This window comes from Saccostrea echinata, unplaced genomic scaffold, assembly GCF_033153115.1.
Source record: "Saccostrea echinata isolate AGI-Se365-2 ecotype Australia unplaced genomic scaffold, CSIRO_AGI_Sech_v1 ptg000029l, whole genome shotgun sequence".
Lineage (NCBI taxonomy): Eukaryota > Metazoa > Mollusca > Bivalvia > Ostreida > Ostreidae > Saccostrea > Saccostrea echinata.
In genome coordinates this window covers 25,206,067-25,350,245 of record NW_026889778.1, presented here as the reverse complement: position 1 = coordinate 25,350,245, position 144,179 = coordinate 25,206,067, and the positions used below count along the sequence as shown (strand labels likewise).

At 32.3% G+C, this 144,179-nt stretch overlaps 4 protein-coding genes and 1 long non-coding RNA gene across 5 annotated transcripts; 1 reads left to right on the top strand and 4 right to left on the bottom strand.

Annotated features, from left to right (window-relative positions):
* Positions 1–12,589: 12,589 nt before the first annotated feature.
* On the bottom strand, positions 12,590–15,119 carry LOC133194661 (uncharacterized). The gene is made up of 3 exons (XR_009722155.1): positions 15,000–15,119; positions 14,183–14,268; positions 12,590–12,675 (listed from the first exon to the last, which is right to left on the bottom strand). It is a non-coding gene; the product is annotated as an uncharacterized LOC133194661 (long non-coding RNA).
* A 22,063-nt stretch (positions 15,120–37,182) lies between these two features.
* Positions 37,183–38,935, bottom strand: LOC133195149 (uncharacterized). The gene has a single exon (XM_061331012.1). The coding sequence runs from the start codon at positions 38,902–38,904 to the stop codon at positions 37,183–37,185; it is 1,722 nt and encodes a 573-aa protein (XP_061186996.1). The 5' UTR covers positions 38,905–38,935.
* Positions 38,936–84,961: 46,026 nt separating this feature from the next.
* On the top strand, positions 84,962–86,039 carry LOC133195147 (uncharacterized). The gene is made up of 3 exons (XM_061331011.1): positions 84,962–85,203; positions 85,292–85,683; positions 86,008–86,039. The coding sequence occupies exons 1-3, from the start codon at positions 84,962–84,964 to the stop codon at positions 86,037–86,039; spliced, it is 666 nt and encodes a 221-aa protein (XP_061186995.1).
* An 11,873-nt stretch (positions 86,040–97,912) lies between these two features.
* Positions 97,913–98,745, bottom strand: LOC133194660 (uncharacterized). The gene is made up of 2 exons (XM_061330567.1): positions 98,677–98,745; positions 97,913–98,521 (listed from the first exon to the last, which is right to left on the bottom strand). The coding sequence occupies exons 1-2, from the start codon at positions 98,697–98,699 to the stop codon at positions 98,116–98,118; spliced, it is 429 nt and encodes a 142-aa protein (XP_061186551.1). The 5' UTR covers positions 98,700–98,745; the 3' UTR covers positions 97,913–98,115.
* Positions 98,746–104,295: 5,550 nt separating this feature from the next.
* Positions 104,296–125,527, bottom strand: LOC133195146 (uncharacterized). The gene is made up of 4 exons (XM_061331010.1): positions 125,501–125,527; positions 125,195–125,342; positions 124,011–124,136; positions 104,296–104,441 (listed from the first exon to the last, which is right to left on the bottom strand). Exons 1-4 carry the CDS (start codon positions 125,525–125,527, stop codon positions 104,296–104,298), a joined length of 447 nt encoding a protein of 148 aa, XP_061186994.1.
* Positions 125,528–144,179: the final 18,652 nt, after the last annotated feature.

The window sequence follows — 144,179 nt, the reverse complement described above, 5'->3', positions numbered from 1 at the left end:
GGCGTAACAATCTTTTCTAGGAACATTTTCAACAGTAAAAAGTTAAGTTTGTAAAAAATTGAGGGGCCACCCCCCCCCCCTACTGCATGCCGAGATGTATCAAATATAAACAAGGTGTCAATATGAATTCTTAATGAAGGATACAACATGTAATCTTCATTATAATGCAAATGTTACATCAAATTATTCAAAAGTTGTTCAGTGATAAGTTTATAGACTCTTTAAGCAAAGCATGGGATCTGAAAATTACATTGGTAACTTTTCTTTCATTTAGAAAAATACTTTTAAAATTTCATAAATAAAATCGTCGTCTACCAGTAGAAGCCAGACGATAGCATGGTATACCACATAGGGAAAAAAAACCCTGTACAGCCTGTAATATTGCCCAAGTTGCTGATGAGTATCACTATATTCTTGAATGTAAAGCTTTTAATATAAGAAAAAATACACGAATAATATTCATTATTAAATTTATTTTAAAAAGTAGTGTCGACTATAGATGTACATCCAGCCGGAATTCGCGTTGGAGTAAGGAGCAAAAGTGGCGAGGTTACATATCGAGGTCACAGGCACTTGTTTCTGTAATAAATTTTTAACCCATATTATAATAATCATTATGCAAAGGGTTAAAAATTCATTGCAGAAACAAGTGCATGTGCTACATTGCCTCTTTCATTAGTCAGCGGCTTATGTACGTACAGGTTGATTAAAAGTACAAAATAATGCATATACATGCATTAGCTGCAGAACTGAAGCTCTCCGAAAAAAAATATTGACAGACCGGAGAGCTACAGTGCCACCCATTGAAAAAAGTGGATATTTATTGCGCACAAAAAAGTGCGCTGTTTCTCGATTTATTTTTCCGTGTTTTTCAAACCGCCGTTTCAAAATATAACTAACTGTGTGTTCCTAACATATTCCTGTACTATTTCCACAGCAATACATTCCTTATAACCCTTGTAAATACAGGCGCCTGAAGTGTGGATCGATACCCCCCCCCCCCTCCCTTCTTAATTAAAAAAAAATGTAAGAGCGTATATCTCAAAAATACATAATTTTTCAGTCAATCACAACTATATGTCGTTCTATGCAAGCAGATTGCACTTTTTCTCACGTTTAGAGAAAGGACGTATACGGTATAATAGTGTATTTTTCTAAAAATGAGTGCAACTTTTTGTGCGCAATAAATATACAGTTTTTTTTCTTAGGGTGGCGCTGTAGCTCTCTGGTCATCCCAATTTTTTCAGACCAGCGAGCTACAGATCTGCAGCTTATACATGCATAAGACTAGCTGCAGATCTGTAGCTCGCTGGTCAGAAAAAAATTGGGATGGATGACCAGAGAGCTACAGTGTCAGGCGAAAAACAAGAAATATTTAAGGCATTTCAGACCTGTTTGCGTTTGAATTTAGTAACACATGGGCAATTAGTCTTGGTGATTTCTTTTAAAATAAATCACAATGTATTTTGATCATGAACAACCGTCTTCTTTCGATGTATCAGGTTGAGGACCTTAAGGACCTTATACACACGGTTAAAGTTTGGGGACTTACACAAGATAAGGGTATTTATAGAAACTGATGACCTTATATACATAGTAAAAGTTTGGGGACTTACACAAGATAAAGTGTATTTAAAGAAACTGAGGACCTTATACACATGGTAAAAGTTTGGGGATTTACACAAGATAAGGGTATTTATAGAAACTGAGGACCTTAAACACATGGTAAAAGTTTGGGGACTTACACAAGATAAGGGTATTAATAGAAACTGAGGACCTTATACACATGATAAAAAATTGGGGACTTACACAAGATAAAGGGTATTTAAAGAAACTGAAGACCTTAAACACATGGTAAAAGTTTGGGGACTTACACAAGATAAGGGCATTAAAAGAAACTGAGGACCTTATACACACAGTAATAGTTTGACTTACACAAGATAAAGGGTATTTAAAGAAACTGAGGACCTTATACACACAGTAAAAGTTTGGGGACTTACACAAAATAAAGGGTATTTAAAGAAACTGAGGACCTTATACACACAGTAAAAGTTTGGGGACTTACACAAGATAAGGGTATACGTATATAGAAACTGAGGACCTTATACACATGGTAAAAGTTTTGGGACTTACACAAGATAAGGGTATATATAGAAACTGAGGACCTTATACATAAGGTAAAAGTTTTGGGACTTACACAAGATAAGGGTATTTATAGAAACTGAGGACCTTATAAGCATGGTAAAAGTTTGGGGACTTACACAAGATATGGGTATTTATAGATACTGAGGACTTACACAATATAATGGTATTTATAGAAATTGAGGGCCTTATACACATGATAAAAGTTAAGGGACTTACATAACATAAGGGTATTTATAGAAACTGGGTATTACACAAGATACAGGTATTTATAAAACTGAGTACTTTATACACATAGTTAAAGTTATGCATAATAAATGTATAGAAACTGATCACTTTATACACATAATAAAAGTTTGGGGACTTACACATAATGAAAGTATAGAAACTAAGGACCTTACACACATTGTAAAAGTTCAGGGACTTACGCAAGACAAGGGTATTTATAGAAACTGAGGACTTTATACACATGCAAAGTTTTGGGATTTACACAAGATAAGGGTATTTATAGACACTAAGGACCTTATACACATGATAAAAGTTTAGGGACTTACACAAAATAAGGGTATTTATAGAAACTGAGGACCTTATACACATGGTAAAAGTTTGGGGACTTACACATAATGAAAGTATAGAAAATTAGGACCTTATACACATAGTAAAAAATTGGGAACTTACACAAGATAAGGGTATTTAAAGAAACTGATGACCTGATACACATGGTAAAAGTTTGGGGACTTACACAAGATTAGGGTATGTATAGAAACTGAGGACCTTATACACATGATAAAAGTTTGGGGGCTTACACAAGATAAGGGTATTTATAGAAACTGAGGACCTTATACACAATGGTAAAACTTTGGGGACTTACACAAGATAAGAGTATTAATAGAAACGGAGGAACTGATACACATGGTAAAAGTTTGGGGACTTACACAAGAAAAGGGTATGTATAGAAACTGAGGACCTTATACACATGGTAAAAGTTTGGGGGCTTACACAAGATAAGGGTATTTATAGAAACCGAGGACCTTATACACGATGGTAAAACTCTGGGGACTTACACAAGATAATGGTATTTTTAGAAACTAAGGACCTGATACATATGGTAAAAGTTTGTAGACATAAACATTATAAAAAAAGCAAGGTTAACTTAGGGCTTTTATGGTCCTTTGAATTGTGAGAAATCAAAACTACTCAGTTTTGGTATCATGTGCATTAAATTATCTTTTGGACCTTTGGTGACTGTATCTATTAAAAATGATGTAAAGAGCTGGGTTCACTTTATCCATAAAATGGCCCTTCATACATACCAATTAACTGACAAAGTCCCAGGGTCCTATTTCAAACATCAATATAAAGGAAAGATTTTCCCCATATCCTGAAAACTGCTTCAACAACGGACAAAAGTTTTAGCATTTTTCAAAAATATTTCATATAGAGTGCGATCTCTAATCCATGCAGAGGATATTTAATAATTAAGGATCTGTTTCTGAAAAACATGTTTTATATTTTGGGTTGAGGAGTAAGCTTGTATTTAGTTTTCTTTCAAATAAGCCTGTTTTCTGCAAAAGTTCAAGAACTTTGCAATTTTACAAAGCTTGTTTAATTTCCAATCTCTGGACTCTTTAAGAAACTTTGTTAAAGGAATGAAAGGCACTCTCTGCTTTATTTGGATGTTAGAAATGGGACAGAGGGTGATGGACAATTAACTGATATAAGGACAGGGCTATCTTATGCATAAAGTGAACCCAACTCTTTATATTCAATTCAACTCACTTAAAAGTACATTTCACTGTAGATTTCATAAACAATACCATAGTGGATAAATAAAAAAAAGAATTTCTGCATATAACTTTATTTGGAGACTTGATCAAACTTAATTGGGACATGCACATTTTTTTTCACTTTCAGAAAGGTCATGCAATACTTGAAAACATGTTCATGAAAAAAAGGAAAAAATTTCCTTCTGCACAGAATATTTAATACATGTACTTCAAAATCATTTGCTACACACATCATGCAGTTTCTTCTGCACTCTTCAGTCATGCAAGTATCATGGTCCATGCAGGTTTCATAATGATAAAACTGCTGCAAACAATTTAACCCCCAATACTGCTAATTGTGGCTCCAAAACACAGTGTTTATCATTTTCTCAAAAATATATCAATTGAAATTAGTGTGTAAATCAAGATTTTCTCTGGGTTTTTTTTTTTAAACTAGATTATATGCTTGGTCTTTAACACTTATCTAAGTTCTTATTACATTTTTCTAATCTTTTCTGAAATGTTTTTTGATTAAAATCATTTCACATGATGTCCATGGGATTTTTTGTATCTTCTGTCACTTGCATGCAGAATCTTCCGTTTCTGTTGTGGATCTGTGATCAGAAAGTGGCTTCCTTTTCCTTAAAATCAAATTTTCAGAATATAGTTTTTCTTCTGTTTATACTTTTTTCTGTATAAAAATAAAGCAAATAGCTCTGAAAGTGGCTTATCATGACTGGCTAAGTAATTTGTGAAAAGTGAAGAACTTTTCAGCATCTGAAATACAATTTGGTAGGAGAATGATTGTTCACTAATATACATGTATTAAATAGGTACATTCATTATTTGAATGATCTGTGAACTTGCGTGCTTGGCTACTTAAATTTACATTCAGTTTTAGATCAATATTTTGTTCTATTTGGAATTTAATCTCACTCTTCCATCTCCATTCAGAAGACATCTGTGTGAAATGCGATGACTCTCATATTGGTAAAGTTCCACCAACGCAAATAACTTATTTCAGAATATACCTTGCTCTACCCTTGAATATATAACCACTCTTTTTGTCACTTATACTGAAGCTCTTCTGTTCATACTCAATATCCAGTATTGAGAACTACACATTTTTCATGCATGTAGACCACGCAGCACTGTTAAGGCATACTATGAAGAAATCAATGGAAAATAGGCATGTACAAATAGATAACTTTTTAATGCTGATTTATTTTTGTAAAGCTATTATATTCCCAGATGACTTAAAAATTAATAAAAATAATATTGTAGGCCTCTACCCCACTCTATATTGAACTAGTTTGGTAACCTTATTAAGAAGTCACATGATAATTGCATATAATGTGTACTACATATAGGTCATACACAAATTTCAATATCGCAAGGGCATATCCTAGTTCCATTAAAAAATCTAAGTTATAAATTATTTCTATATACCTTGTACTTTCTGAAAAGTTCTGCTGCTTTAGAATTTGCATTTTATATGGAAAAATTCATGTTATGTAGCTCCAGTTGAAATATGTGTGACCTTTACAAAGTGTTTTATGCATTTATTAAATAATGCTCTTGATTTCGGGAAAGCAGCAGCACTTTTCAAGTTATGGAAAATATCCTTTATTTACATTCAAAAAACGGTTCAGATCTATTAAGTGTATGCCCTTGCAAAAAAATGATTTAATTAGGCACCTCGATGTTAAACATGGGTCCGGAACCTTGTACATAAAAACAAGGAAGAATTTATTAAATACATTTTCTGTATAATTATTGAATAATCGCACTAAACAAAGGTTTTACATTTGTATCACTTGCCTGTCTGAAATCTGTAAATAATATTCTGTTTAATAATAAAATACATTTTTCACTGTAAAAAAAATCTTCGCTCTGTCTCTCACAGCACATGAAATATATCATTTTTACCAAAATTGATGTCATGTCGACAAGTTCAGTGCAATCAGTAATTTGTTAATAACCTGCTCTGTGGGATTTAACTAGCAACAAAAACTAATGCATTGGTGGTTTTCATGTTGTTTATTATGTTAAGATACTTTAAAATTGCAAATTATTTCATTTTCTGGTATTATGAGGAATAACTATTTTTGTGTGATGTCATAGTAAACTTTTCCGTAAAAATTAGGCCCCACCCCCTTTATGCAGCCTTAACAATGCTGCGCATTCAGGGTTTCTGCTTATAATATCAAGAGAAGGAAGTTATTGCTTAAAGATGGGTAATGCAGTAATGTAGTGTGTATACAGTACCTGGAGTTAAAGTGTGGAAATCATGATTGTCTTGACTGTCATCCATTTCCTCCTCACTCTGATTCTCATCACCAACACAAGAAACATCACCATCGATTTCCTTTACTGCCTCTGAAAAAAATGCAACTTAATTGTAACAAACATTCTGAGAGTATTGCATTAGCAATACTAGTCCCCTACCGGCAAGTGTAATCTGGTTCCCGTTAAAAATTGAAAATGCCATAATTTCGTCAAAAATCAATGAAGCGGAACGAAATGCATACTTGATCTATAACTCATCAAGGTAAAGTCACATACCAAAAATCAGCTCAATATCTGCAAGCGTTTAGAAGAAAATTGCGGAAAACACTTAGAAATTGAAGAGGTCGTAATTCAAAAATCAATGAAGCGGAACGAAATGCAAACTTGATCTGTAACTCATCAAGATACACTCAATACCAAAAATCAGCTCAATATCTGCAAGCGTTTAGGAAAAAGTGCGGAAAACCAAGTGGGACAGACAGACAGAGGGACAGACAGACAGACAGACTCAGAGGAAACCTATAGTCCCCTCTGGTTTCACTGGTAGGGGACTAAAAACACAAACATTTCAACCAGAACAAGCATTCTGAGAGTTTTGCCATTGCAATGCTAGTCCCCTACCAGCAAGTATAATCTGGTTCCCATTTAAAATTGAAAATGCCATAATTCCGTCAAAAAATCATAATGCAAACTTAATCTATAATTCATCAAGTTAGACTCACATACCAAAAAACATCTCAATATCTGCAAGCGTTTAGAAAAAAAGTGTGGTAAACCAAGTGGGACAGACGGATAGACATACATATGGACAGACAGAGAGATGTACAGAGAGACGCACAGACATGGTGAAACCTATTGTCACCTCTGGTTTCACAGGTGGGGGACTAATAATAATTTTAATAGTTTTTGCAAAGATTAAAAAATGCTGTGGACATAATTCTACATTAAATCACAGTTACCAAAAGCATAAAAGGTATACAATTCATATTAAAATTTAAACTGGTGGAATAAATACTTGTACAGTTAGTCAGAAAAACAAGCCTATATCAAAGTGCTAGGGACAGACAATTTTGCTTTGTTAAAAACTTAAGGTAAATCATTATTCATGTATACATTGAGTTGTAATATGTTTAAAAAAAAAACAGAGAATAAAAATCACTTTGCTATTAGCTTAAATTCATTATAAGCTAAAGCCTGTTTTACTGTATATGTATAAGAAAATAATGATACCATATCACTTCTTCTGCCAGTCTAAACACTGTGTACTACCTTCTTTTGTTCATCATGACCTCATGTAAACAGAATATTTTAACAGAACCCCCCAGCATAACTTGTAAATAAAATGTCATCTTAAAAAATTATCAACAGTGTGTCTTCCCATATCGAAAATGAATACAAAAATAATACAAGAAAAAAAATACTAAAATAATACAAAAAAAGTATATTTTTAATGACCAAATTTGGAACCCTCTAAATCTTGGTTCCAATTTAGGTCAAAAATAACAGACTTTTTAAAAGCCAATCACAGAAAAATATATTTTTAATATACTTTATTTTTTCGAAATAATACAGAAATGATACACATGACCTGTAAAAATGTATTGTTTTTGTACTTTTGTATTATTTCTCTATTTTCCTCTCCAAAGTATAAAAATAATACAGTCCATAGAAAAGTATAGAAAAAATACAGAATGTATTAATTTTGTATTAGCATATATTATTTTTGTATTTTTTCACCTTTTAGAATTAAAATACAAAAAAAATATAGAATATATTAATTTTGTATCACATATATTATTTTTGTATTTTTTCATCTGGAACAATTAAAAATACAAAAAAGATATAAAATATGAAAATAATACAGTACACGTAAAAGTATGAAAAAAATATCGAATGTATTAATTTTGTATTAATATGTATTGTTTTTGTATTTTTATCAGCATGAAGGATTGTATTTCAAAAATATCAAAAAAGTACAAGAATGATAGACAAAAAATACATTTAAATGCTTAAAATAATACAAAACAGAGTTTTAAAAACTACTAAAATGATCATGGGCAAAAATTGTTATTTGAAGAAAAGGGGTTGGAGATTAAGGTTCTTAATACATGTAGCATCTATTGATTGTTATTCAAAAATCTTTTATTTATTTGAAATATTTGTTAAATAACAATTTTAGTAACTCAGATTACCTTAAATGTACAAATAGCTAATTAAAAAGTAATTAATGTGGCTAGGCTACTGATTCAGCTACCAACTGTAGTCTTGATCTTTCTTTTTACATGTAATCTGCTCTTCAATAGTCTTGATATTTTTCACAAATTTAACTAATCCTGTTTTCTTTGTACTTTTACCAAATGTTTCAATCTCTCTGCTTTGCTGTTTCTTTTGTATGGAAAAGGTAGAGGAGTGTTTACTTTGTTGCAGAAGTCCATCTTCAAATCACACAACCTGTCATCTCATCTGACTTCATCACTGTGAAATATAGAACAGAATGATATAATAATAAAATTTAATGAACCATTATCTCAACAAAACACACATTTTAACATTCAAAATAATTCTATATAGATTTTGTTTAGCTCACACACCTGCAATACTTTCTTGAGAGGGATTTTCTTCCTCCATGACTTGTCAGCTTTTCTTCAATGTTCGGCTGACTGAAATTAACAATAATTATAAATTGAAATTCCAAAAGATCCAGCGGAGTTCACCAAATTCCATACAATTGTACCATTGAAATTACTTTTCTTTAATCTGGGGTTTCTTAGGGGACAACCATTTGATTTGACAATCTGGAGAAGAAAAGGGGGGGCTGATTTATAAAATATTTTTAAAAAAATATTTGTAATAAACAATCTGTCCTTGAAAATGTTGAAAGAGTAAACAAAATGTGTGCCCCAATGTTATTTAAATAAACTGCCCCCCTCCCGAACCCAACCTACCCCCCCCCCCCCGAAAAAATTTGAGTTTATACAAATTACAGAATTGTTTTTGAAGGGAAAATAAATAATTCGTCTCTGGTAAACTTGAAAAAATTGGAATGAATTAGAACTAGGAAGCCAAAGGCTTGAAAATTACCCCCATCTTCCACCCCTCCCTCCCCAATCAGAATTTATCACAAAAACCCTTGTTCCCCACATGGCCAATAACCGTACTATTTTATCTTTCTACAATACTACAAAATGGGTAAAAAAGGCAGTCTTTGTTCCTCTATCTTTGTACTAAGTTATTATTTAAAAAACTGAAACTTTAATGTGCTAAAATATATATAATCTTACCGCAACTGTCGTTGTTTACACCAGAAAAGTCCGGATATGATGCCTAAAAAACGTCAGTCTCCTTATGTATTTGCTCTTCTTGGTTCATATATATGATCCTGTGTACCATGATTATGCTGAACTTCTGTTTTTCGATCCATTTTACTCGCGAGCAAATGAGAGTTTATTCAAAATCACCTCCAGCTTTCTCTACACGTCCCGGGAAGAATTTTCAAAATGGCGTGGGTGAAATATTGTTGACCAATCAGAGAACAGCACGGAAGAGTTTTAAAATCTGACCAATCATATTGTGTCATATATACGAAAATTACCGATGTTGAGATCGGAACAGTTAGAGAAAACATATTTACATGGTTTTAAATATCTTGAATCAATTGAATAAACCTAAAATTATGTTAGAAAAAACGATGTTCAATTTAATCATCAGAATCATTTTTTTTATTCCTTACGGAATTTACCGATTACGAAACATCGTTATTTCCGGTCATCATTTCCGCTGAGAGCAGCCATTTTTATATTCAAGTTGACCTGTGAAGTAGACCATAAAGTTCAAATATAATGATCAAAACGAGCGGGAGATACATAATATATAGCCTTTTTGACGGACAACTTAACTCATACATACGGTACCAGAGATTGAAATAATGTTTAACAACTATCCTTTACACCAATTTCACAACATTTTCTATATTATTTTATGAAATTCTTTCGTAATAATTTCTTCTTTTTTTTTAAAAGTGGATAATTAAATAGTTCTATTCCATGTAATTGTAATACGTAATGAATTAAATATAATGTATACTAAATTGAGTTGTATAGTCAAGAAAACATCGTAGGTACTGTAATTAGTGGAACTCTCCATGTTGTTTGTTTTTGTTTTGGTTGGGATGTGTTTTCACGGGTAAATCATGTTATTTCTTTGAGTAGTATAACATGTACTCGTCTATTGTTAGCCTGCAGGTGGCCACCTGTGCTGTTGGCGATAGTTGTAAACACTCGGTTGTAAACACGCTGTAAAATTTTCAACACAAAAAGAAAGTCTGAAGCTCTGAAACTTCAAAATTTACCGCGTGTTTACAAGTATCATGTACAGCACAGGTGTCCCCTCAGACGTATCTATCTCTTTCCAAATGACAATTTCACACCTAGTAAAGACATGTTTTAAAAATGAAATTGTTTAGTTAACAAATTTAAACTACTGAAGTTTTCTGTTCTAAATAGCAATTAAATGTAAATAGTATAAAAGCAACCTTTATAGCAGTGGTCTTAATTAATAAAATCTGAGAAAAAATATTAATTCCAACAGACTTATTGCAAGGACATTCTGTAAATTTTCCTAAGTTCAAAGAAATACAAATTTCAGTAAAAGAAAACACTAAGTCCAAAATAAATATAAAAAAAATACATACTGACTGTATAGTATTTTTTGAAAAATTATTAAGTCCAAATTTAATACAAAAATAATACAAACTAACTGTATGTAATTTTCTGTAAAATTACTAAGTTCAATTTTAATACAAAAATAATACAGATTAACTGTATGTAATTTTCTGTAAAATTACTAAGTTCAATTTTAATACAGAAAAAATACACTTGAAAAAAACTAAGTCCACAAAAATACAAAAATGATGTACTGAAAATAATCTAAGTCCCAAAAAATACAAAAATAATACCCTGTAAAAAATCAAAGTCAGATTTTAATACAAAAATAATCTACCTATTTGTTGGTGATACAAAAATAATATATTTTTTCTGTATTAATTTTAAACAATACAAAAATGATTGTATTAAAAATATATTAAAAATATACTTTTATGTATTATTTTTTGATATGGGTTTGTCTTTGTTAAAGCTACAATTTATGTGAAACAAGATGTGTTTGTGAAACACTGATGCCCCCTGTAGGGCGAGAGTTAAAGTTTCTCAAATACATGTCAAACTCTAAGGTCAAGGTGAAAAGGTCAAACTGTTGGTATCCAAAGGAAGGTGTTGTCACAAGGAATACACCTGTGAAATATGAAAGCCCTTGTGCTAACTGTTGAAAATTATAGCCGAGGTTGAAGTTTTCAAAAAGTGGGTCAAACTCTAAGGTCAAGGTCAAAAGGTCAAAAATATTTATGCCCATTAAAAGGTCTTACCACAATGAATATACAAGTGAAGGATGAAAGCCCTAGCACAACTGTTCAAATGTTATTGCAAAGGTTAAAATTTGGTAATTTTTTGTGTAAGTGGGTCAAATTCCAAGGTCAAGAGGTCAAATTAAGTGATACCCAAAGAAAGGTATTGTCACAAGTGACCTGTGAAATATGAATGCCATAGTTCCATCTACTAAAAAAGTTATGGGCAAGGTTAAGGACCCTCTATACACCGATGAAAAATGTTTTTTGGACTTTAAAAAAATTATATAACGTAAAGAAGGATATTTTGAAATTAACTAATTCATTTTTAATATAGGGAGCCTGCCTTTTTTATCCGGGAAAAATCTTCAAAGACAATGAAGTAGTGATTAAGAAAAATCGCTTTTCCTTACTCAGATGGAGAAAATACATGCAACTAATGTCGTCAACTAATCTATCTTGGTCTAATATAATGTTTAGAACACTTGAATTTATTTTAAATTATGTCATACAGTGCAGATTACAACTTATTCTATTTTATGTCAAGTGGCGGGTCAGTCTAACTACACAAAAGTACCCTGAAATTAGGGTGCAGTGTAGAGAGGGTCCTTAAATTTTTGCAGACAAACAAGATCGATAAGCAGGGCAAAAATTATATACCCCAATACTGACTAAGGGGTTAATTAATTCTTAAAAAGAAGATTCTATGACAGAAGCAATACCTGATGCCACTTTATTCCTAACCAACATTTTTCACTCCTGGAACCTTGAGCAGAGCAGATGCTTGACTGGGACCTACATGTAGGACATCAGTGTTATAGGCACCTGGGAAACCAGCATGGTAACACTTTCAATAATGAGACTTTCAGGCTTCTCAAGAGATGTGATCGTGAAGCAACCAAATTCATTTTCTAGTGAATTTTTAACACTAGCTGTTATTTATTTCTTAAATTCCTAAAAAATTTTTTACATGTAACACACAAATGATGAGGCTTTCTGACATTCTCCTAGCCATGGAACCTGGTACATTTCCATCATTAGGTCTTGCATTAACTAATTCTCTAGCATTATTTGCTGAATCTGTTGATAAACAAACAATATTTACTGTTAACTTTTAACTTAAAAAATATGACACATAATAAGTGAATCTTGATGATTTCTACACAACCATTCTTAATGTAAATATTGAACAAACAAGAGGCCCATGGGCCATAATGCTCACCTGATTAACTAGGGCCCTTCTGTTCTCCGTCAGCAGATGCTTTCTTTTCCTATTTATTCTTGTGTAAAACTGATCACATATTATAGCCCCACCCTACCATAGGGGGTCATGATTTGAATACATGTAACCTTCAATCTACTCTACCTGAGAATGCTTCCATATAAATATGACTTCATATAAATTTTCCTCTTCTTAAGAAGAAGATTTTTAAAGACATTTTCCATATGTTTTCCATTATAAAACTTTTACTGCCTATTGTGGTCCCACCTTAACCACCCCCCTCTCCCCAGGCATGATTTTAGCAAATTTGTGTCTACAATACCTTTAAAGTTTCTTTAAAAAATATGAAATTATGGCTTTGTTGTTCTTGAGAAGAAGATTTTTAAAAAATATTTTCTATATATTCCAATGCATTACCCTGATCCCCTGTTGTGGCCCGATGCTAGTCCCGGAGGTTATGATTTAAACAAATTTGAATCTTCACTACCTGAGGATGCCTCTGTATAAAAAATGACTAATAATGGCTTTGGAGGAAGATTTTTGAGGATAATTCCTACATATTCCTATGTAATTCTCTGATCCCTTCTTATGATCCCATCCTACCCCTGGGAGTCATGATTTGAACAAACTTTAATAGAAGCTTTCACATAAATTTCATCGTTTCTGGTCAAGTGGTTATTGAGCAGAAAATTTTTAAAATTCAAATTTTCATGAGTTCCTTGTTATCTCCCCTTGAAAGGGGGCATGGCACTTCCTCTAAACAATCTTAAATTCCTTTCACCCAAGAATGCTTTGAGGTAAGTTTGGTTGAAATTGGCCCAGTGGTTCTGAAGAAGAAGTTGAAAATGTAAAAATTAAGTTTACAGACAACATGACAGAAAGCTGCTGATCTGTAACTTGCTGGTTTGAAAAAATTGGGATAGACGACCAGAGAGCTACAGTGCCACCCATAGAAAAAAAGTGTATATTTATTGCACACAAAAAGTTGCGCTCGGTTCTGAATTAATTTCTCTAAATTTTTACCTCAACTGCACAAAACCTGGATTTCAAAATTTTCCTTAGACCTCTATCAACTACTCTTGTAGTTGACATCTGCAAGAAGCGCGTTGGACCGAATTACCTTGCCACCAAGGATGGCAGAATAAATATATTTTTTTCGGAGAGCTACAGTTCTGCAGCAACACGACAGAGAGATGGACAGAAGGTTGACGGACAGCTAGATAGGCAGACATCGGACACTTTTTGATCAGAAAAGCTCACTTGAGTCTTCTGCTTGAGTGAGATAAAATCTCTTTTGGAAGATTGAATTATTTTATTATTACCTGGAAGGCTGTAAACAAATTTCCTAGCATCTTTTTTACTCACCATGGTTTGACAGCTTTGTAACTGTATTAAAAGAGAATTCTCTAATTAAAAGCTGTTCTTTATTTCTTCAAGGGATCTCTGTATACCTAAATTGGAAAGAAAAACTTCATAAAAGTCATAATTAAGCTTTGGCAATCAAGTATGAAAATAAGAGGATGAAAATGATATTTTTACCCCTGAAGGTTTTACTACAACTTCTGCAGGTACTTTGGCAACACTATGCACTTGAATTCTTATGTTGCATCGTTAACCACTGAATTGTATAACATAGAGTATATCAATTGACATGTCTAATCTCTACAGTTCAGAGGGGGAAATACAGAAATCTTTTTAAAGTGTAGGCTATTAAAATTAGCATAAAATACATTTCATGTTTTAATTTCTTTTCGTTTCTTTGAAAACAATATGCTTTAGAAGCTTATAACTACTACACCAAAAGACCGTTCACGGTAGCTCAGTTGATAGAGCGCTCACTCTGTGATCAGGAGGTTGTGAGTTCGAATCTCAGCCGCGACTGACCTAAGTCGATAAAAAATGGGTAGCAACTGTTTCTTCGCCATGTGCTTGGCACTTTGAAGTGAAAGTTGCGGGTTCTTCGGATGAGACCTTAAAAACCGAGACCCCGTGTCACAGCAGGCGTTGGCACGATAAAGATCCCTCACTGTTCAATGGCCCCGAGTGCCGAGTAAAGGTCAAAATTTGAAGCCCTTCACCGGTATATGGTGAACAACATACATACATACTACACTAACAAAAAGCAATACAGGACATTAAATGTTGAATGATACAACAAATTCGGTTTGAAATATTTCATTACCTTAAAAATAAGCAAATATTTATGGTTGAGTTTAAATGTAGCACCTAATAATCCAGCTTTGATAATGCATGTAACTGCACTGTCTCCATGTTCAGGGGGGATTCCATGCATCTTCCGTTTGCCTCAAACATTCTAAAAAAAATTTCATAAATTTAATTCTGAATTTATTTATTCATAGATTTGCTAACATTTTTGACCAATCAAAGTGCATGTTTTTAAAACATGTGTCGTTTTAAATGTTAACATGCTAGATGCAGAGACACTAAGCTAATTTCTTAGTAAATAGTTGAGTATCTGTTGTTTAATATTTTTTTTCCACTTTTAAACATTTGTTAAGCTATTGATCAATTACAATTATAATGTGTTAAGTTACACTATGCATTATATCATGAGTGTTTATATTTGTTGGAGACAAGAACTAAAGTGTCAAAAATGTAGTAAATTCCAGATCTTTTGATAAAACGGCTCTTGACTTTTGAATATAGCTTTCGGTCTCAGTCAACTAATACCTGACCAGGTCTGTATAGTAATGAGTAGACCTCATCGAAAGTCAATAATTGTACATGAATTCAATAATATTCATCTGGAAGATAACATGCAGGTGAATATTGTAAATGTATTCTATATAGCGTGTACATGTACGATATTTGAGGGAAATTAACTTTTGAGCAAGTTGGCATAGATTTGATTTAGCACATTTCTTTATGTTCTTAATCATGAATAATTATGTGCTGCAAGACATTTAGCATTGTACTTGAATTAACAGAAGATTCTTTCAGCCAAAGGCACTAAAAAAATACACATCCAAATGTAATACGTCTACAGTATAACATTTTTTGATTTCTAAAATGTTGGCTATCAGACAATCAAAAACCTGAGAATTATTCAATCATAAAATGTTAATCGTGCGACTGTTAGGGCAAGCGCAGATACCTTTTCAGTGTACTGTTTATCATTGTATTTAGGCCTGTCTCTATAAACCGCACGTGACATTTGGTGCGTCTAGACTCTGACGGCACATGATGTAGTATGTAAGTTTCGTTACCATTAAACTGAAGAAAGAACAGTGCTTATTTTAATGAAGAATGTTTCATTGACTATTTATCTGCAATATATCCATTAAATAAAGGCGAGTTTATTATTTGTTGAACTTTTGTTGTTATTCTTGTGAGAAGGTAATTTAACAAGCAATGCATTGTGGGTCCAGAAGTTACTGTGGAAAAAAAATTTGTTTGGATCAATGTGCAATGTCCAAATTTTCTCTTCACCCACGCATTGTATTAAGAGCTCCCAGTGATGAGTGGGGCTTTGCGCCACTCCCTGTACTCGCAATGATTATTGTTATCATAACTGTTTACTTACAATTTACATCGAAAAGGGTCTCAGTTTGTAGGATTTATAGGGAACAAACAAAAATTTTCTTTGACAAATCCTCAATGATTATTGCACACAACTTGATGAAAAAGTCAATACTTGATTTTGCTTATACTTAACTTAGCAGAACTCTTTTGCGGTGAAGGTGGGAAACGCCTGTTGGATTGGGGCAAATGTGCTATTGAATACAATGCAAGATCGATCATTGTGGAATTTATAAGAAAGAAATCCTGGTGAAATATCTTGCTAAACATATGCTGAACCAGCCTAATAAATCTGAGAGAGGAGCTAATCCTCAAATGTTACATTTTTAGCGAAACTCTTCACTAAGCGGACTCTTCTCATGAAATTCTCATTGAAAATCGTTACTTTTTATAGTTCATAAAATACTTTAAACTTTCCTTATTTGACAAAATAGCTACTATTTCGAGTTCAATCTTTGGCAATACATTGTACTTTCTGCATACTCATCACTGCTTATTGTTCGAATCATTTGATTGTCACTGCTGTAAACAATGTTATGCCCCAGAAATCTTGCGAGATTTAGAGCTTCCCTGACTCCCCCACAAAAGAGCAGTAGTAAGTAAGATAACTGCGAGGTACTCGTGATTCTATGTATTGTTCTGTTAGTTCAATATTCGATATTGGTATACCGACCTTACAAATTTATTACTAGTCTTACAGAAAACAGAAAACTGTTATAATTAATGTACAATGTGGAAACCTAATTTCCCCAACCAAAATATTGCCTAACTTAACCCAAATATTAATCTATTGTGATGGTTTGAAGTGTACTTATTATGTGTGTATATATTTATTTATCTGTATGTGACATATTTCATTCATATTTCCCCTATTTGTCTTAACTTGTTATATGGAGTTATTCCCCTTGTTTATAACCCGTCCGGATTAGGCACGCCCAGGTCTATAGTACCCGGCCGGGATTTATTGTTGTCATATTATACATGCATTTGTGTATAATCAGCAGCAGTCGATATTATTATTGATTATCGATTAGACATATTTCGAGGATCGAGGCTAAATTTCTATCTACAATAATGGTAATTATCACACTCTTGGATCGTAGGTGATATTGTTTAATATGTTTTACGTTTGATTTACATGATTGTTATTTTAACAGAATATAGAATCTAATTCTTCAGTCTTTAAACACTGAAATTCTTGTTTTCTTTCATCCTTCCGAACTCGGATTATGTACGGGACTGACCCCTAGACAGTCATGTTACACTACAAAAGCAATATAAACAGACAAAAAAGAAAATGATTCCAGTATATGAAGAGTGTAGCTAGCAAAGTCAGCTGTCTCCCTCCCCGATGATCTGATAGCTAGCTGCATAGCTTTATATGGAAATGAGAACAAAAGGAACTGTCAAAGAACTTACTGGACAAAAGTGGGCGTTTCCACATATAAGATAAATAATTTACATCGGGATCGAAATGAAATGATTTAAGAAAACGTAAATAAACTACATCTGCCACAATACATGTCAAATGTCTGATTGAAAAGATTAGGATACAAAAATTAAATACATTACACCCGGCCTGCTTTAAAAAGAATCATATCATATGATATGCAATTATAATGAACTTTGCAGAACTGAATTTAAAAATTGTTCGTATATAAACAAACACACCAAACATGCTAAACAGCTGAAATAAGAAACCTAGGCAATTCGGAAAGTCTTATCTGTCGTAATAACAGATATAAAACATTCGACAAGAAATTGCGCAGATGTAGTGTGTCTTTAGAAAGACTTCAAGTCTGCAGAACATAATTACACATTCATTTCAAGGAATCAAACAAGGATGCGATTTTTTCTTGCCCAAAATTATGCCTTACCTGAGTAAGCTGTTTACATCGGATGTGTATAATGCCCTTATAGTACAATGTCCTGACTGATTGTACTGAATAGTTTTTAGGTGCACAAACAATATCATTTTTATTGGAAATAATAATAAAATTATTATTCTCTATAAGAATCATGGCGAAATGCAAAATAAAATATATAAAATTTTTATTGGACATAATAAAAATGACAGGAGTACATGTATAATGTCCTGATTTGGGGTATAATGACCTGATTTGATATGTCCTTCATAACAATTTAAATTGGTATTTATATTTATATTCTGTTTTGTTTTGTTTTTTTTTCATAAGATTTTTTAAGACTGAAATTAATGTGTTCACATAAAAATTGGGATAAATATATATTTATTCTTGGGAATTTCATTTTTCATCTTTTTGTACTGGATGTCAGTAGAGATATATAAAGGCTCACAATTTGGAAAAAAATGACAAATAAGGCTGGTTTGACAGTGAAAATGTGATAAATGTTTACTTTATCATTAATAAATTTTGTACAAGATGTTTTCATCCATATTATCTTTTTGAATGAAATTTTTTATTCCTAACACATAACCTTAGAGAGACCATGCAATGTCATTTTTTAAGGAATGCTGTAAAATGATAATAATTAAGAAAAAATGTGGAAAACATGATTGTCACTTAATGAATTGAACTGTCATATCAGTAATGTGGTAGCTTTTTTAATCAATGGATGCTTCACCCTGAGTTTCTTTTATATACAATGTATATAAACAATGATGAAAACAATAACTTAATATTCAATTATTTTGCTCTTTAACACTAGATAATAAGTGCATTTTGAGTAACATTGAGGTAGGTCATTATTAAGTAAATCCCTTTTGCTATATGTCTAATGCCCTGTTCACACAGAGAGTTTAATTCGCAGTAAATTAATGCGAAGTGAAATAATGTGAATTAAAATAATGCGAATAAGAATGCATTCGGACAACAGCAAAAGCGAAGTAAGCTGATGCGAATTAAAATTTTGTTTCTAGGCTACGATAGCTTTTCAGTAAGGCTATTATGACATCATTTGTAAATCATGTCATGTATGCAGAGCAGATCATTTGACATAATATATATAATCATAGTGACTGTATACATTTTAGTGATTTACATTACTTTCCTTTTTTTCAACCAAAAATATCACAGATACATAAATCTAACCACTGACATGTGGCCTGTGCCTTAATTCTGGCCTACGCATGCATCAAAATTTAATTCGAGTTAGCTTCGCTTAGCGTTCACATGGAGCTAATGCAATGTAATTTAATGTGCAGTAAATTAATTCGAATTAAACTAATTCACACTAAATTCTCCATGTGAATGCACTTCAAATTTAGTTCGCAGTAACTTGACGTGTTTAATTCAAATTAAACTCTCCTTGTGAACAGGGCATCATTATATGCACTGTTCACATGGAGAGTTTAATTCAAATTAAACGTAAGTTAATTTACTGCACATTAAATTACTTCGCATTAGCTCTGCGTGAACGCTTCAAGCTAATCTAATTCGAATTAAATTTTGATGCATGTGTTTGTTTTTTTGTATGTTGTTAACGTTCCTCTTGAAAATTTTTCACTCATATGGAGACACTGCGTGATGCAGTGGTTAAAGCGTCTGCTCTAGAGTCGCGAAGTAAGGAGTTGATCCTTACGTTGTGGGTTTGAATCCCACTGTGGGACGTGGAGACCGGTCCTTCGGATAAGACTGTATAGACCGAGGTCCCGTGTCACAGTAGGTGCTAGCACGAAAAAGATCCCTCACTGCTCAATGGCCGTAAGTGCCGAGTATAGGACAAAATTTGCAGCTCCCCACCGGCAAGTGGCGGCGTCTCCATATGAGTGAAAAATTCTTGAGAGGGATGTTAAACAACACACAAACAAACAAACGTATGGAGACACCACCACTTGCTAGTGGAGAGCTGCAAATTTTGTCATATACTCGGTACTTATGGTACTTACTACTGTGTCACGGGACCTCGGTTTATAAAGTCTCATCCGAAGGACCGGTCTCCATGTCCCACAGTTGGATTCGAACCCGCAACATAAGGATCAACTCCTTACTCCATGACTCTAGAGCAAAAGCCACGTGGGTGACTTGATGCATGACAGTGTAATGGCAAATGTAAGGTAAATGCACATGTGGGTGGTCAGCTATTATAGATACTTGTGCTATTTTTTTAGTGAAAAACAAAGGAAAATTATGTGAATGAAATGTGTACAGGTATTAGCCTATTACATTCTGTCAAATGGATCTTCTTTGCATAAGGTGACATGATTTGAAAATAATGTCATAATAGTCTGACTAAATAGCCTTACTTGTAGAAATTGAATTTTAATTCGCATTAGTTTAGTTCGCATTAGCTGTCATTTGAATGCAATTTAATTTGCATTAGTTTAATTGTATTAGTTTAATTCGCATTATTTTGCTGCAAATAAAACTTTCCATGTGAACAGGGCATTAGAGCAGATCAGAATATATTCAAGCTGGCTCCACGAATATCCTCCATAAGGCTTTAAGCTAAATTTAATGAGTTATGAAACCATTAATATTCAATTGAAAACAAATGAAATGATGTCTATATATTATAGGCATCAGTTAAATTTAAGTTAAATTGATAATCATATTATATTCTAAGCATAACACGAAATAAGAGGAAGTAATAGATTGCAGCTCTCAAGAAGAAGGGGGGGGGGTGTTTACAATCAGATCTCACTTTTGGCTAAAAAATTAAAAACAAAAACCAAAAAAAAGAAAAAAAGAAATAGGTTGCTGAGCTAAAGAAGAAGGGGGATGGGGGGGAGGGGGTGATGGTTACAATCCGATCTCACGTTTGGCTAAAAAACCAAGTAAGAGGTTACAGATTTCAAGAAGAAAGGGGGGGGGGGTGTTACAATCTGATCTCACTATTGGCTAAAAAAGCATATATGTGAACTACGTTTCCAAAATCTCCAATTAACACGGACCAAATTTAGTTATGTTGAATCTTACAAAAATAAGTGAAGTTCATTTCATGTTGAAATGACACACACAACACATTCGATTATACCTTTCATTTGATGAATTTTAAATCATTGTGAAATGAATAGCATACATTGTGTACTATTCCAAGAAAGAAAATTATCACATAAAATACGAACTGTCTTTTCATTTCAACAGAGTACCCGATATGCAGCAATCGTCACTGACCCCCCCCCCCCCCCCCTTACACTTTGATGTAAGTTTCTATACACCATATTTCATCGAACAAGTAATAAAACATACCGTTTTCCAGCGTTTCTTTAACATAGAATCCATCCTCATCAAAAGAATCTGGGATTCTCTGCCCAGGCTTTCCTCTGCGTCTTTTTTTCGACATGTATATTATATCCCGCTTCAAAACAATTGGACTTCCGCTCTCTTTACACACGCGCATGCGCATTGTAGATGTGTGTAACGTCAGAGGTGTGTAAGTGAAGATGGCAACTTCAATCCGCACGATATCTGTGTAATCATGTGTTCGATGAAACCCCGAAACTGGGACACGTTATTTTTTTTACTTTTTTAGGATTAAGACATGTCAATTTTTCGTTTTAAACGATAAAAAAGTTTGGGGACTTGATTCAAGTCCCCAATGTTTTTTATGTCCCCAATTTACGACTTGCGTATCTGTCGAAGGTCCCCAATATGGCCTTCCCACACACGCACACACACACACACACACACCAGTCACTAGGACATTACTATTAGTCAGTTCTGTGAAGTATGTATTGAATAAAAATTCATAATTTGGGAAAAATATCATATCTCTTTAAACTCTCTAAAAATATATTTTGGAAGTATTGATATTTGTTATTTAACTTTTATACATGTATCAATATGACTTTCCCAATTCAATTTTTTTGGAATTATTGCAATATCAATCCCTCTTCCGAATTGAAAGTTCTTAACAAGCTTGCTAACTTATGAGTAACCAAGAAAGACTTCCAAAATTCACTATTTTGAAAATACATCCAATACTCTGTTTTTCTAACAATGTAAATAATCAGAAATTTCTCGAACTCCAGAAAGTTCAAACGTGTGTAAGAAATCGCTGACTAATAAATATTTGTAAAATATGTTACCCAGAGGTCTCAACCAGAAAGACTGGCGTCTGTGGTAAAAAGTCCAAAAAGAACTCTCCAAACTAGTAATCGTTCCTAACGTCTCGTTCTTTGAGCGACATTTTTCTTTTGCTTGGAACCATGTAAGACCATATACACCAATAACACCTATAAAGGTTTATATAAGAAAATGTACAACAAAGTAATATTTTTACCCAAAACTAGATTGTAATGCATGAGTCGCCTGCTATAGCATAATTAAAGATATGAATTAATCTAAGAGTGATTAGCTATTTATCTATTTGCATTTTGCTTATGCATTTGTTTGCCCCCCCTCCCCCCCCCCAAAAAAAAAAAAAAAAGATCCACCGATAATAAGACTGCAGAATAGCTTTTATCATAAAGTGTGACAATCAAATAGAAATATGACTCGGAATTTTCTCAACTATCAAAGCTATAATGAATAATGAAATTGAAATTATTAGAAATAATTATTCATGTATTCTATAGTTTAATTCAATAATCCCTAAGATTCGAAATTAGAAAGAGATCTCAACATGCCTTTATTACAATGTCAGTCTACAATTTTTTCTGAAGTACAATCCATCTCGATAAACAGATCCCGATGTATTTTCAGTAATACGCAAAGTTCACTTTGTGTGATAACTGTATATCAAACAGTTTAAAAGTACAGTGTCATGAGCTAATAAACATCTAATATATATGCAAGTTATCGAAATCCTTCGTTTCAAAAATCAGAAGACAACAGATAAACTGAGCGTTCAGGGTATTTTTGAAAATATGTCAAAAGTCAAGGTTAAGTGGACACACAGACAGTCTGAGACAGACAGGCGACTGAATGTCAGACAGACAGACCCCCGGTAAAGTGATACCTTTGTGTCACTCTGCTCTTAATGGTGACACAAGTTATCATATGATTACAATATATTGAAGCATGTTTAGAAGCATAATCGACCGAAAAACTGTTTTTAAATTTGATGCAAATATATTTTATGTATATCTTGCTTAAATGCAGAGAATATCATTTATGAATTCTTTTTGAATTTGTCTACCTTGATACAATAATTTATAATATATCATCAATGATTAGAATGCAAAATATCACTTTGTTAGCTATATGTATTTTTCTTTCACAGCAATATTTTCTTCATAACTCAATGCCTCATTTCTTGACGCTTTATATTCAAGAATTTACTACGAATAGAAGTAAAAGCTCATTAAATTAATTAAAAAATCTCTTTATGAAAATAAATCATCAGAGTTTACTGTAAATCTCTTACAATTTTCCCCCCAATTACTCCTTTTTTTAATCTCCTTAATTTTTTGTGAAAAAACTCTTCGTAAAGAGAATTAATCTATGTAATAACGCATCATGTAATAACAAATTTTTTAGATTATTACATTTTGCGTTATTACATTTTGCGTTGAGTTTAACGCAAAATGTAATAACATACTTTTTTGTTGTTACATTTTGCGTTATTTAATTTTTGCGTGTAATTAAACAAAACATAATTATTTTTTTGGATTGGATTGGGTTTGGGTTCAACACAAAACATCACAAAATTGATTTAAACATATACGCATGGAGATACTCTTTTTACAAAATAGACAGATAAAACTATGGCAATGAGGCAAACGTTACTGCTTTTACGGACATTACGAAATCTGTATGTATATTTTTTCTAACTCTGTTTCCTACATTTTTATTGAATACTCATAAAACATTAACTTAACTTTGATTGACATGTCTATTTATAAATAAGTCTGCATTGACATTCTTAATTACCAAATTTAAGATTGACCATGGGTCCATTAAAAGCTCTTAATATGCATGCAAAACGTGCATGTGTACATTGGTTAGTAAATTAGAAGTGTATCTGTATGTGTCTGTATGGGTGTTTACTTCGTATGTTGATCATTGAATTTCTATGCACATGCAGAAAGCATTCATTTTATTAATGGAGAGAGAGAGAGAGAGAGAGAGAGAGAGAGAGAGAGAGAGAGAGAATTTAATTTTTTGCTGGTCTGCAATATACGTGATTTGTAAAACAATATGAAATCATAATTGTCAATAAACCCCCTCCCCGCTATATTTACACCTGCCAGTACAAATTAATAGATTTTTTTTCTAAATTCAATGCATGTGTCTTTCAAAAGCAAAAGCACACTGATCAACGAAATTATCCCTCACCCCACCCTCCAACCCCGCACGCACGTTTCCAATTTGTAACATCTATGATTTTGATATTAAACTAATTTTAAAAAGCTAATGAAATCAAGTATATTATAAGATACTATCTAATGTAAGAAAAAGCATATGTTTATTTTTTCTTTTGTTCTATTTTCTTTCCGTTTCTTTTATTCATCCATAATTCAATTGAAAATTATTCTCAATCTGACTGACCAAAAGGTATGTTTTATATTTTGCCTTCTTGCCTTTTGCTAAATCTCGACGCAAAATGTAACAACGCAAAATGAAATAATCCAAAAAATGTGTTATTACATTTTGCGTTGATCTCGACGCAAAATGTAATAACGCAAAATGCAATGATCCCGGTTTATTAAATTTTGCATTATTTTACATTTCGTGTTGTAACACCGGTATGATAATGTTGATAAGAACATTAAGTTGTATTCCATATGTTTAAATCGATTAAAGCTATGTTAACACAAAGATTAAAGTGGATTTGATATTTTTGTCTATTAGCAGCTTATCAAATTAGTTTAGGTAGATGAAAAAAAAGTACCAGGGATCCCTTTTGTCTACTAAAATTTCACTGGATAATGATCTTACTAACTTAGAATCTGACGCTTTTTTAAAAAAAATTAAATTAAAACTAAACATTTAGGTAAACAAAGTAAATAAAAATTTAGCAGTGTACATATAAAACAAAGCTTTCTACAGTGCACGTTATTTGTCAAGAACCAATGAATACTACTAGTACTTCTCATATTTAAAATTTATGGATTCTTACCTGTAAAAATTATTATTGTTGATAGTTTGGTTTTCCAGACATATATACATAGATACATATTGCAAATAGTCGCTGTACAACTGAAAAAGAGTTAGGGAATCATTAGAATATTTCGTTAATAACCATTAAAAGTCATACATTGTTATGCAGATGAAATATGGAGATAACGAACATTATTCAAGCTCATAGTCCATTTAAACAATACAAATCTGGAACAGAGCAAACACGGACCTCCAACAACATCAGAAGCGGGACGAGGTACCATGGAGGAGTGAGCATCCCCTGCCGACCGGTCAAACCCGCCGTGTGTTCCTTGTCATGGTCGGAAAAAAAAAACGGAAAAATCCATAGACAATTCAGGATATAAATAATGGCCTAACAGTTAGTATGATAAACGTCAGTCAGCATTTGACCTAATGATATATGCAGGTTGTATTTGCTAACATGGTCATTGTATCAACCATAAAACCTGCGAAATAATGACTTCACACGAAACTGTTGATATTTTTGTTTCATCAACTTTTTGTCAAAAGCTTGCCTCGTTTCAGAAATTGTTGATACGTAAAGCATGCTCTTGCGTATCGAATCAACTGGGAGACAAAAACCCCATATGCAGGTGATAAGGGTATATTGCTACATATTAAATAAGGGAAGTTGACGAGTGAAAAATGGAAGACATCACGTTTATCATAAATCTTTGTTGTTAGTTTACCATTTAAGTTTTTTTTTTCTAGTAAAATATCCAAATATGAAACAGAAGTGTCGGGATCTGTGGTATCTTTTATTCAAAGCTCACCAGGATATATCAAGTCGACATATAAATAGAGGTAATTATTGTTAATTGATAATACGTCGTCGATATATCGAAATGTCGAGTTGAGGGCAACAGCAAATTTTTTTTTCGTCTCATGTAGAAGTTTTTAATAAATTCTGCTTCATATGAATACAAAAAAGAGGTCTGCTAATAAGGAGAGCAAATGGTACGTATGGGATTTCCAGCAGATTGCTGAAAAACCTGATCTTCAAAAACTATATAGATATTGTCGATCAGAAACTGAAGCATCTTTTTAATATCAACTACAGAGTACTTCTTTGTACAATCAGAATGTTTTTAACAAAATAATTTTACAAATGACCAATGACAAGGCAAATATATTTACGAGTTCCATTTTTATAGACAAACAGCTGTCTATGCTGTCAAAAAGCCTGGGGCCCGTTTCATCAAAGGTCGTTCGTCCAGTCGTAGCGCTACGCTGGCGTAAAGTCGGGACTAGCACAAAGATTTGCGTTTCATTAAATAGCGTATCTTAACACTGGACTAATGTTAGGTAAAAATTTCACGTCTACTCATGGCTAGGGGTACGTTCGGACGTAAACATAAAATAAAGCGACTTAACTGATTTGAAAACGATTTAGCCATTTTTTCAGGAGAATTGCGGTTCTAAGAAGTATTTTAATACAAACGACGCATAATTTACTATCACAAACTATGAAGATTTGGGGGAGCGGAAATTAGGGAGGGGGGTACACCCACTCGGAGAGGTAGTTGACATGTAGTATTTACATACCCCGGTAATTTACTTTAATAAATTTCTTCATAAAAGATAGGGAATCATTTTAACACTATGTCTTAAGTTTTGACAATCCTGCATTTATACGCATTTGATTGTTGTATTTTGAGTATGAGGATGTATTGTAAATCAACTACACGGTATACATTTTGTGTCATTCACTAAAAAGAATCCTATTAAAAATGTTTATTTTGAAAAAAAAGCTATTTTTCCCAACATATTTTTTTGGAAAAAAAGTAATTTTTCCACAAAAGCACAGCTATCTTCTTTAGCTTTGCATGGTTAATATCTATATAAAAAAAAAAAATATCAACTCATCGTAAAACCAGTAGGCTTTTTTAAAAAAAAATAATCGTGCTTGAAAACAGCATATCTTATTTACTCCACGTTTACACGCGTGGATCTAGAGGAGGGTCCAGTCCTCTTCGCGGCAATTTGCAGAGTGATATATGTACGTACAAATCAAAGGTAAAGTAAGTGTGAAATGAAATGACTTTGGGCCCCATTTACCATATTTATGAAGTTTAGAAATTGAAGGGAAGGAACCCCCCCCCCCCCTAAGATTTTCAGTTTTTGGAAAGAAAATTACAATTTTTAGCTTGTTAACAAGTTTTTCAGATGGAATTTTTACTGATGACTCTGTCCCCTCCCCCTCTCCTTTGAAAAAATAACGGACCCGCATCTGCGTCTGGAAAAAGTTGTTTACGTCCAAAAGACGAAAAAGATTCCAAGAACATTTATTTCTTTTCTTAGACCTTTAATTTTGGAGTTAAATCATATAATATATTGTAAGTAGTTAATATTTTATAACTAGTAGATTTAAGATGCATGTTTTCTACAAGGTCCCTAATAATTCATGAAATTTTTCATTTAAGCTAATGTATATGTGACCGTATTGTGTACAATGTATGTAGAACAATACTGTATGTTGCATTAATTGTACACAATACGTATGTTTATGCTTTTTTTTGCGCATGTGCAATGCAGTGTTGTCAAGGACTTAGTCCTGAGACTAAGCGTATTGTTTACGACTAGTATTACGTTACTTCGTGAAACGCAAATTACTAAATTTTGGCGTAAGCCCCGGAAGTAACCCAAGTTAGGTCTTAAATTTACGACTTTTGATTAAACGGGCTCCAGGACTTTAATTTATCTTGGGGAATGGTTGTATACAGAGTTGAAAAGTTATACGTTTTGATGTTATTGATTTTGGTAAAATTTTCTGATTTCAAATTTTCTCAAATATACTGTTGTACAGTACTCCTGAAGTTTCTCCTTCACTGCTGTAAATAGCTTGTTTCTACGTGTAATCTTAAGCTTTTGAAAATTGTACACGTACCTCAATATCTAGTTATCCAGCTCTCTCTCTTTAACTAAAGGCAATCAGCATTTCAATAAAATTTTGTTTTGTTATATTGAAATAACTCTCATTATATGCATAAACCGAGGTCCCGTGTCGCATGCAGTGGGTACTGGCATGAAAAGGATTCCTCGCTGCTCAGTGGCCCTGAGTGCCGAGTATAGGTCTAAATTTGCAGCCCTCCACCGGTAACTGATGGCGTCTCAATATGAGTAAAAATTTCTCGAAAGAGACATTAAACAAATAAACAAACAAAACTCTGATTATAACCTCTACAAAATGTACTTATTTTCAAGTTTGTGTAGTAATTAAAAACAGAATGTATAAAAACAAAAATTGACATGATCGTGGCACTCGTAATAGCTATGTCTACAGGAGTATTTATTTCCCCTCATTTGTGCCTCCTCCAGAGAGAAAACAAAAAGCCTGAATGTTTATAAGTTTTCAAGCTGTTCAAGAATAAATCGAATATTGTTAGGAACAGAAGAAAATAATACTAATATTGAACCTTCATGAAGAATCAACATTTCCTGGTATTGTTAAAAAATCATTATTCTTTAAAAGTATTTAAGATAACACGTACACGTGCATTTTTAATACAATTTTGAATTATTCACTTAAATTGATATAAAGATTCCAAGAGTAAAACATGTTTATTCTGAATGTTACATATTTGAATTTGGATGGATTTATCAGTCCCTGAAAAAAAGTTTTCATACTTTTTTTTAACACAACCTATTATGTAAATGTTATGACAGGACTGAATGTGCTATGCAGAGTGAAAAAGAAAATGGGTGTTTAATTAATACATTCTTCACTTTTCATACCACATTGTATTTTTAGAAAATAGGAAAATAAGAATCCGTAATCCCTTGTGAAATTGCATTGAAGTTTCGTTACTTTCCGTGTGCAAAGGGTTTGGCATTCAAATGCAGTTTTTTAAATACCTCCCGGAATTTCATTTATACACTATCTTGCAAATCAAAAGAAGAACATATCCTTAAATATTGAAGCTTATCTGAGATTAAGATAAATTATCTGATATGTGAAATATAAAGATAACGAACAGTATTCAATCTCGAAAGTCCAATGAATAAATACAAATTTGAAGCAGAACAAACACGGACCTCAAAATTTAGAGTAGGATCAGGTGCCATGGAGGAGTGAGCATCCCCTGCCGACTGGTCACACCGGTATACGTAAAATCGAAAAAGAGTGGTGGTAGAAAATTAGTAAAATTGAGTTACAGTTTTAAAGGAAGTAACTATTTAATTTCCTATGGAACACAATCCAATTATTATCTCAAAATATACCAAACTTCAAATTGCATCATGAAATAAGTTTTTGTCTAAAGGTACATCAAAGTCATAGGGGTAATTGTATATATTTAAAGGTCTTAGTATTTCACAAGAGAAAAAATATGAGTTTTCTTGTAGTTTATAAAATATTCTATGCCAAATCATGGAAGAATTACGTATTTATTTATTCTTTAAAATTGAAAGGATGTTTAAAAAAAAAAAAGAAAAAGAAAAGAAAGAAAGAAAGAAACAGACAAAAACATACCTTCTTTGTAAACCGTTTTTTTTTTTCAATGCTCTCTTTATGACTAATTTCCTAGTTAAGAGGAACTTTGAAATAGCGGAAATGTTAAGTTCAGGGAATGGGAAATATTTTAGGTATTTTTTTGGTAATAATTATAAACAAGCACATATCGAATATGGTACCTCATCATCAAATTAATTATTTCTAAATATGTCACAAAAAAGAGAACAGGAAAATATTGATTCTCTATAACTATTGCCAAAAGAGAGTGTTTTCAATTGAACTTGTCTGAATATGTTTAAAAATGTCCTCCAAATTCATAAGTGTGTCAAAAAAGGTATCAATGATTGATTAATTGTGTGTTGTTTTACGTCCCGTTCGAGAATTTTTCACTCAGATAGAGACATCACCACATATCGGTGAAGGGCTTCATCAATAAAGACCTTTACTCGGCACTCAATGCTATTGAGCAGTGGGGGTTCTTTATCGTGCCAACGCCTACCGTGACATGGGGCCTCAGCTTTTAAGGTCTCATCCGAAAGACCCGCAACTTTCAATCCAAGGTGCGAGCGCTTGGCGAAGGAAGATTTGCTTCCAGTTTTTTATTGACTTAGGTCATCGCGGTCGTGATTCGGACACACGACCTTCCAATCACGGAGCGAGCGCTCTACCGACTGAGCTATCGTGACGGTTAAAAGGTATCAATAAAGAATAAATCCTAAAATTGAAGTAAATTTGTTAATGCTATTTTACTCCCTCTGCCACTGCTTTTATAGACGCGTGTATGTGGCACTAAAAGTAGACTTTGTTGTCAACAGGACAAAGTATGCGAATTCTTATTCACAACAACTCCCATGGCTGCATACAGTAAATGAAATAATGTAGGTGATCTGATCATTAGATCCAAATAAAAATCAAATGAAGTTCTAAGAGATTGATTGGTTTATGCATAAAGTGGCCCCTGATGAGGCAGGCCTTATTACACAATATTAAGTAACATGTGCTATTAATACCGCCAAAAACACTCTTAATTAGCTGTGATATGTAAGCAATTGACCAAATGCTTCATTAAGAGTGTCGAGTTCTAATAAGTTAAAGAATGTCTGGTTGTTATACCATTTTAATTAAGGAGGCTGGGGGGTCAACAAATTAACCATTAGATATAACTTAATTTTTTAGATATGAAATCTTAAGCTGTCAACTATGGGCTTAAAGAACAAAGCATATTTTGCATATAATTTCTAAAACAAAATGTGTTTCAACCACAAATTGACTTTTGGATATAGAGAAATTTGTATTTTAATCTCTAGATATGCATTTAATACTAAGTTTAGATTTATTCTCTGTTGGAGTCATTCCCATTTGATGAGATTATTTTATTCAATGCACAATAATAAAAGAGCCCTCATGATCAGTGATAAATGGCCTTGATGCCGAGTAAAGGTCTACTTTGGAAGCACTTCACCTGTATATAATGACATTTCATATGAGTGAAATACCGGTAATTTGGCAAAGGACGTAAAACTACAACAACCAATCAGTCACTGAATTAGAAAACGGGTTAGCATACTGACCAGCTTTTGATATGTATACTTTAGTTATAGAAAAGAAATAATACTTCGACGTTCATCTGACTTTTAAGTATTGAAGGTATTAATTAAAGAGACATGATATATTAGATTCAGTTCAATAAATGATAAAAATAAAGCTCTACAGTTAGTGTATAAGAACCATAGCAAAATCACTATAGTAAAATAAAGTTTACTATAGCAAATCAAACTTTATAGTAAATCAAAGTTTTTACTAAGTGAATCAAAGTGTATTACTATGAATTTAAAATTGTTATTTTTCATTTTGCCAAACATTAAATTGGATTGTTATGCTTAAAAAAATAAATATGACATATTTTTATACATAAATGTTACATTTTGAAAAATTACACCATTGGAATGGAAAATATTTCCGTTCTCTGAAACAACATTTAATCAATATTTCCGTAATTTACAACTTCTCTAAAGCTAGGACATAAGTGACTAGATATGTGTGTAAAAAAGTATGATATTTGTGTTCTTAGCTAGACAATCTCTCAATTTTAAAAGATGTTGTCAAAGTTTGAAGTCTTCTTTTCGCAAGTTTTTCGGTCGATACAATGACCCTGTCAGCCCATACAACCTATCATTGAGTCAAATGCTGACGTTATTCATACTTATTATTAGGCCATTATTAATACTCTGAACTGTTTCGGTTTTTGTTTCCCGATCATGACAAGGAGCACACGGACGGTGTTACCGGTCGGCATCGGATGCTTTACTCCCCCCCCCCCCCAATTTTTGAGGTCCGTGTTTGCTCTGCTCCAAATTTGTGTCGTTTCATTGGACTTTTGAGATTGAATACTGTTCGTTATCTTCATATTTCAATCTAAGATTCCCATAACCTCTCGTGTTCCATGCATTCAGCCTTTTTTTGAAAAAAAAAAAAAAAAAAAAAAAAAAAAAAAAAAAAAAAAAAAAAAAACTGTATAAAACCTATAAGTTTCTTCCGAAAAAAAAAATCATCTCATTTGAAATGAACTGGAATTGTATAAATACTCCAAAGTTAAACATGAAATCATAGTTTACAATAAATATTCTAAATTGCTTTTTTCCTGATCATATTCAGGGGTTTAAGTGCTTTGAATAAATGTCATTTTTATAATTCATTGATTGTTTTGGCTTACTATAAAAAGTGAAATGCTTGATGTCGTGTAGCGCACGGAAAAGTCCATCAAAATCACATCCTATATATTTCGTATCATAGCAAGAAATATATGTGACAAGTCAAGTAAATTTAAATAGGTTAAATTGATTAATAAAAAGTGTATTAGTATTATAATGGTCAAGTTCTCTTATTGTTCATGAGCCCAGAAGTCCAAGCTATCAGTAAAAATATCTTAGAGAGGCATACATGTGTTTCTGACATAAATATAATATGCCGTACGTTGTATCAATATGTTCCATTTTTACATATTTGCTTAGGTTGTGACAGGAATTTTTGATTTATGTTTCCTGTAGGTTTTAGAACATGTCAGATGTAAGCCATTTTATCTTATATCTGGTGCACCTCCAATTGAATTACCGAAACAGGTGTAACGTAGAATTTTGACCCGGGGTTCATTTTCAACGTTGAATATTGAACCAGGGGTGACTTTTCAACGTTGAAAATTGAGACCAAATGTCGTGGAATCTATACCCGGGGTCATTTTGCAACATCTTGGTAATTAATTATTTCTACACTTATGACAAACGCGTTGAAAATTGACCCTGTTGAATATTTATCCCCAACTACATCCTTTTGCCCTGTGTTCAATCTGGAATTTGTTTGTATGAGTTATATGTACATGTAACTACTAATTAATATATTTACATCAGTTTCAGAATTTGAATATAGTTGTTGTTCAGTACACCTTATATCTTATTTCATGGTAACCTTTGACAAAATTATTCAAGATGAACTACATATTGTACTAGAATGACTATCTGAAGGACCTCTCTACCCCCATCCCTCCTCTTTTAGGTGTCTTTTATGATATAAACAGTTCATTGTTAACTGCCTCCTAAGATAAAAATGCATGAGTTTATTTTTTCCCCAAAATTGGGACAAAACGTGGTGGAATGTTTTTCCTGTATTATATGTAATTATACAGACATATATATGCACATGTACATACGACAATTAAGAGAACAGCAAAGTTGTACGACAAAACCAGTTTTACAGTATTTACCTGTATGTATTTGAAACCTAATTTTTAATCAATTGATTGCTATATACATCTGTAAAACAGTAGAATTCATATTCATGCATAACTTTGATTTACCTACACATCTCAATGACATTTAGTTAGCTATCTGCTAGAAGAACTTGGATTTAATTCTTTTTTTTCGGAAATCCAGCTGATACTCCAAGGTTCACCATCTAAGGATAAAATTCCTCAGAAACACGCTTCAGTCTTTAAAAGGTCTTAACATTCCAGTCAGCAAAAGTGATTTTGATTTATCAGATCTATGCTGGACTCTTTAACTTAAGGAACGTTCTTACAAACAAGATACATTACATGCAAGTTCCAGCAAATGCTCTATCAATCCCTTATTTTAATCTCTCACAAAAATATTAACTGTTGTGAAGGAAAAAGTTACGACGCACTTTGCTTAAACATATTCATGAAATTGTGTAAATTATATAAATTATGGATTTTAAAATCTCTGACGATCTTTTGCATTTTTAAAACATTTAAAATCACAATTTCCCCCCAAAATCACTATACAATTAGTTTGATAGAAAACAATCTGATTCTACAAACAAGTACTCCGAGGTTGATGTTAAAAATATGCCTTAGTTTCTCTTTTAAAAGATCTGTCAATGGGTTATATTATTGCTTACATTTTTTCATAACCATTGTTAGGCCATTGTGTTATACTAATTACTTCGTATACATGATCAATATATATAGAGCTCAAGGCAGGTGTGACCGGGTGTGACCAATCGACAGGGGATGCTTACTCCTCTTAGGCATCTGATTCAATCGCTGGAATTAGCAGGGGTCCTTTTTCTATGTCTTGTTCACAATTTTTACGCATAATTATTTTTGAGAATTTTGAGATCATAAATTGGTTGTTATTTTCACCTGTTTCATTTCGGTTGAAAATTATATATTTTGTAAACAAAATTTAGTCGGTTTAGCTTATAAGCATAAAGTCGAAAGGGCTACTTCTTCCTTTTCAGTTATTTCATATCTAGAAAGATTACCAAATTTCAGATCTGTAGTGTTTTAATTAGACATGCCATTGTCATTTTAGATTTTATTTCATATGTTTTGGCAGTCGTAGGACGTTTAATATTATTTCTATAAAGAATTAATGAAATACAAATCAGAAAGGATTGAAATTATTGAAGAACAATACAAAAAAAAAAAAAAAAAAAAAAAAAAAAAAAATATGTGTCACGTTTTTTAACGGGGAGGGGGGGGGGGGGGGGACTAAGTATGGAGAGTCTTAAAAATATACTCGTACAAGGGCTAAAACTGTTGTAAAAAAATTAAAGTAAATCTCAATTTTCAAGCTGGATATAGCATTCACTAAGTACCAATCTGATGATAGATATGATCTGATTTGTAGATTGTCCTTCCATCGGTATATAAAATGCTAGAAATGCCTATGGAGATAATATGCAAAACGTTCTATATATGTAAATGAAAAAAAAGTACGATATCAATTGCATATCAAATCCGTCTTTGCACAGTTAAGGCAAGGTATAAAATAACGTGTATTTTTGCGAAAAGTCTTTAGAAAACCTTATACCTTCCTTTCTAAAGTGCTTCATGTTTAGCATAAATTTACCATTTCGAATTGAACATGTATCAGTGTTTATGTTAATCTAAAGAATAAAAATATATTCATTGAACAGCTCAACAGGAAGAAAATTCAGTTTTAGCTTTTTTTTTTTTTTTTTGTTTTTTTTTGTTTTTTTTAATCAGGGGGGGAGGGGTCAATTGAACAAAGAGTTCATTGAAACCAAAAACCAGGAACATGTTGCAAATTAACAGTACAATATGGGCATATGCATATGCCCATATTGTACTATAAATTTGGATATTGGTCCTTGATGACCTAAAATTCCACAATTTGTATAGGGAATGAAACATAATATAAATAAAACTAACACATATCCTGCCCTTACGATATCCAACACGAAATTAAACACAATTGGGTTTTCGCGAGTGAAAATAATATTATTTTTTATATACAGTTTAATGCTGGCTCTGAGATCAGGACACTATTGATTTATGTTTATAAGTCGAAGGGTCCAGTCAATCCCTTAACACGCTGGGACCAAGAAGACGCCCAATCCGAAAGAGATATAATCATTTGTCATGTACTTGCCTCAAAATACAAGAAGTGCAAGAATCAAAATAGATAAATCAAAAAGATCTAGAAAGCCTGCCACTCTAAGCAATAGCGTATGTCACGCAGAACTGAACCAAAAGCTATAAGATTCTTCAGTACTTAAAGACTCCCCCCCCCCCCCCCCAATTCACACAAAGACGAAACACGCTTGCTTGCTTTGTTAAATGTAAATACGTTAATACAGTAAAAATAAGATAAACTTAATACATAAATCAGAAGAATGCAAGACAGCAAAGTACATGTATTAATTTATACGGGTTATTAATTTTAAAAATAGACATCTTTAGAGTTCGAGGCACTAGCCATTACGGAACTTGTTTTTTTTTTCGCCGATAAATTTATCATTTTCTAAAGGAGCCGAACTTTCAAGAAAATTATTTGGATGAACTTTGAATTTTTTTTCTCGATTTGACGTCCAGTTTATGATTTAGGGAAATACTCCATGTCGCCGTTGTGCTGGAGGATGGTGGTGGTGGTGGTGGGGGGGGGGGATGTTGAATAAACATGTTGATAAAAATGTTTACGATTGTCTATGTTTTGTTTGTTTGTTTTCTTTAATTTGATTAAACAGTACTTTTCACAATGTAAAGAAGATCTTTTGTAGAGTGCTTTGTAATTTTATGTCGATTTGAGGTCCAATTTCAGGTTTAGAGAAATATTCTACGACGCTGTTATGTGGCGGTGGGGGTGGGGTGGGGAGATTGAAAGTAAACTTGTCGATAAACATTCTCAAGTTTACATATTTTTTAAAAACAGAATTTTCTATGAAAACTGCACGTGTAAATAAGGCAAAATTTATACACAATAAAACAACGTGGCTCTAAATGTTATTTTTTTTTTCAGCTTAAAAAGAGAACGGAAAATATAATACAGTTGTACAAAACATACATGAATATATATATATATATATATAATATATATATATATATATATATATATATATATATATATATATATATATATATATATATATATATATATATATATCCTCGGAGGTCCATGAGTCGTTACCATAATTTGATCGGGACTGTTTGTAAATAAATTTGAAATGCTGTTTCATTTCGTAAATCATACCTTAATTAAACATGTTCTTTTCTTTGCAGTAAAGTGGTCAAATAAAAAAAAATCACGCCTTATTGATTGTTTTCATCTCGTTTAAGTTACCGATGTTTACCCGGCGACATTTTGAAAAGCAGGTCCTAGGGTCGTGACGTCAGCGGAAATTGAAGTAAAAAGGCCAAGAGAATGAATATATGCGTTTTTCATTTTTCAACTGAAAGTTAATTGTGTGTCAACATTTTTTAAAGACAAATTATTACAATCTTTACAATGAATTAATTTTTTTCAGTTTAACAATTAAAAACTTATATAACTAAGTTGAATTTAACACTGTCAAATTCAATAAACAGCAGCAACAGTAGTAATATGTTACTCTGCATTACAATGTGGGCAAAAGAATTGATCATTCCTTCGCACAACACGTATTGGAGAACAATAAATCAAGTGAACCCAATGACTGCACTTGTCACATTGCGCCCACTTCACAAATACAAGGGAAATGCATCTCTTCAGCTCATCTGGCTGGAACTTCTTGCAAATGCAGCAAAGTTTAGAAGGATCCATCTCAACATCACTGTCAGAGTCTGAACTGTTTTGGAGATCCTCTGAGACAGTCAGATTCATTGTTGATGGGCCAGGTATGTCATCAAGATGTGCATTTTTCTTTAAACTTGTCCTCTGATGCTTCTTACTCCCTATGTCTTTCTCTTGTTTCCTTTGACTATTTGCATGATCTTTCATTCGCTGATACACGCTTTCTGAGATTTCTCTCCCTGAAACAATCTTGCTCATTGTTTTCCTCACTTTCATTTCTCCAGCACTCTTTTTTTCCTTCAGATGGTTTTCTTTCTGTTGTAACTTTACCACATAATTTTCTACATTTTCTTCCTTTTTTTGCTCAAATCCTCTTTCATTCTCTTGGCTTTCATTTCTAATTTCAGTGGCCAGGCCCTTGAAAACTTCTGCTGGTACCAAATACCTCGAAGGAACCGCATCTTTGCAAAGGGGGTAAATGCCAGTGCGACGAAATCCTGACTGGATGTTTTCAGGAGACAGTGCTTTTGTATATGCCTTGCATGCGACTTCACAAATGTTATACCTGGTAATTGTTGCTGCTGTTTCCCTTATTAACTTGTGACACTGATTATTATAAATGTTTTGAAATGGTCCGTAGCAGGCAACATCCATTGGCTGCAAGACATGGCTTGTATGGGCTGGAAGAATAAAGATGATTATCCCCTTCTGACTTGCCCACTCTACCAGTTCCACTGACACATGGGACTTGTGTCCATCCAAAAGGAGTAAGATCTGTCCTTCATCTCGTGGAACAAACTTCAGGAAGTGGTGTTCCAGATAGTGTCGGAAGATTAGACCGTTTGACCACCCAGTTTCGCTTACTGTGCCACTAGCCCCAGGGGATGCTCCACTCAACAGCTCTGGCATCATCCGTTTGCCAGGAAAGACGAAAAAAGGTGGTATAGAGACACCACTTGCACTGCCTCCACCGAGAATAGTGATGGTCTTTCCACGACCTGATGTTACTGACTGGGGACAGTAAGCAGAATCTCCGACCACGGCTGGTGGTTTGTGGTCAACAGAAATACCCTTTTCGTCAACATTGAAAATGAGATGAGGCTTTCCATACAGATCATGTTTAGAGAGAGTGTTGCAAAGATTTTCAAAGTATTTGGACACAGTTTCACTTGAAGCCATCTTTGCTCTTACGTGCTCTAACCCTCGTGGCTTCAAAACTTTAAGTTCAGGCCATCGCTTTAAAAAACATCTCATCCACTTCATAGAAAATGGCTTGTCAGGGGTCCTCTTACCCACAAAAATTGCGTAATCTGTTGCAATATTTATGCATTCCTGTCTGGTATACCCATAACCAAAGGATGCCATTGTTTTAAAATGATTGACTAGATTGGCCTCTTCAAGGTTGTCTAGAACTGGAGTTTTACCAAAAACAGCAGTTTCTGGGTCAACTTTTAGCAGAACCCTGTCCCTTAGTGTTGTATCTGGCACCCGAAAAATTTTTGAAGCTTTTCTAACTGACATTTTCTTTTCTTTAACCATTTGATATGCATTTGTCATTTGTGTTGGCGAATAAAGTCTATAATTTCTTTTGTGAGGCTTGGGACTTTTCTACAATAGCAAACAAACAAATCCATCGTCGAAAAAAAATGTCTAAGGAACAATACAACTTGAATGGAAAAATTAACTTTGTTTGGCCTATCAAATTCCAATGTAGTCATGTGACTTCAATTGATATAATGTAAACAAAGCGTACAGTAGCACTGACACAGTCAATATAGGTCGTAATTTTAAAAAAAATGGACTTTATTGTCATACTTATTTGGTAATAATGGATTTGACAGTAAATCAGCTAAAATTTTGTTTCATACTAATTTTTTTTACCTGTTTTGACCTCATTGTCGTCTGCAGTTGTAAATATGACGTAATCGATCGTAGTAAAATTTTTCTCACGGTGTGCGCAACCGCAGACAAAATCTCGCGAGATACGCGAGGAAAATAGAAGGGACACGACTCTAGGACCATAACGAATTTAGGGCCTCCGACGATATATATATATATATATATATATATATATATATATATATATATATATATATATATATATATATATATATATATATATATATATATATATATATATATATATATATATATATAATCTTTATTTACAATAATTTGTTGTAATGGCATCAATAATTCCGTCCATTCTACCTTCCCGTAGCTTCTACATGTACCTCCCGAGGAGATTTATTCTGCACTCAGAACACAAAGCTTTCTCTTCGTGAGTTCACACAAATTTGACAGTTCCGATGAAAAATCACATAAAAATTTTAACCAACAAAAATATGTTGGGCTGTGAGTGGAAAAATGGTTTTTAAAAAGAAACATCTTATATCATACAATGGTCATATGAAAGCATCATTTCTTAAATTATTTGTTCTTTAAATGTCTAAAGCTACAAACTTTGAAATATACCTGCACAACTAGGAGTAGTGACTTTTACTTCTGTGAAGTTTCATAAAAAATCTTGCAAGCCATCTACAAGATCACTCCCGGACAAAACTAAGTTGAAACAAATACAGTAAGTCGCCCTGACTACCTTCCGGTGACCTTCGATTCCATTTTTTTTTTTTTTTTTTTTTGCAGAAACCACTCTGGTACAGTGAAAGGATTAAAGTTTTCAAAAGATTGGTTGGGTAGTTAATGAGAAAAATTAAAGAATTTTTACTTTTCTTCTGTTTCCATGGCAAGGTAAGCATTTAGAAAATTTCGAATGTGGATTGCACAACAAGATTTTCTGATCATAATTTCTGTAAGTAACTAAGCTAGCCCGGAGAACATATTCGCGCATATTTACTTTTTTCTGTTTCTTTTCTATGGCAACTGTTTGCTACCGATTCCAACTTTAAAAAAAAGGAACTACTTTTACACGATGCAAGAAAAGATCCTTTAAAGTTTCAAAATGATTATCTGAGCAGTTATTGAGAAAACCGAAGTTAAAGAATCTTCACTTATCCTTTTCTTCCACAGCAATAATGGACAATTTGCAAATTTTTAATGCTTTCTGCACAACTACAATTAGTGATTATCATTTTTCATTTCATGAAAATTGTCTTAAGGATCGGCGAGAACAATCCCAGATAACATTCTTCACTTCTCGTACGTTTCCATAGCAACGGTAGGCATTTTGAAACTGAAAATGTTCACCGCAAAAATACAGCTGGTGATCGACTTTTGTAGAAATTTTTCAGCATGATTGTCCAAGCCTTGTGCGAAAACAGGAATTCTCTAATACAATATCATTTATAGATTATTAATAGTCAAAATTTATGGTAATAAAGAAGAAGAATTTAACGCTTATGTCTTATGTAAGTAAATTTGATTGTTCAAAGACTTTATATATTTTCTTACATGAAATATGATAGGAATATAAGCACTTTTCGTTGTTATTTATCTATTGATATATTTCTTTATTTTTTAGGGGGGGGGGCGTGTTCTATTTGAATATTGTCTGCTGCATATAACTTTTTTTTTTTATCTTTGCAAATAAAAAGAAAACAGATTGTACTTCTAAACTTCCTCTGGAGATTATGGGTATTTCAAACATTAACTGATATAAGTCTGATTTATCTGTCACAACTTTGACTTACCACATTACAAAGACTTTATAATGAATGATTCCGCTCTCTTTCTTGACAAGTGATCTCTATCATTATCACAGTGCCCGATTCCCTATGAGCACTTTCTTTAAAAATGTATAGGTTGCATTTAAAATAAATTACAGTAGCGTTTTCTTACATTTTCTCTAATCTATAGTGATATTCATCTACTGCATTTGCTTCTTTCCAGAGAATATGTGTTAAGTCTCCCCTCCTATTGTCTCTTACATCTTCTTGTAAGTGAAATAAAAACCTTTCTGAAATCTTTAACTTAGGCCAAACCATCGATTCTCAGGATCGGGTGTTGATATTGTTGTATTGTTAATTAAACCTTGGAAAGGCTGGGAAGGCTACATCACAACAACTTTCATACTTATTAAAAATATAAAGAACAATAATTTCTATTACTATAATTATCTTTATTCATGACTATTTCTGAACTTATCAACATGTAAATTAAAAAACAAAATAGGCCTAAGGACCTTAAGGGTTAGATGAATATATAATACAGCACTGTAAAATATAAAATAGAAAAAAAATAATGGGACACTTCTAGTATACCGGTCCCTATAAATATAGATTTTTGTGAGAAATGCAGGGATTTAACAAGTGATAACTAATTACTAGTAATTTGTTGATTGAATTGTGCCTCACCATTGATTTGAAAGAAAAAATATTCTGAATATGGACATTAGGAGGTTAGGATATCGAGATTAAGTAAACGGTAAGTCGCTTTTACCAATTACTTGCCAAAACTTAGCGCACAATATCGGGCATGTTTCAACATTAGACCAAGGCTAATACATCCAAGTTTCGCAAAACTTTCCTGTTCTTCCGGTTCTTTGTAAGCAAAAATTGCATGAATAAGCCAAAAGTGATATAGATGCGAGCATGGGTGAATATAAAACAGTTACAATATCCGAGCTATTTATACTCTAACCCTAATCCGTAGATCGCATACAATGCCATATTTAATTAACGGTTTGTTTAAGTTTTGCATGTTTCATGCTTTACTCCTATAAGATGGTATATCGGCACGGTTCGACATTAGGCTGATTCATGCAAGTTTTTGGTCACAAAAGGCACTTGGCAGTGCACTTGGGTGTACTCTGTTTTACACCCGTGATTAGAGGTAGAATTTAATATGTGTATCGCCAAACACCTTAACTCCGTCACTTCCCTAACTGCGTCACTTTCGGGAAACTCCGTGCTGTTTGTAAACGATTGTGATCGTGACGTCATTTTTTACATGCTGAAAATCTACCATCAAATGCCGATAAATTTTTACAATCGAGTTCAAGAATGTGTCAAAAAAAAAAAAAAAAAAAAAAAAAAAAAAAAAAAAAAAAGGTCAGACATGATCTATTTTATCTTTCATATTTTATGTGAAATCAGTAAGTACTTTTTCTTTTATGCGCTATTCCATCGATACCTCCGACAGGTGCGTTCAATTTGCTCATTTTTACGTCAGTCATACTTATGAAGGTCTTTGCCAAGGATTAATATGACATACCATACTGAATACGGCCTAAAATATTTTATTTTTCGTTTCAATTTACCCGTATACTCTACACTTTGGAGATAACGTAGCATGACGTTATGACATATAAAATATGTTATATTAACGTTATTATCTCTGTTGTGGATACTTATTCCTTAAATGCAATCTACAGACCATGAAACGTGCTACTACCCCCCAAAAAGTGTGCGACTTTCGTGCGCTTTTCGTTTGGTGCAAACCGTGTAGCGTTTCGTGTAAACCGTGCAGCGTTTCGTGCAAACCGTGTAGCGTTTCGTGTAAATCGTGCAGCGTTTCGTGTAAGCTCCAAAGAGTTTCGTGCAAACCGTGTAGCGAGCGTGCGAGAAGCGTGTATATAAAAGAGTCTGGCGACTTTCGTGTAAGAACCGTGTGAGAAACCTGTGACTTTCGTGCAAGAATCGTGTGAGAAACGTGTAGGATTCATTCGGAAGTCATTTTATTTCAAATATGGCTATTGATGGATCAACATGTCATTCTGTGCTGATTGTAATTAATATTATTCGGATATATCATATCGGTGGTATTTTAAGAGAGAAAAAAAATACGGAAACATCAAAATAAAATTACTTGGTAATGTATTACATATTCGTCTGATTTTCTTTCTTTTTTATTTAAATAAAGATGGACAGAAAATGTGTTCAAAGTAATTAATTATATGCACATCAATTTTAAGGTATTTGATTCAATACATTTATTAAAGGGAGCAATACTGAACATTTTTTAAAAGAATTCATCAGGAATACGTTCTTGTCCTTTTCATTCATTTATTTGAATCTCTTCACCATTTTACAATTATGGTATATAGAGATTACAAGAACACATGGGTGATAAATACAAAATAATAGATAGATAAGACAGTGAAAAATAAAATACAAAAATTAGTAGGTTTCTATAAATGTGAAGTATGGGAATTCTAGGCCGGGGAACAAAAAAAATTTCTTGCTTTATAAACGAACATAAAAACGAAAGATTTGTGATACAAATAATTTTGAAACGATGAGTCATTCGTAGTTTTTTAATGCATAAATTGGTAGATTAATAATTGTCATATAAATAAATTACAATTCACATGTATCGGCAAATAGAGGGTAAAATATTTCCGGGGGGGGGGGGGGTTTAAAATGAAAACACAAACTTTGAGTTTTTGTTGTTAATAAGTTTTTATAGATAATTTTCTTTTTAAAGAAAATTATTGCTTTTTTTCTGGGTGCGCCCGATGCACCCCTTAAAAATATATATGAATCTTCTTTACACTTCCAACACTCTTCTCACGACTGTGATCAAGGTCATTTATAACAGCGATCACGGGCTCCGCGTGCCGGGAACTGAAAACTTATTCTGCTACATGTACATGTATTATCTCTTGTCAATCATGGCTAAGATGACACCCACAGTAACGATTGGTTTTTGATTCGTGAAATTGAATGTAGTTAATGGGTACAAATACACGTGGATTTTATTTCTTAAATTTATCCGATTGTCTGTAAACAGTGAATTAATTTGGCAATGTATTCGTGAATAAAAAAAAAATATAAAGAAATAAATCCTGAATAATTATATTTTGGTTGTTTTATTAATCACGCAGTTCTAGAGCATTAATTTCAGTTTTTAGGTTATTGGACATGTACATGTATATTGAATGTATTGTTAAGAGCCGCGACTATTGATTACATTTTTTTTTTTGTCTAGACGGGGTTTGAAATCAAAGATTTTACAAGGTGGTGGGTATATTGAATTTGTTTTTATTTGATAAACACAATGCCTCGAAAGAGAACTAAAGAATTACAATACATATCCCCCGGCTTATCTACAATATTAAATTTTAATGATAAATCAAAGTATAATTCTGTAATGAAACGATATATTTAACATGCTGAATAAAGTGCATTTAATAAAATACACGTACATGCATCTGGTCCCGCTGGAGATATGGATATCTTTTTTTTTCTTAGAACGGGCAATTGTTTCTATAATATTTTTTTTTCCAATGGTATATTTACTGAAACAAGTGTCCGTTATATTTAGCCATGTACATGTACAGAAGTAAGATCTCGGTAATCTAACCCCCCCCCCCCCCCCCCACACACACACACACAATGTTGTTTGATGCAATGTACATACCTTTGCAAATTATAAATAGAACCTAATTTAATCAAATGAAATTATTTATATACTAAATCGGAAAATGAATAAATCAATCAATAATTAAAAAAAGAAAAGAAAACCAATCCATTTACAGAAATCATACGCAATTTAATCATTTTTTTTTCAAATCAATAACTGAGTTTATTTGTCAGTATTGAAACGACTTTTTAATATCAACTTATTATGATAAAAACGTTGAATGCTGTAAAAGATTATGAATTACAAATATCATTTTTTTTTCAGTGCGTAATTTAGAGACTAGTGAAAAAGGTTTGTACATAGACGATAATAGGCATTTCACTGGGCGGGTCATATACTCAGTGACAACTACATGTATTAATTAATTACAACTGAGTATTGAACATTTTATCTGTTAATTTAGTACTTGTGTAGCGAGTTTTCATCTTAATATGAATGATCGAAGTTCTTAACTAATCTTTGATTAATCCTTAAAGTTACATAATTAGTCAAAACCATGTGTTTCTTTTAAGAAAATTGTATCACAAAACAAAAGATTTCTGTGAAATATGAATAAAGCGAAGTTTTGACAACTCAACTGCACTGTAAAGCAAGAAAAAAAAAACTGCAAAATATAAGTGCCGGAAAAACAAATCTTGTATCTATCGCTTTGTTTTTATCGTCAATGTCAACAATGTCAAGGTCACGCGTCCTTTATTTTTAGCGTGAAACTTGTAAACAACATTGAATTGGGGCAAGCAGAAATAAGGAATAAGTTATGATCATCTTTATTGAAGATTGTATCAAAATTCTCAGTCATCCGACATTTATATCTATGGAATTGAAACCATGGTAAATTCTTCAACTTTTCAGCGCATGCGTACAATGAAGAGGAAGAAGTGAAGCAATATTTTTGTGATGGGTTATAGAAAGATTTTTTTTTTACTTTCATTTTTCTCCATTAAATTAGAATTTTTAGGTTCTGAAACCTGTAATTTTCTGAAACCTAATATCTTCAAGAACTGAACAAAATTTGCATGTCTCATGCAAAAATTCTACTGTTGTCAATTTTCCCGTTTGTCCGTCACAGTGTCACTTTAATGATTTAAATAAATTCCGAGATATTCCGAATAGAAAATCCAGATCGAGGCCAGAGCGTGCGAGAATCGTGTACAAAGCGTGTGAGAAACGTGTACAAAGCGTTTCGTGCAGGCTTTCGTGTAAACCGTACAGCCTTTCGTGCAAAGCGTTTCTTGTAAACCGTGTAGCGTTTCGTGCACCGTTCGTGCAGCGTGCGTGTGGGGTAGAAGCACGTTTCAGGGTCTGTAATACCATTTTAAATCGTCAAAGCTAATTTTCTATGTTTACAAGTTTAAGATGAAGGGAGAAAAAACTTAAATGGAAAAATGTTTCTAATTAATACGTTGACATACTGTAGAGGGCCCTGGTGTCGGAGTTAGGGTTCATTGGACGTAATGTACACGGATGTGATACGCGTTCAATTTATATTAGTTTTGTATAAGTCCAATAACTGAATTTTTTAGATAGTTCTGAAAACAATGTTTAAGTTCATTACTAAGTGTAGAAAACATGAAACACATCAAAAAAATAATTCAGAGAGTAGTCTGACGTGTTTTCCGCTTATGGTGACGGAGTTTGGGTAGTAGGGGATACATAAAAGAGTCTGGCGCAGGTGATTAATGAGGATCAATTTGAAATCTTTTGTGGAAATCTGTAAGAAGAGGTTGTGTCCTAACTGAATCTTGCTTGGGGAAAATGTGTGGAAAATACTCTCCAATTCGTCGGTAAGTTAAACTTCTCATAAAATAATTTGTACCCAATTAATACTCTGACTTTTCCCAAGCACATTTCGAGTACACAAGGATATGCTGAGTTTATTTATGTAACAAAATGTTAATAATAATTGTGTTAATCGGCTGCACCGAAGCGATTTATATGAAACACATAAAAAAAAATTATAAGTGGCCGTCACATGATCAACAAAGTCATGTGATATCATCAATTATTAACATTTTTTTATATAAATAAACTCATCGTATCCTTGTGTACTCGAAATGTGCTTGGGATAAGTCATAGTATTACTTGAATTCAAAATATTTAGTGAGAAATTCAAGTTACCTACAAATTTGAGGGTAATTTCCACACAATATCGTAATCTGTATTAAAACAAAGCCAGCATACATTTTTCCCAAGCAAGATTCAGTTAGAGAACACTACTGGCCTAAATAATTACTGATAGTGCCACTTTTTACTGATAATTTCTGATATTTACTGATATTATACTGTTGGTACTGAGAATTTCTAATATTTGCTGATATTTTCACTGTTGTTACTGATAATTGCTGTTGGTTCTGATAATTACTGATATTTGCTGAGAGCTCTTGTTGGTACTGAGAATTGTTGATAATTACTGTGATTATTTTTCTGAACCCAAAAGATGTAAAAACAAGCCTAACAATGAATAGAAAAGGAGGGGAATTGGTTGAAAGGAAGAATTAGGAAAGAAAATCCTTTATAAATCTTTAATAATCGTTCTTATTTTAAAACATGATTTCAGAGAAAAGAAAAATAACTGGTGGATGAAATTTTAAAGACCTCTTCAACCCTAGCTGTTTCAATAATAGTTATACATGTAATTAAAAAATAATCCTTTAAAGCTTGTACTCATTTTTTATCTATACAGAAGTTGTTACACATAAAAAAAAAGTTCTGTTGAAAGCACGTATCCCCTACTACCCAAACTCCGTCACCAGGGTCCTCTACAATATGTCAACGTATTGATTAGAAATTTTTTTCAGGTTTAGTTTTTTTTCTCCCTTCGTCTTCAACTTGTAAATATAGAAATTAGTTTTGAACATTTACAATAGTATTAAATTGTATTTAAGGGGTTTATCAACAACAGAAAAAATAATTAACGTTAATATAACATATTTTATATGTAATAACGTCACGCTATGTTATCTCCAACGTGTAGTATATTAGGGCAAATTGCGACGAAAAACAAAATATTTTTAGCCGTATTCAGTATGGCATGTCATATTAATCCTTTGTCAAGGACTTTCATAAATATGACTGACATGTAAAATTAGCATATTGACGAACCTGTCGGAGGTATCGATGAAATAGCGCATAAAGGAAAAAGTACTTACTTATTTCACATAAAATATAATAGATGCAATCGCATTCGTTTACAAACAGCACGGAGTTTCCCGAAAATGACGCAGTTAGGGAAGTGACGGAGTTAGGGGGTTTGGCGACACACACACACACACACACACACACACACACACACACACACACATATATATATATATATATATATATATATATATATATATATATATATATATATATATATATATATATATATATATATATATATATATATACAGTGGCGCCGCAGTAATCCGGACGCTTCACCTTCCGGACGATATTTTTTGGGAACCGATTTTTTCCACGTATATATATATATATATATATATATATATATATATATATATATATATATATATATATATATATATATATATATATATATATATATATATATATATTCATTATAATCAATAGAACCATCTAAATTCCAGAACCTCTAACCAAGGGACTATGGATTTCGAAATTTTGGTAGAAGGTTCAATGCTCATTACAATTTTGCCAACATATATGTTGTATTTCAATGTAGCATAAGTCTTTCTCCAGATGTTTTATTAGGGTCGTCATCCGATGATTTGTCTTCCTGGTTTCCGCATGGTGATCTCATATTCATTGCATATATCCACAGAACAAGTTTATGAATGGTGCTGCAAATTAAAAAAAATGCAGTTTTTGTCACTTTCAATTGGTAATTCAACCGAACTGAAACCTTTAATTTAACATTCGATTTTTATGATATCGTTGAGAATGCATTAAAAAAATTATTTGCATCAAATTAATTTTAGATGAAACTTTCTACGTCTTCATTCTGTCCTATAAAAGCTAAATACTACCAAGCACAGTCTACAAATTTAAAAAAGCATTCATTTTTAACATTAAAAAAGCATTCAGGTAGTTGAAGACGTTAGGGGAAGAAGAACACTGTCACATGACTCAATTTAACTACGTCTCCGATAATTTAGGTGAAAACATTATTATAATCATCAATACTTGTTTAAGTTTGTAACAATTTGTTTTATTTTAAAATTTTATATAAAGATATGAAAAAAAATTAACTGGTCAAAATTAACAAATTATGAAATAGAATGATTTTCTTCTCTGTTCCCTAGACTGCACGTCCACAAGTCGGTGACGTCATACATGTACACGATCTGTTATTGTGGCAAGATCTCAATGGGCATCATTATTATACGTTCGTTATTTTATTATTTTTTTTTTTTGTTTAACGCCCATCTCGAGAATTTTTCACTCATATGGAGACGCCGATGGAGAGCTGCAATTTTTTGCCCTATACTCGGCACTTAGGGCCATTGAGCAGTGAGGGATATTTTTCGTGCTAGCACCTACTGCGACACGGGACCTCTGTTTATACGGTCTCATCCGCAGGACCGGTCTCCACGTCCCACAGTGGGAGTCGAACCTACGACGTAAGGATCAACTCCTTACTCCGCGACTCTAGAGCGAATGTTCTAACCTCTGCGCCAGGCATGCGACTATTATAATACCTGAAACATGTCATAATCAATGCATGATAAGTTATATTGTGAAAGATAGAACACTATTTTTGCATTATCGCTAGCCGTAAATTTATGTAGTTATTTCTTCCTGCGCTTATTTAGCTTACGTGTGACGTCAAATTTGGTTTTCTCCTACTCAAGAAATGTAAACTCTATTAAGTATTAAGGGGAGACAGGATACAAGTCACATGACTCAATTGATTTTTGTCATAGTCTCTGTTAATGCAGATGTGCTAAACGTTGTTAAAATCATCAGTATTTGCATAATTTATATACAACCATTTGTGTATTTTACATAGTTGTCAAGTTTTAACACATAAGAATATTTACACCTTTTAAACGATAATGTCAATATTTACAAATTTTGAGATCGATTGGTCCACCCCTCCGTTATTTTATTTGTCTTAAAAGGATACCACTATGGACGTAATAATGGATCTATAAACATGAAGAATCAAATATCCGTAAAGACTCCGAACAGTGTGATATATGTTTATCTTTCAAAGAAGCCAAAAAATCTGATGGGAGAACTGATTTAAGTTATATAGGACAAACATGTACTACTTTAGTAATATACAAAATATGGGGAAAAATGATTGATTAGATTTTTTTCAGCTCAACGTCCTGTTCCTCCTTAATATTTTGAAATATTTGAAATGATACTTGTCTACTTATATATTTTTTCTGTGCTTAAAAATTTGGACAGAATAATAGGACCGTAAAAATGAAGAATCTAAACTTCAAAATCACACTTTGGGGCACAGTATTTGTCAATGAATATCTTTAAAATGGGACAAGAAACCTGATGAAAAAACTGCTTTAAGATTTGAAAACATGAAACAAATATGAATGAGGTGTTCTTTATTAACTCAAGTCTTTCTTTCCCTGAAACAATCATACGACTCACTTTGCACAGATAGATGTAATTAAACCAATCACTATTCCTGGCGACCATAAAAACTGAAAAAGTGACGAATAAGCGCAGTGTTCTTCTGGAAAAAAAAATACACAAATATTTTATTTTCAAATTTTTGTTCATTTTTTTTTCAAATCAGTAAATTAAAAAAAATTTCCTCCTACCTAAGTGAATACCTGAAACACCCAGTTTAGGCAGAAGCAGCAGTAAAGCCAGTCCAGTACAGTAGGCCAGTAGGGAGACAAAAACAGTGACAGAAATCACAACTTAAAAAGAGAGAGAAAATTTTTTTTAAATATCGCTAATTGAACTTGTGATATACGAAACATATATTGCACTGAAAAAAAAAAAAAAAAAAAAAAAAAAAAAAAAAAAAAAAAAAAAAACTGATGTAGCAGGACTAGTTTAATTTTCTACTGTACTATGCTCCAGATTAGTAAAATAAAATTAGAAATGAGTGTACTAATATAACTGCCCTAAGTTATATTAGTTTAAGAGTTGTTGTAAAATGTGCTTTATAAATAAAACTAATTTCATTACAACGTGTATTGGTAACGATCCTCTGATAAAACTAATGTCCAGATAACTGTATATCACTTCCATTCTCAATGACCGTGTAGTGTAGGACAGCGCCGCGAGAATTCCATCGACATCGAAAGCAAGTTTTTTGACTTGCCTAGATAGCCGAGCGGTCTAGCGCGCTGTTCCTGTACTGCTAGGAGACAGATTCCGCAGGTCGAGAGTTCAACCCCGGGCTGGGGCGGAAGTGGGTATCCTTATAAAAGTGAATTTCTCTGTGCTTTCTATATTAATATTTCTTCACTTAGGGCAGTTATATTAGTTTAAGAGTTGTTGTAAAATGTGCTTTATATATATATATATATATATATATATATATATATATATATATATATATATATATATATATAAAACAAAAAAAAAAAAAAAAAAAAGCATATAATATGGCGGACTTTGAGTAGATGCCAGAGTGATGGAAATTCCTAATGAAAAGTATATAAAGGTTGCCAAATATTAAGTCTTAGATGTATTTCCTCAAAAAAATATGATTTATTAGCGGTGTTTCAGCATAATGAGATTTTAGATAGTCCCTCACTGGTCGGAACTCTTTAATAACGATAAATAAGAAAACAAAATTAAAAAAAAAGGAAATACATGACGCTTGTTCTTAATATTTGGCACCAGACCTTATTGAAACGATTTTATAATCTTTGAATCATGATAAACCTGGATAAGCATGATTTTTTACGTGTTCCAGCTAATGTAAGGACGTGCCTATCAAATGTCCAAATTTACGCCATGCGTACATACCTTTAGATGTAAATATTCCATCGTCGGATTCATATCGGATTACTCCATGAATATACGTTGTAGTGGTACCCGCTCCTTAAAAATCAAATTGAAACTACCATATTGATATACAACATAGATTATAACTCTTTCCACACATATTTATACTATTTTATTTCTCAGCATTCAAATTCCATTTAAAAAATAACTGAGCATTTTTTTTTGTGTGTGGCTTTAATAGTTATATCGGCTGCTGATGACCCCTTGTGGCGAAATAGACATTCTGCTGCCTTATATACGTCCTCATATAGGCCTTTAACTTCCGCTAGGGTTCAATGTAAAGAACGATAACTCATTACCGGAAGTAGTTTACAGTAGGCACGAGACAACTACATTTTGTGAAACATGTCAATGTTTTTAAGTATTCCTTTACTATCGACTTCTAGTTTTAACGATTTGCACACAATGTAAACAAATTTGTCACATGTAATTACCAAGATTGTGAAATACATTATAATTAATTTTTAACAAAAATATGAAGTGAAATCTATCCACTTTTTATTTACTTATTTACTTTTTTATTTTGCTTGTTCGTTCCTCTTTTTTGCATTTTAAAGAATAAGATACGTGTAATAAATCATTCCATTTAATTGTAGAAATATATATCGTAAATAAATATAGACAAAGGCACAACAATGCAAATACAAAAATACGGCATATATATTTTCTTCTTCATAGCAACTGTTATAGAGAGATATAGATACTGTTATACTTTTAAATATTGTTCCCTTTATAAATCTATACAAAAATGTCTAACATTTCCAATGTTTCAGTGAGCGGCTCAAAAAATCGATGTTAGACCGCCGAGTGAGATGTTGGATCTGTCGATGAGATATTGGACCGCTTATATCATACTGTTGGTGTGATCGTCTATATCTTATTTGCATCCGTTGGTGTTCAAAGTTACAGAATTGACCGAGTATTAATCGCAGTGCGGATGAACGAAATTTAGTAATGAAAGCCAACACAAGATATGTCAAAAAATAGTAAGTAATATGTATAACATAACATTTATTAATTGTGTTTTAAGGGCTTCATGCAAATAGTTTGGTTGGGTCCGATAAAACGCATGAAAATTGCCCTCGAACTGGTCAATAAACGTATATTATCCGTTTCACATTGATCTTGATCTTGTCATTCCAGATAGAGTTACGACGCTTAGGGCTTAAATCTCCTTGTTTCCATCAAACCTTTTATGTATACAAAATACCCCCCCCCCCCCCAAAAAAAAAAAAAAAAAAAAAAAACCAAAACAAAACAAAACAAAAACAAAGAAACAAACAAAAAAAAAAAAAATAAATAAAAAAAAAAAAAAAAAAAAAAAATAAAAAAAAACCTTTTGTGTACACAACAATACCAGAATTGAAGCAGCTTATAAGCCATTCCTTTACATTATATTTCATAACCCCCCCTTTTTTTTTGCTTTTTTACCCATGATTTATCTTACCTTCAAACACAACGTCGCACAAATCAGTAGATGATAATTTAGTTTTTTTTTAATTATTTAATTAACTATACGTATTGAATATACTTGTTTTTAGAAAATCACGTACCTATACATCTATTTTTCAATTTTGTTTTACAAAAGGTGCAAATTGAGTAATTGGTTGAAAGCCCTTCCTTAATAATTTGAACAGAGAGATGACATCTAAGATGCAAAAATAGCATTCCTTTAAATGAAAGTTGGAGTTGGGTTTTCGTAAAGATATGTTCACAAAATGATGTGCCCAATCAAACACTTACTAATCCAAGCTACAGTTTACATTTTTTCTCATTATCTACTTGTTTTGGCAAGTTTTTACTTATTTCGATATGAAAGATTGGATAAAAGAAAATGGTTACAATTATTCCGATCTTTTTTCGATATATAAAAAAAAAGCTGTTAAAACAATCTCGGAGGTATGAATATTCTTTTGTAGTATATCTTATATCGCTCTTTTTATCACATGTTTATAAACAGTGGATATAAAGCATAGGATATTGTTTTCATACCCTAAGCTGCGACGTCACAATACATTTTGCGTTTAAGCTGAACACGACTCGTAAATAGGCAAACGCCATATTAGCTTTCCTGTCTCCAATATCATCACTGGAGTATACCCTTCGCATTCGTTACACCTGACTGCTTTCTGGTCACGGGTGAGTGCGTGGAATGGACGGTACGTGTTCGTGCTGAATATCTTACAATACCTTTCTTTACTTTTTGTTTTGCAGTTTACGTGCATTTGTGGGTTTTTTTTTGTATAATGCACTGACCTGTGCAAGTGTTGAAAGTTTCTTTAGTAACTGTCTCTCCTGTCGTGAAAGAAGTACATAGATACTTTTGTCGCTACCGAGTGTTTTACAATAGCTATTTAGCACATGTCCGTCTACACGGATGAAAACGGATTACACTGAACCGAGACTGTGAAAGGTTTATAAAGGGGCTCAGATATAACGACAGAATAAAAGAATATGGTGGACAAATTCCTTTAACGAATCATGTTCAGCTTTAAAGTGATGTTAAATAAAGTGCATTCATATATTAAAATGCGTGTAAAACTCGTAATAGCTATGGGTAAAACATGTTATAAAAAGAATCCCCCAAGGTGTGTGGTTATATATAATTTTTAACTAGCTCGTTGTGTGTTTTCTAATCCCTCGGTAATGTTGAGGGATAGAAAACTCACAACCTGTTGAATAAAAATCCTATCCAATCATAAAACATTATTTATTCTATATTTATAATACGTTTTGTCATACAAATTGTGAAAATGCTTACCTTGAGAAGAACATGCTATTGGATTGAGGCAACCTATTGAATATTAAGATTACATATTACGAGAATATCATTAGTTTTATTGAAATGTCGAAAAGTTGAATAAAAATATGCAATTACGTTTATTTCTTCACAAAAATATGATGAAATAGAATCAAAGTAAGTCTAAAGAGGCGTCTAAGTGGGTCTCAATGATCGCCTTCCTTTTTTTCTGAGAAAAATGTGCAAGTTGATAAATTACAAATGTTTGCTACATACCTTTCATCATCTAATTATTTGCATTAAATATGTCCAATTTAAAATAAATACCAGTCTTCATTATATCAAAAATTTAGATTGGTAGCATTATGTAAAAGAAGTTAATTGTTATAATGTTTTGATAAAGAAAAACAGATCACATTTTATAATGAAAAAGTTATTAATTAACTGTTAAAAATTACATTTTTTATACTGAAAGATAATGACAGAGGTGGAAAATTGGCCTTGCTGCTTAAACAAACAGTCTGAGAGAATTGTATTAGCAATGCTAGTATCCTACCGGCAGGTCTAAACCTGTTCCCCTTATAAAGGGAAAAGGTTGTAACTCTGTCAAAATCACGGAGGCAAAAAAGAAATCATAAACTCATCAAGATACACCCACACATCAAAATTAGTTCAATATCTGCATACGTTAAGAAAAAAGTGGGGAAAATCAAGTGGGATAGATTGTCAGATAGAGAAAGGGACAGGTTGACGGACCGACACGGAAACACTCTATAGTACCTCCAGTTTCATTTGTAGGTGAATAGTAAGACTGTCAAATCTGATCTTACTATTAATAAATATCACTTACTGATTTTTGGCTTAATCTATCAAAATTTTATGAATTTTAACACACACACACACACACACACACACCCTCCCTCACACACCCTCACACACACACACACACATCTTTACAAAAATCTGCCCTTAAAAGATAGAGAAAGACTTCATTTTTAAATCCCTAGACCATTGAGACACCTTTGTGTTTTCGTCTTTGACTTTTGGATTAGAATTGAACACTCCTTGGAAAAGGATACGTATGCCAGTATTTATGATAAATTATAGTGTTTTTCTTGATTTTTATAATTGCACCCTATATTGTAAGTTTTAAATTCCATGTCTCCAGACATACATGTACAACAAATCGATGCTGGTATGTCAATATCAATATATCAATAAATTACTATGACCTTTGTTCATCAATAGATTTACCATCCTTCGTCCCCTCCTGCTTGCTTCTATTGTATCATTTATTGTTTCTATGACGCAACCTGTTCCTAGCCGTTAAATATTCTTATGCTTACCTTTGACCTTATTTGTAGACCCTAATTCTAAGGAGCACCATTAAAAATAGAATATACTTTCCTTGCGAAAGGAAGCTTTGATGAAGGTATTTTTCTTTTCTGATCACTATTATTTTTAAGAAGAAGATGGGAAACAGTTTATATGCATTTATTTTCTAAATTTCTTTCACTTCCTCATCAGTATATCCATATATAAAAAGACAGGCCGGATAATTTTTTTCTTAAATGCCCATATTACCTCTGGTTAAGATGAACTCAAATAAAAAAAGACGTTTTATTCATGTACGTGCTTCATTACCGTATTATCATTAGTCCGTTTATTGAGTTATATCTCCCTTACACAAAGTTTTTTTTCTTTTGCTTAGACATTATAAATACTTGTATAGAAAAGGATTCATTTATATTTTAAAGGAATCAAGAATTTATATGTTATATGGTATCAATCATTCCAAAGTTAAATGCATGTTCTCTAACAATCACCGAAATTTTCATCATTGTGCAGTTTATTTTCAATAGTTCAGAAACCATTTTTACAAAGGTATTTTCATCCTTGTTGGAAAAAGAAAAAATATCTTTTGAAAATTTTCAAACCAAAAATCATAAAATTGTTAAGAAATTGCTTTCGTTTTCGGGCTACTTTATTTGTTTGATTAAGGTCCCTTTCGAGAATTTTTTACTCATTTCAGACGTCACCCCTTGCCGGTGGAGGGCTGCAAAGGGGGAGTTTCGATAAGGCCGTTTTTCGGCCCCTCACGAAATATTATGAAGTTCTGATATTTGGTAGAAAAACTCCTTATATTCCTAAAAATATGAAAATAATTTATGTTGCGCATTTTCCAGTCACGTGATAATTGAAAATTTAAGTATACCCCCTTTCGTATATTTTTGGAGTGGACATTTTTAATGGGGGAAAGTGGATTTTTTAAATGTCAAAATTGTAAATGAAATAGGATAAATATCAATAAAGACATAAATTAACCAATTTAAACATTTTTCTTTTTACGGAAAACGGTATTTATTTTATGCGAAAGTTTTTTTAAGGTGCGATATTTTTCTGATAAGTTAAATGTTACTTTTCTTTAAAAGAGGATAAATTTAACCTATAAAACGTAAAAACATACAGTTTTAAAATTATAATTAATCGACAGTTTATACATAAACTTATAATCAATATATAACATTTTCCCATACGAAAAATGCAAATAAAGAGATATGTAGACATGAGATAGGTAAATGTCAAAACGTTCATATACAGATATATGCAATATATTTTCATCAATCAGGTTATACGACTGCATGTTTTATAAAAATATACCTTAATATTATCAAATTGAATTTGAAAATTTGTTTTGAAATATGAAGAGAAATCGGTACGATTAAAAATAAACGCAGTTTGTATACATACATAAATAAAAAGTTTATTTTAAAGCATCACATTGCTACGGAAGCTGATAGGTGCAAAATAAGAAAACTAAGTTTTTTGGCAGTCGCCACATAATAATTCGGCGGCTGCTAGAAAAATTAGCGGCTGCCAAATAGTTTCTTGCGGCCACCACATAAATAACTGGCAGCAGTCAGAATAATATATCTTTTTACCTAGCACCTACCGGCTTCCGTATATTGCAATGTACATATATTTGATAATATGAATGATATATTAATTACAGTCAAAATATTTTATCATTATACGTGATTATGTAAATAGCCAAATGATGGAAAAACCTATAATGCACTCAGTGTTTGCTTTTTATTATGAAAGTTAAAAGTATTTTTCCCACATAGATATCATTATGTTTTCAGCATAACTGAGAGAATCCCAGCCAAGATTAATTTCCTCTCGCTTCCCAACTTAGATACTAAAGTTGCTTCACCAACTCTAGTCACTTCTCAATTAGAGAGTTTTAGAATTCATTATATATGATTTGCTAGACCAGAGCCGCAGTTCGAAATACATGTGTAAACGCCAAAGATATGTGTTTAATTCTTAATCCTGCAGAAATTTGCGCCTCAACATCCAGACTTAAAAACGATCCACGTTCCTTATATCAACCACACGGAGATACTGTAAACCAACTTTTATTCGCATGCGAGAAATATTCGCGAGTTTCGCGACCTACTTTCACTCGCGAATATTAATCACCGCGAACCATTTATTTTGCTTTGTTTTTGTAGAGAATTTTTCCTCAGTCGCAAAAATTAATCTCCGCGGATTGATTTCAAACTGACGAATCGCGAATAAAAGTTGACGCGAATAATAGTTGGTTTACAGTATATGGGCGCTTCTCCAGCATGTTGAAGGGTGTTTTTTTTTTTTTTTTTTTTTTTTTTTCTCAAGGAAGTGTAAAATAACTGCATAATAAATAACGTTATGGACTTACTCAAAAACTTATTTTTTGTTCAGACAGTCCGAAAATGTAAGGAATATCTAGCATCTGAACCATGTCTGGTAGTGTGCAATCCTAGATGCACCCTCAGTGCATGTTTTGTCACGATAGGGCTTATAGTTTTATAAGAATGAGACCCACTTTAAAATCTTTAACCTGCTCACTCAATAAAAAAATGTAGGTCAGATCCAGCATCTGAAGCAAGTCTAGTAGTTTGCATCCGAAGATGCATCATAAAGCAAGTCTGGTCAACAAGTGCTTACAGCTGCTCTGCTCCAAAAACTTAAAACTGCTTTAAAACATTTACCTAGACATTCTTTGACTGACAATGCAGCATCTGAAACCTGACTGGTGACAAGGATACACACTAGATCGGGTGACACTGATTAATATAGGGCATAGATATACTTGAAAAAAAAAAATGCTTCAAAAACTTTTACTTGGAACACCGATGCCGACGGTATTACGAAAAGTCCCCCCATCTTCGTGGAGGTGAGCTAAAATGTGACGTTTACGTTATACGTTGGCGACCAAAAAAGTATCGAAATGAAGATAGGATACAATAATGTTTTCTATTGTTTAATATTATCTAGAATCTTCTTTGATTTAAAAAAAAATGCTACTTTTGGTGTAGTATTTGAACACAGAGTCAGATCAAGAAACCAGGAGCTTCTAATTTTAGATATGCAAATTTTATGCAATTTTCATTTATTGGATATGAAGTGCACACGCGACACTCATCATATTTCAAGATATTAGCGTTCAGAGTATATCAAATTACTGAGCAAATTTAGGTGAGTGTCCCTCATGCACTTAATATTCTAAACACCGATTTATAAATGCCACCCTCTTATATTTTCCCATAAGCCTAATGTTAAAGCATCTGAGGGTACATCTAAGTATGTGTTAGCTGCGGTGTGAATTCATCTCATGTTAACTTTTGAAATGTAAATAGCAAAAGTTAACATATTTATCTTGAATTCTAAACTAATTTTGAAAATATCAATTGAAATTTATTTTTATGAAAAAAGGTGGGCCGATGAGCGGCCTTATCGAAACTCCCCCTTTTAGACCTATACTCGGCACTCATAGGCATTGAGCAGGGAGGGATCTCTTTCGTGTCAGATCCTGCAGTGGGATTCGAACCCACGACTTAAGGATCATTTGGCAATTTGAAAATATAATAAACATTAACAAACCGGCATTCAGAATCGAAAGAATTAAAATAAAAAGGATAATTATTAATTATGAAGATATCACAATTTGATTTTGTTAGCACTTGAATTCTTTACACACTCTCATAATAAGATTTTTCCGATGAAAAGCAAGTGATCAGTCATTTTATGTATTTAACATTTGACGGTAAATATTGTCTTTCTGTTCATATTTTAGCGGCGACAATATTTACCTACCCTCACTGCACATATTGTCGACAATCGGTATATATTGTTGCCGTTATTGCTTTTGCTGTATATTAATAACCTTCCTTACGTGTCTGTCATACAAACATCGATATGTTTGCTGATGATGCAACTCTGCATGTTTATGAGAATAATTTATTGAGTATTGAAACAGCTCTAAATTCTGATTTAGTAAATATTTTAGAAATGGTGTTTAGAAAATAAAATGGTTTTAAATGTTAGTAAACAAAAGATATGCTGATGTGAATTCAACAAAGAAAATTGAAATTAAATAATCTAAATCTCAGTTTACATGTTTGTGACAAAAATCTTGACAGTGTTGAAACGGAAAACTACTTTGGGTACATATAGATCAAACGCTTGATTTTCATAACCATGTAGACTCAGTCAGCAAATCTTAAACATATAAATTATTTACCTTGCGAAAACTAAAGAAATTTCTTCCTCTGAAAACTAGAAAACTGTTTTACAATGCCTTTATCCTGCCTTCTGTTAATTATTGTATATTTGAGGTAATGCACAAGGTAGTTACATGGAGAGAATTCATAAGCAAAAAAAAAAAAAAAAAAAAAAAAAAACGGGCCGCGAGAATTATACTTGATGCTGCCCCTCTTGCTCCATCTAAGGCATTATTTGAAAAATTAAGAGCTGGTTATCTGTTTTTGATTTAGTAATTTTACACAAATGTACCTTGTTGTACAAAATATTTAACAATCAGAACCCTGCTTACTTAAAAGATCTTTTTATTTTTCAAACTTCTAATGCTTACATTTTACGTTTAGAATCTAATTTGTACCTTCGCCTGCCATAACACCGAATAAATTTGTTTAAAAATTCACTCCAATATTCTGATGTTCATATTTGGAATAGTTTGTCTTTAGATATAAGATGTTCAGCAACTCCGTTTGTTTAAAGGAAATGTAGACAAATTTATCTTCATCAAAAGAATTTCATTACCCTGATTTATATCTTTTGTACATGTATATGATGTCAAATCTTACAAATGTGACATTATATCACTTCATATGTCATCTTAATATATTTATTTATTATTATTATCATGTGACATCGTACGTATCTTATAATTCAATTGCTAGTTGTTAATCTTTGCTACTTTGATGTTATTATCGGCTGCAGCAGCGGCCGATCTATTAGTGGTTGTGTGGAAAGTGCACATGGGGAAATGAGACGTTATTCCTTTACTACGAGGGGTGATCAAAAGTTCGCAAACTAATTGAATAACTTCCATAAAAGAAATGGATTTAATTTTCAGTGTTCATTATATTTTAATGTCGTCCTCCCGATTTAAATGCTTATCTGCCACCGTTCTGTCCATGCGTGAATCACGTGATACAGGCGGTCACGTGAAATGCTCTGTAGCGTTCTGTTCACAGAAGCTAAAAGATTTTGCCGAGTCTTATGTTTCTTACCATGCAAGTTATTTTTTTTTTTATATCAAGAACAGTCCATTTGTCAGAAATGGCCAAATCTCGGCGATAGGATGGGTGAAATAAGGATATCCTCTCTCAGAATGAACATGGTGACCATTACAACCCCAGTTCTCTATCTTAGAAGCGTCGTTTATCCAATGTGGATAAAGTATGGGCGCCTTCTTTTAATCATATCTGATATGTTTAAAGTCTAAGGTAAACGATATTTTAGGGATTTAATAATTATATTATTGTTAAGATGTTCAACCATTTCTCTAACTGTAACTTGGCGATCTTTGATTACAAATTTCTCAAATAAGGACACATCTCTTCCCCAGCTTGCTTTCACTAGGCAACAGAACAAACATCATTTTTAAACATTTCTCTTCCTTCACTAAAACAATCAATCCAATAAATGATTGAACTTCTAGCAAGTCTTTTGTCTTCATAAACCTTGTACAATTGTCTTATATGCTACTGCAAAGAAATTTCCAAGATACCCGTTAAACTTTACAGCCGTTCGTCGCTCGAGTACGACTAAGTCAATCATTTTTTGTCACAAGTCTCCTACATATTGACGTCATTTCACATTGTGACGTTACAAAGATGGCGCAAAGCATTATATAACATCTGCTATTTATAGAACATGTTTATGACTATTTGTGTGCCAAAGTTCATTCTGGTCTGAATTGTGGTTTTGTAAATGTAATATAGTTCGCGAACTTTTTGATCTCCCCCCGTAGTTCAGTAAAATAATTCTTTAATGATAATATGTATAAAATCATGGTAAAATATTTTTAAAAAACTAGCTTGAAACTAAGTCTTAATTGTTGCTTTTATGTTTGAATTTCATTTTCATTTCTCATCTGATAATTATTAATTTATAATTATATAAAAAGAATTTACAGTAGGTACTCCCCAACCTGGGAATGTATGAGATACGAACGCATATTGTTTTCCGAATAACTTACAGTGGTAAAAAAGCGTGATGAATAAAAATTAAAAAGTTGTTCAATAGGTAAAAATCGTTTTGAATATACTACAGGTGAGAATGACACACGGATAATTTTTTTCTTCATTTTGCACAGCTCCGTGCAGCATAGCCTACTCTGCAGAAATCATCGGCATCATCACATGACAATGCTCCAGGGTTGATCATGTTTTACATGTATAGAAGCGTCATACCACACCATTCTGATTTTTCTGTGTATAATGTTGGAAAATTGTAATAATACGTATGTATTAAGCAAATAAAAAATAATAATCTTGAGATCTGAATATGAAAAGGCCTACATCTTCATTTTGATGACAATAAATTCTGACTTCTATTACTCCGAGGGTCCTTCGGATGAGACCTTAAAAACCGAGGCCCCGTGTCACGGCAGGCGTTGGCACGATAAAGATCCCTCACTGCTCAATGGCCTTGAGTACCGAGCAAAGGTCAAAATTTGAAGCCCTTCACCGGTATATGGTGACGTCTCTATATGAGTGAAAAATTCTCGAATGGGACGTAAAACAACATACAATCAATCAATCAATCAATCTATTACTCCGATGAATCAATTCGATAGAAAAAACGACAGAATGTTCTCTTAGGCATCGGCACATATTGTCGTCTGCACATTTGCACGTTTTATCAACCGAACAATGTTTACCTATAATCTGGATTATATTTCTATTTGATTCTTAAAATGAACAGATATTTTTGGGGTGGGGGTCGCCATTCTTCAAAGGTCTTTAAAAATTCACTTCAATGAAAGAGATATTCTTAGTCTTTTTATGAATTTATATTATTCCTGTTATTTACACTATTCTCCTCTACACAGAATTACTTGCACACGTAAATTTAACATGGCGTGCAATGCAGCTGTATCAAATGATACATGTAAATAAGCAATCTCATGAAAATTAATTTTCGATTCAGCATTATCATTAACACCATCGTCATCATCCGTCATTATCATCATTTGTAAATCTAATAGTGGAGCGATAATATTTTCAGTGAGGGTAGGTATACATTGTCGCCGGCGCGATATGTACAGAACAAATTTATGTATTGTCACAATTGTGCTGCGGGAAATACCCTATGGGACACGTTTGTGAAATTTACATTCCAATAGCATTCCAAAAAAAAAAAAAATCTACCTGTGGGGTAACAACATATGCAGTGAACATAGGCAGATAATGTCAGCCAGCGACAATATGTAAATTGTTTAATTTTCAGCCGGCGACAATATGTGTCAATGGACGATATTATTTTCAAAAAACGACAATATGTACCGTCACATACATTCTTAGACATATGACATGTTTGTTATGATTAAAATAATGAATATGCTAGGGGAAAAAGAAACATATTTCGAAGCTAAGCTACTCACGACGCTCAAAGGGTTTAATAGGGCATAGATCTGAAACGTCGAAAATCACCTGCATTTTTAATAATATCATTAATAATGTTAGATAATGTAAGGAGTAGTACATGAGAATTCATTTTGAATTGTAAATATTTAGTTTAGCTAAGTATTAACAAATGAAAAGAATGATATATATATATATATATATATATATATATATATATATATATATATATATATATATATATATATATATATATATATATATATATATATATATATATATATATATATATATATATATATATATATATAAAGAAAAAGAACGGTGTAGATCAATAAACTTACATCTAAGATTAAGGAAAGCTGCAAAGCTAAATAACAAGATCCTACAAACAATCCCCTCTGGTATATCGCAAGGTGTATTTTCTTCATCTACAATTGATAATAAATGCTGTTATAGACTGTTATAGACTCATGCTTAAAATTACTTTTTATAAAAATTTACTGTTGATATTGTTGATACAGGTAGTCTGTAAAATGCGGGACACAAAATTATTGTGGAATTGCAACGCTTAATGCCAAAAATTATTGCATCTCAACCGCTAATGCTTTATCGCCGCTTAATGGTAGAATAACATCATTAAGAGTCACAAATACAGAGCAACCCTAAGAGTTAATAAAACAATTAAATATCTACATGATCGACCTCTAATGATACAAACTAAATGTATCATTAATCTTTTTACCCGCACAATTAATGATAAAAAATTTTCACCCCGACCCCTCTGCAAACACGCGAGCTGGACATCATAAATATTGTAATTTGTGTGAATATGTATTTTGTTTTGTCTATCATATTTATTTTTGGACAATCGTGATTGGTCAGATATTTTAACCAACATCCCCCCTCCCCATATCCAATATGATCGAATATTGTAGGTGTCATTTTAGAATTTTCAGAATGTAATATACAGATCAAATACTTCAAATATGTATAGAATGTAAAACATTGGAAAGTATAACTTATCGACTCAAAGAGAGGATTCGAATGTTAGAAATGTACGCTCAGGATAATGCTTGATTTTTTTTTATTCAAATGTACGATATATTTCAAACGGAAGAACTTCTTTTACGATCCATTTCAAATACTTAAAGAACGCTTGCCCTTCCTCTTACGATCCATTTCAAATATTTTATGAAATCCTTCACTTGTGCCCACCATTAAGTGCATGGTATCAGAATTACTTTTTTTTGTCCATTACGCATTTTTTACGCTATGGCTGTGGAAAGGATACAAAGCTCTTACTTATTTTTACAAATCTTTTGTATTTTTATTACAAAAAAAAAAAAAAAAAAATAAAAAATAAAAATAAAAAATAAAATGAATGTTTTGTTCCAAATAAGATATCTTAGAGCTTCAAATGTGTTGTTAATTAATGTTTTATATAAATATATCAAAAATATATGTCAAGAAGAGTCAGTTAAAAATTTCTTATTTACCAAAAAATTATGTATGATACGAAAAAAATAATTTTAATATATATATATATATATATATATATATATATATATATATATATATATATATATATATATATATATATATATATATATATATATATATATATATATATATATATATATATATATATATATATATATATTAGGGATGTCAACGAATAGTCGAATATTCGACTATCAGTCGAATGGACCGACGATCGAATAACGAAACGACATTCGAATATCAAAGAAATGCAAGGCGTCCTTCCTCAACCATATAATATACGTCCTCAGGCGAATAAGAGCTCAAACGCAATCACAGTTGATAAATAATTTCCACAACAAAATCTGTTGACTTTCAATGTATATAATTATGGAAAATACAGTAATTACAAATGCTTCACTACAGCGATATTTATTTCTCAATTACTGACCTTTTAGTTTTTGTAATGAATTATGCAGTTTTGTTTGTAAAACTATTAATTGCACTTGATCTCAAACCATTGTATCAATTATGTTATTACTTCTAAGAGTGTTCCAACGCTAGGAACACTCCATAGCCGTGAAGTTTTGAAACTTCGATAATTATTAAAACAAGAATCTTACATTGTAAGGACATTTTGATAGCCGGGGCAATCATTACTTGAACAAACATTATTTAACAAATCACCTGACGTGTGGATAGTGTGTTTACCCATTTATTTTATAAGCTTTGAAAATACCATGTTGACTGTACAGACCAATTTATGAATGTGATTTACGGGAAATCATCATGATCATACATTTTGGAGAATTGCCGGTGTATGTCTTATTTCATTTCAAAATCGCATCCCTACGTTAGGTGCCTCTGAATATCTGTGTGTAATATGTACATTTTGATGTTATTTTTTATATAAATTTAGGTAAAAGGGTTTTTGAGTTATAAATACGCTATGTACCAATGAGATTTTATTTTCAGAAAATGTTCCGAATAGTCGACTGTCGTTCGAATAATGCAATCGAATGTTCGATTAAGGAAAATAAATATTTTGACATCACTAATATATATATATATATATATATATATATATATATATATATATATATATATATATATATATATATATATATATATATATATAAATATTTGGGGAAAAAAAGAAATTGTAACAAAATCGCATAATTTAAGGAAAAGAATATTAATTTTTAAGTTAGAGTCGATCCTGTTTTAAATTAAAGTGTTCTCGACTTAAAATATATCAAACGGAAATAAGTAACAATTTTAACAACTTCAATTTCGCAATGATACAAGACTGTTTGGATGCAACATGCTTCCGAATTATTTGAACTTATCAAGCAAGTTGATTTCTCCCTTACAACTGCATCAGATTGACAGTAAATTGCTGATTTTTTGAAAATTTTGAATTATTTTGTATTAAGTTTATTTCAATCAGGATTTTTGTACAGGTAATCTTAAAAATTAGCAATTTGTCTAAAATTTTGCAAATTCATTTCAATCTAGTTTTAGAATACATGTATGATTGCCCAATATTTGTTTTCTGTAAATAATTTTTAAAAAGTCTGTTTTATATCTTTTTTTAATATTACAAAACTTAAATGGAAATAATCAAACGCGATTCAGAAAACTTTCAAAAAATCAAAGTCTCTTCGAAAGTAGCATGCTAAAATTTGCATTTTGGTATATATCTTATTTCAGATATACGCAGATTTATCCTTAGTGCTGATATATATGCAAAGGAAACTGCCATTACAAGCTAATACGGCACATATTTTCTTACTCCCTGTAATCTTTGTACATTTCAGCGGTGTATGGCATGCGATTGTCTTATTACGTTAAAAACAAATCGTTTTATTATTTTTTCACATATTTTATTTACATTTTATTCTTTATATTATCTATTAAATGTAGAAATTAAAACCAGTTAGATTAATTGTTTTACTTTGATCAAAATGTCACATTTATCAATCTATTATTTACATTTTTTAAGGAAAGTTGAATGGTTAATATTTGCAGTCGTAATTATTTTTATAAATACATGATGTCAAACAAGAAATCAACTGTGACGGTCAGAGAGCGACTGTTTCGGTGCGAGCTAGTTCAATAGGTAGATCACCTGATCATAGATTGAGAGGACCAGGCTCTAATGCCCCTTGGTTCGTCAAGTTTTCTCTCTTCCTGTTACACGCTCTTAAGAGAAAGATTGTGTGTTTGTCCGTCTGTCTGAGAAAACCTATATATTTGACTTTAACTTTTAAATCGTAATAGGTAGAGTCGATCATGTTTGACATTCATATTGAACTGGGTAAATTGCATTTTCCCAAGGAGAAATGTTCAAAGCCAATGAAGTGCTGATGAACAGAAATCACTGTTGTTTACTAAATTGGGGAAAATACATGCAAATAACGTTTTCATTAATTTAGCTTAGCCTATTTAAATATAAAGAAGTTTTGATTTGATTACAAATTGAGTAATACACTTTAAAGTTTACCCTATTTCATTTCAAATCTGAGGAGGATTACTTTAAATTCATAAAAATACCATAGATCCAGAACTCTTTAGTGTGCAGTGTATTAAGGGTTCTTAATCTTACGTAACGCTGTTTTAGTCATTCCTTTGCTGTTGAAATCTGGTATTGCTGAGCAACAATCCAATATTACTAACAGTCAAATGTTTTGTGTCATATTAGACTGTCATTTCTTTTTTTTTTTTTAACTTAAATCAAAAATACCCAAGTTTCCAATTTATTTATACATAAATTTTCGTAAGGAAACAACCAAAAATGAAATGAATTACAAAATTCATTGTCAAAATGCTGTCTTTTTAATGAGAACAAGATTTACAGTATAAAAATTAACTAGCAAAACTAAATTTTATACGTGTATATACTTTATAACAGCTTATTACCACACCTAGATGACAGATGGATAATTTTACGTTGTTTCTTTGGACTATTCAATTTTGTCAACTTGTAAATGCGGACCATTACGAAATAGAACTACTGCTTATTGTAACGGGAACCGTTACAGATGTTCCAAAAAAAGTTCCCCAACATTCTTATTGCCCCCCATTTCTCTTATAGTATCTCAAAATAATATACCTTTGTTAAATATCAAAACATTTCAATAAAAAATGAGAGACAACACCTTTTAATTATTAGCCAATCAGAATTCAGCACACATTCATGAATTTCTTTGCATTCAGTTTTGATAGTAACATTATGTAAGGACACATAATGCTTATCTACGTCCTTGGTTGTTGAAAACCAAGAAAGTTATAGCCATTTTAAGTTTCAGCCAATCAAATTGCATCAGATATACATGCACGTGTTTTCCAGCATTCTCCTTTATATCATATAAGAGTGTCTCATAATATATACCTATATTTTAAATTTCAATGTACTTTGTCGAAAACAGGGAAGTTGTTCAGATTTTTGTGTCAGCCAATCAGAGAGAAGCGCACGTGCATGTGCAAGCTTTTTTGCTAATTCAACCAAATCATTTTGTCTAGTACTAATCTAATTTAAAGGAGCGAGAGGATAATATTTTCCTTTGTGAAATTGTTTTTTCTTGCTATTTCTTGCTATTTAGACCACACTGTTTTCTCAAGATTGATTTCAATTCAACTTTTTTATGCAAAATGGCATGAGAATTTTCGAGAATTTTCTTAGCGTTACTGAGTAGTAATAAGGGTGATAAGGGCGTTGCCTTGTTAGTAATTGATTACTAAACATTCTATGCATATAATCAATCATACAATTGATTTGAAAATAAAAGTTCAAGAGAAATGTTTCTCCAGGTCGTTGACATATAGTTGTATTCCTCCCCCTCCTTAGCGCCCTTCAAAAATTGACATCGAATAATAACCAGAACAAATTTACTCTCTCTCTCTTTTAAACATCCGGAGCTTTCAGAAGTTCTCTTTTCTAGAAAAAAAAACTTCAATAATTACTACATGTATGCTCAGTAGGAAAATGGCATATACATATGTACAAATGATTTGCCAACAGATAGTGTATTATAATGAAAACTGTCTAATTCGACACCTGTGCAATCTGTTTCACTGTGAATTCCGAACCTTTTTCTAATTTCCATCTTAATATTTTCTTTGTTCTTTACACTGTGTAGCCCCACGTCCTGTCAATTCTGACACAAATTTTGCCTCCCACTGCATGTCAGATTAGACAGGTTTCATTGTACTATTGATAGGCGGATGGAGGGAAAGTTTGAGGTCGATCATGTAGATATTTGCTTGTTTCATAACGCGCTGGGGTTGCTCTGCATTTGTGACTTTTAAAGGACTTATCGCATGATTCTTAATTATTTGAAATTAATAGCGTAAAACGTTCCTTTTGACCACAGTTTATAAACTTAGTGTTTTTACTGTGGATAAACCGTGGTAATTAACCAATTATTGACTTAAATGAAAACCCCTGAATTAAAAATCTAAGTTAATTAGATAGCGATCACGTGACCCTGTGACGTCAAAGGCGACAATGGCTGATCAGCTCTTCACGTTAATCTTACTAAAATATAGGCGATACAACCTGAATTTTCTGCGTTGTGGACGACCAAATCACTGATTTTATCGATATGAAATTGAATATCTAACCTTATATTTTAGAACTGTCAGCAAGAAAAAATATGAAAAATCTGTTAACATTGTAAAAATAGCAGCGACGATAGCGAGGGAGACGCGGCGTAGACGAAGAAAGTCGCCATCAATACAATTTGATTTGTCATCTTATCACATGTATAAACTTATTTGATTCACATATTTAATATTATATAACTTTGTTATTCTTCGTTTTTAGCATAACATAAATTTAGATATGTTTTGTAAAGGATGGCGGTCTTGCAAAATAATTTTCCGATCACGAAACATTGCCGTATTCAGAGCAACAGATTCTAAATGTTTGGAATAAAAAACGAAAATATCTCAAAAGCCTTATACCTTAGAACTAGCAGGGACCTATATACTATAGGTCCCTGAAACTAGTAAATGTTTCTATAGTTAATAAAAAGCATGTTAGGAATTTTTTTCAGCATTTTTTGTAATTAAGCTGCATTTGTCGTTGATAACTCCGTAAATAGTGTGCATACTCTCACACTGAATTGTCGCCTATGACGTCAGAGCAGTATTTCGCCGAAATCCGACTGAAATATGCATATTGCCGTATTTGAATTTCAACTCTCAATATCTCTTAAAATATGCTTTCATCAACGTTTTTTTGTATTCAGTATTTTAATAAACAAGGTTGTAGATAATATTTTTCATAAAATGACGATTTTTGGAAGATCATGCGATAAGTCCTTTAATGATGTAATTCTATCATTATAAGCAGCGATTTAGCATTAGCGGTTGAAAATGTCAAATATTTATGCACTAATTTACGGCATTAAGCGTTGCAATTGCAACGCTTAATGATATTTCTATCATTAACGTTTCATCATTAGTGGTTGCTACACCGTACTTAGCAATATTATTTTTTCGGTTGTTTATAGCTAGAGGTTTAGACAATTTTTTATTCAATGTTATGTGTAAAAAAATTTTAATCACTTAATGAAAAACCTTTGTTGGAAGCCAATTGCGTACATGTATTCCTTTCTCGTGAAGTTGACAATATTCATTTTAAAGACACGAGTTCTACGCAAGAGTTTTCCTTAAATTCAAGATCTTTTCTCTAGTTTTGGAAAATAAAAACTGACCGTAAGTAAATGTTTGACCGTGAGACTTATACAAAAAGTTCAGAAGGTAAGCTTGATAGAATATTTACCTTCAACGTCCGCAAATGTAACATTAAAAGAGGCAATAAAATCTTCATAGCATCCATATTTTAAAGATATGCTCAGAGTTCCATGCATCAAAGTTTTATTTGTGAAAATCGAGCGATTGGCAATCAAATGAGCCTTCAATTTCTGTTGGTGTTTTCCACATTCTGCACAGTCAAGTCTTTCTGTCATGTGAGGATAAAGCTGCATGAATGTTTCTGAGTTTGCTTCCTAAATATAAAAATTAGCTAATTATTGTTTAAAATTGAATTCAAAATTATGAAGCTGACCATTTTTCAGTGAAATTATAATAAAAAAGCTTAAATATTGGAAAACTTTTGCTAATTTGCAGATAAATCCAAGCTTCCTTGCAGCTTTACCTTGAATTTTACAAGTATTTTTGGCAAAGGCTTCATACAGTCTACATTTATATCCAATTCCAGTGGATGAGTATTATTTATTTTATAATGACCACTCGTCGCGCGATTTCTTATGTTTGCTTCTTTGAAACGGGGATAATCTGGAATTAAGTATAAGAAATAGGTTCTCTAGTTAATATTTCTAAAAAAATGCGTTGTTGTTAAATTAAATATTTTTGCAACTGAAATCATTCCGTGAGAAATAGGATAATCCAATTAATATCTTTTTGTTTTTTATCAGACACAGACGAAAAACCAATTCATTTTTTCATTAAAATTTATTTTTAACATTCAGATTATAATGTTATTGACTATCGAGATTATTGGAACCAAGTCTGAATCAGATGGAAAAAAAATATCATATCTTGGGGGAAATTTTAAATCGTCTTTATATACGATTATCATAAAAGCATGATTGATACATACCATAAACAGTTAAAGTTTCATTTCCATAATTAACGTCATCAACCCTGAACTCAATTTTGCTATTGTCCTCTGCCATTGTTACGCTGTTTATCAGTAAAAGAGAGACCTTTGATGTGTAATTGTTTTTAACGACGACGTTTTCCTTTGAGCTGCAAGCCTGGAAAACACATTGGCCTAGAACATCTGTGTTACCATTTTTATAATTTATCCTCCATACCAAGGTTGAATTTGGGAAAACCGTATGATTGGAGTAGTTTTTCGTTAATTCTAAAGAATGTCGCAATTTAGGTAAGTTGCTTAATGTAATCTTTCCATTATCTGGAATGTAAGACAAGTTTTTAATGTAAACGTCATTGCAATTCTATGCTATGATTTTTATAATTATCTAAGGGATATTACGATGTAAACTTCATTACAATTGTAGATAGCAATTTTCAACAAAGAGATAAACTTAAACAGAAACGAATACATGGTTATTTGTTTAAAAAATATAAATGGATACGGAATCTCGAATAAGCAAAAAATCTATTGAATATTTCTTTGTAATATTTTTATGATAAGATAAAAGTCAACAAAAATTACCCTTTTCATTGAAACTGCACGTATTGGATAGTGAGAATTTTCCAGAGAGAACTTGTCCAAAATATGCTATTTGTATGTAAAGAAAAATAATCTAAAAGTAAAGGAAAAAAGCATGAAATGAAACTTTGCACGTTTTTATTATAGATATATAGCTTAAAACATTCTAAAGGTAAAGAATAATACCTTTCATCCCCTTCCTATGAAATGCTTAAAATTAACATTGCATCATGACTGACTGACGAAAAGCAATGGCTTTTATTTATTTCCATGTACTTAAAGCTAGACTGTTACAAGGAACGCATGCGTCGCCTACTTTGTAGCTTCATTAAAGATGAAAATAAATCTAGCTATTTATTTGCTTCTAGCATGATAATATCTCATGAAAAAAAAAGAAATAAATAAAAAGAAAAAAAAATTAACGGATCATATAAGACTGCGATAAAAATTGACAATGGAAGAGAAGTATGGTTCCCCAATCCTTGAATGAATAATGAAATTAAAATTCCTAGAAATAATTATTTATCATTTTGTCAATACCTGTTTCCAACAATCCTCCTAAAGGGATTTCAGTCTGTCTTTACTGCAATTTTAATCTGCACGATCCATTGTGGAATAGAGATCCAGATGTATTTTCAGAGTCTTTAATAAATTAGTTTGTGTGGTAATTTTGTACCATACAGTTTCAACTTACAGAGTGATGAGCTCATAACATGTATAAATGCTAACTGTCAAAACTCTGCCTCTCAAACGACATAAATTAATTTTAACAGTGCGGAGAATTCTTTGCAACGTAGGTCAAAGGTCAAGGTCAAGTGGACTGTAACAATAGGTAAACCCGGTATTTTTAACTGACTGCGCCTACGATCACAATAAAGTTTATGACTCCCACAGTTCTTATTTTTCATTTTTTAAATGAGAAACTGCATATGCTAAAAAAGCATAAACGTACCTCTTTAATGTAAAAACATACGCTGTATATTGGCATTATGTATTATTTTGAAAAGTAGTTAAGAGGCCAGGTTCATAAAGTTGGTATCCATGGTATTTTACAAAATCCATACGGCCAAGCATTGTATGTGTAAAATATCAAATCCATACCTCTTTCAGTTCTCGGGATATGAGGTGTGACAGACGAAGAGACGGACAGACAGACAGACGTTCGATAAAGTGATCCCTAAGTGGCGCTCTGCTCGGCAGGCGATACAAAAACGGTATACACTTATCAGTGAAGAAAAACTTGAAGATGAATGATATCCCTGTTCTTAAGTACTTAATCTCGATCAATTCCACAAAAACATCATCAGGGTAAATAGGAATAAGTTATGGTTTTATGCAGTACGTATACAGAAAGATAACATATTTGTTGAATGTTTTCCTATTAAAGTGTTTGGGAACTGATATAGTCTAATATTAACGACGGCCTTTACAAAGTTCGAATTTGAGCATTTTATCATAATACAGGTTTTGAATGTATCATTCATAAAAAAATTGCGTTTTTCAAAAATATTTGAAGACTTGGGAATTTTATATTGTTTGGTGCTATTTTCGAAGAATTGGTGATATTTTTAACTTAATGCTTTTTATGTAAGTGAGAAGCTTCAATATTTTGAATTTGCTCAAAATATATGCAAAATGATTTGGAACATAAATTATAGAAATTTTCAAGCAATGTAACCATGTCTTTCTTTTTTCTTCATGAAAAAATAAACATGAAGAGATAAGTTGTAAAATCTTCGAATTGGAAAAAAAAATATCCAAAATATTATTGCGCTTTAATTCAAGGAACGAAAACATAATATTTTTTGTGGCTGGCTATGTCAACTTTATTGTTTTAATATCTCGTAATTTTAGAATTCAGTAGCTTATTAGGGATGTAATAACTAAGAGATAAAACATTCCAATGACCCATATTTTTAAATTATCTTATTAAATGATGATGCATAATTGCGACACACGTTTAGAATGCCGAAGTCCAAATTTAAGCATATCAAGCAGCAATTTAAAAAATCTCATTGACGAATACCAAGATCACTGAACCCTTGAAAAGACCGATACAAGATTGAAATGTTTAAATGTTTGAGAATAGCACGTGTCAAAGCTACTGAATGTTTTCACAGATACATTTATATCCTTATGGGCGCTTTGTTTAAATATAAATATGTGTTTATTTCCATAAGTAGCTAGGTTAATGTTTCAATACACGTATTATGATTTAATTTTCCATTAACAATTTTATTAATAAAGTCACTTTTACGATGCCTTGTAATTGAAAAACGATTTACAAAATTACTGAAAAATGAGTGTTGATAAATTATCAATAATAATCCTGCTACATATAAAGAATTTGTGTTTACATAAAGTGCAGCATAATTTAAAATTTTAACCATTAACTATAATTTTATAAAAAAATGATTCTGACGTTTATGGATTATTTTAGATTTAGAGTTGACAAAGAAGTAATTAACTTTTAAGTGAATATAATACCTAGTTTAAACAGACTCATATACTCCTATTTCAAAATGTACATACCCTTTTCAAGCATAAATGTGTCTCCATTATTGAAGTAATTAAAGGTACGCTTACGCATCAATATATTTTAGAACTTGATATTTTATACTTGAATGCTTTTGTACACCTTTTGTAGTTGTCAGAGACATTGATAACCTACAATATGAGGAAGAAAACAAAGGTCTAGTTATATATGCAATTATACTCTGTAAGCAGATCACTGGGGTCTCCGATTTTAATATTCTTATGATTATTTTGAAAATAATGAGAAGAAAGAAGCACATTGATCGATGTACCATAGAAAAAAAAAGTATTTTTTTTTAATAATTTTGATTTCTTCCTTTTCCTCTTAAACATGTTACCAGAAACGTATCTAATTTAGATGAAACAAGTTTAAAGAATACAGACATGTTGTATATAAATATGTGCTATTTAGAAATTTTGAAATAATAATTTGAAAAAAAAAATATAGAGTTACCAGTATAGAAACGAAATATAAAGAATATACACAGACACACACACGTTGAATTAGCATGGTTTTCATGCATGGTCGTGGCCATAGTTTGCTTATTTAGCAAATGATACTAAATTAAAAATTAACACAAAGCCCAAAATTTGGTTACCTACCAAATTTATATATTTCATGATCGAGTTAGTATCAGATACATGGAACTCTCTGATAAACAATCTTATGACAAGCATTTTCGACAAAATTTCATCTAAACTAAGAAAATGTAGTAAATGGTCTAATTTCTAACCCTTCTTGTAGTTTCCGTTTATGATTTAATACAAACTCATTGATGGTTTTCAAAGCATAATTTAAAGGTCAAGAGTGCAAACGTTTACTTTATTTACTATGTTCTGATTTTGGTATTAAATTTTGGGCCATTTTCGAATTAAAAATGCTTTGTCCTTTGATTAGCTAATGTTTTATACTGATGTTATCTTTATGGTGTTCAAAAAAAATTGTAAAATTGATAATATAGTTATAAATTTCTTGGGCATCGATTTAAATTCAAGAAAAGTACAGATTGATGTATAGCATTTCAAAATTGAAGATTCTTGAGAGTAAACTTTTCTCAAATTCACAAAAAGCAATGTTTTACATGTACACTCAATATATAGCATGTATATCATACAACGACATGCTCGAGTTACACTTACCTTCTTAAACAACGTCAATAAAGAGAAATTAATACTGTAAATGAAACTATCAATGTCGGCAAAGTTTATTCGCTATTCTTCTGTGTTAACTATAATTTTAATATCTAATAACTTAGAAAATACTTTTGTTAATGAGTGATTAAATTTTGAACATAGGTAAACAGCAAAATTATAAAGGAATAAAGGAATGCAATTTGCTAATAACTAGTTAACTCCTGAATGCACGCATCAAAGTTCATGCTTTTGTCCTCTAAAATTGTGATGTCCATTTTCTCTTGCATTGTTATAATCGTAAATTAATTACATTTGTTTTGTTTTGGATAAGCAGTCATGGAAAAGTAAAAAAGGTGGACACGGGTAACTGTAATGTCAGATTTTATTGTGTTTCAGACTTTCACGGCAGAATTAAGGATAAAAGCTATTAAAGACAAGATAAGAATCAAAACACTTCGAAGATTACACAGAAAACCCAAAAATCCTTCTATGCAAAAACGTACAGAAATTTCATGCCAGTCTTATCGAAACAATTTCAAAGTTAAGTATATTTCCTTCTAAAATCTATACTAAAGAGTTGATAAATTTTGCCACTCCCGAAAAAAAAAAAAAAACATAAACGCCTACACCAGAGTTCATACTTTCCCCCCTAATATTATCCAAGACATGAAATAATATTCGTAAACTATATTTAAATTTCCTTGGCAAAATAATTATTGTAAATGTAGTTATTTTTCTACTTTCGTTTTTGATAGACAGCCGTTAAATAGCACTTAAAGAGAGTACGGTGGTTTTTTTCGGTTGGCAGATCTAAGTTACTGGCAATTGTTAATAAAGCTGAAAACAAGCAATCGTTTTCATAGTTTGATAAAATGTCATTAGTGCATTATTCAATGAAAACTTGATTTAAGTGATCAAGAAAAAATAAGTTCTTATAAACGATTAAAAAACAAAATATGCCAAGCATTTTCGTCATTCCCCGATCTTAATCTTGATGGAAATTTCCAGAGCGTCATATGACATCGAACCCGATGTATTAACTTGTACATGAATATGAATAAAAGCTTTGTTGTAAATATTTATGGGAAAAAAATGTGAAACAATTGATAACACTACAAGAAGTATATTTAAATATCCAAAGACTATAATATAAGTAAGTTGTGCTGATAAATTTATCAGTAAATAAAGGGCTTTCAACACGTAAAGAGAAAAAGTCCATGAAATTGGTATTTTACGAGTTTAAAAAAAACGGGTGGGCGCGGGATTTTGAAGAAATGATTTCTTCCTATTGTAAGACTGTAATTAATTATCAGTAGAAACCATGCTATATAATTAGAAGTGGTTAAATTTAATACCCTGCGCTTGCGCGGGATTTCATCTTCTTATACTGATGAATTTTTATTTGATACTAAGTCACACACTATTAAATATTTCATTAATAGGTATGTTTTTGCAAGCAACTTTCTTCAAATGGTGGCAAAGGACACTACCAGCTGAGGAAGCTTCCATATAAATGTCACTTACAATTGGCTTTGCTGTTTTTGAGAGGATTTTTTTTTTAAAGTCTTCCCTTAATATTCCTGCTTTATCGCTTATTGTGACCCCGCTCTACCCCCTGGGGTCATGATTTGAACAAAATTGAATCTATACTACGTGAAGCTACTCCCATATAGATATGACTTACCACAGCTTTGCTGTTCTTGAGAATAAGATTTCTCACGTTTTTTCCTTGTATATATTCTAACGTAAATCTTTGATCATCCTTTGTTCTTTATGAGGTTTTGCGATTAAATTAAATATTAGTAAAAATGACATAAAAAAACTCTTTCTCTTTGAGGTCAAAAGGATAAAGACAAAGGTAAGAAATTATATGCTGCATGCATAGTTTTCAGATGATAACTTTAGGTCTCTGTAAGCTTTTTTTTTCGGATGCGGCTTTAGAAACCGATGTCCCGGTTGGTGTTGACACGATAAAGATCCTCTCTACTACGGCTGTAAGCGTCATGCCAAGGTCAAAATATGTGGCAATTTCACCTCCCATGAAGTTTCTTCATGAGTGAAAAATTCTCCAATGGGACATGTATTTAATCTATTAATCAACCAATCGTTGAGAAAAACAAAATAATAGAAGATTAATTTTCTATGAAACTATTTAAAAGAGTTTATTTTTATTGTTCTGCTCTATTCAATATATAATTCAATCGATCCATTTAATTATCACGTCATTGGGATGTTTCTTGACAGTATAAGCATCGTTGATTTTTATCTTAAACGGGGATGCCCCTTTTTAAGTTTGAGCCTGTTGCTACCCTAAACTTTATTTGCATACAGAAAAAAATGAAGTACTGACGAGTCGCAATAAGCATTGTATGATTAGTAAAATGAAAAATTAAAAAGTCATTTTTCCGGGTTAAATGAGCACATGGTAAAAAGAAAAGTGGAACGATATTTAAAAAATATTATCTAAATATCATTATTTTCAATAATTATTATCAATCCTAAGTTCCGGATTGTCCAAAAACGGAATTTGAAGTGGAGGGCACTCATCATTATAAAGTTGGGAAAGTACGTGTTATACGCGTCATTCATTTTATTAAAAAAGTACTAGCTGTGACAAAGGAACTGTGTCAATGAAAAAAAAAATTATCAAGGACAAACTAGCCATATTGGTTCAAGGCTATTGCAAACTTCAATTATAAATATTTAAGCTAAGGGAAAAAATTAAAAAGGTAAGGATGAAGATTTGATTTTTTTGTGAATAGAATTTAAAAAAAAAAGTCTAGAAACTAATGTTTAGTTTACGAAATTTATTTTTATTATTTTGAAGTATTTTTTGATATAAAGGAGTTCTATTTCATTGTATAAAAAAAAAATATGATTCAATGAACATATAAATGCATGTATTTGATACATTATTTAAATCTTTATTTCTTTTTAATTAAAAATCAAAATAATTTTATGGGCTATTTCTTTCATGCAAAGAAACTAAATTTATAAACTTCTTTTAAGGACCCTCTCTACACTGCACCCTAATTCCAGGGTACTTTTGTGTAGTTAGACTGACCCACCATTAGACATGAAATAGAATAAATTGTAATTTGTACTTACTGACGTAATTTGAAATAAATCCAAGTATTCGAAACATTATATTAGACCAAGATAGAATAGTTTAAAACTTTATTTGCATGTATTTTCTCCATTTGAGTAAACAAAAGCGATTTTTCTTTATTATTACTTCATTGTCCTTAAAGATTTTTCCTGGATAAAAAAAGCCACGCTCCCTATATTGAAAATGAATTACTTAATTTCAAAAAATCCTCATTTACGCTATATAATTTTCTCAAAGTCTAAAAAAAAAAAAAAAAAAAAAAAAAAAAAAAAAAAAAAAAAAATTTATCAGTGTATAGAGGGTCCTTAAAATGTAACAATATTTTCACAATTATAAAATATTTTAGTTCACTAACAAAGTAAAGGAAATTTTTTAAAACTTTCTAGTCCGGAAAAAAGTAAATATGTTCCAAATGAAAACCGAGAAATGGAAAAGTGCCCTGTCCTGCATCATCAGTATATGTATCCATTTATCTCTTACAGAAGGTAGGTGAACATTTTGTATATTACATTTATGTCCAAAAACATGTGCATTGTTTATTTTTTTGTTTCATACGATGAACGAACAACTGTCCATGCATATTGTGTACATGCACACTTTACTGTTGATAAAGAGCAGTTTGCCAAAAAAATAAATAAATAAATAAATAAATAAATAAACACACACAGCACTGTTAAGGGTACATAAAGGACGCGGGGCTCAATTTATATGGTAGATGATTACGTGACATCACGCACGAATGATAATACGTCATTATACCAGAAATTAGAAAAAAAGGCGCTCATAAACTGTATAAAAGTATTAAACTGCATCAAAATTACCAATGTATTCAATTTTGTTGCAAGTATGTTTTATATGCACATAGTCAGGTTTAAACAATTAACTGACCGCAATGCACATGTCGACATGATGTCATCGTGGTAAAATTAGACGCAATTTATGTGATATGAGGGGCAGATCAAGTAATTTTTTCACAGTGCAAAGTACATTTTATTATCAAACAGAATACAATGTACAGATGTTTAATTGACCATTGATAAATAATTAATAATTATTAATAATAAATAACCTTTGCTTATTACCATTATTTAATTTTTATAGAGGGAATGTATTAAATCTGTACAGAGCTGGCATGTTTTATATTGACGTACCTTTTTGCAAGGACATATACTTTATAGATCTTCATCATTTTTCGAAAACAGATAAAGAAAATATTTCTTAACTTGTAAAGTTTTGCTGCTTTCGTGAAAGCTAGAGCATTACTGAATTTATACATAAAATTCAATGTAAAGGACTCATATATTTCAAATTGTACCTATTGTCTGCAATTTAACTATTAAAATGCAAATTCTATTTAAAGTCAAATTCGAAGCACTTTCTAGAAAATACAATATATGTAAAACAATTTATCTCTTATATTTTTAAATTGAATTAGGATATGCACTTGCGATATTGAAATTTGATAATGACCTCCATGCAGTACACATTCAATGCATTTATCACGTGACTTTCAAATCAGGTGACCAAAAACAAATTCAATACATACTAACTATACTGTTATTTCAATTAATATGAAAGTCATGTGATAATGTAATTCCTTTTTTATGAAAAGAAATTCGGTTTAAAAATGTATCTATTTGTACAGTTCTATGTTCCATTTATTTCATCACGGTTCGCCTTACCAGTGCTGCGTATTCAATAAATGCGTAGGAGGAACAAACCTCCAGTAATTGTTATTTTTTCAATGTGAATTAATCAGGAAAAAAAATATCAATTTAAAATAAACATACAGGCCAACGAGAAACTTATCACCCTATTTTCGAATGTCAAGTACTATTTTGTGGCAAGATTAGCGTATGATTCATTATAGCTTATGATTATTTATACAGAATACTTTTTAGGACTCGTTTTTAGTATATTTTTTGCCCCCCCCCCCTCTCCTTTCATTGAACTCGTAGATATAAGGTTGTGTCCGTCCGCTCATCTCTCAATTTTTCCTTCCTCCCACTGTCATGCTGTGTATATTATTTTGAATTCGTTTCCAAACTTTTAGCTTTTCCTTGAAATTTCATATCCTAACTCCAAAGTGAGTAAAATAAGACCACCTATATATTTTGATATGAAACAGATAGAGGTCAAGCAAAGGTGTAAAAATATATTTATTATACATTTATTTGAAGAAGCGCACTATTGATTTTGAGGGGGAAAGATTTACGGTTAGTTATTCATATCATGCATAAAATATTTATTTTGAGGTTATTTGATGGAACACACAGAGGTCAGAAATTAAATATTACATGCATGTACAAATTTTTAGAAAGACCTTCATTGACCGTATGGTTAACAGCTGAAAATTCTAGGTCAATCTTTATATATTTCTCTATCTGCATTGTTCTTATAATTTTGACTTTCATCCTTTTCTTTTTTCATTAAGCGGGGGACACGAATTCCCTTAATCAGCTTGTTTTATTACAATAATTATGAGCTGAATTTTCAATTTTTAGGCAAGTTAACAGTAGAAATACATCCTTCTCCCACGATCAATGTTGAATTTGGAGGAAATGGGAATGTGACATGTCATGTACAAGGAAGTTATTTTCTCGTTGAGATGAAAATTGGTACATCAATTGTTTTTGGTGCTAATGCACTTAGCAAAATGTGCACTGTCTACAAAGAAAGCATCAACAGTACTTGCTGTGATTTCTCTCAAAATGTCTTTTGCATTGAAGTAATATCACCAAATGAAGATTCTTCAATATCATGCAAAGCTGTAAACAGTGTGACTTCAATGATTGCTAATGTTAACTTGCTCATTACAGGTATGTATAATCTACCGTCTTATATCATTCTCTCTCATTTTATCTAATTGTTACATTGCTTTTTTTAAATCTAAATTATTTTCAGTATCTTTGCCTAAGAACACTTTAGATTTGATCAGTAGAAGTAATTTGTAGCTATTTTCTGCATAAACAAATATAACACTGAGAAAGGCCTAGTGATGGTATATACAAAATAATTAAAAAGTTATCTAAGTTGATAGTGCTATTTATTTATACATGTATTTCACTTTCAACCCCTATAGGATCGACAAAGTTATTCTCGTCAATTCTATCTTGTCCGATCGTTTCCTAAAGAGCGTTTATCTTGTCGTTCCATGCATGTACCCTGACAGAATTTCCCTTTATCGAGATGGGATCAGGTGCCTTGTAGGAGTAATCATCCCCTACCGACCGGCCAAACCCACCGTGTTCTTTTTGTCATTATCGGATGGACGAAATATCTGTAGACAATACAGTGTGAAAACAATGGCCGAACAGATGAAAACGTCATTCAACATCCGACCTAACGACAGATTATAATTGCAAACATGGTCACTGTACTGAGTATAGAATTTGCGGAAATGTTGACTTTAAACAAGATTTTTGATATCCATGTATCATCAAGTAATCTGTCAATAGCCTGCCTCGTTTATAAATAAGTCGCACGTAGAATTTAACATGCTATTGTTTATCGAATCAACTTGGAAACATGAATTTCATTTGCAGGTGATAATGGTTTATTGCTTCATAAGTAAGAGTAGTGACCATGTAAAAATATTGGACATATCATATGGTTTAGTTTTCAGTTAGGCATACTGCCCTTTTCAAGAAAAAGAGTAAATGAAATGTGCTGTGTTTGTACAGATACTGGACATTTTGCAGAGTTCAATAAGAAGGACTAAGGTTTCTAATAATTGTAGAAGTTCAACTCGCATAGTTTTTGCTATTCTGAACACACCATGGCGAAACTAGAATACAAATACAACTACAGAATTAGGAAAATGGTTATTAGCATAATATATATCAAAATGAGCATTATAAAAACTCATAATGCTCATATTGTTATTTCAATTGATTATTCAAACCATTCCTCTTTGTGTAAATATGTGTCTAGGGCTGACACATAACTTGTATACATGTGGAAGTTACATCAATAAAAAATACACAATAATTTTATGGTTAGAGAAGAAAATTACAACATTGCAAATAATGAACTGAACACAAATAACATAAACGTATGCTTTGTCTTCAAATATGCCTACATATTTCAGAATTTCATTCAAATCAAACGTGTACAACTGGCAAAGATATCTTAGCCGATACATACGAGTGTGGTCTTACTTATTAATTTCAGGAATACAGTGTATATCTGTTCGTTTGTTAGAAATAGTGTACTAAAAAGTCGTTTCTACTCTCATATAAATGATGATCCATAGTATAACGCTAGCAGGCTTGTTAAATAATTCGACCCCTCGTCCAAGAGTTCATGAAAAAAATATATCTGTATTAGAAATGTTTCAAATGCAAGAAGCTGATTTCTGTCTCTTTAAGACCTCACAGTCATTAAATTGATTAATGTATTTTATTCTTAAATTCTAATGCATGAACCAAAAAGTATGTCGTTCCCCCCCCCTTTTTTTGCGGAACAAGCACTATTCAGTTCTGTATATTTCAATCATAAGATGTATCATGTCAAAAATAACATTGCGGTTACTTCATCGATATTTCAAAATTTAAAAAAAATTCAATATGTGGCAAATGCATTTACAAAACGTGATTTTTAAGTAATGTTTTAAAGATTACTCGTACAAATAAAGTTGACAATTCGGCATCTCTTTTAAATCGTTTCATTTTACAATACAGTAAAAGACAATTTAAGTTATCCTGTGATGGTACATATAGTCATTCCAAGACAAACTATAATATTCTAGTGAAAGTTTGTCATGCTTTTTGAATTCACTCTGAAATCCTCTATCATTTCAGGTTTATTAAATCTGTCAATGAAGTCGTGGCATGCGATGTTTCTATAATTGTTTGTTTGTCTTTCTGAATTTTTTTAAAAGAAAATTTGTACATTAGAAAGGAGGATTTTTATTGGTTATCTGACTATAGAAATGAATCTTAAAATTATTATATTTTCCCTGCTCTAATTAACTTATTAACGTTGCATTAAGAAAAAATGAAAAAAAATACAGTTTTTAATAAAATAACTTGGTAATATTTTTATGATAAAATATACCATGGAAATGCATGCGGATACCTTAAAAGAAGATATTATGCAAAACTGAGGTTTATTAGTTGAATTGATTCTGGAGTTTAGTTGTAATATTGATTCCCTTAGCGTACTTTTGTTAAGCCTCAAAACAACTTTCATTCTGAGAAATATTAAAAAAATAAACCTAAAAAAAATAAATGAATAAAATAACGAAAGGAAATAAAGAAAATTAGTATGTCCTTTAAATGAGTCCCTACATCGTTTCTTGTACGAAATATATTATATATATATATATATATATATATATATATATATATATATATATATATAAAGCACTAAAAACCAACAACACTGTATATCCTAAGTGTCGGATCTACTAAGTAGATACAAGGTCACGGATGGAAATTTATATAAAGCACTAAAAATGACCAACGACACGAACAATAGAAATTGTCAAATTTTCGGGACGACCTGTTCCTTCCTCAGGACAAAGAAAAAAGTTAAGAAGTCATAAAAACAAAGTAAAGAGAAAAACAAAATCAACTAGCACTACTACTAAACTACCAAACACTAAATATTTACAGTGTTACATGTTTAATTTGATGTTTATAAACAGTTGTGAAGAAAGAAATCTGGAGCGCTATGAATTGCGTCCGGTTTATCAGGTGTACTCTGGTGAAGTGCGATTTACATAATTGAACGAATTAATTATCGCTAATTAATTACGACCATGTAGCAAACCGTACACTGTCTTATTCTCGCAAAATAGCGTAAGTATACATGATAAAAAGAAATTAAAGAAAGATAATATGGAAGGGCAGTTTTAAAGTATGAATTTGGATATATTATAAATTTGGAAATCGGATAAAAGAAATAAACAAAAATGTAAGCTATAAATATTTGGGTAGGTTGTTCCAGAATTGCTAATGCGAATTAACGGTAAAGTTTACACTATATAGAGAGAATGAACTTGTTTGTTGCAATCCGGGATTGGGTCTAGTTCACGTTCATCCTGGTGAAGTCATTTAGTTTGTTAATACCATTAGAGCGGAATGACTTCAGCCTGTGCATCCAGAACTTTTCCTTGCGGGCAAATGCGGAGCCCTTGAGTCGTATATTGACCCGTTGAGTCAGACATAGAGAAACTCCTTTCAATGCCAGACAAGGCTCCCGACAATTTGAGTAAGGAAGAAAGATCCGCCTTACAATCATTAAAGAATCGGGATGACATTGTAATCAAGAAAGCAGACAAAGGCTCTACAGTAGTAGTACTTGATAAAGAGATGTACATGTCGGAGGCCAATAGACAACTCTCAGACGAGCGTTTCTATAAGAAACTGGACTCTGACCCTACTAAAGAATTCTCCACCGCCATCACCAAAACTCTTGACGAAATGTTTGAGAAAAACGAGATTGGTATCAACGTCTATGAGACACTCAATCCTATTGACTATAGACCAGGACAATTTTATCTGCTTCCTAAGATACACAAAGAATATGCCAGGTATGACAGGTCGTCCTATAGTTAGCGCAATTGGACATCCCACGAAGAAAATTTCTGAATACATTGATTTACATCTCCATCCACACGTAGAGAATTTGCCATCCTATCTTAAGGACACCACGGACTACATTAACAAGACGCCCTCTACTGGCCTTCCAGATCATACCCTTCTCGTGACTATGGACTTCACATCTTTGTACACAAATATTCCGCACAATGAGGGTATCGAAGCCTGTAGAGAAGTCTGGGATAGTAGATCCATACAAATTCCTTCTACCGAGTCCCTTGCCAAGCTCCTTGAATATGTTCTCAAGTATGACAACTTCATGTTTAATGGAGAACATTTACTGCAGGTTAATGACACTACTATGGGTACGAGAATGGCACCATCTTATGCCAATATTTTCATGGGCAGACTTGAACGCAACTTGCTACTTCAAGCACCATTTAGGCCCCTTAGCTGGTTGCGTTTCATTGACGATATAGAGATGAATGATATAGAAATGAAGGGTGAAATGTCGCGAGAGCCTCGAGGCATTCATTTCGTTTGCCAACACCTTTCATCAGTCTATCAAATTTACAATAGACGTATCTAATTCGAAAAACATATTCCTAGATACTACATCTACCCTGACTGATGGTGAAATCGAGTTCAGTCTCCACACAAAACCCACAGATTCCCATCTGTATTTTAAGCCAACTGGCTGTCATCCCTCACACACATTTAAGGGTGTGCCTAAGGGTCTAGCCACCAGAATTCGGCGCATCTGTTCATCTCCTGCCTTATATCAGGAACAAAGCGGTCTCCTCAAGTCCCACTTATGCAAGAGAGGCTACAATGCCCGCACCGTACAAACTGCTATTGATGAGATGGCGGGACATGACAGGCAAAACCTTTTACGCTACAAGGAAAAAAGACAATATCGGCAGGGTCCCTCTGGTAACCACATACCATCCCGTCCTTAAGAACCTCAGCGGTATCCTTCGAAAGAATCTGCCAATTCTCCATTCAAATAAACGAATGGCAGAGGTTTTTAAGCAGCCTCCATTGGCTGCATACAGACGCCCGAGGAACCTAAAGGACATGGTAGTAAGAACCAGACTGGACAATCCTTTACCTAACGGGGGCTTTAAAACTTGCTCTGACAGAAGATGTCTTCTCTGTAAGCACAGCTCTGACACAGACAGCTTTAACAGCCCCGTTACAGGCCGCAGCTACAAAATACTAGGGAATTTGTCCTGTCAAACAGACAACTGCATTTATCTCATCAGTTGCAAAGTTTGCGCCAAACAGTATGTTGGTGAAACAGGAGATCTCCGCAGGAGAGTCAATAATCACCGTTCTACCATTAGAACCAAAAAACTCAATGAACCCGTTGGGGAACGTTTCAACCTTAAAGGTCACATATGGGAGGACATGACAGTAGTGGTTATTGACCATAATCCAAAATGGACAGACGCTCAGAGAAAAGGCAAGGAAAAGTTCTGGATGCACAGGCTGAAGTCATTCCGCCCTAATGGTATTATCAAACTAAATGACTTCACCAGGATGAACATAAACTAGACCCAATACCGGATTGTAACAAACAAGTTCATTCTTTCTATATAGTGTAAACTTTACCGTTAATTCGCATTAGCAATTCTGGAACAACCTACCCAAATATTTATAGCTTACATTTTTGTTTATTTCTTTTATCCGATTTCCAAATTTATAATATATCCAAATTCATACTTTAAAATTGCCCTTCCATATTATCTTTCTTTAATTTCTTTTTATCATGTATAGTTACGCTATTTTGCGAGAATAAGACAGTGTACGGTTTGCTACATGGTCGTAATTAATTAGCGATAATTAATTCGTTCAATTATGTAAATCGCACTTCACCAGAGTACACCCGATAAACCGGACGCAATTCATAGCGCTCCGGATTTCTTTCTTCACAACTGTTTATAAACATCAAATTAAACATGTAACACTGTAAATATTTAGTGTTTGGTAGTTTAGTAGTAGTGCTAGTTGATTTTGTTTTTCTCTATACTTTGTTTTTATAACTTCTTAACTTTTTTTCTTTGTCCTGAGGAAGGGACAGGTCGTCCCGAAAATTTGACAATTTTTATTGTTCGTGTCGTTGGTCATTTTTAGTACTTCATATATATATATATATATATATATATATATATATATATATATATATATATATATATATATATATATATATATATATATATATATATATATATATATATTCACTATTTACAGTGTCCCTGCAGTACATAAGCTTACAACCAGCTAGTGAAACAATTGATGTCACTGATGGAAGAGAAGTAGTTTTTGATTGCTGTTCATCTGCAAGTAGGCCTGAAGCTTCAATTTCCTGGCTATTAGGCCCATATCCCATCTTAGAAAACATTACATCGTCGACGACCTCTCTTTCAAATAAAACCTTCTTAACATGCAGCAACTTAACTATTTTCATCAGTCGCATTATGCATGGACATTTTGTACAATGTTCAGCATCGAACGGACCAGCACATGCTCATCTAACTGAAAAACGATTTTTGAATATCCAATGTATGTATATGTTCAATGATTTTATAAATCAACAAACACATTAAGCAAATTATTTGCATGATCTAATAACATTTTTTTTGTGTTTTTCAATTCTATAGTTCCCTGATATTAGATTGATACATTTACATGACTATTTTATAAAGTTACATTCTCTCTGATAATTCTCATATCTTTGCAGATATCCCCTCAGTCGGTGTTTTTGAAGATCATAAACAAGTCTTGCTTGGGCAACAGGATGTTATTATAGGCTGTTTTGTAAAAGATGCAAACCCATCTACAGCCATTATATTTGAGTGGAAAAGGGAGAACATAACTTTAAGTGCTTCTTCTGTGATTAATTTTGATGAAATAAAGAAATCAGACGGTGGAATCTATGTTTGTACAGCACGCAATACTATTGGATGGTCCGTGGCTGTTTTTGTTGTTCTTGATATTCTCTGTAAGTAGCATTCTTTTTATACAATATACTGAATCAATTTTAAAAGCGTTTACTTATTGAATGAATTTAATACCTACAGTACCAACCAGACCGAACCTGACAGATAGCAGTCCCAGAGCAGCCCCGGGGACTGCTATCTGGGACTGCTCTGGGACTACTAAACCAGTCCCAGAGCAGTCCCACAGCGGTCCCAGAGCAGTCCAAGCAGTCCCAGAAAGCAGTCCCAGTAGGCGGGGTTAATAATTTAATGGGCGGAGCTTAGTCATAACTGAGATTACACAGTGTATCAGCAAACAATGTCAGTAATATAAAGGCAGTTGAAATTTAATGATACAATTCTTTTTTTTTAGGAGAAAAAGTGTTAGACATGTTACATGGACAGCATATTTACAATTCTTTGGTGACAATTATTTCTTAATAATTAACAAAATTACAGTATATATAAGTAAAAAATAAATAAATAATAATAATAATAGAAGAAAAGAGACTTTCACACTAAAAAAATACATCTGTAGCATCTTAATTTGTAACCAAATTAAACCATTGTTTATTAAATTTGATTTATTGATAATGATTACCGTATATTTTTTTTTGTAGAAAATTAATCATGTGCTAAATGAAATTAATGGCTTATTTTTAGACTAGAATTTAATGACTTTGAAATAGATCCTACAATTATGGAGCAAGGCCGATTGCCATGTTACTCCGTATACGTTTTTCATTGACGTTGAAGCTTGAGAAATATACAGTCATGTGTATCATGAATCTGATGACAGTTAATTCTTTATCAAATTTTGCTTAATAGTGTTTACTGGCTATCATTTTCATTGACTTGTCGATATAATTATTGTTATAAGAATCTTTACGCAGTGTAAAACAATTTCACTAAAATATTTCCCGAGCCCTTACATCAGTGTGCATGTACATGTAAATCATGCAAGTGACTACCTCAGATATTTTAGAAATTAAATAATCCTGAAATACATCTACACCATATTTATTAAAACTAGGGTTTTGAAGTCTGAAGAACGAAATAAATGCCATTGTTGACCAGCATGGTCAGTGATGTGTAACACTGATACCTAAATAACACGCGTCGACTGTCTGCTATTCATTCCCAAAGGCGATTGAAAACTTAGCCAAGTGTTTACGCATTGTATTCACCATGTACGGCTTTTAATCGGCCAGACAATGCAGTTGTTACGTGTATCTTGTTTTTCCTTAAACGTACAAAAAAAAAAAAAAAAAGAAATAAGAAATAAAAGACAGATTTCGATATTTTCAACAATATTTATTTAAAAATATAATTTAATATATTGAGTAAAACCTTTTACACGTTAAAAATTAACCCGGAAAAAAATCAACTAATAATTGCTCACATTGTTTATTTGACAGGAAATTATTTCATAGCAAAAGATTCCTTTATTTGAATTAATTATTAGGTTTTATTTTGAAGAGGTAAAAAAGGCATTGGATTTTTTTTTCCGTGATAGCTGCCTTTACAGTTTAAAAATAATCACTTTCCAGTGCAGCATATAGCTTTAAATATTTTCTAAAACTTTAATGCTGTGATTGTTTCCTCCTTTAGGACATACATGTAGAACAATGTAAACTTTGAGTACATAACTTAACAGCTTTAATTAATTAAATAGTTTTGTTTCAAACACCTGCATTAACGCTAAATACACGGATTAAAAAAAAAATCATTTTCTGACTTCCGTTTTTTTAAACTGGCAAAACAACCTTTTATTATTACCAAGATTTAATTAATTTTTCTAATTGATTTTACACTGCAATGGTGCGAAATCGGCAGTTGGCGTATATTAATATCCCATTTTCCTTCCGTAACTAACCGTACTTCTTAAATTTTTGAAAAAAAATCCTTGTTGATTTTACTTTTACAACTTCTCTGCTGAAACTAAACAAAACTACTGTACAAAATGAAACCTGAAAATTCAGAATACACAAGGGGCAGGCCTTTCTTGTCACTCAGAATCATTTTCACGCATGGGTGAACAAAGCAGTCCCAGGGACTGCTGGGATTGCTGGGTTTGCTTTTTTAGAGCAGTCCCGCAGCGGTCCCAGAGCAGTCCCGGAGACTGCTTTCTGGGACTGCTTGGGTGTCAGGTTGAGTCTGGTTGGTACTGTACCCAAGTTATACTGTATAACCTGGGTTGGGGCTGTTTACGCTTTTTAAACCGCGAAGCGGTTTATAAAAAAGCGTAAACTGTTCCAACCCAGGTTATATAAGTATAACTTGGGTAGCTATTAAATTCATTCCTTATAATTTCATTTTCCACCATTAGGTGTAGAAAAAAAAGACGATTTCCCCTCAAAAATGCCTTCAAATTGTACATGTTTTAAATGTAACGTCAAGCGGATTTATACGTCTTTGACGTAAGTCATTGTGACGTAGGCAACACAGGTTATACGATATAAACTATTTTTTTTATCCAATCAAATGACGCGTTACAACCAAAATTAAATTATATAATCATAATGCTTATTATACATAGGGATATATATATATATATATATATATATATATATATATATATATATATATATATATATATATATATATATATATATATATATATATATATATATATATATATATATATATATATATATATTTGAGTGGCTATATGATCCTTAACGGAATTTGGAAGAAAATTGTGTTTTCTTGTCAGATTTTTCCAAGGACTTGTTGTTTAAAATGTTCATTAAGAGCCGTGTTATGCTTTTGCAGCTCTACGTTAAAGCACATAATTTTTTTTTTATTCCAGATCCTCCAATTATTGAGGTCACCAGGGATTATCACAAAGTATTGCTGGGCGAGAGAAACAAAGTCTTAGAATGTTTAATTATTGATGCATCTCCTTCTGACAATCTCCAGTACCAATGGAAGAAGGGGGAACAAATTTTAAGCCAAACTTCTACATATATTATTCCAATTATACTGAGGTCAAGCATGGGTATCTATGAATGTATAGTGCAAAATTCCGTCGGGATGTCAGCAGCTGCCCGTGTTCGAATTGACATTAAAGGTTGTGAATTTAGATACATTTAGTATGTTGAAAAAATAGCTCTACATCTTTCAAGTTTTAGAAAAAAAATTGGAAATGAGTACAGAAGATTTTTTTCACTGTACCAAAATCAACTCTGTTTAGTTTATTGATTGATTGTATGTTGTTTTACGTCCCATTCGAGACTTTTCACTCATATAGAGACGTCACCATATACCTGTGAAGGGCTTTTAAATTTAGACTTTTACTTGGCACTCAGGGCCATTGAGCAGTGAGGGATGATTATAGTGCCAACGCCTACCGTGACACGGTGCATCGATTTTTAAGGTGCCTCGACTTTCTCATCCGAAAGACCCTCATCTTTCACCCCAAAGTGCCGAGTGCTTGGCGAAGGAACAGTTGCTACCTATTTTTTATGGACCTAGGTCAGCTGCGGCCGTGATTCGAACGCACGACCTTCCGCTCACGGAGCGAGCGCTCTACCGACTGAGCTACCGTGACGGTCTATTTAGTTTAAGAAATAGATCTAAATTGAACAAATGAGTCTGACAGTTTTCAAATCTGGAAGCTAAAAAGATAGGATATTTAAAACCAATGTAATAAAATTACATAAATCCTTTATAGAAACAGTATTTTAATCCGTCGTTTTAAGTTCTACTACTTTTTATTTTATTTTATTTTATTTTATTTTTTTTTTTGTTTTAATACACATTTCGTAAAGCAATACACTTATTAAGCAATATGCCTTATTCATCTTGGAATAAAAGGAAAAAAAGAAATTGAAAGAAGGGAAACACTTTTGCTACTTCTCAGGACTATTAAACATGGGTTAATAATTTTAATAAACTGGACCATACATTCCTCAGCAAACTGTCATTTCTCTAAATTACTAATCAAGTAAATCAAAGTTTTTGATAAATTTAATCTTAAGTACTCTTAGACAGCGTGTATTTAACCAGCTTTGGAAATCTTAGTATTTGAGCTTAAATCTTGTAGTTTTAAACAATAAATAAGATCAAGAGTTTTATTGTAAGCAACAAAACCATTACACTTGTCTTGGTTAAATGACTTGTTTGTTGTTTAACGTCCCTTTCAAGGAATTTTCACTCATATTGAGACGCCACCACTTGCCGGTGGAGGGCTGCAAATTTAGACCTGTACTCGTCACTTACGGGCTTTGATCAGTGTTGGATCTTTTTCGTTCCAGCGCTTACTGCAACACGGGACCACAGTTTATACGGTCTCATCCAAAGGATGTCGCACAGTTGATTAGAACCCGCAATGTAAGGATCACCTCCTTACACCGAGACTGTACAGCAAACGTTCTTACCACTATCACGCGGGCGACTTTCATTTCTAGACACTAAATATCATTTAAAATATTGCGATCGATTTAAAAAGAGCCTATTATTCGGCTAGTGTTTAAAACATACCATTTTGGGGTGAGTTCTGATGTTGATATGTAGAAGGAAAGAAAATGTTTAAGAAAAGCACCTGTAAATTTTGTCCAAAAACTAATTATGATAATTTTAAAATTCAGAAGATTTTGTTTATCTTTTCAGATGTACACGTTTACATAGAAGGGGGATATGCTGGAGAGGATGCAGAAAATAAATATATAAAAATAAGATGTCAGCTTAATAATCCCGAGGATTTAAGATCAGTTACTTCGTTAGAAATCATACAAATTCTACGCGAGGCAAACTCGACAATCGCGTCAGTAAAGGACGATGTAATCCGTCGACATGAGAGAATAATGCAAAGAGCAATTAACTTAACTGGCAATGTCTCGCTTGTAACTGAAGGATTTTTACAACTCCTCATTCCAAGTCATGAAATTCATTGTCCACATGATTTTTCGCAGTATTACTGCCGCTGCACTGGAGTAAATAACTCATCATCTCCAGTAGTTGACAATAGTTTACCGTTGGATGTTATTTATGATGGTATGAAATCAAGTCAGTTAATAATTGTATAATGTTAAAAAAAAACTTAAGTGACATAACTGCATAAAAATATTTGTACTTAGAGGTTAAAATATGTATTTATGCAAATATTTATCCAGATATTAATAACTTACTATTAATTTATCCAGGTATTAACCAAGTTAGCGATAATGTTCAGATAATAAAAAGGGGAAAACTATAATATAACATGACCGTATTATATTATTATGTAGTATATTTTCAATGCTGACGTAGAAAAACGAATGTTGAATAAATACGTCAAATTGATAGATTATCTCTTTTTTCTTATTCAGGTTGTTGTTATCTTTCAATTTTGTTTTGATTTAGAGCCGCCTGTGTACATATCAAATATTTCAGTCTCTATTGATGATAAGGAGGTAGAAGATGTTCTCTCATTTTCAGTCGGAACACAGCTTAACTTACATTGTGAAGGTGACGTCACTTATGCTCCCGCATTAGAGATGTTGGTAAGGTTTAAAAATAGATTTATTTGAAAGTAATCAAGTAATGTATCTTGCTCAAAGATATGTGTAATGAAGAATTTCTGATCTGTAAAATAATATGATTTTTAAACAGAATATCCGTTGGTGTATTAAAACAAGTTCAATGGCACATTTTACTCCTTGGTCGGTGCCACCACAAATGAATGATATAAATTCGAGCACGTGTAACAAAAGGCAAAGAAGCACCATCACATTTACAGTGGAATTGGCATCTGGACATACAGAGTTTATATGTGAGTCTGGATACAACGCTTCTTGTGGGACAGGAGTCATCAACGCTTACCTCAATATTACCTCAAGTAAGAATATTGTTATTACTACATCAATATTAACTTCAGAATGCACAGTGTATATTGTTTAAACTAAATGAATAGTATCTCAAATGAGAATAAATTTTTACTATAGCCAAGTGGTAGGGTGTTCGCTTCGTGATTGGGAGGCCCGGGTTCGATTCTCGTTCGCCGTGCCGCGTCAAGCGCCCGGCACTAGAAGTGAAAGTCACGGGTCTTTCGGATAAGACAAGATTAAACAAGAATATCTACAGTCTCGTTTAAAATCATCATTTCATCATATATATATATATATATATATATATATATATATATATATATATATATATATATATATATATATATATATATATATATATATAAGTCATAAGCTGACTGATGTTTTTCATATTAATTATTAGGCCATTATTTACACACTGAATTGTCGATGGATTTTTCCGTTATTTCCCGATCATCACAAGAAGCACACGGCAGGTGTGACCGGTCGGCAAGGGATGCTCACTCCTCCATGGCACCTGATCCCACCTCTAATGTTTTAAGAGGTCTTTGTTTGCTCTGCTCCCGATTTGTATTGTTTTAATGGACTTTGAGCTTGAATACTATTCGTTATCTCCATATTTCACCTTAAAAACCGTGGTCCCGTGTCATGTAGGCGCTGGCAAGATAAAACACAGCCAATTATTGTTTTGTTGTATGAAAGTGTTCAAGATACTGAAGTTCAACTGTATTTCATTATCAACATCAATTATTTTCTCAAGTAGGAATACTATTCACACCACAGCAATATTACTTCAAATAGGAATATTTTTTTATATTACATCAATATTACTTCAAATAAGAATATTGTTTATGCTTCATCAATATAACTTCAAATAGAAATATTGATTATACTGCATCAAGTAGTATATCAATTATACTTCAAACTGGAATATAGGTAACACTACACCAATATCACTTCAAATATGAATATTGTTTATACTACAAAGAATTATTTTTTCCTATAAGAAATCTGTTTTAACTTCATTAATATTACCTCAAGTACATTGTACATGTAAGTATATTGTTTTTACTTTTTCAATATCACCTCAGCTCAAGTAATATATAACACACTACAAAAAATTAAGATCAACATACATTTGCCAAAAAGAAATCACGACCTAAAGAAGAAATTAGAAAGAAAAAAAAATAAATCCTAAAATGATGCCTACATTTTTACTTTCTAGGCGGAGTGAAAAGTGAATCAAGTAATTACATGTTTTACGCGTCCTTGTCAATTCTTATTAGTGGCATTCTCCTTGCAACGATCAGCATAATATGTTTCGTAAATATATGGAAACAGAAAAAAAGAGGTAAATTGACATTATCTTGACTCGCTGCATTTCATCTTGTTTTTTTTTTCATTATGATCAATTAAAAAAAAAAGATTTGGAAAAGAAAATTATAGTCATTTATATGTAATTTTTTGCAGACAAACAGCAGATAAGCAGAGGGTTTGTAATGCGTTTTTCAGATCAATGTTTTATTCAAAATTGATTTTTTTAACACTAATATGATACAAGTATTCACTTCTTATCTCTTTGTGAAAGAAAATATTAAAACAATATAAGTCTCCAATTATTGAATTAAACAGATTAACTACTTGGCCTTATCAATCATAGCTTTTAAAGATGCAAAAATGAACACAATGAATAATGAATTGTCTCCAAATCCTTCTACTCGAAAAGTTTAAAATCCTACAAAAATAACCTCAATGAAATGATTGAACGAAAGATTCCGGAAAATAAAACATTAAACTATTTAATTTTTTTTTTAACTGTAGATATGAAATGGAAGATTTTTATTCAAGCAGATCTGCATCTCATTCGCCAGGTAGATTGTTACATTTTTAAGTTATTCAAGACAAACATATATTTTAGAAATTCTATTTTTTCAGCTGTGATTTAAGAACAGAATATTTTTTATCAATCAAGTTTCTGTATACTCCTCTGCTACATTGAAAGGAAAAAGAAACTCAGGGTTACATGATCTTTTGTTTTTTGACTGCATGGCCGAAAATTATGAAAACTGGTCAGAGGGTATCTTAGTTACCGTGAAATGTATGATGTCATACATGTTGCCGATTACAGGTTTGTCAACACATACTATAATAGCATTTGATACACTGGAGTTATACAATTTGTTTTCAATATTTTCAGTCATCTTGAATTTCTTGCAATCATAGTACGGCTTACGGAAGTTCCATAGAGTCTGGCTATTAAATTGCCTCTGTAAAGAAAACGACATCAACAGGTTGCTTTGCAGTTTCTTGTAATTTTTTCCACCATAGAACGAATGTATCCGTGATATTCAGAGGGGAAATGGACGGGTTTCCAACCAACCGTGACGGGAATGATGGCGTGTCACAACGCCAAGAGATTGGGCTATTCATCCTGTTTAATTGAACCACTATAAATACAATAGGAAATCAGAATCGTTATATTTATCCCCCTCCACCCCCCCCCCCCCCAAAAAAAAAAAAAAGATTACTCGATTTTGCTTTGTGACTTCGTGAACTTTACGTCATTGTTCCTCTCACTCGAGCACTACTGCGTCGTATGCCTAATTTTTCAGAATGTTAATCTCAGTCCTCATGCAGCCAGAATTTGTCAAGGTTTTCTCGCACACAATCACATTAATCACACTGGATTGGCCTCTATTAAGTCCATTTTTTTCTGTGGGACTACCTGGACGTTAGGGTTTGAAGGCGTAGGAACTCCCAAGGTACTCTCGAGCAACTAAGGGTGCCTTGTCGGAAGGGTTAAATAATATCCCTATGAGAAAATAAATGCACTGATGCAGAAGAGAATCAAGGCTGTTTTAGACGCGCGAGGAAGTCAAGGAATTTCACTGTTTTTGGGGTGGGTGGGTAGGGGAGGGGGAACCTTCAAATGAATGCTAATAACTCATGAATTACCAGTCAAAATCTAATGAAATTTTGGTTTCTTGTTGATTAAAGAAAGTTAGAATTTAAGATAACAATTTTTGGAAATACGATCAGAAATGACATAAAGTCACTTCATAAGTTTCCCTGCGTTTCTTTTTCCTTTCAGTATATTTCAGGATGTTAAACATAACTATTGATTTAAACTATTCTAGCATTTATTTGATATTTCAGGTTCCCATAACAAAGGGTGAGAATTATTTCCTTTTTTTAGATAAAAGCACACTTTGTAATATAAAAAGCTTAAAAGCCCGTATTCTTTTAACTTAAATATGCATAAGACAAAATATAAGATTCGCATATTTTGAAGGCCAAATTACGTCAATGTGTCAACACAGGGGGAGCCACATGCATATGAAACCATTGAAGGTTATACGGACGCTACATGGGTTCGACAAGCAGATCGCAAAAATTTTGTCTGTCAGATATTATAATTTGTATTTGAAATTTCATGTATTTATAATAACAGAATTAGGATTTCGTAATAAAAAGAACCAATGTAATATGTGATAAACTTAACGAACAGAGTCTTTTGTTTGAGCGAGCTAAAATCTTATTAAAGCAAGCACTTGTTTTTACAAAACGTACACAGAAATTTTATTAATTTTTTATTTGATTTAAAATCCACTCGCGTCTCTCCTTTATTGAGCGCTCCGTTACTTTTCAGGAGAGGAGAGATGCAATTTACATTGAAAACAGTTTTTATGTTCAAATCCTTATTCCAGTGTCTCTTCAGGGGCAAGAACTTAGGAAGTTTGAGAAAGTAATATTTTCATGTTACGAAAAAGTGTAGTACTTCTGGGAGTCGAACTATCTACACTCATAGTCGGACAGTATCTTATTAAAATATATCTTTATTACATATTGATAAACAATAATTACAAGCATTTAAAACAGTACTAGTAGATTTTTAGCGGATCAATATACTCACAGCGCTGTATTCCTGAAAAGCAATGGGCCTCGACTCCATTACTTTTAAGGAATACAGCTCTACTAGTTCATAAAACCTTACATAGTGTACACCTTATGTCACGTGATGGACTTGAGAGTAATCGTCGTCCATTTTATTCATTCCCTTATTATTTTGTCTATAATCGGAAATGGACGCAGTATGGTCATAAGTACTCTCTAATCGTCCTGCAGTATTGACGTCATGTCCGCCATACACGTATTCCTGCTTTGCAACAGCTGGAACATGATCGTAAACGTCTTCTGTTTTGCATTTCCTTGTCTTTACGTCTCTCAAATGATCATACACTCTCTCCGTAGATTCCTGATAAGTGTCGTCAAAGTCTGGTTTAGTATTTTCTGATTCATGTTTCAGGGCAGAATGATACATACCCACAGCATGAGTTTCATTTACGTAATAATTTTCATTGAGATTTGGAACATTGGGTGCTGTCTTCTCGTCCTTTTGATTTGCCTTCTGGCTGTAAAACATATATAAGTATTTATCACAAATTAACAAAAAAAAAAAAAAAAAAAAAGATCGTTCTAAATGTACACCTTTGTGTATTTCCAATAAGTGTACAAAGAAAAAAAAAATCATGAATCATATTTAAAAAAGGCAAAAATTAAAACAAACCGTTTATAGCAAACAATTCCCATTACTAAACAGTCGCAAAGAATGTGGACACCTAAGGATAAAGGAATGATGACACGGAGATTTATATTTGATTGTTTGATTGATTGTATGTTGTTTTACGTCCCATTCGAGAATTTTTCACTCATATAGAGACGTCACCATATACCGGTGAAGGGCTTCAAATTTTGACCTTTACTCGGCACTCAGGGCCATTGAGCAGTGAGGGATCTTTATCGTGCCAACGCCTGCCGTGACACGGGGCCTCGGTTTTTAAGGTCTCATCCGAAAGACCCGCAACTTTCACTTCAAAGTGCCGAGCGCATGGCGAAGGAACAGTTGCTACCCATTTTATCGACTTGGGTCTGTCGCGGCCGAGATTCGAACTCACGACCTCCCGATCACGGAGCGAGCGCTCTACCGACTGAGCTACCGTGAACGGTGATTTATATTTGAATCTGAAACTGTAAAAAAAAAAAAAGTTTTATGAATCATGTATCTCATATACAGTAAACTTTGAACAAATGATTATAATGGACTCTCGCGTCCTAGAAATAGTTATATATTTACCAATGTCTTTGCTAATATAACAATACTAATAAAATTGAAATTCAATTTTCAATGACATGCAGTTGGTCACATAATCAGACTTTCATGCGTTTGGAAAGCAAACTGCACGAGCCATTTCGAAAGTTCCGATTGTGACGTCAAATGACGTCGTAGGTACGTTATGTTGCAATTCCATAGCAAAGTCTAAATAGTGCCTATATTTCTTTGTAACACGAATAGAAAAGTAAAATGTAAATATAAGAAATAAAATATCATTTTTTAGAGTTTCATTCGGTTATGACGTGAAGTCGGTACGTGATCAAATCTACTATAACACACTTCGGGCGTTATAGGACTTGATCACGTGACTCCCTTCATGTCTAACTCCATTGAAACTCTAAAAATGATATCTTATTTCTTAATTTCAAATAGGAAGTGAAAAATAATACAAAGAATTCTCTGATGAACATACAAATCGTTTAGAAATGAAATTTCCAACTTACAACCTGCTCTTCTGTGGATTATTTCAATTGCTGACGCCTGCAAGAAATGCTTTTGTTTTAAATTGTCATCGTTCTTTGTCTTTCTTTCCCTTATTTATTTTGTGAAAATAAAATCATAGTTATTTATTTAGGCTAAAAATATAAATGTATTAAAATGTTTATGTTCTGAAAGATTGTATTATATTCCAATTTATTTTAAAACGTGAAAATTGACCCAGAAACTAGCAAAAAGAAAGAAATCATACAGAATCCCCCCAAAAAAGCCAAAAAAAAAAAAAAAAAAAGAATAAGAAGAAATAACAAAGAAAAAAAAAAGAAAAGAAAAAAGATATCCAGAGACTTGTTATAAGTTTTCCTTAGGAATGCTAGTTGAGTTTTAAGAACGTGCTTAAAAACTAGAGGAGTTTATTAAGGAATGTTGTATAAAATAAAAATCAATATCAATTTGTTCTAAAGAAAATTCTATGCACGCATCAATGTTTATTTACGGATCTTTATATGCTGATAAATTTACTTTGATAAAATTAAAACTAAATCCCTTTTTTGGTAAATTATTAAAAGCACACCTTCTCTGGACACTAAAGAGTCACACTTTAAACACTCTATTAACTGTTGCATTTCACGGAATTCAGAAAATAGTCAACTACGTTAACATACTGTGTTATAAGAAATCTGTGGATAGGATTAATATTGAGTGTTTGGTCTGTATCAATAACATTCATTTATAATTAGGTATATATTATACCCTATCTGATTAATCTTTGAAATTGAAAATGAATCAGATGAAAAATATTCTGAGCCTAATACAAACAGCTTAAAAATATTGTCTAGTAAAATATGATAAATCGGATTGTATTAAATAAAAGGCTTTATTTTCAATTAAAATATGAGTGCAATAAATTGAGAAAATCATTAGAAAGATTGACTCGTTATTAAGATTTTTGGGTTTTTCTCAAATTAATTAAGTTATTGCACAATTTAAAAGAATGTTCTGTCCTTACCAAATCAAATTGCATGGCCTATTCTTGAAGTAATTCTATCAGTGATAAATACAAAAATTAAGATTTGAACATAAACTATTAAACATATACATATAATAATCGCTGAGCCTTCTTGGTTAGATTATTTTCAATCAAAATCACTTTCACAATGAGTATTTTGTAGGATTCCTCTACAAGTGACATATATATTTTACAGTTATGCATTCTGGAATGAACATACTGTATAAAATTTTCTTATCAAGTTATCAAAGTATATATTTGCGCTAATTTTTGAACCCTGAAAAAAAAAACCCATTGTATTTTTATATAGTTAAAAGTATTGCAGCAAAGCAATCTTGCATGTGATAATAGAAATACAAAAAAATATACAAGAGTCATGAGGGCATAAGAATACAGATCACTGTTGAACATCCTTGAATTTATAGTCAAAGGAAAAAGAAAAAACAGAAAAGTGACACATTCTTCTTGTGTTTACATGGAGGAATGTAAACTATTGTTTCTTATTCAAACGAAAACATGTATGAAAAAAAAACATTGGAATCAAAAGTTTCATCATTTACAATACCTCTTCACATATTGAATAATTCATCCTTTGTAAACAATCAATAAATTCACAGCCAGTCTTGTTACATTTCTGACATTGAAGGAAAGAAGCTTTATCATCGGCATCAAGAGCAACTCCTGTCATGAATTGCAAAGGATGTGAATATCAAAAAATTACAAACTAGTAAAGCACGTATGATTTCAATATAATTAAGACATGCATTTCTAAAATTAAACCACATTTGAAAAGACCCATGACATGGGTAATGGGTATACCATGGGGTGTATATACCAACGGAATAGGCAACTCCTTCAGCGCCATTTTAATTGCCCAAAAAATCACACCACGTTTTTCAAACTACATTTATTTCCAGTAAAAGTTCGTTTTCTGATTAATGTAATCCGTTCTTTTTGTTTATTAGAATGGCCTTTTAATAAATTTTAATAAATTTTAAAGCATACATTGTAAAATAATTTAAATGTCAACCAACCAACCAACAAATTCGTCGATTTCTAGATAATACGTCCGATCAGGTGCATGTGTCGATTTGAATATACAGCGTGATTTTTCTAAGATATGGAGTATAAACGGTTCTGACAATAAATTTTGAATATTTTTTTCATTAGATTGATTGATTGATTATATGTTGATTTACGTCCCATTCGAGAATTTTTCACATATATAGAGAAATCACCATATACCGGTGAAGGGCTTCAAATTTTGACCTTTACTCGGCACTCAGGGCCACTGAGCAGTGAGGGATTTTTATCGTGCCATCGCCTGCCATGACACAGGACCTCTGTTTTTAAAATCTCATCCGAAGGACCCGCAACTTTCACTTCAAAGTGCCGAGCGCATGGCGAAGGAACAGTTGCTACCCATTTTTTATCGACTTGTGTCAGTCGCGGCCGAGATTCGAACTTACGAACTCCCGATCGAGGAGCGAGCGCTCTACCAACTGAGCTACCGTGAACGGCTTTTTTTCCCATTAAATATGAATAAAGGTTTTATTTTGAAATATTTGATGGCATTAAGGATATATTATATTTAAAACTGACTTTTGAAATCGCGCAACTTCAACATATTGCAAGACTTGTGAAAGATGCCTATTTCGTTAGAATATACCGGTACGTCCATGGGTATACATGTACAAAGGGTAACATTCGGAAGTTTTAGCAATAAGAGCTATTACAGGTACAGTAATAGCTATTACAGGTACAACTAACTGACATCCACTTATTGATGTTGCAAATATAATTTGTTAAAGTGTGTATATCCTAAAGTGATATAAATACTTAAATTTTCTCTTAAATAATTAAATGCATAATATTTCTGAAGCTTTCAGTTCATTTTCTCACAAAAACAAGAAAAAAAAAACCCAAGAAGAAATAGAAATAAATTGTAGTAAATGTAATTGTCCTGTTTACCTCGATCATATCCAGTATAAATTTCTTTTACAATACTAAGCCAGAATAGCCCATTCTTTGTCATATGCAGTCGTTCACAAGCAAAGGTTGCGTTTCTGATTAGGTCAAATGGAGGGTACCAGATTTTACAACTCTTCATTGATTCAGTCCAATTAGTTTCTCTTACTGTGATAATTTACAAACATGGATTTAAAATCTACCATGCATATGGTACTTAATTTCAAATAATTAAATGGATGAAAATTCGAAGAAAAAACAATCATGTATGCGCTAATCACTATTTGAAAAGTTTCTGATTTTTACCTCGAAAAGAAATCTTGTGTCGATGTAGCAATTTAAAACGATTTTTTAAAGCTATGAATTTTTATACATTGAAATTGAGTAACACGAGGTATATATACAGGTGTGTACTTCACTTAAAGATGCATGTATGTATGATGCTTTAAATGATACGATCAATGGTAGATTGATCTCAAAACATTCAATAATATATAAGTTTCCCAGTATGGAGTCCTTGAATTTTTTAATGTTTTGGGTTATCTAACTTTATTTACAATGCACTTCGTCTTCATCAGTGGAATAAAAGTTGAAAAAAATGTTTTCTTCTACAGGATTCAACTATTTACATCTTCAATATCCATAGCACAAGAAAAGTTATCATGCTGTGAATTTTAAATTTACTAGTGAAGGTCAATGCAAAATTTGCAACATGAAAACTACTTGTATTGTAAGGTTTGCATTGACCTCCACCTAGTAAATTCAAAATTTGCAACATAACATATGGAAAAAAGAGCATAACTTTCTTAAATTACTTCATTTATCATTCATATTTTTTTCCTTTCTCGTTTTGAAATAAATCCTCATAATTAAAAATGGAGAGTAAGATGGAATTTAGTATGTAATGACTTTGGCAATTTTATAACATATTGTCTCAAATAGTTTTAACTGTCACATAAATTGAAAGTAAAATGCATATATTTCAAATTTTCTTGATAGTTACTTGTCCTATGGTTTGGGTTATTGTAGATGCTTATCCTCCAGTCTCCACCACAAGTTTGACTTTTATCACCTTTACATTCCTTGTCGCATTCTCTTTCAGGCTTTCTAATACTTATTGAAAGAAAGTTTCCACAGAAACACTCTTTAGAATACTGCAAATACAAAAATAACATTTCTTATTGAAAATGATACACATTCGCTAGCTGTGATTTGGATTGCTTTATTATCAATCTCTTAACAGAAACTCTCCCTAGATGGTTTGGGCGTTTTATTATACAGGTATATAGAAGTTCTAGAAAGCTATAACCAGGGTATAAAATGAGCTCTCCAATCCTTAAAAAATGTACGTTTTGGAGAAATCGACACCCAATCATATAATGATTTCAAAGTGGTGTCTAGATTTAAATGAATATAAAAAAAAATAGAATTTTTCAAATGAAAATGAGGAATGGCTTGCTCATTTTATACCCCGGGGCGAAGCTTTGCTATATGTGAAAATTTCTAGACTATGAAAAATCATTATATACCTTTTAAACTTTGTATAAGGAATACTTAAAAAAAAATTATAATATTCCTAATTTTTAGACATTAACATTGCATTACATACAATACATGAGTACCTCAACTCCGTAGTATTTGGTTCCTTTACAAAACGCCTTACAACTTTCTGGAGTCATGGTGTTCATACTTACTGAATCTCCTGTCAAAATTCGATTTTTCTGGTCTTTAAAGCATCCTAGATATCCTGTAGAAGACAGTATCAATATAAAGTTAACCTGAATTTGCAAGGTAATTTTTATATTGCTCTAGGTTTTTATGTTTTAAATGTACCTATCTAATATGTTTCAAGAAAAATAAGAATTCGATTGTATAATATGAAATAATTCGAAAGAATGCATATTAATGATTAATCAATTTGTAATTGGACCGCTCTCTGACAAAACCGGGCTTAATGACATAAGCGTTGACGTTGAGAAAAACGTGTTTATTGTGACGTCAAATTTTCGCGTTTAAAACGCACATGTTCCTTTTTTCTCCCTTTTCACTTTCCGTTGTTCAGTTTTATTTTCAGAGTGAAAGTATAAATGAATGTGTATTATGATCGTCGTATCGTGTGTAAAATACGTTTCTTTGCCATTTTAAAAATATTTTCTCAAGTTATCACTGACGGATATTATAATATATTACTTTATATTTACTGTTATACCTTTGTGAATATCCTACATACGTATGCATTTCGCTGACAAAGTTGGACAGCTGTTGAATGTACACAATATACAAATATCTTTATTAAACTTTTGTTCAGTTATTTTCGCTAGTTTTAATATCTTAGTAAAATGAATAATTAAAACCCCACTCTGAAGCAAATAATGTTTTATAAATTTCTATTTATACGTAAACCTGCCTCTGTGAATGTAAAGTATTATGATCCACCAAACAACACAAAAGCCATCTTTATTTATATTACGTCACTAAAGCCAGACCTCAAAGTATAGCGAGTGAAGGCATGGAAGGGATAACCACAGACAGAAGAATGGACGTTGTATTATTAGTAAGTATAATGTTTGTTCTTTGAAAGTTTGCATATACATGAACATTGACAATATTTGATTAGTTTGATCATTTTTTAATCTTTGTGCGTTCACGCAACATACATCAACCTGTTCTATGCAGCATTTGTTTGTTGGCGGATCGAAATTCATTTTGTTTTCCGATATTTTTTCATGTATGAAACAGTAGTTCGTGTTAAGATTTTTTCCATTGTATTAATACACACATTTTATTTAAATTTTCACAAATCAGCACATACTTTAAAAGCAAGTTCCACGTTTGAAATGTTGTACTTTTGTTTTAACGCCGGCTTTGCTTCTGGATTTTATGATGTATATAACATTCCCGATTATTTCACTGAAAGAATAATAATTTTATCTAATCAATATCAAAACATATCTTTGCATATAATGTGTTATTCCCATTCGCGGACCCGGACCCCCCCCCCTCCCCCCCCCCGCCAAAAAAATGTGGAGTTAGTTATCTAATGTAGATAGTAAAGTAACGAAAAAATGACCACGGATCCTCTTCCTCTCCGGGAAAACAAGGACACTTTTTAAGATTGGAGGAGCGGGGAATAATACTTTTGAAGTTTAAGAAGTGAAGGAAAGCGGTTCTATCTCTACATTCCCACCCCTGATCCACAACCTTTACGAAATAAGTTTTTCACGTTTGAAAGGGGTGTACGTTTTGTGTTCGCTTCTTTTTGCTCGTCAACAAAAAAAAAAAAAAAAACTTTATGGCTATGATTTTTTTTTACTGGTGTGGAATCCCCCCCCCCCCCCCCTCTGGAAAAAAATCTTGGATCCTGGCTTGATTCCGATACATAATGGTGTAAAGCCAAAAGAGGGATAGAGAGAGTAGAATACTGATATATCACAGGCATCTTAATTTGGATGAAATGTGGATAACATACTTAACTTCATGACTTACCCCTATCTCCGCTACCCAAGATCATTAGCCAGCAAAGATGGACTGACCCTCTCCCCGTATAAATATAACCAAAATGTAACGATCCTATATTTTTAAAAACATTCTCCGTCAAATCTGTCATTCTTATTATTCTGTACTTTTATCAAGAATTCAAAAGCAAAGATATTCACACAAAAAATTGTAAGTGTCTCAAAGATGGTTGATTTGATTCTAATAGAGCGTATCCTGAAAAGTAACTCAACTTAAACACCATCCGAAAAGAAGGGGGAGGGGGGGTGGGGTTGACGATAAGTACATGTAATTTATTCACTCTTGAGGTGTCTGTGGAAGTACATTATTTAGTTTGTGTTTTTATTGAAATAAGTAATTCTTATAAATGCACACATTACAGGTATTTGATTTAATTTTACCCAACCTCGCTCATGGGGAGATTTGACCTAAAATTGCACTGTAAGATATCAGTACCATAGAAACCGGAGAAGGGGAGGGTGCAATAATTTACCATTATATACTTCACAAAAGAAAACAAAGCTTATTAAAAGTTTTATCCATAAAAACTTTACCAGTAAATACTTTACAAAAGAATATAAAGATAAGTTACTGATGTGCACCTCAAAAGTAATGTAACTTTTTTGGTTTAGTTTGTTAACTTTTTTCTGTTAAGCTGATCCCCCCTCCCTTTTCAACTAAAAGTGCCTCCTACAGCCTGTGCACAACATGTTAAGTCTACTTTTATCTTATTTCGTTACACTTTTAAAATAACATATTCAAAAATATATATACATGTAGCAAGTTAAATTTATGCGTGTTAGTTTAATTATTAACTCAGCAAACATCATTTAAATAGAGTTCTGGTTTATTTACAGAGGCTTGGCAGTTTCAACTCTTAAAACTTCTCTCGGACACCATGTAGTATTCTACAGCGACATCACAAGAACTGATTTTTCGCTTCCATCGAGTTATACCTCGCTATGCTCTCCAAATGGGGCCTCTCTATAATCGAGACTCTGCAAAATCCAGATCTTTGGTTTCGAATAGACGATATCCTTTTTTTTTTTAAATTTCTTAACATGCAACTATAGTGTGTGAAGGTACAAATACTCATGGGCCAGATTCCATTATTTGAACTAGTCGATTTCTGAATACAGAACTTACATGTACAATTCATACTGATAATTGCAACGGCCAAAAAAAAATATATATATATATTGAAATAAATGTATTTTATGTGGCATATTATGACGGAACAGCAAGACAAATCAGTATATGATGCAAGTTCAATTTCATACATTTTTGCAGCATTGATGGTGGATTTGTTTTAATCAAAAAACTGAAGAGACCAATTTATTAATTAGCCTGAAACAATTGTGGACCAGTTTTCAGTCGCAATCTCAGCTCCCGAGTACCCTGCATGATAGTTGCTGGAATGGAAGATTTTTCTAAGCCTCTACGGGAAATACAAAATTACCACTGAGTTCAAAGCCTGGTATTATGTCCTTAGGAGAATAATTTTCATCAATAGCAGAAGTGAAGATCAGCATTTTAAAAGACGAGAAATTGTAACCAGAATAGACCAGATATTTTATCGCTGACGCTCGCATGCATTTTCCCATCGGGCCTGTTAACCGCTTGAATAACGTACATGTAATGATACTTAGCTTTGTTTTGTATTTAGTTCCCTATTTCTTTGTAATCATAGTTATTTTATTAGTCGTTTTCAACATTTATTGAAAAAAAAATATTTGTAGTCTACCTTTATGAAATTAATTTGATATACATGAACATAAAACGCATTCCAAAATCAAAACAGAAAATCTTTATTTCTGTTTTAGGCATTTTGCCCTCAGGTATTGACAAAATCTAACAAAAAAAAAAACACAGTTTATAAGATATTTATTCATTAGATTGTGAAAAATCAGCATTTTTCTAATGCAAACACGATCTAGTGTCACAAATAAACTGAAATGTAAATATTTGGAGGAACTACATATGTATTGACAATTCAGCAAGACTTTACGGGGTAAATTTCCCCCGAAAGAAAATCATTGATTCACATCTTAAAGATAGCAAAAACCTACAGGGTAAATTTCCTCTCAAAAATGAGATTGAAACAGTGTACCTACAGTAATTCAAAACAAAAGCAACCATCTTTTAGATAGCAAAACTTTACGGGGTAATTTTCCCCCCAAAGAATATCACTGATACAGTATTCACTACTCTTATAAAAAGCGAACATTACACTTTGAAAATTGCAGAACTCTACAGGGTAAATTTCCTCTAAAAAATGACATTGATTCAGTTCATATACAGTGTTTGAAAGCAAAGGCAACCATCTTGATGATAGCAAAACTTTACGGGGTAAATTTCCCCCCAAAGAAAATCACTAATACAGTATTTATGATTCTCAAACATCGTGAAGATGGCAAAAATCTTTGGGGTAATTTTTCTCTCAAAAGTGACATTGATGCAGTTTATACACGGTATTTCAAAGCAAAAACACCCATATTTTAGATAGCAAGACTTTACAGGGTAAATATCCCCCCAAAGAATATCACTCATAGAGAATTTATGCTTCACAATATCTTGGAGGTAACAAAAATCTACAGGGTAAATTTCCTCTTAAAATAATTATTGATACAGTTTATCTTATACGTAGAAAAAGCGAACATTACACTTTGAAAATCGCAGAACTCTACAGGGTAAATTTCCTCTCAGAGATGATATTGATACAGTTTATATACAGTAATTAAAAGCAAAAACACCCATCGTTCAGATTGCAAGACTTTACGGGGTAAATTTCCCCCCAAAGCAAATAACTGATATAGTTTTTATGATTCACAACATCTTAAAGACAGCAAAAATCTTCAGGGTAAACTGCCTTTTAGAAATCGCAATGCAATCTTTTAGAAAGTAAGACTTTACGGGGTAAATTTCCCCCCAAAGAAGGTATCACTGTCACAGTATTCACTACTCTTATAAAAAGCGAACATTACACTTTGAAAATCGCTGAACTCTACAGGGTAAATTTACTCTCAAAACTGACATTGATTCAGTTTATATACAGAGTTGAAAGCAAAGACAACCATCTTGATGATAGCAAGACTTTACGGGGTAAATTTCCCCCAAAGAAAATCACTGATATTATAGTATTTTTGATTCGCAAACATCTATAAAATGGCAACAATCTATAAGATAATTTTCCTCTTAAAAATGACATTGATACAGTTTATATACAGTATTTCAAAGCAAAAAACACCCATCTTTAAGATAGCAAGACTTTACGGGGTAAATTTCCCCCAAAGAAAATCACTGATATAGTATTTTTGATTCGCAAACATCTATAAGATGGCAACAATCTATAAGATAATTTTCCTCTTAAAAATGACATTGATACAGTTTATATACAGTATTTCAAAGCAAAAACACCCATCTTTAAGATAGCAAGACTTTACGGGGTAAAGAATGAGTGCACTTTAGAGTGTCATTTGGAGCCTTTTCGGCCACCCATTTTTAGCCTTAAATTAGACTATATTGCTAAATTAATCTATGACTATTGTGCATACATATGCTTCTGATATTTATACTTCGAATTTTTTGTTAAACATATTGCTATAATTCCACACAACGTCATTGAAAAGAATATGTATAAGCCTTAAATTCCGGAAATTTGAACTGGACCACTTTCGAATTTTAGGTACCCGCAAATGGGCGGAGATATTTAAATCGCATGGAAGCATAGAAGTGGAATGTAAACATTTGCACATTATTTCCAGATTGATTCTACAGTATGAATTTAAATGGAGGAGAGAAAGATTGTGTAGTTTCATGATTCACACAAATAATAAATGATTCATGGCCATACATATTGATCATTTTCGTGATTCGTATCCATATGCTTGATGCCTAGCACTGAATTAGATCAATCTTAAGGACATACGCAACGTAGTTTGAACTTTATTGTCTTTTTCCCTGGAGTTGAAGAGTTCCAATACTTAAAGAAATTGTGTGCTACATTTGTATGTTTATATAATATATATGCTGTTGTACACGTCTTCTAAAACAAGTGTGGATAAACAAAACATCTAGAATATGTGTTTAGTAATTTTTGTGTATTTTTTTTTTTTTTTTGAATTATACAAGAATTTTCACCAATTGATATCTTTTCAAAACCCCTGGTAATGCATGCTGATTTTTTGTCGACGAACATCTGATGGCACTATAATCTTAAATTAAGAATATCTTGAAAAATTATCAGTAGGTAAGGTACGTTACGTATTTCCTTAAATTTTCGTATATGATAAAAAAATACCCCCTCTTTTTTCTTTAGCTTTATCATTTTTTTTTGTTTTATATGCTGAATGCTTTTCAATTCAAAGAATGAATGTATGTTTTAAGAAAGATTCACATTTACATGACTTCGATGTCACACTACATTTAATCGTAAATCACTGTACATGTAGAGTAATACAAACGTGTAGTGAAACAAATTATACATGTATGTAGTACTCACGGTGATACATATTTTATTATATGCATGTATAGATAAATAACATTCGGAAATGAAAAATAAAATTTTAACTTAAAACTTGAGTCGCTAGGTTAACATGAAAACTCCAAGAAATACAAACTATCTGTAATTTAAATTAACATTTTATTGACGGAACAAGTATATTTCAGATTAAAAAACATGGTCAACGAAAATTCTACAACGTTACTATATCGATAATCACTCGCTTATGTCTTCAATATCTCTTTCATTTCGGCAATCCAAATATTGTCAGGTATGATACTAGTGTTTAGGGATGTGACTGTAGATGCCTGCAGACCATAATACAGAGGCAACATGAGTTAACATAGCTAATACTAATCGTGTACTTGATTTGCACTGGCAATACCAGAATTTCCTTTAAAATACCAAACGAAAAACACAACTTTTTGAAAGAAGACAAGGTAAACTTTAAGACCCTAATAAAATTTTCGCAAAATTCTTCATTATTTTGAAGTTGTTCAGGCCGGTAAACGATGAGATTTGTAGTTACTAGTATTATACAAGTATTATATTTGTATTATAATACTTTCCTGTACACACGTTTATACGTTTTACCAGATTGTTAATAGACTTTAAGGATTTCTACGTGTTTCCCTCGCAATATCTTTCTCTCTCTCTCTCTCAATAATGGAAAACGAGGTTCTGTTAGCAGTATCTGTTATCGTATTATGTACTGCATTAAAACTGAAAAAAAAACAACATTGTAATGGAAACAGCGGCGAAACACTCGTATATGTACTTGCGGCTCGATGTAAACACACAATGCATCGCTAGATGAGGTTCAAAGAGAAGACCCCAGTAGTTATAAAAACTTCTTTAGAATAGATAACGCTGCATTTGAGCAACTTTTACAAGTACATGTAGTTACTCCTTTTGATCTTCTTCCCATAAAACAACGAGTTTTTCCATATTTTTACTGCTAAAGTCGACCATTATTTACCACGTGCCTTTTTTTGTGATAAAAATAGGATGACCACAATGTGATTGGTTTAAAAATGAAAGGTAAGTTAAGACTTGTATTAAGAAATAGAGCATTGCCCTATTCTTAATACAATTTTATAAGATTCGAAAAATCTTAGGATTCACTGTATTAAAAGTCTATACATAGTCAGATTTTGTACTTAAATACATATCCGTGTGTTCAGCCCTGAAGTCCATTGACAGACACAATGAAAGCATATCGAACAGTGGAATGTCACGTGAGTAAAGTGATTATAATATCAAACAGGTCAAAATAGGTTGACACTCGGTGACCTGTTAATTTAGTAGCTAACCCGACCGTAGTTTGGAGAATTTTTTAAAAAATTACATATGAGCCGCAAATTGTCCAACATTGCCCTTTGGATATGTGTAAGTTTAAATTAAAATACACATTCTGTGCAAATGAGAAGAATGGACAAGTTGCGGCTCGATGTAAACAATGTCGTTGAAAACTGGTATGCATATGAATAACAATAGAAATGTGACTAAACTGCTAGATCCCTGTCGCAAAAACCAGTGTCGCTCGGCATTATTTAATATTTTTACGTGATATAATATATCAAACCCTGCTCTTAAGATATTGTTTAATAATTCTGATTTAAAAAGTTTATGAATTTCGGAAATTTATTATTGGCTAAGTACCGGGATCCAATTCTCATAGCTTAAGTGCACTGATCCTTTCCCCCAAAGAAAATCACTGATACAGAATTTATGCTTTGCAATATCTTGGAGGTAGAAAAAATTTACGGGGTAAATTTCCTCCAAAAAATATTACTGATACAGTTTACATCATACTTAAAAAAGCAAACATTAAACTTTGAAAATAGCAAGTATGTACGGGGTAAATCCCTCCCTCCCGAAGAGTATCAATAATACAGTTTATATTATTCAAAACAAACACTGCAACTCGATGATAGCAAAACTTTACGGGTTAGATACCCCCCCCCCCCCCACACACACACACAAAGAATATCACTGATGCAGTTTATATAATTAACAGAATAAAACAAATAATACTTTTTGAAAAAAGCAGAACTTTTCAAGGTAAATTTCCTCTCATAAAATAAACTAATTCTGTATATATTGTTTACAGAAAAAGCATACATTACATCTTGATGATAAAAAGACTCGGGGTAAATTTCATATCAAAGAATATTAATAATATATTATTTTTATATTAAAAACGAAACTTTTATCTAAATATCATGCAAGCTGGAAAAGCTAAATATTAACGTTAACATAATATTAAACCTTCTTAACATAGAAAAACATACGAAAACATTAAAAAAAACCCTCTGACATCTTTCTTTCTCTGTTAAAGGTATAAGATTTCTTTGTGTCCCGTTACACTTTCTTTATTTAAACAGCGTCCTCCTTTACTATCTTTGACCGAAGTTCCACTACTATGCTTTTCTCTTGGCTGATACAATAGACAGATTGTAGAGTGCATTTTCCAAAGGAAATCTGGCAACCATATTCTGAACCAATCCATAGTCAACCTATGGATGAAAATTTTAAGTCTCATAAACTTCAATTTTCCAAAGCCTTAGGCATTTATATATGATTTCATGACAGATATGACTGGTTTAATATTGCGCACTAGAGTAAAGAAGCACCTGCCTGCTCCGAATTTTTGTAAAACCGTCTTTCTGTTTATATTGCATGGAAATTGCATTCATCTAAAGATCACCCCAACACACACTCATATACACACATACATTTATACATGTTTCTGAGAATAATGCTCATTCGTGATATGGGTCTACATCGTAAGATAATCAAAAAAGTTAAATGCACTTACTATAATATTGTATTTGTATTGTACATGTATTACTGATGCCCTCTAGGTCCATCATGAACGTTTTTTTAAGGGGAAGTGCGAGAGGTAACTTATAGCATATGCAGATAGTTTTACTGCAACCTAAATGTTGGTTAAAGTTTCACATTTCAGCTTCAGTTATTTCACGTAATAATTAAAGAAAGTTACCAAGTTCCGAAATCCTTATGCTACGCAATGGAATTGTAGATCAGGAACGATTTCAAATACAGATACTGCCTAAAAAATACATATATCGTGACATATATAAAATTGTATATTTACCTTGTTTGTTCAAGATTTGGACTTGAATTTGTATTTCAGTTCCAGCACAAAGCAGTCTCTTTTGTATCGAATCGTCCATAAAAGTACACTTTTGAAACATTCTTAAAGTACTTGCGTCCACAAAACTGAGAGGTCATCTAGCTTGGTTTCCTTTCCCTAATTTGCTTAGTGTTCTTTGTGACCTTTGGCGTGGATGAGCCAGGGAACAGGGCAAATGAACGCCGGCCATATCAATACGGCCAATAATATTTAAATTCCCAACTCACTTTTCATCATGTAGCGTATATTACAGGGAAACGGACGCATTGCTTTCAAGGAAAATGAATGAATCTATCAGTGGGTGGTTGCGAGAAAGAAATTTAGGTGATTTGTTTCTCATCACTTTACTGTTTACTCTTCCGCTGCGTGAGTTCCAGATGTTAATAAACCCTTTTATTGGATAGCATTGCGGTCATAAATCTGACCTAAGTTTAAATAATTTCTACATTTTCTAAGCATCCATATCTTGATCTATAAAAAGCACAGGTTTCCCTACTTAAAACTTGGTGACATTTTATATATACTCTACTGCAGTTGCATATGCATCATCTTTTTATGTGGCAGTTATTATTATTTTACTAAATATGTGGTTTCAAAGATGTAAAAAGAAAAATATAAAAGGATCGCTCCCCCCTTTTTCATGTGTTATAATGTGTTGAATGTCAAACATCGTTATGTTATTTAATTACACGTTTGTTGATGGTTTACTTGTACATACATAGTTGTAAAGTTGTACAGTAATTTATGATTACCTCATGATTACCTTAATTGTCGTGTGAACGATGTATTTTAGCGTTCTCGAGCACACGTGTTTTACTGAAACTTCTGCCGCCGCCATACTTTGTTTACTTGTGTATTTTCCCATGATGCTTCACGGTGTATATGCTCTATTTTCACCGTAGTTACTTTGGCGGAAGATTTGATTGTAGACTCTGTTTAATTAAACGTTAAATGTGCTTTTAAAGTGTAAACTTATATTTTATTAATTTATTTACGTATTGTAATAATTTTACATACGATGTACGAGAGTGAGATTTCATTACGGGATGATAATTATGTATGATTGGCTAATTATTTACTACGGGATGGAATTATTAATTATGATTGGTTATTAATTATTGCGGGTTTTGGAAGTTCTATAAATACACGGACGCTGAGTATCGGGTGCTCTCTCGTTTCCTTTGTGTCCTAAAGAAAGGTCGCCAGTTTTATTTGTCCAGATTAAGGTGTGTACTATTTCAGTATATATGTGACTGAAGTACATATGTAGTGCTAGGCTAAATTAATATTACTAGTCATTGTGCTAGTTTCATTTATTATTACTAGTTAAGAACTAGTTATTTCTATTTTCTGTAAGAGTTAGGAAATATTTCTGCTGCGTGCTAGTAGTTGAACTAGTAGCGGGAATATTTATTTGTAAATTTAGTCATTTATAGAGAGCCTTTAAGTTTTAGTTTGGTCGGGGGAATTTATACATAAATGTAATACTGGAAATAGTGCCAGTTTATATCCGTCCGTTTCAGTAGTTGTGCTGATTTTTGTCTTTTGTCCCAAGGGTTGAGACTTGTCAATTTTACACACTGTTACTCATTTTCGCTGTTGAACTACCTCAATAAATTATAAACTTTATTTAGCGACTTGGTTTTTATTCCTAGCATTTGCGGGAGTGTTTGACATCCGAAGCGTTACAATATGAACATTTATTCTTTTTTCAGTTGATCTTTCTAGACTGACACAACCTTAGGTTAAAAAAGAGAGAAAAAAATATAGCTAATGAAAAGCAATATTGATAGAACGTATTATTAACTTTAAAACTCGAATATATTGTACATCATTTTAAAAATTAAAGAAAAAAATATCCACCTTCTAATTGCTTTCTATATGCCGGTGTTTACCTTTTCTAGCTGTATTCTTTGCGGAGTATCGGATGTCAAGTGCAAAAATTAATGAAAGAATGATAGACAAATATTAAACATAAGATTTTTTCATGTACCATAATTACAGTGACGAAATCTATCTGTAGATTATATTTTTTATCTTTTACATGTCTTTTTTTCCGAAATCATAACACGTTATATTTTGTATAAATGTACATACCTGTACGAAAATTTACGCCCTGACCTTAGGCGGAAATCAAAAGACGGAATCCGCCTTTATCTATAAAGAACTTAATAAGACTATTAGACGGAGTCCGGGTGGAATCAGGGCGGAATAGGGCTCGAAATATTTAAATGAGTTAAGGCGTATTCCGCCTTTCCTAATATGGATTACTTTCAAGGCATATTCCACCTTACCTGCAAGGCGTATTCCGCATTAATGGCAAGGCGTATTCCACCTTGCTTAGGATAGGCGTATTCCGCCTTACTAGCAAGGCGTATTCCGCCTTACTTAAGATAGGCGTATTCCACCTTACTAGCAAGGCGTATTCCGCCTTAATGGTTAGAGGGATTTTGCATTAATGGTTACATAATCTGCCTATCACTGTGTACATCAGCTATTGTTGTTTCAGACTTTTACAAACTTAACAATTAAAAAAAAATGAAATTATACAAAGTATAAATCATTTATTTACAAGTTCTTTAAATTTCAATGACTAAAAAAAAATTACATTTGAAAATGTTATGCCTTGCCTTAAATTCACATGAAATAAAAAGATAAAAAATACTGTACCAAAACTTGATTTTTCTTCATACATCTACATAATAATGTGACTGTCACAGTTGAATTGACAAATAAAAAAAGAAAGACAAAACCAATGTTTAAAAGTCAATTCAACAAAACAATTAGCTGTTAATTTACCACTGGTTGATTATTTTCACAAAATTCTTTCTGTCTGCAAGGAAAGAGTGTGTCATTTTTATTGTTCTTCTTCCTAAGTTATCTGGAATAACTTATCTTTTCCATGATTCAAGCTTTAAATCCTTTGCCATTCTTCACACACGGTCACCACATGTTGAAGTCTATAAAGAAAATACAAACTGAGATGAATTTCTCGTTTTAAAACAACTCTTCAGCATTTTTCAATAAAATGACTCTTTTATGGCATTCTATTCTGTATTACAGATCAGGATGCAAACAGTCTTGTCTAATTTCTCTCAACACTAAAACTTACAAAATATAAGAATAATTTTTCATATATTTATCAGACGTCTGATGTCTTCATGTATTCTTACCTCTCATAACCTCCAATACAGTTGAATGAAGCACAGGTGTTAGATTGCATTCCTTTTTCCCATGAATCTTCGGCAAGCTCTCAAATGAGAAGTCAAAGCAGCATTGCCAGTTTACTCCTATGGGTGGATGGACAGTGACTTCTGGCCTTCATCCTGACTTGCTGCAGTTGTCGCAATCCTCATTTTACCTTTATCGGCCAAAATTGCTGAGGACTTAAAAATCTCGAAGTGCTGAAATGTATAACACTGCACTGCAGAAAATCCTAATATCTACAGTTTTAAAATTGACTTAAATAGGTTTTTAATCTCTTATTCAATTACTTTTCATAATCTTCATATATTTGTAAAAGGTAATAACGTAAGACCCCATTCTACAAACACTTTTAATTTACATGTATATTCAAAAGCTGCTCATGAAATATGTAGATCTAACTTAAATGAATATACTCATATCCATGTATGTTTTGAAATGTACATTTGCAGCTGCTTATTGAATAATTAGGAAAACTATAGTGTAGATGCATCAACGTTATGAGGAATGGTACACTTCAATATGGATGAAAAAATAAATTTAAAAAACTTGTTCAAATTTCACCCCAAAAATGTATTTTAATAATTTCATCAAGGTAAAAAAAAAAGAAGAATTCCATGTACATGATGTATATATTAATATTTTAATATTTTAAATGATGACTTACATCTCAGAACCTGACTCCTAATCCCAACTGAGCAGCGAACTACACTTTTAGAAGGGTGTCTGTGTCACCATTCCACTAATAAACCACTGGTTAAACCAGTGCTAACACACATCATATCGTGATTTTAAAACTGGAAGTAACTACAGGTCGCTAATTTTAAAAGGAAATCGTATTTCCGGAAAACACATACGCAAAGTGAAAAATAAAATTACAAAAGTACATGTTGATTAATAATTGACAAATGAATTAGTAATTTTTTTTATCCTTTATCTTTGTACTTTTTAATATTTAATATTTTAATCTAAAAGGATATGCTCATAACATTGAAAACAAGGGAGGGGGGGGGGGTTGGGGGGGGGGGGTTGAGGCTACCCTACATTAGGGAAAAAGAAATGGCGCCTGAAATTTTATGCGCAAACTTTTTTTAACATCTGGGTTAGTGTAGAGTATAATGTGAATATAGGGCCTCAGTGCTATTCCAGTTGGAATTAATTATCAGAAGTAATGGTGGAGAGTGGTGTGTACATATTTTGGCTGTACAAATTCAAAAAAAGAGAGAAAAGAAAAAACACCGCTAAAAATTTTAACTTACCATTGTTTTTCACAGTTACATGTATTCCTGTACAGTGTTTAGAGGTCCTTCTTTGTCCATTCAGCATGTCCACCGAGCATAATTTGCTTCACTTCAAAGCTTAGTTAAGAATAACACCAAAAGTTGTATTTTGTCACTCTTTTTTCCAAAAACACATAACAAATCATCTTCAGAATAGTAATTTACAGGCATACATCTTGCCTGAGTTCCTTTTTAAACTGAATAACATATAAAGATTCATCAACCAAATTGACCAACAGTCATCACTTCCAAAATCTGCATTCAAACTGACCAATGCATCCAAAGAGAGGCTCTGCCTGAAAACTTTCGCCTCCTGTAGAGGGTGGTCAAACAGGAGCGCATTAGAAACGTATATCTGATATACAATATGGCTGCAAAAAATTACTCCTCTAGGAAAGGCAATCTTCAATGTAATAGAAAGCCTAATATTCAAAGTCTAATAACTGGATTAAAAGCCATGTTTGACTATTTTTTTCGAATATCTCCCCCATTAGTGCCTTTAGAAAACAAGGTCATCTAGAGGAATGAAACATGTGGTCATAATTTAAACTCTTCATAATTTAAAGATTAATGCAGAATCCGTCTAAGAGCTAAGCCGGAAAACGTCTAACAAAAATACGCCTCAGATTTAAGGTGGAATCCACCTAAGATATGAGGCGGAAAACGGTTAAAGCTAAGACGTTTTCCATGTCCGTCTTTAGTACGGCTTAGTCCACCTAGCACTTAACCGGAATCCGTCTCAGTCCGCCCGGACTCCAGGCGGAAAACGGTTAAGAGTTTCGTACGGGTATGTATGTACAGATTAAGAGAAATATACATGTATAAAAAATAAAGCTACAGGTATACATGGTAGAGGCCGTGTACCATTATTTGAAACAGGCTCATATCGGCAATCGTACATTTGATAAGAAGAAAAAGGAAAAAGGAATTCCCCGAGTGTTTTTCGAGTAGTAATCTCATCTAACTTCTTATGATAACATTTTTTTGTGATTAATTTTAATAATTGAATATTTAAACACTGCACATATAGGCAGAATTATTTATGAAAATTTTCAAAGAACGGAATTGTTACTTAGCAGACATTTTCGACAATCAGTTATGCCGGGAATGTCTGAGATGATTGCCATTGTCATAGTCAAGGTCATTCTATTTAAGTTCAAAAACGTATCCTTTACAATGACTTTCTCTATTCCACGTTACACAAAACAACCCCGCGCAGCCAAGTATAGATGGCTATGAGATTTTCAACCCATTAGTTCACGATTAGTACCAATGTGTGCTCAGCATGTATGCTTAAGTTACTCAAAGGCAATGATATCGCATTGCCCATCTTGCAGAAGTCGCCATGCAATTCAGTCAATTAATTAGAAGGAAAAAAAAATCTTATGCACTCTATTGCTTAGCATGGTATTACAAGATATAAAGAAATACACAAAGAATGATTCAAGAACTTTTGTATATTGAAGATTTGGTCTTGAATTTGTAATTGTTCCATTAAGCACAAAACAGTCACTTTTGTATCGAATCGTCATAAAAATACACTTTTGAAACACTCCTTAAATACGTGTGTTCAGAAAACTGACAGGTCATCTAGCCTGGTTTGTTTTCCCTTTGTGCTGGAACTGAACTACAAATTCAAGTCCAAATCTTGAACAAACAAGGTAAATATACAATTTTATATATGTCACGATATATGTATTTTTTAGGCAGTATCTCCATTTGAAATCGTTCCTGATCCTGATATGAGTGTGTGTTGGGGTGATCTTTAGATGAATGCAATTTCCATGCAATATAAACAGAAAGACTGTTTTACAAAAATGCGGAGCAGGCAGGTGCTTCTTTACTCTAGTGCGCAATATTAAACCAGTCATATCTGTCATGAAATCATTTATAAATGCCTAAGGCTTTGGAAAATTGAAGTTTATGAGACTTAAAATTTTCATCCATAGGTCGACTATGGATTGGTTCAGAATATGGTTGCCAGATTTCCTTTGGAAAATGCACTCTACAATCTGTCTATTGTATCAGCCAAGAGAAAAGCATAGTAGTGGAACTTCGGTCAAAGATAGTAAAGGAGGACGCTGTTTAAATAAAGAAAGTGTAACAGGACACAAAGAAATCTTATACCTTTAACAGAGAAAGAAAGATGTCAGAGGGTTTTTTTTTTATGTTTTTGTATGTTTTTCTATGTTAAGAAGGTTTAATATTATGTTAATGTTAATATTTAGCTTTTCCAGCTTGCATGATATTTAGATAAAAGTTTCGTTTTTAATATAAAAATAATATATTATTAATATTCTTTGATATGAAATTTACCCCGAGTCTTTTTATCATCAAGATGTAATGTATGCTTTTTCTGTAAACAATATATACAGAATTAGTTTATTTTATGAGAGGAAATTTACCTTGAAAAGTTCTGCTTTTTTCAAAAAGTAATATTTGTTTTATTCTGTGAGTTATATAAACTGCATCAGTGATATTCTTTGTGTGTGTGTGTGGGGGGGGGGGGGGGGGGGTAATTTACCTCGTAAACTCTTGCTATCATCGAGTTGCAGTGTTTGTTTTGAATAATATAAACTGTATTATTGATACTCTTCGGGAGGGAGGGATTTACCCCGTACATACTTGCTATTTTCAAAGTTTAATGTTTGCTTTTTCTATGTATGATGTAAACTGTATCAGTAATATTTTTTAGAGGAAATTTACCCCGTTAATTTTTACTACCTCCAAGATATTGCAAAGCATAAATTCTGTATCAGTGATTTTCTTCGAGGGGAAATTTACCCTGTAAAGTCTTGCTATCTTAAAGATGGGTGTTTTTGCTTTGAAATACTGTATATAAACTGTATCAATGTCATTTTTAAGAGGAAAATTACCTTATAGATTGTTGCCATCCTATAGATGTTTGCGAATCAAAAATACTGTATCAGTGATTTCTTTGGGGGAAAATTTATCCCATTAAGTCTTGCTATCATCAAGATGGTTGTCTTTGCTTTCAACACTGTATATAAACTGAATCAATGTCAGTTTTGAGAGGAAATTTACCCTGTAGAGTTCTACGATTTTCAAAGTGTAATGTTCGCTTTTTTATAAGAGTGAATACTGTGTCAGTGACACCTTCTTTGGGGGGAAATTTACCCCGTAAAGTCTTACTTTCTAAAAGATTGCATTGCGATTTCTAAAAGGCAGTTTACCCTGAAGATTTTTGCTATCTTTAATATGTTGTGAATCATAAAAACTATATCAGGTATTTGCTTTGGGGGAAATTTACCCCGTAAAGTTTTGCTATCATCAAGATGGTTGCTTTTGCTTTCAAACACTGTATATAAACTGAATCAATGTCATTTTTTAGAGGAAATTTACCCTGTAGAGTTCTGCAATTTTCAAAGTGTAATGTTTGTTTTAATAAGAGTAGTGAATACTGCATCAGTGATATTCTTTGGGGGGAAATTTACCCCGTAAAATCTTGCTATCTACAAGATTGGTGTTTTGCTTAGAAATACTGTGTAAAAACTGTATCAATATCATTTTTGAGAGAAAAATTACTCTGTAGATTGTTGCCATCTTCACGTTGTTTGCGAATCATAAATACTGTAATAGCGATTTTGTTTGGGGGGAAATTTACCCCGTAAAGTCTTGCTATCTAAAAGATGGTTGCTTTTGTTTTGAATTACTGTTGGTACACTGTCTCAATCTCATTTTTGAGAGGAAATTTACCCTGTAGGTTTTTGCTATCTTTAAGATGTGAATAAGTGATTTTCTTTCGGAGGAAATTTACCCCGTAAAGTCTTGCTATATTTCCTCCAAATATTTACATTTCAGTTTATTTGTGACTCTAGATCGTGTTTCCATTAGAAAAATGCTGATTTTTCACAATCTAATGAATAAATATCTTATAAAACTGTGTTGTTTTTTTTTTGTTAGATTTTGCCAATACCTGAGGGCAAAATGCCTAAAACAGAAAAAAAATGTTCTGTTTTGATTTTGGAATGCGTTATAATGTCATTCGCTGTGCAACATGTACAGTCAGATATACACACTTTATAATTTAATAAATGTGCCCAGTGATATTTTTATTCAAACTGTAAGGAAAAAATTAAGTTATTCTATTTTATCATCAAATTAATCTTAGTCTCTGTTTCTTAGACGTCATTTTTTTTTACAAAGACAACGTTATTGAATAACGTCAATGACGTTATCTTTTCATTACAACATGTTGTGTTAAAATACGCATAGCTTTAAAACTATAGCAAATTAAATGCTCAAATTTTGACTGTGTGTCCTAAATTTGTTGTATATTTGAAATATTTGAAAAAGTCAATTTCGAAAATTTTGTCATTAAGACCCCTTTTCCCAGAGAGCGGTCCATATATAGGTATCTGGTTAACAGAAAAGAGTTTGGCAAAAAAAAAAAAAAATGTATAAGAAAAAGTAACTAGGCTCTGGTAAAAACTGTATGAGAAATAAGAAAGGCTAAAAACATAAGTATAGATTTGGTTTTCAAGTAATAAAAAACTGGGTGGTGATTTGAGGGGAGATAAGCCGAGTCATATGCCTAAATATTGACAAATAAAAAATGTATAAATTTATTTTTTTAAAAATCCAATTTTTGTTTAATTTAGATAAAGTTTATTACCACTTCCATACAAAATTGACAATACCTAATTACAGTACATGTAACAGTGAAATCGATTCTGATTAAAACAACAAAATGGCAACGTGATCGATTTTCACAAAACCGAAATAAATCGGATGATATAGCTACTACATGTTCATGTTTTAAATAGAATGGGTCGTTGCAGCATTTTTTTTTTAGAAGAAAAGGCAATGGAACGATGTTTCTTCTTACTTGTACACCTGCAAAAATTTGGTACGAAGACCCACTCTCCATAAAAAAAAGTTTACTAAACCTAAATTTTCAGTGTGGTCTTAAAAAATTCCAAATACGCTTGCTAAATACGATTAACTGAATAACTGTTTGCTATTTAAATGGGCGTGTATATTTGACTGCGTCGTGTAGTGGTCAGAGAGGAGCTGTTTAAACGGACATTTATTGAGGAAAGTTTTCGAATCATGCTCTGATACTTTGAGTTTTTGTTTTGTTTTTCTTTATAATTGAGTTGAAATGTTGCTATGGGAATAAAATATTATTTTAGCTGAAAATAAGAAATATGTATGCAATAATTAATTCATAATTTACAATAAATATTTAAAATGCCGGATTAGAATTATAATAAATACAATGTTATCATTTTAATAATGTCTACAAAATACCTTTTAACACTTAATATACAGATTACAGAAAAGAAGTCACTACCCACGTTAGACATCCTGTGGCAGAAAATGAAGGTCAAGTGTTTAGTTTGTTTGGAATCTAGATATCATTTTGACAACTACTGTAAACATTTAAATGCCTAGGTAAATTGAAAGAATTGAGATATATCCGATATACATACTTGCATAGCAGTAAAAGAGGCTTGGGCAATCGGCTCGTCTTATCAACCCCCCATCCCGATTCTTTCATTTCTTCACTGAATGAGATTGACCACTGTTCCTTTTCTATCTCTTTTACATCAAGCAGATGGCTTTTAAAATGGGGGTGGGGGGTGGGGGGTAGCTTAGTAGTCGAGAAAATACCAACTGAATGTAAAAATAAGATATATAAATGAACGTAACCTTCATAGGCACAAATTCCAAAGTATGACTCAGAGCAATCAACAGAGATTGTAAATTTCTTCACTGGACCACAGTCTATTGCGAGACATGCCGTTCCTCTCCCTACATCGTCGTCTTCTAATAAAACTGGAAGAAGTATCAATATATCGAGAAGATGATTTTAAAAGTAGTTTCCTGACAGCTTCCAACAATGATACAAAATGCAAAATCACGATTGTGTGATTAAGATTTGACGTAATTTAATACAGAATTTCAAAAGTAATCTTACTTTGTTTCAATTGTAGCAAATATAACATTTCGCCAAAATTTCAAAATCTAATAAATCAAATTGTATAATATTTAGTTTTTGACTGTATTTTCAAAAGTGAATGACGAAACTATTTGTAGGAAAAGTCTAGATCTGCATTTACTTTATGGAAGTGGGCTGTGAAATAGTAAATGTCACAAAGGAAAACTGGGAATTACAAATGTTAAGGAGCCTGGAAGCTGAATATAATAATCATGATTTGTTTTACAATTTTCGTAAAGAATCAAGTACACATTAAAACTGTGTCTCTTTACCTGCGGGTTGATTTTCGATACTTGCAAACCGAATTAAATGCTGAATTCACAACTTATTAGTACAATGCCTTTAGTACTCACCAACATTATTTTTTATGGTTTGTTTATGAAATATACAGTCTGGTGAAAACATTTTATCAGACCGTCGAGTAAAATCTTGCAAGACCTGTATCGAAATGTGGAGTGATATTTTCTTTTCATCGATATTGGTGAGTACTAGAAGCATTGTGCTACTGATAAATTGTAAGTTCGGCATTTAATTCAGTTCGCAAGTACCGAAAATCATTTCTGGTTGGAGACCATGAAATTTCCAGTTTTCATAACGGCACCGGTTCTGATGTTTTCCTGCTATGTAAAATATCAAAATCGTGAAAAAAGCCTGGAAAACGTCAGATACTTCGGACTAGCCAGTTGGATGTTCATGAGTAAAGAAGATGAATATTTTTTAAAACATATAATGCATTTTTCATATAGGACAACCTCAACTACACCCAAGACCCCGAACCTTAGAGCCTAATAGATTAGATACTAGTAAAACTAATATTACTATAATTAATCCGATCCAAGTACGTGTGCAAGGATTGTTAGAGTATGTCTGAGTACAGCAGCTGACTTTAAAATACCTGATTTAAATAAAGAATACGCATACGGTCCTCCACATTCCAAAAATTTAATGTCTCCGTCTTCAACATCATTACATTTATTGGTGCATTTGTTTGAAGGGATAGTCTCTGCCAGAATGGTAAATTTCAAGCAGACACATTCTTTTAACTACAAAATTAGATATCATAAAAGTTTCTTTAGTTAGCAATGACACTCTCCAAATATGACTTAAGTGAATGCAAAGCGGTATTACATATGTCTTTGCTGGAAAAAAAGTTTATTTTACTATATTTTTCCTTTTGGAAAATCGAGTTTCATTCCCGTACAAATGTACAGGCAGTTTGATTAAACATGTATGAAATCCATTAAGTAATTTTGTTTAAAGGATACCTTAATTCCAAATAAAGTAGAATTTACAGATTCACATATCTCCCTACAAAACCCTGCTGATGTAAAGTTCATATGGAAATTGTACGTTCGATGTTCTTCAACATACTTTGCATCATAGCATCCTAAAACAATAAATGAAAGTCACGTAATCACAAATACGTATAACTGACTGTAACTTTTCCTTTCTATGTTTGAAGTCTTTATTGTCCAAATCTTATATTAACAAGAAATTCGAAGGATAAATTACAATGTTAACATTGAAATACCTAAATATTTTATCCAAGGTGATAATCGCCTATAAAAACCAGTCCAGTGCTGAGCTGTGGTCGAGGAAACATTGGTTTTCAGGGTATCATTAGTATTACTACAATGCTGTTGAGCTTCAAACCAATTCCATGAACTGTGAACGGACATACTGATGTCAACTGTATAAACAAATATTAATGAAGCTATAAATTTTCTACTTCTTTTAAACCTGAAAGGAAAACTAAATCACAATTTTGCATCAAAAGGAAGATGTGTGACGGATTTCATAATATGATGCAATGAAATGGCTGAATTTTTCATCAAAGATATTCTTCGTGTGCATAGATTTTGATAAAGATTTTTACCCAGTTAACGAAACTTTACTATTTCAGTACTTGGATATATTTATCACCTATCTTCCGAGACTTCTCCTAAGTAGTAAATGCCTAGACTTTTTTCCTGAGACAGAGGACTATATACCGTTTAAGAAAAAATGGAGAGGCAAATAAATCGTAGATTTATATTTTTCACGAATTTTAGTTCAGGAATGAGGGATGATGCCTCACACATGTTCTTATACACATGCAAGTAATCTTTATTTTACTATAGATATTTTTGCATTGTAATATGAATATGTTTCAATGGTGCTCATATCTAAGGTTTGTACCTAAGTGAAATTAAATAGTTGAGTTTGATATGAATGTTACATCTTTGATGCTGATTAGAGATGAAAGAAATGAGATTTTCTAGAGAGTTGAGGTGTTGCATACCTTTGAGCTGTTTTAGGTTTCACAGGATGAAGCTGTGGCATTCAGTCAACTGAATGTTCACTGAAAGGTGTGGTAAGGTGGTTGAGTGACAGAGCTCTGTCATTCAGTCACCTTTCAGTAAACTTTCAGGCACCTTTCAGTTAACTGAATGGCATGGGTTCATCCTGTGTTTACGTCTACCGGTATTTGAATAGTTGTAGCCGTTGCAGACAAAAACCAGTCCTTTGGAGTGTCAGCATTGACACTGTATCCCTCTGTTGTGCAACGGCTGTTTCATCAGTCACTTGTGATGCCAACTCTCAATACATATTTTACCACTCATTATACAATGAAAAACTAACATTTCGAACAAGACCTTTGAAAAAAGGTCCTTTTACGGGTTTGATAAAAGAGCCTTGCAAATAACATCCAGTGGATAAGCGTTTTCCTATACTGTGTAGATATTTACCGAAGAAGGATAGCTGTGCTGAGTGTAAAATTTTCAAGACTATAGCAAAGGTAATAATTTTACCACCTAACGTTTAATACGAAAGATTTTAATAGATATATAATAATATTTTATCAGACGTAATATACGTTATTCAACTGGTTTAAAAATACTTTGTAAAAAAAAATAAAGTTCTTCGTATGCACTAGTATTCAATTTGTATAGAGAGTCATTTGATTTATGACACTGTAAAATTATCAACACATAATCTTGTTATAATGTTCAATTACTAATTCCTACTTTAACATTTTTTAAATCAATCAAAAGGATTACAAACCAGTAAGTAACATGATGGAAAAGCACAGAAGTATACTCCTTTTTCCCTGCTTTTTCATCTCGAACACTACCTCACTGAAATATTGAGTAGTACAGACAGAATGAACAGTTCCCTATTAATACAAACAGAAATAAGGAAGTAGATGTGCACATCTTGAACATAAAAAGACTGTGAACAACGGAGAGAGTTTTCATTTTAATATACTAAGTGTTTTGTTTTTTTCTTCTTCACAATAGTAGTATTACAAGCAGTTAGTGTGTGGCTAAAATTTGATCGGTAAAGTGTTATGTTATATATTCACTTTTAATATAAAAGAACATCTCTTGCTAAGAATCTAAAAGCTAGGAGTGAAATGTGTGTGCCAAATAGATCTCGAGACTACCTTTAAAATTGTTTATACATCATTATGATTGAAACAATTTCTAACCATCGGAGATTTAATTGTAGCCCACAATTGCATTTGTAAAAATGAAATAAATATGGATATTACATGCATATGCAACAAACATGAGGAATAGCAAAGAAAAAGATTTATAGATTTAATTGCTTAATCATCCCGGAAGAAAAAAAAACTCTTAAGTTTGTAAATTAACCTGTGTTTAAATCTCATCTTCCTGTTACAAAACAATTTTTATCTCGCTTTTTTGAGCTTGCCTAAATTATAGGTTCATGTTACATATAGCGATTCTGATGGAAAATTGTTATGGTCTCGGGAATATGCAAGGTCACAACACATGGTCAAATGTTTAAATTATTTATTACAAATACAAATGGAAGTAAGGAAAAAAATTATTATTTTCTCCTCAACAACGACCAGGCCATATCCACAAGAACGTATTGAAGTTTATAAGCCAGATCGATCACTGAGATCGGAAAATCAATAAGACTTGTGGTACCAAAAGTTCGAACTAAGACTTTTGGAGAAAGGACCTTTAGTTGTGCTGCCGCCAGTTTATCGAATGAACTTCCGGCACGCATAAAATTGGCTCAAAGTGTGGGTGTTTTTTAAAAAAAGGCTAAAAACACACCTTTTTAAAGATTGCTTTTCCCGAGTTTTAAACCCCTATAATTTTTATTTTTTTTAAATGTATCAAATGCAAATATCCGATTTTCCTATTTTATTTAACTCTTCTTTTTTTTGGTATTTTTCTTCATTTTTATGCATCTTTCATTTTCTTATTCTTTTTAAAGATTCAATTACTATCTTGTACATTTATTTTACTATAATCTTATTGTTAAGCGCCCTAGAGTAATTTTTATTAACAGGGTGCTCTACAAAGGTTTTATTCATTATTATTATATTATTATTATTTACAATTCGACATCCGCATTTCCGTTTAGTGAAAATCCATATTCGTTCGAATCAATCACTATTTTCGTCCACATTTATGGCCAAACTGTAGTAAAAAGTGAAGGATTTACATTTGCAAATAGGTATCTGTAAAAATAAATTAATAAAAAAGCTTTAAGATTCCAAAAGTCAGACTGTCCAGCGGCCCTAAAATTCCTAAAATACTATTTTAAAAAAAAAGTTTTGCTATAATTCCTTGATTTCGTTAATTCAAGGGGAACTCCTTAAAAATGGATTACATTTTCCATGTCAATTCCCTTTTTATATTTCTAAACTAGGAAGTTTGAAATTGCATTCATACAAAATGTGTCTTCACGTAGTTTGCAGTTCTTATTCAAACGATGCAGTGAAAAGTGCAGTTGACAAGTGAATTCATGTGCTAAGACGCACTTCCTGATCTCAAGTTTTTTTTAATTTAATTTAATTTATTTTTTTATTTATTGATATTTTATTGACAATTTGCAAAGGTACGTCTATTCTAAAACTGCCTTAATTATGTTTAAATATTCTTAATTTTAAGACCTGAATCAGTCGTACATGTACATGTCTCAATTTTACGACTAAATGGCACTTTTTCTTTTTATTACTTTTTCTTTCTTTTTATCTTTTTTTTGTCAAAAAGTGTTGATCAGACTGCAATAATTTGTAGATTCAAAATGTTCTCGAGACATTCTTTAAAGTCATTGCTGGAGTCCGATGACTGAAAGTTTTTTGAACCGTTAATTAGAGATTTTTCCCCAAAGAAGAATAACAACATTTCACAGCACTTTTTAAGCAAATTGAAGAATTACACTCAAATATGTTTTTGGCCTTGTTTTCTTCAGTATATATTTTTATTGTCTTTAACCACATGTATAGACTTCTTTTTCCAAGGAATATGAATATGAATCTGAATCTGAATGCTGTCCACAAAAGTGAAGAAACTTATTTTAAGATTCATTTTAAATGATTCGACGTAGGACATTTTGTAATTATTTTACGTCACATGATCCATTTAATCGCTCTTTGCACTCTCGTGTATAAATACTTATTCAGTGCCAATTCAAGTCATCATAAACACCCTATCAAAGTTGATACGCGTAGTAAGGGAATGTGCATATAGCGTAGTATGGGAATGTGCATATTCATATACATAAAAAAAAAAAAAAACTTAAACGGAAAAGTTGTCAATGCTATCTTAAAAAATCTTAGTACGGAAATGACTAAAAAATAAAAACTATGCTAGAAAATTGTGGTATGATAATGCTGAAACGTTTTAATTAATGCAGATTTCAGCGAGGAAGACGTTGAAAAATAAACTAGACATATGTCCATAGGACATGAATGCCCCGCCGAGGGTATATTAGTAATGAAGCATTTTAACACAAATTGAGAAAAGTGAGGTCAAGGTCAAAGGAAAGGTCAAGGTGAAAAAATATTGATGCAGCTGAATAGCTCTCATCAGTATGTATCAGCATATGAAGTTTGACACTAATTTAAGAAAAGTGAGGTCAAGGTCAAAGGAAAGGTCAAGGTAATGTTAATGCAGTTGAAAAGGTTACATCAGTATGTATTAGCATATGAAGTTTGATAAAATATTATGAATGGTTACTTTAAAAGTGAGCTAAACACTAATTTAAGAAAAGTGAGGTCAAGGTCAAAGGAAAGGTCAAGGTCAAAAAATGTTGATGCAGTTGAATTGCTCTCATCAGAATGTATCAGCAAATGAAGTTTGATAACACTATCTTGAATGGTATCTTTAAAACTGAGCTAAACTTATTTAAGAAAAGTGAGGTCAAGGTCAAAGGAAGGGTCAAGGTTAAAAATATTGATGCAGTTGGATAGCTCTCATCAGTATGTATCAGCATATGAAATTTGGTAAAAATATCTTGAATGGTTTCGTAAAAACGGAGCTAAACACTAATTTAAGAAAAGTGAGGTCAAGGTCAAAGGAAAGGTCAAGGTCAAAAAATGTTGATGCAGTTGCATAGCTCTCATCAATATCTATTAGCATATGGAGTTTGGTAAAAATATCTTGGATAGTTTCTTTGAAACTGAGCTTTGAACAGAGCTAAACGCAAAGTGTGACGGAAGGACAGACGGAAGGAAATACGGACATGACAAACACTATATGCCCCGGCCATATTCATGGCGGGGCATAAAAATGGATACAAATGGATAAATATGCAGGCGTGAAGCGTTGTAGTTCATGTACCTCATGAATTCTCAAAAATTTATTCCTCTCTTATATTTACATTATTTTTCTGATGACTTGCCACATATTTTTTCATTCAACGATCATTTAAAAAAAAAGCCCTATTTTTTGACTTCAGTCACATCACAATGGACATATTCTTACTCATCTCATCGTAGTTCATGAGAACATGAACTTTTTCTAATTTGCAAAGAATCTTTAAGGAAAAATTATTTGGAAAAGTAAATATTTAAGAAATGAATTTAATTTTTGAAGATTCATGAGGTAGTTCATACGGAAGCCGGTTGGTGCCAGGTAGAAAAAATATTTTATCTGGCGGACGCCAGATAACTTTCTGGCGGCCGCCAAATAATTATCTGGCGGCCGCCACATAAATAACTGGCGGCCGCCAAATAATTTTCTGGCGGCCGCCAGATACAAAGATCTGGCGGCCGCCAAATATTTATCTGGCGGCCGCCAGAAATTTATCTGGCGGCCGCCAGATAATTATTTGACGGCCGCCAGAAAGTTATCTGGCGTCCGCCAGATAAAATATTTTTTCTACCTGGCACCAACCGGCTTCCGTAAGTTCATGTACCTCATGAATTTTCAAAAATTAAATTCATTTTTTATATTTACATTATTTTTCTGATTAGGTGCCACAATTCAACTGTCATTTTTAAAGCAAAACAGTTTGCACTATAGTTTTGACGTCAAGTACGGTATTATGACGTAACAATGGAGATATTAATGCTCATCCATTGTAGTTCATGAGAAAATGAACCATACTCTAAAATGCAAAGAATCTTAAGGAAAATTATTTGGAAATGTAAATATTTGAAAATGAATTATCTCCCTTTGGTAATTATGAACTCTTTAGTTTGTGAGATAACAAATGATTTGTGGACAAAAGCCGCCTAGTGCCAACATGTATTCGTGGACTTCAAGTAAAATGCAGTTTTTGTTTTCAGGAGCATTTTACCAAGCACTGAAGTACCTTTTATAATGCGCCATGCCTTCATCTTAGACTGTGACCCAAACTTTTAAATTTCTTTTTCTTGAAATCAAAGGTAGTGAGAATATTTTCCGTACACTACACAAAATTTTTTTGTGCACTAACTTAGTTTTTTGTTTATTCAGTGCATGCAGATTAGCACCTTTGTTTTTTTTTTTTTTTTTTTTTTTTTTTTTTTTTTTTTTTATTGAATTCAGAAGTGTAATTTTGGGGGTGGAACATACTTGATCACAGGAAATCATTTCTTTCTTTAACAGCTGTTGAACGCCTCCTTTAAAAAGCTGTTGAACGCACATCAAAAGCTTTAGCCTCGTTTAGCTAAATAAAAGTAATTAAATAAAAAATAAAAGAATTATCTGCAGGGAGAATCGTGTTTGAGAGAGACTAATCTATCACATATGTATAAATGTGTGATAATGAAAACAATTGTTTAAATAAAAATGGTTGATAAAGTAAACGTGGTGGATGACGAAAGTTAAGAAGATTGCCGTTGTTTTACATTTATTAAGACAAAGTAATTTACATCATTCAAATTTTAAAGGAAGTTTGAGAAAAACTAGGTTTGGCAACTACAAGGTATAAATAATGCGGTGAACGTTGATGCATGACAATACACTAAGGATCAACATTGCTATTTTAATACATGTAAATTTTGATTTTTCATATGACAAAAGTTTTTAATTGATAGATTGTTTAAAATTTTAAAAAGTACCCTTTCCATTTTTCTGAGTGGCTCAGACCCCCAAAAGAAAGTATTAAAAACAGGAATCTTTTATAGGGAATAAATACAGTAGACCTAACAAGCCTGTCACTTAGGTCGTGACTATTTGATTTGGAAAGCGGAGGAGGCATGGGGTGGGAAATTTTATTATTTTGTTTGATTGAAAATTTTGTTTAATTATTTATTTTCATGCCTTTAAATGCCAAAATAATTATTTTCTAAGTAACGAGAGACAGATTATTTATTTCCATCCATGAAAAGTTTGACAAAAATGGTAATATGCAAGCTAGAAAATTTTATTTCTTGGGGTGGGAGGAGGGGGTATGCCCTGTGAAATATTTGTGTTTTGAGACCCCCCCCCATTTATCTGATGAACATTAGTGTAGTTTGTATTCATCATAGCATGTTCATAATCATATTCATGCTATATTTCAACGTACATAATATGTACATGCATTTTCTTACAGTAATAATATGTGTTATTTGTAAACATTTACTAAAACTACTACAGAACATTGGTTTGTATTTCCTTCTATTTCATGTTTGATAAATGACCAAGATTCCCTCTGTGTCAAATAAGGACTGTAAATCTGTGGATACTTAAAATGGATTTTTATAATTATATGTTTATTACTTTTAACTTACAATGCCGACCACGTTGTGTTTCCTTTTGATCATGGCGTACGAAAGATTCTAATTTATAATTTGCATTAAAGTTTTTGCACTTCGTCCTCGAAAGATATTAATTTATCATTTTTAAATTATACAAAAATATATTGTACATTTATATGTTACTTACCTTTATTGTTAATTACTATAAATTGTTATACGGTTGGTCGTCACATATTGTGACTATTAATTATTTATTTTACTTTGGCGATAATGTTAGTATCATCTGTCAGTCTCATGATTTTAGATGTCCGTGTTTGCCCTGCTGCGAAGGGAGCAGAGCAAACACGGACGTCTAAAAAATTCAGAGGTGGAATCAAGCACCATGAAGGACATATGAACACAATGATTTACCATATTTTGGAAATATATCACCGTCATTGGAGATTTGATAATTTTAAAGCCTCAAACCCCGGACACGTTACATCTCAAAAATCGAAAAACTAGATAAGATCTAGGGATGGAGTGGGGTAGAACTAGTCAAGGTCAAATTATTTATTTTCTTCCCAGTGGAAGAAAGATTATTTATTTTCAAAATTTTGAAGGACAAAATATTTTTCTCAAAAATCTGCTAGCCCCACTCCCCATCAAAATCAAATTGTCGTTCCCGTACGATTCCTTTTCAAAGTTATATATTTTATAAATGACTTTTCTCATCAACTTACAAGGGGCCTGTGTTCATAAATTTTACACACCTTATACAAGTACCATTAAATGACTCTTCTTACTAACAAGGAATTCTTGTTTTACATGATACGTATAAATGGATTGTTTTACTAACTGTTAATCGTCCGTGTTTCGTGGTGGTTGTTTTTTTTTTTTTTTTAAGTATTCTAAAATCTCGGAGGATTCCTTCTGGATCTCTGAATGTGTAATAATCGTTTACTAGAATTCACAGATCGTGTTTACAATAAATAACGCACTGTGAAGTGTATCATTCCCTAATCATGGCATCTTACCCGAATCAAAGTATGCAAGAAATTTAAAGTAGATTACATATAACCACGTCAATCATTTTGATTAATCAGGGATATTCTGATATCATACAACAAGAATGATACAGTATGAGAAAGTAGTCCCAGTGTCAGTGTTACCTATGACTGTGCACATCAACACTTTCTGAGTGTAAATGCTTTAATAAAATGCTAGGATTTTAAAAATGTGACTTTAAAAGAGCTTTTGACAAGCATTTATTTATCAATTCACTTTTTTAAAAATGTTATTGTGTACCTACTTTGTATTCATAATTATTACCGTCTTCTAATTCTAAATTGTTTACAAAATGTTTGTCAAAACATATAAACAAAAATTGTGATAATAATAAGATTTCCAGTAGAATTATACTGGAGATACCACACTCTGGTATCATGCACAAGTGCCTTGCAATGTGCTTTAATCTTTTGAGAGGAAAGTTCGTAAAAGTGACAATGCTTCAATCACAAATTCTAATGAAAAAATATTAATTATTGACTTTTGACTCTAAATTCTTATAGAGGATGCCTATTAAATGTTAATTATAAATACCAACGTTGATCATGTATTCACCCTAACGTTATTTTTGTATATATTCAAATTTCATTTGTGAATATTATAGCAATATGTGACGAAAAACCCAATACAAATACACATAGGTGTTAGTATGCGGTATTTTATCTGCAAGCTGTTCTCTAATGGAGTAAAGGATACATGCTAAATGCAGTTCTGTATGAAAAAAAAAAATATCACAAGGGTTGAGGCCCGTTAGGGCCGAACACTGTCTGATATTTTTTTTCATACAGAATTGTATGAGGCATATACATGTATCATACTTAAATTATTGCCCTTTAAATTCTACTTTTTGATTTACTTGAGACTTTAACGAAAGGCAGAAGTGTAAATGACCATGCATTGGATTATGATACTGACGGTCTACTGAATGATATTTTTGAGAATAGAAAGGAAAATGTAGATTGGAGCTTTGAGTTGAACTGAACAAACGCAGAAAATATAGCAGATGGTATATATTAAAATATAATTACACTGTACCACTATTGAATATAACTTCATAAAGGATTCCATGTGTAATGGATAATTTTTTAATGTAACCGGAAGTAGAATTCTTCAGAATCTATGACTAATGACAGATTTACTACTACATGTGTAGCCAACTCTGCTTTATAAAATATTCAATGGTTTCAACCCAGATAATAGAATTTTTGAATTTTTAACACTAAATGAAAACATCATTTTAAGTCTAACTAGTTTATTACAAGTTCAGGGAGCACATGTTTGAATTGTTTAATTTTCTCCCTTCCTATTACAGTATGTTCTTTTAATTGGAATTTATCTTTTTTTTTAATTATTTTTCAATTCTGTATGATAAGTAAATAATATTCTGTTTAAAAATCATTGTACACTTGAGATCTAATATTGCTGTTTGCTAAATAATTGAATCTAAATTTCTTAGTTCAGTAATAGTCCGATTTTGAAGGATATCAGTACTGAGATAGTCTGATATTAAACTTACTATCAGACTGCTCACTAATATCGGACTGCCACAGGTAAACTAAGAGACTGAAAGAACAAAAGAATAACATCACAGCAATGTTTTATATACTGTGAAATCATTAATGTTCGTAGGGGTTTAATTGTCGTTTTATGAAGAGACCCATGAAATCATGTGCCCTATGAAATGTTAAAATCCCATTTTGCAGAATGATTTTTCCTCTGTATCAACGAAATCAAACCCCCTCAAATAGTCATTTTCCCTCCAATCCCGAGAATATTACTCCATAAAAATAAATGAATCTACAGTAACCAATTTTCCATTCATGAATATTTAGGAAAATCTTGTTTGATGCCGTTTTAGTTGTCATTCACTCCATTCTTTTCTGTGCTTTAGAATATTGGCAAGTTTCATCAGTGAAATTTATGTTAACAGAGCTGTCAACATAGGTCTGACTATCATTTTGAAAATCTGCATGGCCGTAAGTGTTCTCAACCAATCCCTGCTGCTCTACTCCTCCTGTGAATGTGGAATAATTGGATTCACTTTCCATTTGAAGATGATTATAGATATTTTCTTCCTCATTCTTGGTTGAACCTTTATCCCTGAGATGGTCGTAGTGGCTCTCTTCACCTTCAGTGTTTGACCTTTCTTCCTCGAGTTTGCTGTTATCTGCCAAATCATACGTGCATTCCTCGAAAGAATGTTTATCTGTTTTGTTCTTGATTGCTGCATACTGAGAGTTAGAGCTGCTTTCTTCAATAATTTGTCCTCGTGATAAATCCTTATGTGCTACCAAACTTCTATTCTCCCACACATTTCGCTTCCTTCTGCATAAAATATCAGAAAATGTAGCCACGATTTATAGAGATTACTTTCATTTAAAATAATTGCATGCATATAATGGCTAACTACCGCTGTCAAAGGAAAAATTTTTTTTAGAACGTATAATTCTTCCATAGTTCTTTCAGATACATGAGCATGTGGGGTTATCTGAAATTTAAATTATTAAGTGTTATCCAAGGATTCATTCAGAATTTTTTTCTGTACCTGATGACTCTGATGACAATGCACACTATACATGCTGAAATTAGTAGGCTTAGTACAGAAGCACCAATTTGGATCAAACCTGTCAAGTTTCCATCTTCGTCTTCCTTGACAACTAAAATATCATGGTTTAGATTGTAAATTCTTATTTTGTCTTTTTGTCTTATAAATTCTGATATATATGTGTATTGAAATAAAATCTTAAAAAGAAAATCATACTTACAAGAGCTATCTGTGCTATCTGAGGGACATGATCCATATCAAACCACGGAAATTGGTTTAATTTTTTTTTTCATTTCAATAATAATAAGCATAACAATAATATGCTATTTTTTATAATGCTGTAGAGCAAAATTAACAACCTGTCTTTAAAAGCTGGCAAATTTATGCATCTGCACAAAAACATACATACCTTATTAAAAGACACTATGAACAATACAATTTAAAACTGATAAATAAACCTAAATATGTAATAGCATGTTATTATTATATTGGTTTACCCAGTTTTTGCATTTTATTATCGCCATGATTATGTGCTTATCCATCCCTAATTTTTCCTTGCTCAAAAATTCAAAATTTCGTCATATTTAGCAAAAACTGTACACTATGTATAAATAAATTCCAATAAATTGAGACCAACATGACTGGTGTAAATTTTAACCAGAGCCTATTGTAGTGTGAGGTTACCTGATTATAAACCGTGCGTTAAATACCAATTCCCTTTTATTCCGTGAAATTAAGGCTAGTAATCTTTTGTATACTGAGTAGCAAAGGCTTTTTGCATCCTTAGTTGAGAAAGCTTTACTTTCATATACATTTAGATTTTCCGTCGAGGATATCATCGTAATTATGTATCAAAGGTGACGGAGTGGGGTGTTTTAGAATCGCACTTATCTTACGCAGGTATATTAAGGCAGTACCCAGATCACATTTCGGCGAATTTAGACTTTTTTCGCAAAATGTAACAAAAGCCATGGATTAAAAATTTACTATTATTATCCATTGTATAGATGTCATTTAGTCTTAGGCTAAAAGAAGCACTCCACTACGACGTCATCACGTGACGTCTATAAATAGAATAATTGCCTTCATGAAAAAGTTAAAAGTTCAACACTACCCAGGGGATAATTCATTTCTTTTTGTGAAAATAATTATGTAAAATCATCACTGGGCCATGAAAAGTGCTGCTAAATCCTACTCTCCCGACACAGAAAAAATTATTCCAAAGTTTCGCATGAAACCTTACCAAAATTATTACATTTTGTACAAACCATCAAGGAATTGACATGTTAATCACCAGATTCTAGCAGCACTTTCCAAGCACTATAGAATACAAGCTTTCGATACAATCAAAAATTATGTCCCAAAGTATGCGGCGTAGTATTGAACTTTTACAACTTTGTTGTTATAAAACGACAGAGGAAAGGCTGATCGGGATTTCAAAGCACTGCCTGTGTTCATTATACGAAAACATTATAAGAATATATTAGCGTACCTCATTCTTAATCTTTAATTCCTGATGAATCACACATAACATTCATGATATATGTTTTAAAACTCCCATTTTATATATTTGTTTACATGAATTCTCGTCACGTTTAATTTTCACTTGGCAAATATTTGATCAATAGTTATGACGTCATGGGTTTGGTATGTAACTCCCGTGATAAATACTTAGCTATTTATACCAACCAAAAACGACAAGATTTGGTTATATTATATTTTTGAATGATTCCATTCATTTCTTGGACCTGAAATTAAACTTTCTTTGCAAGTAGGATATCTCTGGGTGTAGCCTTAACATACCCGCGTATTAGATATGTGTTGACAGAAAAAAAAATATCTTTAGACCTCCAAGCAGTTATTTTCTGCTATAGGATTCTCAAAAAATGAACAACTTAAATGCAACTACACTACAGACATGTACATTAAACATGTTTAACGATGTTCAACTTTGTATACAAAAAGAAAAAAACTTTCACACTATTGAAGATATGATCCGTCATATCACAATTGAAAGTATGTTACTACGTATGGAAAATGAAATGACTATAACTATCCATCTAGTAAACCAAAATTGATAAAAGTAAAATAAAAAAAACCCAGAAATCAATGGATGTGTGCATAAGGTGGTTCCTCGATGAGACGGGCATTGAATACAAATTAAAATGGTATGTACTAATGATTAATGAAACACTTTTTATAAATTGTAATATGCATTTAAAAGATAAAGGAGAAGGCATGTTAACGGCCAAATATGACCCCTTATTTGATGTAAAAATCAGAACAGAGTTAAAACTGTGATAGTTTGTAGTTAAGAACTTAAAATGGTGCTTGTTTTAAAACCAGCACTGATTTTGATTCAAAGCTTACACGGAGGCCACAAGGGGTAGCAGAAGTTGGACATTTTCCCGAATTTCCTCAATTCTGGTAGAAGAAACACTTTTCACTTCGGGAAACATAGAGCACAAGCTTTTCTATCTGAGATTTTTATACACAAGATGCATCTGATGCTAGTGTATGAAATATATAAATTTGGTAGATAGACAAGCTTGAGCTCTATGTTTTCTGAAACAAAATCTGCTGTAATATGATGAAAATTTGCATAAAAATGAGAAAATTCATAAATTGACATATTTTCCTACCTTCCTGTGACTTCTATGTATTCCTTAACTTAAAACCGATGCTCATTTTGTGGCAGGGATGACAACAGGTTTTTATTGGTAAACTTTTGCATCATTTTAAAAGACACCCCAAACCAGAGGCCAAAAGGGGGCCTTAACCTATCATGTTCTTCTTCATGAAGAGTCGTGGGTTCTAATTAGTTAAAGACATGTCTGAAAGCCAGGATGCCATTTCTTTACAAAACATTTATGTAATAAAAAACACGTGTTTTGTTCGTGTCCCTTTCTCATTTTACAGATAAGTTTCGCTTAATCTCCTCAATTAAGATTGACCGTTCACGGTAGCTCAGTCGGTAGAGCGCTCTCTTCGTGATCGGGAGATCGTGAGTTCGATTCTCGGCCGCGACAGACCTAAGTCGATAAAAAATAGGTAGCAACTGTTCCTTCGCCATGCGTTCGGCACTTTGAAGTGAAAGTTGCGGGTCTTTCGGATGAGACCTTAAAAACAGAGGCCCCGTGTCACGGCAGGCGTTGGCACGATAAAGATCCCTCACTGCTCAATGGCCCTGAGTGCCGAGTAAAGGTCAAAATATGAAGCCATTCACCGGTATATGGTGACGTCTCTATATGAGTGAAAAATTCTCAAATGGGAAGTAAAACAATATACAATCAATCAATCAATTAATCAATTAAGATTGAGGAATGTTAGGTATTTTCGTATGTTTTTTTTGGGTGGGGTGGGATGGGGTGGGATGGGGGTGTAAAATTTGTACATGTACAAATATATAACTTCCTGCGTTTTGAGTTTGATAAATCCTTACATATATAAAAAAAAAATGATTTTTGTATTGCTACGTTTGTCGTTTGATTTTCCGTACATATAATAGTTACTTTAACTTATTTAACGGCTCATAATGGCCAAATTTTATCATCACTAATAGCGTATTATCGTTTAGACTTTTTGAATTTTTAGATTAAATCTTATTCCGTTAAAAGTACTATGAATTCTATAGCTTGCTTATATATTTAGCTTAAGTCAATAATGCAGGATAAATTAAGTAAATATAAACACTTTATCTGCACCTTTTCCGTTAAATGTAGAGTCTACTTTTGAGACACTGTATGTTGTAAAACCATTCTTATGCATTGTGACATCCCCGTTTGTTTTCGTTGTTCTTTGTTTATTCATTAATGTAATTGAAACTTTGTGTTTTGGGATCGATGTTTGATTCAAATTTGACGTCGTAAATTTGTTTGCCTTGACTGGTGCTCCACCAATGAGTGTTGTTGGAAATATGGTATCCGCAGATATTGTGGTCTTAAATTAAAAGAAAGGAATACAAACAATTTGTTTTATAGTTAAGATGGATTAAATATTTTGGATTACCTACCAGAATTTACAGTATTGTAAAATAACAAAACAATCCATTTCAATCAGGTTGTTAAGTGATATCTCGAACTATAGGTGTTTACCCTGAAACCATCCGTATGCGTTACCATTCCGTTGATTTTAGCCGTCTTTTGTTGTATTATTACTGCTGTGCTCGATGTATGTGTAAAGCGTAGTTTACAGAATTTGTTTGTCTCCATATATTAACTTGCATGTTGACATAAATAAGTCGCATGTATATATAATTATCTAGCATGTTAACATAAATAAGTCGCATGTCAACATAATCCTGTTGTATCTTGCTTGTATGATGTCATATAGTGGCGTTAGTAAGTAAGTTTACCAATATTAAAATTAGATTCTCTGAAGAAATTGGTAACTTGCATGTAATTATAATTATTGTGCATGTTGACATAAATAAAACGCATGTCAACATAATTATGTTGCATTTTAACATAATTTATCTTGCATGTAGGGGGCAGAAATATGCCACCATACAAAATAACAACATTTAGCCAGATATTTCAAAACAAAATATTTGTAAGATAGAAAGCTTGCGTTCTATAATACTTAGAAAGTGCTGCTAGAATCGTGAAGTACACGTGGTTTGAAGAAGTATCTCTGGTTATATATATAAAATGCAAAACATCGAGTACGGTTTCGTGCAATTGTGTGGAATAATTATTTTCCCGACCGGACAATAGGGTATAGCAGCACTTTTTAGACATACATGTAAGAGGTGTTTTTCAGCTACTTACTCAAGGAATTTATTAAATGTTGTTCTGTTTACTTTTTTGTCAAGGAATATTTGGCTATAAATAGCAGTCATGTGATGACGTCGTGGTGGTGCACTTCTTGGCCTCGGACACTCTGTTGCGTTTATGCATTAGTTATTAATAGCTAATGTTTTATCGGCGCCTTTAATAATTTTTCAGACAAATTTCTTTTAAAAAGTTTAAATTTCCCCAGAAAGATTTGAATGCTTCCTTAACATACCCGCGTATGATTAAATATACAAGTAAATGGACATCCATTTTATTAATTTTGCTGTTTAATGACATGTCCTTTATTTCCGATTGAGTTTATCCCAAAAACGCATTATGAATTGGACAATAGGGTTAGAAAACAACTTTTAATTTAGAATCAAAAAAGAAAAGAAAGTAAACCCTGTTAGAATGCGAGGAATTGATTCAAAATAGTCTCAGTATACAAGCTTTAAAATTATTTTCACAATTGCTTTTTATATCGATAAGTTTATTTCAAGGAATGCGTATCAATGAAAGTAATTAATGGCTATACCTTTGAACAAAAAACCTTTTTAACCCGATCGTCGTCGCAATTAACATAATCACAACCATTTCCTTTGCAACGTTGGCAGGACAAAGTGTTTCTTTTCTCAAAGCCAGGTAACCTGATGCCTTCTGTTAATAAAGATTATACATTGAAATTATCATTATTTGAATAGAAGGGATGCAAATATTCCACTCTAAATGAATTTCAATTTTTCTTAATATGAAATGTAATACTTTTTTCAAAGAAAAGAAACCTCGATCAAAACTTGTGTAATTCTCCCTCGCGAATTCAATACAAGTTGCTTTATCCTTAAATGGTTCTCTTTGTATATCACACATTTTCTGGAACTTGGACATCAACTCCTCTTTAAAGTCACCTATAATTGCATAATGTTTCTTCTCTAATTTTGGTTTTTGTGGATTATGAGTAGCAATACAAAAATTTAACAGATAAGAAAAGAGATCAGATTTTATATGATAAATAAACCCTCATTAAGTTATTGAAATATCCTGTAAATGTGAGTGTTTTGGCAAAATTAAATTTGAAATTATAATCTTTACTCAAATATGAATTTTCCGTGATTTTTATTGTCATATAGGCAAGCCTTTATTAAGTTTATTGTATTTCTCACAAAAAATCTTTAGGTGTGGTGGCTGTGTGTAATCTTTTCTTCTCAGAAAAATCAATATGTTCAAAGAGCTAATTTTCTTTCTCATTTTTTTTTCTCGTCTTTTAATTTTTTTTTTTTTTTGTCCTTTTTATTTAGACAAACGTAGTTAAGTCAAAAAATATTATTTACTAAACTTACTTCAAAGTAAGATTAAAACTAAAACCCCTGTCACACCGGGAATGCGTCCTCACGGCGATCGCTGGCTATCCATAAAAAATGCAAAACGCCAAGGTGAGCGCAGTAGAGTCTCTTACAGCGCCATGACATCGCGGCGACATCTCCACCGAACGCGGTAGGGTCGTGTAGGGTCTCCTAGAACGCCAGGGGACTGCGCGCACTTTTGGCATGCACAAAGTACGCGCCGTGTGATCGCGGTCTGATAAGAACGCAGTAGAAACGTAGTATGATCGCCGTAGCAGCGCGATGAGATCTCAAACAACGCAGTTGGAGCTCCGTAAGGCTTTAATAATAAAACTGTCAATAAGTTAATAAGAAATTATTCAAATAGATCATTTTTAATTAAAGAATATTTCTTAGCATAAGTAGAAGACTTTTCATCATATCACTTAAATCTTAAAAAAAATGTGCTACACTCCTTCTGTACATTTATCCATGTGTGAAGAACGCATTGTGAACGTATTGTTAATGCAGTCAGCGCAGTGAGAACGCCGTTAACGTGAGGTGATAACTCCTAGCACGCCGTGAAAACTCCATGAATGCGCAGTCAATCGCCAAAAGATCTCCGTGGGAACGCAGTAGCACGCCGCGAGAACGCTGTAGAAACGCGCCAGTCGCCGTAGGGACGCCGTGATATCTTCACATTATGAATATTTGTGCAATTTCCCTGGGATTCCAAGGCGATTTAAGAAATTAACAACGCCGTAATAACTCCGTGGGGATGCAGCTTGGTGTGACAGGGCCCTAAGATATCTGTGTTTAAATAAAACACAATGAAAAAGTAAAAAAATTAATGAAAAAATAAATATAAACAAACAGGCCAACAAAAACAACAAACACAAATAAAATATTAATAATGATGATGATGATGATGATGATAATAATAATAATAATAATAATAATAATAATTAGTGCTAATTGTAACGGTAACCGTTACAGATGTTCCTCAAACGGCTCCCAATCCCTTATGATGCCCCATTCGCTACAAGCTTCATTAAATTATGCAGCTATACTTTTGTAATATTGATGGACACTTTATCTTGAAGAGTATTTTATTGGAAATCTACTCCGATATAGCCATAATTATGAATATTAGCCAATCAAATTTCAGCGTATGTGCTTGCACATATTTTCATCATTTTTCACATATACATGTATTTTCTTATAGGTTATCACAATATATACATTTGTGTTGAATATCAAAGAATTTCATTGAAAAA

What these genes read in the sequence shown, in the direction of transcription:
- LOC133195146 (XM_061331010.1), bottom strand. Translation starts at nt 125,527, where the DNA reads ATGTTTAATCAAACTGCCTGTACATTT. An exon ending in ATCAAACTGCCTGTACATTT is followed by an intron (nt 125,343 to 125,500) that starts GTACGGGAATGA and finishes CTAATTTTGTAG; the next exon opens with TTAAAAGAATGTGTCTGCTT. An exon ending in TGGAATTTGTGCCTATGAAG is followed by an intron (nt 104,442 to 124,010) that starts GTTACGTTCATT and finishes TGTCTTCTACAG; the next exon opens with GATATCTAGGATGCTTTAAA.
- LOC133195149 (XM_061331012.1), bottom strand. Translation starts at nt 38,904, where the DNA reads ATGACAAATGCATATCAAATGGTTAAAGAAAAGAAAATGTCAGTTAGA.
- LOC133194660 (XM_061330567.1), bottom strand. Translation starts at nt 98,699, where the DNA reads ATGGGAATTGTTTGCTATAAACG. An exon ending in GGAATTGTTTGCTATAAACG is followed by an intron (nt 98,522 to 98,676) that starts GTTTGTTTTAAT and finishes TATGTTTTACAG; the next exon opens with CCAGAAGGCAAATCAAAAGG.
- LOC133195147 (XM_061331011.1), top strand. Translation starts at nt 84,962, where the DNA reads ATGCCAGACAAGGCTCCCGACAATTTGAGTAAGGAAGAAAGATCCGCC. An exon ending in ACCAAAACTCTTGACGAAAT is followed by an intron (nt 85,204 to 85,291) that starts GTTTGAGAAAAA and finishes CTGCTTCCTAAG; the next exon opens with ATACACAAAGAATATGCCAG. An exon ending in GGTTAATGACACTACTATGG is followed by an intron (nt 85,684 to 86,007) that starts GTACGAGAATGG and finishes CTGTATTTTAAG; the next exon opens with CCAACTGGCTGTCATCCCTC.